Below are 144,179 nucleotides of genomic sequence, written 5' to 3' on the forward strand. Positions count from 1 at the left end.
CAACTTGCAGATAAGTACAATCCTTTCCAGCACCTGCTACACAAAAACATCAAGTTCAAATGGGATGAGAACTGTCAACAGGCTTTTCAGGCACTCAAAGACTATCTTTTGAACCCACCAGTTTTGATGCCACCAATTCCGGATCAACCATTGCTACTTTACATATCAGCTACTCCAACAGCACTGGGGGCACTCCTAGCACAACAAATACCTGATGGCAAGGAAAAAGCGGTCTACTATATCAGTCGCACATTGGTGGGATATGAGCTGAACTACACACCTATTGAGCGTGCATGTCTTGCTGTGGTCTTTGCTTCACAAAAATTACGACATTATATGCTCACTCACAAGACTAAGTTGATTACCAGAATTGATCCACTAAAATATCTTCTCAACAAAGCTACACTTACTGGGCGGTTGGCCAAGTGGGTAATGATTTTGAGTGAATTCGACATTGAATACGTGGACAGAAAAGCTATAAAAGGACAAGCCATCGCAGATCAATTGGCAGATGCTCCCATGATAGATGATGTTCCTCTATAGTCAGAATTTCCAGATGAGTCCATTCTAACAATATCACCTGCAAAGCCATGGCAACTATACTTTGATGGCCCATACACACAGCATGGGGCAGGAGCGGGTATACTCTTTATAACTCCCCAAGGCGATTCTATACCAAAGTCATACCGCCTATCATTTCCTTGCACCAACAATATAGCGGAATACGAGGCATTAACAACTGGGTTAAGAATTGCAGTTCAGTGGAAGATCCAAGAACTTCGTGTTTTTGGGGATTCTCAACTTGTCATCCGTCAAGCAACTGATGATTATCAAACAAAAGATGAAAAGCTAATGCCTTACAAACAATTGGTAGATGATCTGAAACAGCACTTTGCAAAGATAGAGTTTGAGCAAATACCAAGAGAACAGAATCGCGCTACTGATGCCATGGCTACAATTGCTTCGCTCATTGATCTACCGCAAAATGAGACCTGCTATGAGTTCCTGGTTGACAACCTGCTGATTCCGTCATATGAGATCACTCCTACAGAAATGATATGTGTTGTTGGTCCTGAATCCCAGTTATATGGTTCCATATTCACATACCTTCACGACAATATCTTACCTCCCGATCTATCGAACAACCAACGCCGCACTTTCATTCGCCAATCCTCCCGATACGTTATCCTAGCTGATATCCTATACCGACGAGGTCTAGATGGCACCCTTCTTAGATGTTTAGAGAGTGACGAAGCTCAGATTGCATTACGAGAAGTGCACGAAGGGATATGTGGCCCGCATACTAGTGGTCCTACCTTGGCCAAGAAACTTATCAGGACGGGATACTACTGGCCTACTATGGAAAAAGATGCATATCGGTTTGTCAAGAAGTGTAAGCAGTGTCAAATTCATGGAGACCTTATACATGCACCAGCACAGGAACTACAACCACTTGCATCTCCTTGGCCCTTTTGTCAGTGGGGACTCAATCTCATAGGCAAGATTCACCCTCCTTCTTCCAATGGACATAAATTCATTATCACAGCCACAGAGTATTTCACAAAGTGGATTGAAGCTGTGCCTCTCACACAAGTTACTGGGAAACAAATCGCTACTTTCATTCTGAACTACATCATTTGCCGATACGGGATTCCTACCCCCATTATCACCGATAATGGGCGTCCTTTCAAGAACCAGGATGTTCGTGAACTCTGTGAGCGCTTCCATATCTCTCACCATTTCTCCACACCATACTACCCCCAAGGTAATGGCCAAGCTGAGGCATCTAACAAAACAATTCTCAAAATACTTAAAAAGACAGTCGACGACGCTGGCCGTAACTAGCATGTCCAACTCAATCCCGCACTTTGGGCCTATCGTACCAGTGTCCGCACACCTACAGGAGCTACACCCTACTCACTTGTCTACGGTGCTGAAGCCATCTTGCCTATTGAGGTCGAGCTACCTTCTTTACGGGTCTCCTTGAGAAACATAATCAACGATGAAGACTACAGGGTCTCCCGCTTACAAGAACTAGAACTGCTGGAGGAACGACGACACGCTGCTTTTAATCATCTCAAGGCTTACCAACAATGAATGAGTCACAGTTACAATCACAAAGTCAAGCCTCGCACATTTGAGGTAGGTGACTTAGTCCTCAGAGAGAACCCCAAAAATCAGCAAGACAGAGATAAGAAGGGCAAGTTTGAACCAAACTGGCTTGGTCCTTACATCATCACAGCAGCATATGGATCTGGGGCATATCAGCTCTCAACTACAGAAGGTGAACCCTTGGAGGATCCTATCAACAGCATGCACCTTCGCAGATTTTACACATAGTTCTCCTAATTCAAAAATACAAAAAAATCAAAAAAGTTCAAAAATACAAAAAAATTATAAAACAAAAAAATCGTCACTTGGTGAAAACCTGGCAAACAGGCGCCTTGTGACAACAAAAAAATTGAAAAATCAGAAAAAGTAAAGAGAAATAATTTCGTCCAACGGTGAAAACCACTTCGGTGGCGCCCTGGGCAAGTACCATGGTGAAAACTGGGTCACCAGCGCCATGCGTAGAGACTTTGCTCCTCTCTCCTTCAGGATTCTCTTTCATCTTTCACTTTGCACACACTCACAACCTATTCACTCACAATAAACTTACCCATTCCCATCATGGCTTGTTATTGATCTACCTAAGATTGGTTAGCCATCCATAAACCCTCCCTTTTCACTCCCTTTCCATCCATAATAAATCGGATCCTATCTGTGACTACGGCCAATTCCTACGTCTAGTAATGGGTGTGGAACTGAGAACATCACATGTTTCGAGGAGTACAGTTTCTTTCAGCTTTCTTCAGTCTATCTGCGCACAATCCGCAATAAAGCAGCATCTGCATCGCCAGTCCGCAATAAAGTTTTGTCTTCTCCACAATAAGGTATCAGTTTCATGGATTCAGTCAGTTTCAAATGAGACACAACAGCAACAATGGGCTTCAACAAAATCAAATCTTTCAACAGACTCGGACAACATATGGTTCAGTGCTATCTATCCTTTTTGTGAAAGTGAACATTGTGACCACAATCGAATAAGACTTAAACAAGTGACAAGAGACACTAAACTTGAGGACTATAGTGGATGTTGGTGTCGAGTCTTGGTTTTCTTTTGATTTTATCTTTTTGGTGACATGTCTTTTAGCTTTTCCAAGATGTCTTTGACTAGAGATTCTATCTCCAGGATGTCTTTGACTAGAAAGGCGAGGATGGGGTATCGTCACCTATTTGCATTTGCTGTCTGTGGATTGTCTTTTAGTAATGCTATGACTTGTCCAAGGATATGAGGACACTGTGAGTCTAGTATGAACTGGGGCATTCCTTGTTTGTGACTGTCTTATCTCCATGCAAACAGGTACAATGACTTTCTGGGCCGAACAAATGCCTCGATTGTCATAACCTATTCTGCCATAATAAAGCTCAATGATGATAACTCACAAGAAGCTCTTTCACGTTCATATCTTCTCTCTTCCATCCCCCTTTCTTGATTGACTTCCATTGTCCTTCTCGAGTCCACGTAGCCCGCTATCACATGACTGAGTATAATGACACACCAAAAACATTTGCATTTCATATAGCTACACCTACATCACCACATATAAGCATTTCACACATACATATAGATATCACAAATGCATCACATCCTGCATACAACACATGTTAGCACATCTCACATTTTCATTATATAAATAATCATTTGCATTATCATATTCAGTTGCATTACATACATTCACATTTGCATCATGCATCACATATACAACATAAAAGAACAAAAATATATTGCATTGCATCATATAAGCATCCATATCATAAAACATGTATCACATAAGAACATTTCATCACATAAGGTACACATGCATATAGCTGCCGCAAAAAAATGGATCATCTCTCATATATAATCAAAAGTGTCATGATACAATGATGTCAAAAGAATCATATGGCTACAAAAGAATCACCCGCAGGTGTCTACAATACAACAATGGTACATCTACTGATACAATGGGAGCCCACTATAGCTATGAGGAACTCCCTCCCTCGGAGCCGCCTCGCCTCGACGGAGTCTGAGCTATAGATGGACCCACCCCTGGATCCCCCTGTCTCTCTGGTGGTGGTGGAGGCCCCATGACCCCACCGCTGGATGCCTGTCTCCTGCGGCTCCCTCCCGTAGCCGTCGTTGTGCGCGATGATCTATGGAAGCTCCTAGCCCGCTGATTTGCTGGCACGGCTGCATAGTATAGATCCCTCCAGTAGGCGATCTCCTCTCTGGCTCGTAGAACATATGCGTAGCCTACCCCTGCATCCTCTGATGCCCGCCTACTTGCCCTCAGAGCTGTCTCGGCCTCTGTGTATCTCTGGATGGCCTGATCCCTCTCCCGCTCTGTGTCTCGGACCCTGATCCTGAGGTGGTTCCTCTCTCGAACCAAATCCTCAATCTCATCTGCCTGGCCCTGGCAAATCTCCCGCAGCCTCACCACCTCATCCTCCTCAGAGTCTCCGCTCTCCGCCTCTGCCTGTGGCTCCTCCTCTACAGGTGCCTGTCCCTCAACCTCTGCCTGCACCTGTCCCTGTGCCTATATAGGTACCTGTGGCTGCACCTGTCTCTGTCCCTGTCTAGGACCCTGTGCTGCTGGCACCTATAGGGGCAGTCCACCCCGTCCTCTCACCACCGGAGCTGCTCTCTCCTGTCCTCCCTCCCTCTGAGGTGCCACCCGCCTCTCTCCCACCACTCCCCTCCGCCTCCGCCGGCCCCTACCTCCATCCCCTCCTCCATCATCATCCTCTCCTCCACCCTCTCCATCCAGTGGCTCTGCCGGATCTGTCAATCTAGGAAATGGATGCTCTGCCCAGTACGCAGAGTACTCTGCGTCCATCCCTACATCATCTACCTCTGGCCACATGTCCCATGGCATCGGCATCATCTCAGCTAACTGTGTCACTACCTGATTATATGATAACAGTGGGCCAAACTGCACCTGATCTCTGACCGTCCGGGCATACATGCCCGAGCCTCGTGGCATCCGCTGAATCCGCCCAAACTGCCTGCACACCCTGTCTACCAGCTGCCTCTCCAGAATATAGGGCGTCCGCCCCATCAGATACCTGCTCCTAAACACATATGGTAGCTCCAAGGCATCGTCCTCCCACTCCTCGCACCCCAGGTACGGCCTCCAGATCACCATGTCAATATCATCAATAACTCGCCTCCAATGCTCCAATCTCCCAATCCGAGGCTGGGATGTGATCATGTCATACAGGTGCACGAAACTCTGTCCCTGTCCTCTGCCTCTGAAATGAATGGGTCGTGTGATGGGAAGGTTCTCATAAGCCCACACCTGCAAGAGAGTCACGCCGCAGCCCAAACCCACTGATCTGTGGTACACAAACTGATGCAGCTCATAATACAAATGTGCCAGGACACATGGCCCCCATGCATACCTAGTGTGCTCTGCCATCAGCGTCTCCAAGGCCCCTCCCCAGCCCACTGCCAATCCTCGTGTGGCCCTGTCTGGACACAAATATCCACTGATAACTCCCCCAACAACTGCTGGCAATGCTAAACCTGTGGCAGTCATGGTGTCCCAGGCTACATGACCTGCTCGCATCTCCAACTCAGGATCCTGAAAAATCCGTCTCAATGCCTCCCTGTCACCGTCACGGTCGTAGGGAATCAACTCTCCATCAATAGGAACATGCAGAATCCTGTATACATCCTCTAATGTCACTGTCATCTCACCCATTGGTAGGTGAAACGTGCATGTCTCTGAGTGCCATCTCTCGGCCAACGCAGTTAGCAATCCCATGTTTGCCCAAAACTCAGGCACATAGAGCATATGTGTGAGACCCATCTCCTCAATGGAAATCATGTCCTGGATCGACAACTCTGGTCGCAATCTCTGAGTCGACGGGAATCTCTCCCGTGACTCTAACATCGGCAAATACTCCTGCAGTCACACAATCAATCATGTCAGTTATTGTGGCATTCACTGTTTATCACAAAATGCTACTTGCTACCTAAATGCATCTGGTTATCTATCCTAGTGACACTCACTGTTCATCACAAAGTGTTGCTATCTATCCTAGTAGTGCTCCCTGTTCATCACAAAGTACTACGTGTATGACATTCCCTGTTCATCACAAAGTGTCACTCACATTCGCACTCCCTGTTCATCACAAAGTGCTGCCTGTCTTGGTGCTCCCTGTTCATCACAAAGTGCCTGGATCTATCCTAATCTTTCTAGAGGACCTTCTTGAGTGTATCCTCTCAGCAGCTTATCCAATCGACAGCGTATGTTCATCACAGAACTGCCGATTTGACCTAAAAGACTAAAACCATGCATTTAAACACACAAACACACTTTTACAACACACATGCGCTTATAGACTGCACAAATGCGCTTCTGAAACACAGACGCGTTTTATGAACACAAACGTGCCTATGCCAGACACAAACGCAACCAGGGAACACAGACGTCCCTACATTACATAAACGCTCTTAAAAAGCACAGACGCTGCTACATTTCACAAACGCGTCCGCATTCAACACAAACGCGGTTCCAGGCATAGACGCGCCTGGCGCCGACACAGACGCGCCTGTTGGACACAGACGCGCCTGGCACTGACACAGACGCGGTTGCGCGTTTTTGCACTTTTTAACTATACTATTCCTAGCGCATTTATTGCTCCTAAACATGCATTTATGACAAAACTCGAAATGCGTGAAAGTACGAGGAGGTTTCCGGGTACTTACCGGCTCTCCTGCATCGGCTGGTCGCTGGAATCGGCGGACGCGGTCAAATCTATGAATGAATGCCATCGCTGCTGACTGCTGCTACTCTTTTCTCACTCTGCACTGTGATCTTCTAAGGGTGTGGATGACAATGAGGATGTCTTTTGCCCGTGGTCTATCTTATAGCCTACCCTAGCCCTGGCCTTCATTTCCCGAGTCAGTCTTTCTCATCCCGTGACTTTGTCACTTCATCCGATCAGTCCATTCTAGCCTCTCTTTCTTATCGAGAGATTGTCTGCAATCTTTTCAGACATTTTCATCCAATCTCTCGAGGGGGCATATTATTCCCATACTGGGGCAACTTTGTATCAGTTCATCTTATCTTCTTTGAAACAATGCGACAAGCCGCATTGTCTCAAAGAGGGGCAAAATGTAGACACTCAAAATTGTCATGTCTAATTAAATAAATATTGTATTTATTTAATTATCTAAGCCTAATTCTTCTATTAATTAAATAAATTTTTATTTATTTAATTAATTCATTTATCCTCTTCTAGCCTTATTTCTAATTTAAATAAATACATTTATTTATTTAAATTATCCCTTTCCTAACTTAAATAAATATTTTATTTATTTAATTGTCCTACTTCTTCTATTAATTAAATAAACCTTTATTTATTTAATTAATTCATTATCTTTTTCTACCCATGACACATGTCATTCATCTCTTATTTCCTACACTACCTACCTCTTTCATTATTTTGGTATTTCTTATACCTACCCTCTAATCCTAGCCGACCTCTCTTTTTACACCTCTCAATCTTAACCCTCCATTTCTTATTGTGTCTTCTATTTAAAGAGATACTTTCTTCATTGTCAAACCCTAATGGCTAATGACACATGCTAATGATTAATGACTGATTTTGGAGTACTTGGCTACACTACAATTCCACTTGCAACCACATTCCGTTCTTTGTTGAGCTCTTGTGCATATAAAAATCTGAGAGCAAGTATATCAAGCAAGATCAATGGAGATAGGAAGAATGGAGATCAAAACCCTATTGGACATGTGATGGTATAATCTTTGTGATTTTTGAGTTATTTGCATTGTCTTAGGTTATCTTCATATGTTATGGTGGATCTTTGTTCATTGTTAGGCTAGGGTTTTGTGGTTGAATCCATTTTAGTCTTTCAATATTGTTGTTTATTGCTATCCATTTTCACCATACACAACCACAATCCATAATCAACTATCCCGTTTAGGTATCTAAGAATCCTCTTTACCGCTACCAAGTGGGATTCTCTTAGACTCTTCTAAAAATGGGCTACTATGCCCACTGCATGAGCAATATCTGGTCTATTGTGCACCACATAATGCATCTTTCCAATCATTGACTGGTACTCCTTCTCATCCACCAACATTGTATCATCCTCCTTTGTCAATTTGCAGTCAGTCACCATCGATGTTCCAATCGGTTTTCTCTCCTCCATGCCAAAGGTCTTCAATACCTCTTTGATATACTTGGACTGGGTAGTAAATATACCTTCCTTCATTTGCTGAATCTATAGACCAATGAAGAACTTTATCTCTCCAATTAGAGACATCTCAATATATTTCTTCATTTCATCTATGAATGCATGGCTCATTTCATCATCTCCTCCAAAGATTATGTCATCTACAAATACATCACAGATCAGAATTTGATCACCTTCATATTTTGGGTAGATGTTGTTGTTCTCACTTGTTCTCTGAAATCCTATCTTCACAAGATGAGTGTAAATGTTCATACCATGCCCTTGGTGCTTGTTTCAATCCGTACAGGGCCTTGTGTAATCTACACACCATGTTACTATCTTCTGACAAAGCAAACCCATTTGGTTGCTCAATATACACTTCTTCTTATAGAATTCCATTCAGGAATGCAGACTTCACATCCATCTAGTAAACCTTGAATCCCATGAATGCTGCAAATGCAAGTAGCATTCAGACATCTTCCAGTCTATCCACTGGGACAAAGATTTCTCCATAGTCTTCTCCCTCTTCTTGAGCATATCCCTTGCATACAAGTCTTTCCTTGTTCCTTACCACTATGCCTTCTTAATTCATCTTATTCTTGAAGACCCATTTGGTACCTATTACATTCTTGTGTTCTAGTTTGAGTGCCAAGGACCATGTTGCATTCTTTTCTATCTAGTCTAGCTCCTCTTCCATTGCCTTTATCTAGTCTTCATCGGTAAGTGCCTCTCTAGTGGTCTTAGGCTCAAATTCTGAAATCATGCAAGAGTTTTCTTTCACCTTTCTCCTTGTCAATATCCCTACATCTTTATCTCCTATTATCTACTTTGGATCATGAAGTAGTTTCACATACCTAGGAATGACCCTAGCTGGCTCTACTTGCTTTTCCTCTTCTTCTTCCACTTCATCTTCTTCTTCACCTATTGCAGCTTCTACCAATATAGGAACATTGAGGTCTTTCTAGTGTTTGCAACTTGTTTCCTTTTTAACCGATTCCCAGAAGGATACACCCAGTTCATCTTCCGCTTGCTTGTTGCAGGTTTCCTTAGGCTCCTCAAGGGATTCATCAACCCTGACATTGATACTCTCAACAATTTTCTAAGTCCTATTGGTGTGGCATTTGAGAGCTTTGCTTTTAGTGGAATATCCCATAAATATTCCTTCATCACATTTAGCATCAAACTTACTCAGATGCTCACCTCTCCTAATATAGCATTTACTGCCAAACACTTTAAAATAAGTCACATTAGGAGTTCTCTCATTCCAGTACTCATAGGGGTTTTTGTCTTTACCTTTCTTGATGAGTACCTGGTTCATGGTATAGACTGTAGTGCTCACTACTTCTCTACAAAAAGTGTGAAAACCTTTCCTTGGATCAACATAGTTCTGGCCGCTTCAACTACATTCCTGTTATTCCTTTCTGCTATGCCATTCTCCTGTGGTATCCTTGGGGTAGACAACTGCCTCTTGATTTCATTCTCTTCACAGTACTTGTTAAATTTATCAGAAGTGAATTCCCCTCCCTGATCAGTTCTTAGGCATTTTATTCTTTTGTCGCTCTCCTTTTCCACCAATGCTCTAAAGGCTTTGAACTTTCCAAATGCCTCAGACTTGTCTTTCAAGAATTTGACCCACATCATTCTTGAGCTATCATCGACAAGAATCATGAAGTATCGATCTCCCTAAATGCTTCTAGTTTTCATTGGACTACACAGATCGGTGTGCGCTAGCTCAAGTACGTTCTCTGCTGAAAAATACTTACCTTTGAATGTTGAGGAAGACATCTTCCCAAGTTGACATTCTCTGCATAAAGCATTCTCCAGTTTGTTCAGCAAAGGCAATCCTCTTACTGCCTTCATCTTACTCACCTTTATAATATTATCAACATTCATATGAAAAATTCTCCTATGCTATATCCAACTATCATCAAACTTTTCCATCAAGCACTGACTAATCTTGGCATTCAACTAAAACAGGTTTCCTCTGGTCTACTTATCGGTGGCAATAAGTTCACCACTCTTTCCAATTATTCGGCAGACTCCACCTTTGAACTCAAGAATGATTCCTTTGTCATTCAGTTAAGAAACACTCAAAAGGTTGTGCTGATGGCCTTCCACCCAGTAGACATCATCCGCATTTCTTTTTCCATTTAGTGAGATGGATGCTTTTCCTTTCACCATGCAAGGTGCATCGTTGCCAAACTTGACAACACCTCCATCATATTTGGTGTAGGAGAACCCCTTCAAGATGATAAGTCAGACTCAGAGGAGGAAGGATAAGGCATCAAACATGTCTTTAGAATGTTTTGTATATGTTTCAATCATGCATTGTGTGTTTGTAATAAAGAACCCCATCTTGTGAGCCAAACTCCTATTTTGGCATTTCTATAAGCCAATTAGGAATTTTGGACAATAGGGGATCAAATTTGTGTAGGAAATAGTTATCCTAGTGGTTTTAGTGCTTCTAGGATGTTTTAGGAGGGGTTAGACTTGACCCAAGGCATTAGGAGGCGAAAGATGACATTTTGACAACTTTTGCAAAAGTTGTCAAAAGTTGTAATAAGCAACTTTTATGCACTTTTTGCATTTTTGTTTGTTTGAACTCCTCCAATGGCTCTAATCTCTTGGTTTTGGTTGAGAGAATTTTTGGAGTGTTTTATACACCTTGTGGATCCAATTCCCAAGGAGAGACTATACAGAGGAAAGTTTTGTGACAGCAAACTAATAAAGTTCTAAGTTTTTCTTGCAATTCTGGAGTTTTGGTATGGGGTATAGTATTGTACAGATTGGGATCAATCCCTAATGATGTGAATTTTTTGGAGAGGAGAGTTATCTTTTTTTTGGCTTTGGTTTGAAGTTCTAGTTGTGTATTCTGCTCCTGATATTCAAATTTTAATGTAGGTGCCCAGAAAACTAGGGTTTACCTTGGGTTTTTCCTCCTCCATGGCCATAACTTGCAATTTATAAATCTAAAACCCATGGGATTTAGTGAAAGGAAATTATGGTCAGTGTATTCTAGGATTCTAAATTTTTTTTGCAAGAGGAGCAAGGGAGAGGTGTTCTTAAAGCAACCCTAGGTAGACATCTGTATGTGGCTACCTAGACCTTGAACAACAAAGTTACCCTTGTATGCAAATGGTGATGGTTCCAGGCATGTAACCCTGGAATCAATTTATTTTTATGGTTCCCCACATACACATGGGGTTGTAGTTTCCTGGCTTACTCATTTGGATATAGATGCTTCACAAATGGAGGCCTAATTAGCCCTTCAGGACAGTCAACATCCTTCCGGTTCAGATCTTTGTTTATCAGACCCTAACCCTTCCTTTTGGGGAATTGTACAACTCCCAAAAGGGTACTTGAATCCATAATTTTTTTGCTAGGGTGTTTGGGAAAGTTTGAACTAAAGGTTCCTTTACCCGCTAAAAAGGGCTACAAGAAAATTGGCCTAATTGTGAAGGTACTATGGGGAATAGGGTTGAACCCTCAAAAGTAGTGTTGGATCTAGTTCAAGTGAGTCATGTTTGACCCAAAAAAAGTGTGCTAATGGTCCATAACCCTTGGAGGTCCCAAAGTGTATGTTGGATCCATTTAACCAAGTTGAGTAGGTATGAGTCTTGAAGATGATGAGAGGATTGAACTAAAGTTGTAGAGCCTTGTCTTGATGGGATCCCATTATTATTTTGAGGGGTTAGTGTCATACATTTTAAGGTTTTTTTCAGGTTAGAAGGAGGGCTCTGCATCAAGTGGTATCAGAGCTAGTAACGGCTTTGGTAAGGAGATAGAGAATTGAGAGATGTCAGAGGGACAAGAACAAGAAGTCCCTAGAAGACCAACCACCAACATGTAATTGGCAAAGATTGTGAGAGAGCAAGCCACTTCTTGCAAGGCAATGCAGAGGGAGTTAGAGAGGTTGAGAGGTAGAGTAGATGGGAAGGAAGATGGAGGCACTGGTTGTGGTGAAGAAGGGGATGAGGATGAGATCCCTATGTTGGAGGAAGAGGTGATTAATCCTTACTAGAGGCACTTCCTTAATGCCCTCAAATCCATGGAGAGGAGAACCATGGAGCAGAAGATTGATCTACCAACTTTCACTGGGAAGATGGAACCAGATGTTGTGGTAGATTGGTGTAAAGTGGAAAAATCAAACCCTAGTCGTTCTCCCCTCCCCAACTCCAAGGAGAGAGAAGGGAGAGTCACTAGGGTTGATGGTTTTCACTTAGGGGAGACTTTACATTCAAAAGAGGAGTTGAAACCCACAAGATCCAATCCCATGCAATGCAAGATTGGATTCTATATGAGTTTCAAGGGTTAAGACATCAAGGATACCCTCTTTTGTAAAGATTGTAGATAGAAAGATTGAACTAGGAATGCATGTAAAGTAGGAAAGATTTGCTTATAAATAGAGATACGGATATGGGATGAAGCTGTGGACCTGGAATTAGTAGTAAAATGTTGAGACGGTACTGTTCTGCAAATTTGAGCGAAAGTTGATGGGATGATGGCGCCCGGCGTGCACACGGTCCTCCGAAAAATCCGCGAAATGAAGGGGGATCTGTTCGTCTCTGCACAAGGATTCCAGATCTTCAATTACAGTCGTGTACCTGCAACCTACACATAGAAAAGAGAGGATGATTGGGGGGTTAGGGATGAGGGGTTTGCCTTTAGGTCAAACCCTGGTTTTGGAATTAACCAAGAAATGAGAATGCTATAAATGTAAATGTTTGTAATGTAAACAAGTACTGATACCTTGTTGTAAGAATGTTTGTATTCTTACATGTGAAGGTGTAATGTATGTAGTATATTGTATGTTGTATGTGATCTCCTCTTCAATGGTTGAATCCTTGTCTTGAATGCAACACTTAGCCTTGAATGGAGACTTAGAATGCTCAATTGCTTGAAGGAATGCTTGAATACTTGAATGTCGCTTTTGCCTTTTGCTTGTATATGTTTTCCTTTTTCTGACCTCCTCAAATGGGAGAGGAAATGTACTTTATATACTTGTCAATTAGGGTTGATAGACTGATTTTCCCGACCTTAGGCTGACCAAGAAACATTATTTTCCAATTTGCAAACTTAAAGACCCGAAGCCCCAAAAGAGACCAGGCCCAAAATAGGGCCAGGGACCAGGGCACTGGGCGCCATGGTCCCACCTCCAGGGGCAGCAGGGTGCAAGGAGGACTAGGCCAGGGTGCTGAAAAATGCAGTTTTTGATGTCATGAACAAGTTTCGGGGTCTCCATTCAGGTTCCGTGTTGCATCACCATCGTGAAGACCCAAATGCGGTTGAAATTGCAAGTGTCGCAATTTTAGGACGCTACATTTAGCCCCCACTTTAGCAGGAGTATAAGCACACGCTCATACTTCCGGTACAGTACAAGGAAACAACATTGAAAGACTTTCACCACATCAAGGAGGCAAGATACACCAAGCCCCTAGTGGACTAAGGATCTTACGACTTCGATTGACAAAGTAAAAGGGAAGATCACGAGGGACAACCATGACTGTCAGTAGTAAGGTTCCCTCACTATGAGTCATGCAAGAAAGATATCAAAAATTTTCAAGGCAAAGCTAAATTTGTCAAGAAATTTTCAAGTATCTTGAAAAGATATGAACGGGATGTATGCCCCTCTACGTTAAAGCGATCGCACACGCCTCACTGGGGGTGATTGCTTTAAGGTAGTGATACATATAAGAAATGAGAAAGGAGCACGTTATCACAAGGATTTAGCCCCCAAGTGTGAGATAAGCCCAAGGATAATAGACACAAAACAAAAAGCACGAGGTGACTTCGCTTTCCTCGGGGTCAGTATGTTGTATGATAATTCATATGTATGTATGCATAATTGTTCTTCATTCCCAAAATCAAGGAAGGTCACCTAGAAGCAGGGAACACATGTGTATTTTGAGTCAACATGAGAGAGACCAAAAGAGATCTCAATGTTTTGCATCATCCTCAAGTAGACAACACCAAGGACAACAAATAGAAGAATGAGAGTAACACATAGAAGAAGTGACAAAAGAGAGGAGGAGAGAGTCTTCTATGCTAATGAACTAGTCTAGCATGTCATCTACCCCCCGATCTTGCTGATCAATATTTCGGGAAGGTAGGAAACACGCTAGAGGAGGAACATCCAACACAACAGATGGAGCTATCACAAGATCCAAACAAGGGCTATGTTCATGTTCCGAGCCACGTTGTTCTTGTCTAGGAGCTAGGATAAGTGCTTTAGAAAATGCGTTAGATAAATGGTTATCAACATATTCATATTCACTATCAGAATGAACAGGAGTAACATTTTCATCATGAATAACATTTTCATCTATGTCATCATCAAGATTTATAAAAATAGGATCTTTAACTCGCACAGGATCAAGACCATCATGCATCTTATGTTTAGGAGATTTCGGCTCAATCATCGGCTGAGGAGAAAATGGAATAATATTAGTTGAAGGTGTTTTTGGGGATTGCAAAGTTTGAAAAGCAGCTGCCTGAGCTCTAAGATGACGCTTTCATCGGCGTTCACGTGCAGAACGATTTCATCTAGTCTTAGTAGGGAGTTGAGAAGATTGAGGAGGAAGAATATTCTCATCCTTATCACTTGGGTGTTTAGGTTGTGGTCTTTTAGGTTGAACAATAGGAGAAGAGGAAGGTCTCTTCTCTCCATAAGAGGAAGGAGGAGGAACTGCTCCATATAAGGGAGGAATATTCAGTTTAGGAAGGAGACCAAGTCCATCATGACGAGGAGGTATAGGTCTAATTTTAGGAAGTTTATTAGATATAGGCATATTCACATCCATAGGGATGGGTTGGGAATCTTCTTGAGGAAAGACATTAGTTTTATCTTTCAAAGGAAGAACTTCCTTCTCAAGAACAATAGGAATGTCAAGTTTGGGTGTTCTAGGTTCACTTAGAGATAGGATCATATCTTTTTTCCACTTTTTATAAGATTTGAAAAGATGATCACTTCACAGAGGAAGAGATTGGAATTGTTTAGGCCAAAAGTAATCAATAGGAATGCTAGAAGTTCTTTCAGCTGGTTTAAAGAGACTATGATTGACAGTAACAACTTCACCATTATGGGGAAATTTCAAACACTTGTGAATAGGAGAAGCAATAGCTTTCATGGAAGATAGCCAAGGATAGCCTAGCTTCACACGAAATTGTTCGGACGATGGAATAATGGCAAAGTCCACATCAAGGGATTTGTTATGGACCTCACAAGGTAATGTAATAGAACCAATTGCAGGAGAAGAAAATGCATCAAATAGTTTCACAACCACATTTGTTTCATCATAGATCACTTGATTCAATTGCAAAGTAAAAAGAAATTCTTCAGTAATGATATTAACCATACAAGAAGGATCAATAAGCACTCCACGGAAAGGTGTATTCTTGACTTTTGCAACTATATATAAAGGACCATCAGGTGCCCTGATAGTTTCACTGGAATCAAATGTGATGGAAGGTTCTTTAGGGATTTTCTGCTGCTCCACAAAGTTAATCACATTTGGAGTCATGGACACAAGATCATCAGGTGAGACAGAGGAATCATTAGTATCAATCGCATTAGAGGTATGAGAAGGCAATGGATTAGTAAAAATCTGAAGATTTTGGTTAGGAGGAGCTACAGATGTGTTGCCTTTATCATTCACACCAGAAACAGAGATAGTATTATTATCAATCAAATCTTGAATTTTACCCTTTAAAGCAAAACATTTTACAGTATCATGCCCAGGATGACGATGAAATTGACAAAAAGATTTGTTATCAAAATAGGGTGAATTAATCTTTGCAGGATCTATTTGCCTTATAGGAGGAAGAGTAAGCACATTTTGTTCCAATAACTTATTCATAATACTATGCAATGATTCATTCAAAGGAGTAAACTTTCTTTCTTTCTTGAAAAACTTAGAAATAGGAGGCACACTTGATGCCGCATTCACATTGTTGTTGATGATGTTTTCATTGAATTTAATGGACTCTCTGTTCGGTTTAAACTTCCCAAATGGTTGTTGACTACTATCACCCTTATCACTCGGAGTCATAGGATTTTCTTGTTCCATTTGACTCACAGTCAGTTGATAATTGTGAAGAGTTGCGCACAACTGTTGGAAAGAAGTAAACTCAGAAAATAGGAGTTTTTCTCTAATATCTTTTTGTAAATTAGAAATAAAGATTCTTTGAATATCATTGTCAGGCACTGGAAAAGAAATTTGAGCATACAAATGCTTATATCTACCAATGAAATCAGTCACTTTCTCTTTAACACCTTGTTTACAATGCATTAAATCAATCAAAGTAACTTTAGGACTTATATTGTTTTGAAATTGTTGAATGAAAACATTTGCAAGTTGTTCGAAAGAAGTGATAGAATAAGAAGGCAACGAGAAATACCATTGTAGGGCTTTATCTCTTAATGTTCTAGTAAACAGTTTTGCAAGCAACCTTTTGTCATAAGCAAAATCGGTACATATTGTTTGAAAGGTCTTAACATGTGTTAGAGGATCACCCTTACCATTATAAAGCTCCAAATGCGGAATTTCAACATGTTTAGGAGGAATAGCTCGAACAACATCAAGAGAAAGTGGGCTCGCGACATCAAATGTGGGCACACTAAACTTAGATTGATTCATAGAGGCAATTTGTTGCTATAAAGAAGAGACAGTTTGTGCAAGATTGTTAATGGTTGCTTCAGTCGAAGAGTTCATATTAGACATGTTAGATTGTGATGGAGGTGTTATGTTATTGAAAGAAGGTAGAGAGTAAGGTGGTGGGACACTATTATAGTTAGTCATAGGAGATGATTGGAAAGGAGGAACACTACAAGGAGGAATGGAAGGGTTAAATGAATTGCCCCCTTGCGTCATGTTCATTTGTGGAGATGTAATAGGAACACTCATTAAAGGAATGAATGAAGAAGTTGGATTGAATGAAGGAAGAGGGTTGATTGAAGAAGAAGGATTGCCCCCATGACTAGTGGTCATAGGTGGAATGTCTTGTATTGAAGTAGTCATTATGTTTGATGTAAAAGTAGGTATACTAGCAATAGAAGTTGTCAAAGGAATAGAATGATTAACTTGAGTAGGAGGTTGTGTGTAACCTAAGGTTTCAGCACAACTCTTCATAGGCATCACATTCGAATCCACAATGTGTGCAATACCACGCAAAATATCAATTCCATTCTTATCACTTTGAACCATACGTTTTAGACCCTCAATTAATGAAAGAGCTTGACTATCAGGGTATTCTTGAGACATCCATTGTCGAAAATCATCAAATTGGTTATCCAATTTTGAAATTTGTTCTACAGAAACCTCATGGAGAGCTTCTTTATCATTAAGAGGATTAGAGGAATTACCCATGTCCTCGTTAAAAAGGCCATTCAAATTAGGTTCCATCTCCTCGGTAATTACACCTTGGAAAGACTTAATTCTAAGGCTTCATCTAACGAGAATAGTGTAAGTAGGACTTATTGTTGTAAAACTCATGTACTAACGAGAGAGAGAAAATTTTGAATTTTAGAGGTAGCAAATTTCAATAAAATCAGCCAATCTCCTAGATTTAAGCTATTAAATGCAATCAGGACAATCTCTCGAAATTTTGAAAAAAATGTCCGGGACCGTGGCGAACGGATTGCACACGGTCCTCGCAACTTTTTTCGAAATTTTTAGGGATGAAAGTTATGATGATTTTAAAGCTAATCTAAAAAAATTGATTGATTTTACGATCTGCAGATAGGCCAAATTAAAGTTGCAATCTCAAAATTGAACCCTACCAAGATTGTTGAAAAATGTAAAATTTTGAATTTTGGAAAAGAGAGGGAAACTGAAATTTTGAATTTTATGATTTTAGAGGGAATGCTGAAAGCAATGCAATTGTTGAAATTTAAAAATTGACTCAATTTCATGCAAAATTTGAATTTGAAAGTGGAAATCAAGGTTGTTGCAATTAAACACTTAATTTCAAAAGTCACAAACTGCAAAAATTTGAATAAAGCGCTGAAATTTCAAATGAATGCTAACACACTTTTCAGATTTAGGACTGTAAGAAACACAATTTTGATATGAACTTCAATTTCAACAATTTTTGAATGATTAGAAGCCTCAATCCAAGCAATCGCTAGACCAACTTCGACTTTAATTTTGAAGGTGTTAAAATTGATAAAATCAGCCAAAATTCTGGATTTTAGCAAAAAAATACAGTAAGATCTAGCTCCCGAAATTTCGGAAAAAATGTTGGGGACGATGGCGCTCGGGGTGCACACGGTCCTCGCAACTTTTTTCCAAATTTTCAGGGATGAGAGATATTGTGATTTTATTAAGGAATCCAAAGTTACAGCCAATTTGGAAGTGTTTTGATTAGTGAAATTATCAGTCAAAGGTTGAATCAAGGTCTTAAAAATTAGGGTTTTGACATTTAACCACTTAATTTTCAGAATTAAAGTACAAATATGAATTGACAATTTGCAATAGAAGGGTAGATCTAAAACAAGCATTAACAATTAAACATTTCACAAGTTTAATTACTAAAAAGAAAATTTTAAGGTTTTTATGCAATTAGCCTCTAAAATTTGCAAAAGATCAAACATGGAAATGTAATTAAGGAAACAAAATTTTCAGATCTAACCATGAATAATCAGAATGAGGATGTTCACGTCGGGTTCACCAAAATGTAAAGCAGAAAAATTGAACCCTAGTCGTTCTCCCCTCCCCAACTCCAAGGAGAGAGAAGGGAGAGTCACTAGGGTTGATGGTTTTCACTTAGGGGAGACTTTACATTCAAAAGAGGGGTTGAAACCCACAAGATCCAATCCCACGCAATGCAAGATTGGATTCTATATGAGCTTCAAGGGTTAAGACATCAAGGATACCCTCTTTTGTAAAGAATGTAGATAGAAAGATTGAACTAGGAATGCATGTAAAGTAGGAAAGATTTGCTTATAAACAGAGATAGGGATACGGGATGAAGCTGCGGACCTGGAATTAGCAGTAAAATGTCAAGATGGTGCTGTTCTGCAAATTTGAGCGAAAGTTGACGGGATGATGGCGCCCGGCGTGCACACGGTCCTCCGAAAAATCCGCGAAACGAAGGTGGATCTGTTCATTTCTGCACAAGGATTCCAGATCTTCAATTACAGTCGCGTATCTGCAACCTACACACAGAAAAGAGAGGACGATTGGGGGGTTAGGGATGAGGGGTTTGCCTTTAGGTCAAACCCCAGTTTTGGAATTAACCAAGAAATGAGAATGCTGTAAATGTAAATGTTTGTAATGTAAACAAGTACTGATACCTTGTTGTAAGAATGTTTGTATTCTTACATGCAAAGGTGTAATGTATGTAGTATGTTGTATGTTGTATGTGATCTCCTCTTCAATGGTTGAATCCTTGTCTTGAATGCAACACTTAGCCTTGAATGGAGACTTAGAATGCTCAATTGCTTGAAGGAATGCTTGAATGCTTGAATGCTTGAATGTCGCTTTCGCCTTTTGCTTGTAAATGTTTTCCTTTTTCTGACCTCCTCAAATGGGAGAGGAAATGTAGTTTATATACTTGTCAATTAGGGTTGATAGAATGATTTTCCCGACCTTAGGCCGACCAGGAAACATTATTTTCCAATTTGCAAACTTAAAGACCTGAAGCCCCAAAAGAGACTGGGCCCAAAATAGGGCCAGGGACCAAGGCGCTGGGCACCATGGTCCTGGGGGACCAGGGCACTGGGCACCCTAGTCCTGAAGGACCAGGGCGCTGGGCGCCATGGTCCCACCTCCAGGGGTAGCAGGGTGCAAGGAGGATCAGGCCAGGGTGCTGAAAAATGCAGTTTTTGATGTCATGAACAAGTTTCGGGGTCTCCATTCAGGTTCCGTGTTGCATCGCCATCGTGAAGACCCAAATGTAGTCGAAATTGCAAGTGTCACAATTGTAGGACGCTACAATTGGATAGACTCCCTGTCTAATTTCTTTGAATGTGAAGACATTCTGGGACACCAGAAGGTGAAGATTTCTAAGTCTAAGTTGAAGGGAGCAGCCCTAACTTGGTGGAAATTTGTCCAAGAGGAAAGAGAGAAGGAGAACAACCCTAAGGTTGTTTCTTGGAAGAGGATGGTTGCCTTAATCAGAGAGGCCTATGTACCCAAAGACTATTGAATTTAACTCCATAAGAGGAGACAAAATCTCAAGCAAAAAGATATGGATGTGAACTCGTACACTAAGGAGTTCCAAAGGCTATGTATGAAGTCTAAAACAAAAGAGGAAGAAAGTGAGAAAGTTTCCTGGTACCTGAATGGATTAAGGTACAACATTCAAGAAGAATTAAACCTTCTTAGCCCAGATACCATTGGTAGGTGCCATCAACTTTCCATCAAGGTGGAAGAGAAGATCAAAAGGAGGCAAGAGCAGAACAATAAAGGAAGAGGAAGATAGCAGAGGAGTGGAAGAAATTTTTTCAGAAGTAAGGGAAATGGTTTTGGAAACCAAGGTGAAACTAGTCAAGAAGGCACTAAAGGATAGAGTAGTTCCAATAAAAATGGAGGATACAATCAGAGAGGTAACTTCTGAGGAAGAAGACCACCATTTAGAGGGAGATCTCAAGGTAGAGGTCCAATCAGATGTTATAACTACAATCAAGAAGTACACATGGCCAATAGATGCCCTGATAAACCTACAAGTTCCATGGGAGAAAGGAGAAGTAACTTGATTTTAGAGGTTGACTACCAAAGTGTGGCAAGTGCAAATACATACCAAAGTGTCAATACCCCTGATAGATAAGGCTACCCTAAAAGAGGTGAAGCTCTGCTTATCAGAAGAGCAGTAACTACTATGAAGATGTTTGATAAAGAACCCCCACAGAGGAAGTCTCTATTCAAGATCACTTGCAAAGCAGGTGGAAAAGTATGCAAGGTCCTAATAGATTCTGATTCAACTAAGAAATTTGTGTCTCTAGAGATGGTGGAGAAACTAAAGTTGAGGAGACTACCTCACCCTTTCCCCTACAAGGTCTCATGGCTCACATAAGGACAACAAGTTGTTGTGGAAGAGAAGGCTTGGGTAGAATTCCAGATTGGAACCTATAGAGATAGGTTGATGTTTACATTGCAAATATGGATGCTTGCCATCTCCTATTTGGGAGGCCTTGGTACTTTGATTTGAATGCCCAACATGATGGTGCTAGGAACACATATTTCATCACCAAAGATGGTAAGGTGATTGAGTTGTTACCTTTGATGGAGAATGAGGAGGAGACCAAAAAAAAGGAGGCCAAGGTGTTGGTGTAAGGAGGGAAGCAGTTCATGAAGAACATGACAAATGAAGGCATGGTCTATTATGCCCTTATCCCTAGTCCAATAGTAACAAAGGTGGAGAGGTCTGAAGACAAGAAAGAGGATAGATTGAGGTTGGTTGACCCTGTAGTGCAGCAGCTACTAAACAAATACAAGGGTGTCATCTCTGATGGCATGCCAAGGTCACTACCTCCCATGAGGGATATAAACCATTGTATAGACCTTATACCTAGATCCACCTTGCCTAATAAAGCAGCATACAAGCTCACACTAGATCAGAATCTTCAGATGGCAAAACAGGTTGAAGAATTGTTGGTGTCCGGATTGATTGGAAAAGGTTTGAGCCCATGTGCAGTCCCTGCAGTCTTGACACCCAAAAATGAAGGCACTTGGAGGCTTTGCATTGACTTAAGAGATATCAACAAGATTACTATCAGGTTTAGGTTTCCAATGCCTAGGATTGAAGATTTATTAGATTGTTTGGGGGGTGCTAGGTATTTTACAAAGGTTGACTTAAAGAGTGGCTATCATCAGATTAGGATTAGGCTAGGAGATGAGTGGAAGACTGCATTTAAAACAAATGAGGGGTTGTATGAGTGGAATTTCATTCCCTTTGGCTTATCCAATGCACCTAGTACCTTTATGAGGTTAATGAATTAAGTCTTGAGGGATTTCATAGGGAAATTTGTTATAGTCTACCTAGATGACATTCTAGTTTTCAGTCAAACCAAAGGAGAGCATCAAAAACATGTAGACCTGGTCCTAAGAAGATTGTATGAAGAACAATTAATGATCAACTTGGAAAAGTGTTTCTTTATGTAGGAAGAGATCATTTACTTGGGGTTTGTAATCTTATATGGTGAGTTGAAAATGGATCAAGAAAAGGTGTGTGCCATATTGTCTTGGCCTACACCTAGAAAAATGAATGATGTTAGAAGTTTTCATGGCTTAGCTACCTTATATAGGAAGTTTATAAGAGGCTTTATCCATATTTGTGATCCTATGCTTGATACCATAAAGGGAGGACAAAAGTACAGGTTTAGTTGGACAGAAGAAGTAGATAACTCTTTTGAAACATTGAAGAGAAAAGTTACAGAGCAGTTGGTCCTTGCCCTACCTAATTTCAACAAGATCTTCCAAGTGGAGTGTGATGCTAGCCACATGGCTATTTGAGTAGTGCTCAGTCAAGAGGAAAAACCTATTGCTTTCTTCAGTGAGAAGTTGAATGAGGCAAAGAGAAGATATTCATCCTATGACCTAGAGATGTATGCTCTAGTACAATCCTTGAAAAAGTGGAGACACTACTTTCTACCAAAAGAATTCATAGTCTTCATAGATAATCAGGCCCTTAGCTTTATAAATAGTCAAGAAAAGTTGAATCACCAACACATGAAGTGGGTAGAGACCCTACAAGCTTTCACTTTCATTCTTAAGCACAAGAAAGGGGTCAAGAATAAGGTGGCAGATCTTTGAGTAGAAGAGTCCTAACTGCAAATCAGACTTAATTGGAGAGTGTTGTAATAGACTCCTTGAAAGCCATGTATGAGGGTGATGAAGACTTTGGAGAGGCCTATAAGGTATGTGCTTCATTTGATATGCTGTTTCATGTTGAGTATTCTGAATTTTTTATTCAAAATGGATTGTTGTTTAAGGGTGCACAGCTATGCATACCCAAATGCTCTATGAGACTAAATATAATTAAGGAGAAACATTGTGGAGAAATGGTAGGCCATTTTGGTCTTGACAAGACACTAGATTTGGTGAAGAGACACTACTTTTGGCCCAAACTATAGACAGATGTCAGGAGATTTGTGGAGACATATGTGATTTGCCAAAAGGCAAAGGGAAAGTCCATAAATGTTGGCCTATACTAGCCTTTACCCATCCCTTCAAGACCATGGGAAAGAATAAGTATGGATTTTGTTTTAGGATTGCCTAGGACAAGGAAAGGATATGATAGTTTTTTTTTAGTGGTGGATAGGTTTAGTAAAATGGCACGTTTCTTGCCATGCAAAACCACTTTTGACGCTTCTTATGTTGCAGACTTGTTCTTCAAGGAGATTGTCCGGATACATGGTTTGCCTTTGACTATAGTCTCTGATAGGGATGTGAAATTTATTGGTCACTTTTGGAAGAACCCTTTGGAAGAATCTTGGTACAAATTGATCCTTCTCCTCAGCCTACCATTCCCAAATAGATGGCCAAACTGAAGTTGTAAATAGGTCACTAGGGAATCTACTAAGGTGCTTGACTAAATAGCATGGAGAAAGGTGGGATAGTATATTGTCTCAGGTAGAATTCTCCTATAATGATACAGTCAATAGGAGTACCAGTAAGTTACCCTTCCAGATTGTATTTGGCATCCACCCAACGGGTGTGATGGAGTTGACAGAGCTACCTCAAGGAGAAGCCATTAGTGCAGATGGGGAAACCTTTGCTACCACCATAAAGGAAATCCATGACCAAGTTAAAACTCATCTTCAACAATCTACAGAACGATATAAAGCTCATGCTGACAAAAAGAAGAGAGATGTTCAGTTTGATGTGGGAGACTTTGTGTGGGTTCACTTGAAGAAGGAAATACTTCCAAAAGGCAGATATACAAAGCTTATGCAAAGAAAGATTGGACCCTGCCAAATATTGAAGAAATGTGGCCCAAATGCCTATGAACTTCAACTCCCACTTGATCTTGGTTTGTCACCTATCTTTAATGTATGTGACTTAACTATTTATAAATGTAGGGTTGATGCAGGAGAAGACACAATTCAGGTTATTGTAGATGATGACATTCCCAAACATGAACCACCAAAGTTGCATAAGGTTATAGACACTAAGGTTGCAAGGAGAAAAAGGAGAAAATTCTACATGGAGTATTTGGTGGCTTGGAAAGGACAACCTGATTCTAAAGTAGTCTGGATGACAGAACAACAGATCAAAGACCATGGTGCAGACCTATAGACTCTCATCTCAAGTGGACTTGAGATTTCTTCTTCCGGGGAGTATGGTGCATGAGCACCCCTTAAAGATGATAAGTTAGACTCAGAGGAGGAAGGATAAGGCATCAAACATGTCTTTAGAATGTTTTGTATATGTTTCAATCATGCATTGTGTTTTTGTAATAAAGAACCCCATCTTGTGAGCCAAACTCCTATTTTGGCATTTCTATAAGCCAATTAGGACTTTTGGACAATAGGGGATCAAATATGTGTAGGAAATAGTTATAATAGTGGTTTTAGTGCTTATAATATATTTTAGGAGGGGTTAGACTTGACCCAAGGAATTAGGAGGCGAAAGATGACATTTTGACAACTTTTGCAAAAGTTGTCAAAAGTTGTCATGAGCAACTTTTATGCACTTTTTGCATTTTTGTTTGTTTGAAATCCTCCAATGGCTCTAACCTCTTGGTTTTGGTTGAGAGTATTTTTGGAGTGTTTTATACACCTTGTGGATCCAATTCCCAAGGAAAGACTGTACGGAGGAAAGTTTTGTGACAACAAACTAATAAAATTCTGAGTTTTTCCTGCAATTCTGGAGTTTTGGTATGGGGTACAGTACTGTATAGATTGGTATCAATCCCAAATGATTGTAATTGTTTAGAGAGGAGATTTATCTCTTTTTTGGATTTGGTTTGAAGTTCTATTTGTGTATTCTACTCCTGATATTCAAATTTACTGTAGGTGCTCAGAAAACCAAGGTTTACCTTGGGTTTTTCCTCCTCCATGGCCATAACTTGCAATTAATCAATCTGAGACCCATGGGATTTGGTGAAAGGAAATTATGGTCAATGTATTCTAGGATTCCAAAAAAAAATTTCAAGAGGATCAAGGGAGAGGTGTGCTTGAAGCAACCCTAGGTAGACATCTCTATGTGGCTACCTAGACCTTGAACAACAAAGTTACCCTTGTATGCAAATAGCGATGGTTCTAAGCATGTAACCCTAAAATACATTAAGTTTTATGGTTTCCAACATACCCATTGGGTTTCAATTTCCCAGTTTACTCATCTGAATATAGGTGCTTCACAAATGGAGGCCTAATTAGCCCTTTAGGACAGTCAACATCCTACCGGTTCAGACCTTTGTTTATCAGACCCTGACCCTTCCTTTTGGGGACTTGTGTAAATCACAAAAGGGTATTTGAATCCATAATTTTTTTTCCAAGGTGTTTGGGAAAGTTTGAACGTAAGGTCCCTTTATCTGCTAAAAAGGGCTACAAGCAAATCGGCCTAATTGTGAAGGTACTATGGGGAATAGGGTTGAACCCTCAAAACTAGTGTTGGATCTAGTTCAAGTGAGTCATGTTTGACCCAAAATAAGTGTGCTAATGGTCCATAACCCTTGGAGGTCTCAAAGTGTATGTTGGGGCCATTTAACCAAGTTGAGTAGGTATGAGTCTTGAAGATGATGAGAGGATTGAACTAATGTTGTAAAGCCTTGTCTTGATAGGATCCCATTATTGTTTTGATGGGTCAGTGTCATAGATTTTGAGGTGTTTGGTAGGTTACAAGGAGGGATTTGCACCAATATTCTTCCAGAGACCTAAACTTTCTCCAGTCACCGGTCATGTGGTGAGAACACCCACTGTCAATGATCCACTCATTAGAGTTGTCAATGCGAGAGACAAGGGATTTCTGATCAAACACCTCTTCCTTTACAGTTACAAACACTATGTCCTCATTCTCTTCATCCTCAGATTTTTCATCAGTAACACCTTCATCTACTGCAACAAGACAATTTCTCCTACCTCCTCCTTTATACTTTCTAAACCTTTTCGATTTATCCTTATTGTCATTGTTAGGACAGTTAACAACTATATGTCTTATCTTATTGTAGGAAAAACATTTTAGAGGAAGCTTGCCTCTATATTTTTCAGTGCCTTTTGGAAGTCTCTTAGCAAGAAGAGCTTCAAACTCCATCAGAATCTCCTCATCATCCATGTCTCTGCTTGGCCTAGATTCATAACTGGTGTTGACTTCTTTTCCTTTTCTAGTTGGTGTGGAGGAAACAGATGCTCTAAAGGCTGACTCTATCTTTTGAACACTACCATCATAGCTATTCAATTCATATGCAGTCAAATTTTCAATGATAGAATCTAGAGATACCTTTTTTCTTATCGATAGACCTTAACTCCTGAATAGCCGCAACCCTAATTGCATAGACCGGTAACAATGATCTGAGAACTTTACTGACAATGGTGGCATCATCAATTGTTCCACCAATGCTCTTGATATCTCCAACCACAGTCTTGATCCTTATGCCATATGCCTGAATGGTCTCACCTTCAACCATCCTCATGTCTTCAAATATTCCTCTAAGGCTTTCTTCCTTAGCCTGCTTAACATGCTCATCACCACCATAAATGGTTTCTAGTGTGTCCCATACATGCTTAAGATTGTCCTTATCTTTTACATCAATAAACTCAATATCGGACAAGCTAATAATAAGGGCTTCCATGACTTGCCCATTTTCTTGAATCTCTCTTTTATGATCATCAGTTAGAGTGCCATGGGAATTACATAGGTATTCTCAACATAGCTCCAGTGTTGAGCACCCAAACTCTTGATATAAATATTCATTATGTCCTTCCATATTTTGAAGTTATCCCTATTGAACTTAGGACCTTCCCTCTTCATCATTAAAGCAAGATCTTTTTCCTCAAGTGGTTAAGATTATATCACCAAGGACCTAGAGTTTCTCTGATACCAATTGATGAATAATGATGAACAAATAATACCCTAACTGGTACTGAGAGGGGGGCTGAATCAGTACAGACAAAAACTTTCTCAACACTTTATCATATTAAAACAATGTTGACCGGTTATCTTCACCACTGAGCTTAACCATGGGTATACCAGTTAAACACAGATACTTCAGACAACATTTGACAAATCTTAATTCTTGATGACTACTTCCTGATATAATTAAGCATGAGTTGTATCAATAATATCACAATCATTTAGCACTGCATGCATAACTAACTGAATCAACAACTACTCAATCATCACATGAAAACCCACAACCCAAAACACATAGATTTTTTCACGTGGAAACCCAAATGGGAAAAACCACGATGGGGATGAATACCCACAATCTTATTTTGAACTCTTTTGAAGTCTGCTATATTAGGAGCCTAGTTCGGTTAAAGACTTTACAATAAGGTTTTGTTAGGAACCGATCCTGTTAGAGATCACCCGGTTAAGGGATGGCTATAAACCCTGTTGAAGGTTGAAACCCTGTTAAAGGTTACCTCGCTAGAGGATTTAAGGAACTCAATGAACTTGAGTCACCTAGTTAGAGGATTTGCAACAAGCCTGTTAAAGCTACCCGGTCAAGGGATTTTCCTTTTGTTGAATGGTTAGAAGTCAACAGGTAAAGCTTTGATCCGATAATAGCACTACTTGCTAAGGCAGATCCTTTTCAGCTCCTCTCCTCTGCAATCACACTCTGCAGATTCCACACTCTAGTTTGGCAAGTATCTCAACACACAAACACATCATTTGCCAACACAAACAATAACAAACATCATCAACCTTATAGACAACAATTAGGTTGGTAGCATAAACCCTAAACTCTAGACATTTTAGGTTTACAATTACAAGTGGTTCAATCCTTACCGTTAGATCCATTGCATAGAATGAAGTGATCTAAAACATATCTCAAGTCATTCTGCATCGTCCAATCTTCACCGCATCTAGAAATCAGTAACCCATCATGCACAATTCATACATTGCTTAGAACATCACACATTCCCAAGGTAGACACTCAATGTATTTGATCTTCGCGTGCAAGATTCTCAAAGAAATCCTTCACATGCACATAACTAACATGGCACCATGATCTCATCCTTATCTCTTAACTAACTCATCACAAAATGTCATCGGTTGCACCGCATAAGCCAAACCGGAAACCCTAGAGCTGAACATAGACTACCAACCGATAGTCACACTTAGTGAACCCCGACACCGGTCCACTTCATCCCAGTTGACTATAGTTGCTTCTAGTCTTCATACCAGTTCATACCGGTTCACCTATTGACATCAATGACAACATATATTGTCACTGCTTCATCATATGCCAACACGTGTGTCCTTTCTCCATTAATTCACAAGTTTATATAATGTCACAAGGGTGTTTACCAAAAAATCACACCCTTTCATTAAAATAATATTTCTTAATTACTTTGATTTATGTATTCCTTTATTATAAATTATTTCATGGGAAAAAGTACCATAACATTTCTCCCCCTATAATTTAGCTATTGTCCTCAATAGCAGGAGATGCATCTGCATCACAACTCAAATAAATACACATAATTAATAATTCAAAAAATAGATGTTGAACAAACTTGTTCTTCATAATATTTTTTTAATTTTTACTTCATCTATATATTTTTTTTCCTTCCTTTAATTCATAGATATCCTTCCATTCTAGCTTAAATTAACAAGTAATTCCAAGGGAGACACTTTGCAAATCAAAATTATAATATGAACAAGTGTATCCCAAATTTTCATTGTAAAAATTAATAATGCTTAATCGCATATATATTTCAATGTCATCAATTTGTCTTATTATGCAATCCATTTCTTCAATATAGATATTTTAATATGTAAGTTCCACATTAAATTTTAAAGTATCATCTATGTCAACATAACATTTACTTAGTGAATGACATGCATATCCCATAGTATGTACCACTCCTCACTATATATATAGCATATCTTTCAAGACAATAATCATGCATTCCAGACTACATGAGTATCATCTTTGGCTATAAAATAAAGTACATGTACGTGGTTATTAGATTGATCAAGTCCAATAGCAAAGTACAATAGATGAAGATAGTACTTAAAAAACATATTACTAGCACCATAAAAGAAACAATAATAGGTTATGACCACCCACAAAATCTTTCATAGAAAATGGTTCTAACCTTTCTTTTGTTTAAGTAACTAAGGTATTTGAATTTGAATTTTAATTCAATGATACTAATCTATGCAAACTTAAAATTTTAAAAGTTGCTTCTCCCCTTGTAAAGTTCTACATGTCCCCATGTTTTCTCTTACAATATTTTAACTCATTTAAATATCTTATTTTCTAGATGTCACATTGATCTTGGGACTTGTAGAATATGGGCTCACAATGTAGCTTAAATACAAATGTTGGTATAGAATAAACATAACAAGTATGACAAAACCACTCAAAATTAATACAAAACCAATTGAGAGAATAGTATGAGCACTAATGCACTAGCTCTTATTTCAAAGTCAAGTCCTTATATTAGAGGGTACTGTAGACACTCAAAATTGTCATGTTTAATTAAATAAATATTTTATTTATTTAATTATCTAAGCCTAATTCTTCTATTAATTAAATAAATTTTTATTTATTTAATTAATTCATTTATCCTCTTCTAGCCTTATTTCTCATTTAAATAAATACATTTATTTATTTAAATTATCCCTTTCCTAAATTAAATAAATATTTTATTTATTTAATTGTCCTACTTCTTCTATTAATTAAATAAATGTTTATTTATTTAATTAATTCATTAGCTTTTTCTACCCATGACACATGTCATTCATCTCTTAATTCATACACTACCTACCTCTTGCATTATTTTGGTATTTCTTTTACCTACCCTCTAATCGTAGCCGACCTCTCTTTTTACACCTCTCAATCTTAACCCTCCATTTCTCATTGTGTCTTCTATTTAAGGAGATGCTTTCTTCATTGTCAAACCCTAATGACACATGCTAATGATCTTTCATGCAACTTGGCTACACTACGATCCTACTTGCAACCACATTCCGTTCTTTGTTGAGCTCTTGTGCATATAAAAATCTGAGAGCAAATATATCAAGCAAGATCAATGGAGATAGGAAGAATGGAGATCAAAACCCTATTGGACATGTGATGGTATAATCTTTGTGATTTTGAGTTATTTTGCATTGTCTTAGGTTATCTTCATATGTTATGGTGGATCTTTGTTCATTGTTAGGCTAGGGTTTGGTGGTTGAATTCATTTAGCCTTTCAATATTGTTGTTATTGTTATCCATTTTCACCATATATAGGTACTATCCAAACAAGATTATGAACCCACCATCTTTAAAGTGACCATCTCTTATTTGAATCGTGTGATAAATGCATCAATATTTCAAGAGCTTAATGAGTCATTCAAACCTCTATGCAAATTTAATTTTAAGATATTTTTTTTCATATTGTAAAACTCAAATGAAAAGAATGCATCCTTATTCATTGACTAATTCTAAGATGTTTTCAATTTCACATGGTTCTTGACTATCAACAATAGTTTCTATTTTGTTTTGTTGGGCTAGATTAAGTATAAATGTAATTCTTACATATAACTTTGTTTTTTGAGAGATATCTCACTTCTATTTTATTATTCTCAAATACAAAGATACTTATGTTTCATGATCTAGAACACTTCTTAATTGAATCTATTAAGATTCTTGAACAACTAAAGCTACATTAAAAATTTCCATATTATAACTTCAAAGATCCAAAGGTTTGTAACACTATTGAATTTTGTGAAATATTTAGAATATAATGATGCTTTATGCATAGGAATAATAGTTATGGCTCCTTATTGGATGAGATCCAACCTATATTTGGTCAAGGGGAATTCCAAATCCATGAGAGTACTTGTCGTATAGGCCAGTTTAAGGGATAGTGTTCCCTCCATTCTCTTGGGAGTAAAAGTATATTCATAATGATTCACTTATAAAATCTCAAAGATAGTATGCATAAATTGATATTCATAGAGCCTCATTACCCATCTAATAGTAAGACTTATATGACTGACCAATCCAGGTTGCCTTTAGAAGTAATTAAATGTTAAGTTTTAATAATAAAATGATGACACTCTTGGTATCATACTTTAAATTTCTATGACACAACCTAAAATTTGACCATTGCAATAAAATTAATCATGTGATTGATAACATATGAGACGAAATTACTCCTAACATAGGTAGGATATGATTTGATTTTTAATAATACTAGTGCCAAAGTAACTCCACCTAACATTAATCCTAAAATATAATAAATAAATAAATTATTTTCATCATCATCAATATGAAAAAAAGAAAATTGTAAGTGGATAATAAGTTGAACCTTGTTTCATCTTGACACTCAATGAGCTATATTATAGCTTAAATAATTTACCAAAACCTTTACTAACTATTACGATTGATAATAACACAACAAAATGACATCTTACTAATATCATCAAATTACATACAAGAATTTGTAATGTGTGTATTTAAAAACAATGAAATATGTAAAGTCTTTAGATATGAAATAACTTCAGACACAAGCCTCGCAGTTTTCATAATTTGATTAGGTAGATATCAAAATGAATTTGTACTTATTTAAATAGAGAAGTTCAAGAATCACTTAAAACTATCTTGGCATGTTTATTAAGTTGATTCAAATTTGATATTTAAATGCCATAATGACATCTAGTTTATACATGTTTAGTCTATGGGTATATCTTTGGCTTCAAATATTTTATGTTAGATTTAAGTTCTTGTTTCATTCAATATTTCCATAATATGGGGAAATCATTACTTAGTGGAAATCCTTCTCATAGCTTGCACATCTCTATTTACTAGTTCATAGGTTTTTTTTTATAATAAAGTATATCTCTAGGAATTCACTCAAATGTTCTTGATGGGTTACTATATCAATAGTAAAATTTCTCAAATTCTTTGCAAACTCTTTCTAAAATTACATATCTAATATCATTGATTAGTCATAGATGATGAGAGTTTCAATTAAAAAACTTACAGAAAGAAAAAAGCATATGCAGTTTGGTGTTGGCATCAATGGCTAATGCCCAAAAATGATATTCACAAAACCATAATCCAAAACTTGTTTTAAGTGTTGATAATTACTTACATGTAGCTTCAATGTAGCGAAATCTAGTTTATGCAAGGAAAAAACACATCATTAATCCTCACAAACTCAAATTCAAAATGAATTGAGATAGTTGAAAGTCACAAAGATAGGGGTTAAGTATTTTGTTTTAAGGAGCATTATCCTAAAATAGAATTATAAAGTAGTTGTTTTTCATGTGATATCTCTATTTCCATAACTTTTCAATAGGTTCACAATGAAGTTAATGGTAGTGATCTAAAAAACTAGAATATGTATGTGGACTAAAAGATGATTCAATGAAGTTATTTACTGACATGTTTTATTTTTTATAACATAAAGTATTCTCCTTTATCTTCATGGCACATCTCTCTTAACATTTTGTACATGTACCCCATTAATAATACTACTTGCGATATCTCTCTTAATAGATTTCTCTCCACAAGTTAAAACTAGTGTACACAATAAAAAAGAAAATACCACTCATTTTTCCTTCTCATTGTGGTAAGCATTCACTTGAGCACGTCATTTTGTAAAGAGATCTATTGCTCAATAGTAATAATGATTTGGTGGTATCACTTATGCTGAAGCAGTTTGAATGAAATGAGCACTTTAAAATAGTACCATATCCTTGATGTTTTTAGTTCTCTCTTAATAAATATGAAATTTCCTATATCTGGTTGATTAAATCTTTATATGGTATAAGGTATCAATATTGGCCAAATACAGTCTAATCAACACATCAAATCATATCAACTAGCAACTCTCAGGAACTTGCAAAGCTACATGTATTTGCTGCTATACAATGTACATACTAACGAAATGAAGTTGCCTTCCTGTCAGAAACTATGACCTGTTTGATTTCTCCCTATTGTGATACTGACTAGTTTGTAATATGACGAAAGTGAGACATATGTTGATATTGGTAATGTTCATGACTCATTTAGAAATATGTAACTAATGTCACCATTTAGAGACACAACATAAGATGGAAGAGGTCTAAACCCCTTTAGTGAATGAGACACATATGATACATACAATTGCTCAAATATTTGATCATTAAGCACTACCGACTTGAAGCTAAAGTCCATAGTAGGCTACGACATGTCATCTAAATCATAAAATTTTAGCTGTATATGATAGTGGTTATCAAGTTTCCATAAGTTAAAGCACATAAAATCCTTTTAAAAAATTATTGTAGATTATTTGCTTGAGACAATTTCAATAATATTTATTTAACAATGGTTCAACACTCGGCCTTAATTATGATGTACAAAGTCATGGAAAATATATATTAAATGTAAAGAAGTTTTAGAAATTTTCTAGTAAACTTGTTTCATTACCTAGAAATCCAACTTACAGTTTTCTTTTTTTTACAAATCAACTCAAATTCAACACTATTTTTACTTTGGTTGGTTGATTTTATTGTGGTTAAAAGAGACCTAGTTGTGCAATTTGCAAGAATGAATTCAAGTCTCATGTTAGGAACTCAAACATACAGTCAATAAAATGGTTTCAAAAAATGCTTTCCAATAGAATTACACAAATCTAAAACATCTAAATGGCAAAGAAAATTCATAAATAATTGCTAGAAATCTATTATTAGAGGATGGCATTAGCTGGAAATATGAATTGAAAATCTAGATGATTTGATTTGACTAAATTCAAATCATGGTTATTCAATGTAATGGAATTAATCCATCATAGTTATATATTTGTAGTAGCTTAATTTTTTGTATGCATTATAGTTTTCTCTATATCCTAATTTAATTACTTTTCAAAGTTACATGAAAATGGATCTATCACAACAATCCCATTTATTACAAAATGTTCTTCATCCATATAGAAAGGAAAGGGGGAGATAAAGATAGGCAGAAGCTTTTTGAGGGGTGTAATTTTATTATTTATCTATCACTCGCACAAGTAGGCTTCTTACTTTTATTGACTTCAAGAATCTAATTTCGAAGAAGAAAAAATACAATTTATTGATTTCTCATTTTAAATTGTCAACTCACAAATACAATTATATTCATTTACTATGATATGTGTTTTTACTCTTCTTGATTTAATTGCAAGAAGAGGTAAATGAAGGTCAGAAATAAATTTACAATGTTGCAGATTTAAGTTCTGAGGGTAGGTAAAAAATTTCAAAATATATTAACTTTCTGACTTATTTATTCAAATTTAATATCCCTTAATTCTATGGTTTTCAAAAAATAGTAAATTGTGCAGCTCTAGGTAACTTTTATCGGGTGAACTGAAAAGGACAACAATCTAATAAAATAAATGAAATTGTAAAGTTTAATTAAAACATGCATTTCAAGATAAAAATTTCTTTTAGTCACAATAGCTTAACATTAAAAGTAGTAACCAATATCACTAATCAAAACATTAAGATTGTAATAATAATACATAAATTATTTTCACAAGGGGAGCATATCAAAATTTTAATTTTATTAAAGAATAAGTGTAGCTTGTATATTATTTAATGTATTGAACCCTAAATTAAAGAATGACTATAGTTTAATATATGCTTATAATGTCAAAATAAAAATAATATCACATAATGCAATCAAGCAATTTTGATCTTAATAGGCTCTAATACCAAATGTAATGGTACTTTTCGTCTATGGTTAATTAAATATTAGCAGTGGATTAAATAAATCAAATATTAAAGTTAAACGTAATGTAATTAACCTTTTCACCTAATATATATAATCTTGATAGTAAGGCAATTTAATTTATTATTTATTATAATGCTTTAATACCACATTAATACATTTATAAAAGTAAATGTAATAATAAATTAATTAATTATAAATTTATTTCAAAGAAACATTTGAAATTTAACCATATAAATTTTATACATTAAATACATTCAAGGAGGAAATTTTTATAAACATATATATATATATATATATATATATATATATATATATATATATATATATATATATATATATATATATATATATATATATATATATATATAAAATAAAACACTGAGATAATAATTTGCAGTAGTGAAATATTAGGGCAATGACTATATGAAATTGATTAATACATATGTGTAAATCACGAAGAGGCTACTTTCGTGCACACAGAGGATTAGTTATAGGCCTAGGGTTTGCAAGCAAGGAAGCACTTCAGGAAGACATGGTTCCTACACAAAACCCCGCATGCCTTCACGGCATGAAATAAACATAGCCCTCATGAGGACACTCTCAAGTGTACAATTTACCCCAAGTTGGACACACATTGTATGCCCCTTCTCCAATGCCCAATGCCCAACCACCAGACCCTAACTATCCCCTCTCTTATGCTCCTTTCAATTTATCTTTCTCTTGTATTCTTCTCCTTGTGTCCTTTCTCTATTAATTCACAAGTTTATATAATGTCACAAGGATGTTTACCAAAAATCACATCCTTTCATTAAAATAATATTTTCTAATTACTTTGATTTATGTATTCCTTTATTACAAATTCTTTCATGGGAAAAAGTCCTATAACAAGCATCCTGATAACCTTCTAGAAGCCTCACAAACACTACTTATTGGATTCACCAAAAGATCTTCATCAAAGTGTTGTCGATAAAACCCTTACTGGTGACCAAAAGGCTTACTAGAACAAATGATAGCATCCAGATCATCAAATCTCGAACCAACTGAATGTGACATGCATCAGAAACACATGAATAACCAATCCAAGCCAATACCATAAGCCAAACCAAATCAGAGAATACTGGAGATGGTCTTCAGATCAATATAATAGTCCAACCACTCTACCAGAAGTCGGTAGATAGCAAAACAGCTAGTGTTGACATCAATGACACAACATCAATGCAACACATAATCAATTCCTCTAAATTGCCACCAATCTCCCCCTTTGGCATTGATGGCAACACTAGATGCGAAAAATGTATCCAAGTGCCAAGAAAATGCCAAACAAATCTCCCCCAATGGAAGACATCCAACAAACTCTCCAAGATGATATGACAATGAAGTTTTGAACCAAAAACCAAACTCCCTCTGAAAATGATATCACTGTAAAGCTCTATTTTTCACATATACCTCTCCCCCTTTGATATCAATGCCAGAAATCTAACATAAACATCAAAGAAAACTCATAAAACCTCTGAACCACACAGTTGACTACTCCCGCTGAGTAGTAGCATCAACACATCAATCTGGAATGAATGATAGCACTGATAAATGCATATTAGACTGATGCCAATCATCACTCAAGTCTCTACCGAAGGGGTAAGAACTCCCAATTTGTCTCTGAAGTACTCAAATGATTCCTTAGGCAAAGGTTTAGTGAAGATATCTGCAATCTACTCTTTACTATTCACATAAACCAGTCTGACTTCATTTGCTTCCACCTTCTCCTTCAGAAAAATATACTTGATAGAAATGTGCTTAGTCTTAGAATGAAATACCAAATTCTTTGATATACCCATAGCAGTAGAGTTATCACAGTGAATAACTATCGGTTCATTGCAATCAACCCTTATATCCTTCAACATTTGCTTCATCCATAAAACTTGTGTATAGTTAGTAGCAGCAGCAACATACTCAACTTCAGTAGTAGATAAAGAAGTACATGATTGCTTCTTGTTGATCCATGAAACAAGTTTCTTTCCAAGAAAGAAAGCTCCACCAGATGTTCTCTTCTAGTCATCAACATCTCCAGCTCAATCAACATCTGTATATACACATAGTGTAAAGTCATCATCTTTAGGATACCACAAACCATACTCAGTTGTTCCTTGCAAATACCTGAAAAATCTTTTTCACCGCACACTCATGATTCTCTCTAGGTTCAATCTGATATCTTGATACAATAAAAACAGTGTTCATTATATCTGGTCTAGTCTGAGTCGGATATTAAAAACCTCCAATCATAGATTTGTACCTTGTAGGATTTACTAGAGCTGATACATCTTTCTTTGTCAATTTCTCACTTGTAGCCATAGGGGTACCAACCAGTTTAGAATTTTCCATACCAAACATTTTCAACAACTCTCTAGCATACTTAGTTTGACAGATGAAAATACCTTTATCATTCTGAGTAATCTGCAAACCTAAGAAAAATTTCATCTCCCTAATCATAGACATCTCAAATTCAATCTTCATATTTTTCAGAGAATTCCATACATAATTTATCCTCACCTCCAAAAATGATATCATCAACAAATACTTCAACAATCAATATGTCATCATTAGTGATCTTATAATATAATTTATTTTCAGCATTACCTTTAGTCTGTGTACCAATTACAATCTCCAAACCAGATCTATTAATGAATTTGCATTTTCCATCCTTGAACTGTAATTGAAATCCCTTATCCACCAACTTTCCTACACTCAAAAGATTGTGTCTTAAACCTTCAACATAATAAACATTATCAGTATTATGCTTATCATCCAATGATATAGTTCCTCTTCCTCTGATCATGCATGCTTTGTCATCTCCAAATCTAACCAGTCCACCATCAAATTATTGCAAAGATAAAAACTTCCTTTCATCTCCAATCATATGATGTGAACAACCACTGTATATCACCCATTCATCCTTGTCTTCAATTTTAGCAGCAAGGGCCTTTTACTCATTTTGAATAATAGGTACTGGAGCATCTTCCTTAATAGCCAAAAATACCTATTCCTTACCACTACCGGATCCACTAGCCAAATCTTGTGATGGTTCATCATCAGAATTAGTTACACCTTCCTCATCTGCATAGTAACATGATTTGTCTTTGTTTCTCCTATACTTATGCTTGTTTTGATAATCATGGTTAGGTCTAAAAGATCTTCTATCTCTCTCTTCAAATCTTGAATTCCTCTCAGGACATCTAGATGCAAAATGACCTATCTTATTATATGTAAAACATTTAAAAGGTGATTTTCCTTATACTTACTTCCAACAGGACCTTTAGGTACTCTTCTATAAAATAGGGCTTCCACTTGCTCAAACTCTTCATCTTCTTTCTTCAATTCATCCAGCTCCTTCACATATAAAGCTTTCCAATCACTCTTGTCGATTGATGATGTAGGTGGATGAAAATCATATTCAATCTTTGCAGCTCCTTGAGGACCAAATTCTTCAAGCTCAAAAGCAGACAATCTTCCAACCAAAATATCTTTTGTAACGGTACCTGGGCAATAGGCAAATATTTAATGTATATCCAGAAATGGTATCTTAATGAGGGGAGAGAGGATAAGTTTGTGGTCCAAGTTCCAATCTGGATTAAGTTACCTGGGCTTCCTATGGAATATTAGGAGGAAGATATGTTCTTTGGGATAGCCAATGCTTTTGGGGAGCTTATAGCCATCAATCCAGTTATGGCATCCAGAAGAAGACTTATTTATGCTAGAATGTGTGTAGGGGTTAGACACGAAATGGATATGCTAGAGGAAATAGAGATAGAATCAAAACTAGGCAAATGGATGCAGAAGATTGTCTATGAATCAATCCCTTTTGCTTGCTTTCATTGTAAGAAAGTTGGGCACTGGGCTAAAAAGTGCCCAAGCAATGTGGTCAAATCTCAATCCCAAACTAAATTTTGGAAAAAGGTGGACAACTCTTTGAAATTTTCTCCTTCTGAATGTTCAGATCAAGAGAAACAGTCTCAGGTAGGAAGGATATAAGAGGTGTTAGCCAAAGAATTAGGAAATGAAATGAAGAAAGGAGAGGATGATAAGATTCCCATTCAGGAAAAGGAGTAGGAGAATAGTAGAAAGGATTCAAACGATGGAGAAATAAACTCACAAGTTAGCAGTCAAAACAAGCAAAAGGATAAGACAGAACAAAGTTTAGATCAGAATGAGAAAAGGAATAGTTGTCAGATGGATAAGGGAGTTAGTCAATCCAGAGATAATAAGGATGAGGGAGACAATTTTAATTTAAAAACAAAATTATCTGAGTTAGAAAATGGAGCAAGCCAGATCCAAGATGCACAACCTGACAATATCTATGAGCAAGGGCTATCAGAGATATCATTAGCCTCCCCAATTTAGGTCAATCGAGTTTCCTAGAGGAAAATGAACCAAGATGGTGAGGAAGATATAAAAAAGGCTTCGGGAAAGAGTGGGTCAAAGCGGGAGGAAGAAGAAGTAATGGAGGATAAGAGAAAGAACAAGAATTAAAAAAAGAATAATAACAATAACAACAATAACACATCCACCAGAAATACCAGAAGCAGACTAGGGGATGTGGGAGCTCAGCATACTTCACCGGGATGACATTCAAATGTTAAGAAGAGGACTATGGAAACAAGCAAGAATATAGCAGACGGGACTCAAAGAACCATCTTTTAGGCAGGTATTTCTAAAAAGTAATGAAGATTATCTCCTAGAAAATTTGAGGATTGAACAATCCTCACAAACATGATTTAATTAAAAGTATGATTAGAGACAAAAGCCTGAATATTTTTTTGATTCAGGAAACCAAAATGCCTAAGGATAAGGTTGAATGTTTGAAAATGTTTAGTAATGAAGGAGTTAGTGGTGGCAGTTTAGAAGGAGCATCGGGGGGTATTGCTACTTTCTAGAACAAAAATAATGTTAAAGGCGAAGTGTTGATTCAAGACAATAATCTGGCTTGTATTAGATTTAAGCATTTGAAAGAGGGTACTTCATGGGTCTTAACTAATGTGTATGCCCCAAACACCAAGACTGGTAGAAGTGATTTTTGGAAAAGCTTATCCTTGTTTAGGAGTAAGTTTGCTAAAGATAGCTAGATTATTATGGGGGATTTCAATACCCCTTTGAAGGAAAATGAGAAAAAGGGAGGGAGCCAAACCAATCTGGACAACAGATTGGATTTGATGGATTTCATCAATAATAATGCTCTCCATGACCTGGATTTGCAAGGAGTTAAATATACCTGGACCAATAGAAGGAGTGGGGAAGATTTAATTCAGGTTAGGCTTGATAGAGCTTTAATTTCTCTGGATTGGTTTAATTCTCACTTCTGCTATTTATCTGCTCATATAAGGGCAGGATAGGATCATTATCCTATATCCATTACGATCGATGCCAAGAAGTGAAGAACACACTTCCCTTATAGATTTGAGAGAATATGGACTAAACATCGGGATATGGAAAGAAAAATTAAGGAATGGTGGCAGGTTAGAATTGAAGGAAATGCTATTTATAAGGTGGTCAAAAAGTTGAAATTTGTGAAAGATAATATTAAAAGATGGAACAAGGAATCCTTTGGGAACATCTTTACTTCCAAAGCATCCATCCTCTTAGATCTAAAAGATATCCAGAATGAAATTCATAATAATGGATATACAAAGGTTTCGAGAGATGATGAAGATGAGATACTTACGAAATACCATGACATAATAGCCAAAGAAGAAATTTTCTGGAAATAGAGGTCAAGAAATATTTGAATGAAGGGAGGGGATAGAAATACAAAATACTTCCATATGTCAACTCTAAAACATAAGGCCACCAATAGGATACCCCAGCTTAAAGTTAATGGTAGAACTACTGAAGATGAAGAGTCTATGAGGAAGGCAACCTTGGAGTTTTTCTCCAATCTCCTGACTAAGGAACGAAATTTGGACCTGAAAGCTCAAAAGGACCTTATGGATTGTATTCCCTCTATTTTGGGTGTAGATCAGAATTCATATCTCACTACTATCCCATCCAACGATGAGATTCTGAAAGTTGTCAATTCCTTTGAAGGTAACAAGGCCCCAGGCTTAGATGGTTTTCCCATGTTCTTTTTCCAAATGTATTATTGGGGGTGATGTTTCCAATGTTGTGAAAGAATTTTGAAAGAATTGAATGGCACTTTCATTGCCCTTATTCCCAAAAAGATGGGAGTTGATTCCATGGATCTCTGTAGACCTATCAGCCTTTGCAATTCTTTGTATAAAATCATCTCTAAGGTTTTGACTTCTAGAATCTTGAGTTTGCTCCCTTCTATCATTTCTCCCCAACAAAGTGGCTTTGTCCCTGGGAGACAAATCTTGGATTCGATAATATCGGTCCATGAAAATATTCACTCACACTCTAGTGATAAAAAGAAGGTTTTCTTTTGAAGCTTGACTTATCTAAAGTCTATGATAGAGTGGACTGGGGATTTATGATGGATGTTCTCTCTGCTTTTGGTTTTAGCTCTAGAATTACTTGTCTTATTCTGCAATTGGTTTCTTCTTCTTCTTTTTTTTTCTTAATCAATGGGTCTCCTTCCCCTTCTTCAAATCCTTAAGAGGTCTCAAACAGGGGGATCCTCTATCACCGGTTCTTTTTTATTATCATGGCGGAATGTCTCGGAAGATTCATTGGAAATCTTGTTGAGAAGGGAGAGTTTTGTAGATTGAAACCTTCTTCTGTGGATCAGGTTTTCTCCCATCAGCAATTTCTGGATGACTCTATTATTATGGGGAACACTTCAGTGAAAGATTTTAGGAGTTTAAAGAAAGCATTAGATAGTTATGGGTCAGCCACCGGTCAATTGATAAATTGTTCTAAAAGCTTTGTTTATTTCATCAACACTCCGGAAAGAAGATAGATAAAAATAAGTAACATTTTGGGGTGTCAATTGGGGAATCTTCCTACTTCCTATCTTGGGCATCCTTTATGTCAAGTCCCTCCTGATACTTTCTCGGGTTCTCTTGTAGATAAATTTCATAGGAGGCTAGCTAGTTGGAAAGGTTCTCTTCTCAGCCAAGCTAGTAAGGTTCAACTTTTGAAATCTACTCTTCAGAGTATTCCTCTTTATGCCATCAGCCTATTCAGAATTCCTGCCAAGTTTGCGGAGGCTATTGAAAAAATTCAAAGATCTTTTCTGTGGATAGGGGTCGCAGAGAAGAAGAGAATGAATCTGATTGTGTGGGATAAGGTTTGTAAACCTATAAGAAAGGGGGGTCTTGGCCTCAGGAGAATAAGAGACATGAATGAATTTCTTATGGCTAAGTAGATATGGAGAGGTTATAATACCCAAGGAGAATGGAAAATGATATGGGACAACAAGTATAAAAGACAATATCCTAACCTTATAAGCTTCCTCAATGTCGAAGATATCCCTATTGGTTCTAATTTGGAAAAATATTTCTAGAACAAGAGATCTAATTGCCAAAGGTGTGAAATCAAAGGTGGGGAAAGGAAACCTCATTAAATATTGGGAAGATTCTTGGTTGCTTGATATCCCATTGAGTGAAAATCCAATTTAGGGTAAATTTCAAAATTAGTGTAAGGAGAAATATGGCACTATGGTGGGTGACTACTGGAATGAAGGACAGTGGAAGGAGTTATCCCATGTTGATCCCTCCCTTGGTAATTTGAACAAAATAATGAACTCCATGGTGGTGGTGGATGATGAGGATCAACTAATCTGGAAACTCATAGCAAATGGTAAATTTTTTGTTGCCTCTCTCTATAATCAGCAGTTTTCTAAGTTGGAGAGTCCTTGTTGGGCTAAAGCTTGGGTGAAAGGCCTAATTCCTAAAATTAATATTTTTTCTGGACTAACCTTCAAGATAAAATTTTGACTATTGATAACCTTAGAAAAAGAGGAATATGTATGCCTAGTGTTTGTTTTCTTTGTATGCAGAATGAGGAAACCATTAACCACTTGTTCTTCCATTGCCCCTTTTTTGCTAATAGCTGGGCCAAATGTCTAGATTATTTCAATATCAGTTGGGTATTTCTAGAATAAATCCAAGAGGTTTTTAATTCTTGGCATCATCCTTCAAGGAATAAATCTATAATTTTGTTATGGAGATTGGTTTTACCCCATATTTGTTGGGGAATATGGAAATATAGAAATGAAAGAGTGTTTAGAGAGAAGGCATCTAAGGCTCAAATAATTTTTGAGAAAATTAAACGTCATATAGTGGAGAACATTAACATCATAGGTGGAATACCCAATCCCCAAGATCAGAATGATCATTTGATCTTCAAGAACTAGAGATTAAAGGGAAGAGATATCTTGCAAGCTAATCCTAGGGAAGGTGTGAAATGGGAAAGCCCTCCCCATGGCTGGATGAAAATCAACTTTGATGGCACTTCAAAGGGTAACCCTGGCAATGCAAGGTGCAGAGTGGTTTTAAGGGATGAATGGGTAAAATGAAAAATCATTAAATGTATCCCTATTGGAAGCCAAAAAAATTGTGTTGTTGAGGCTATGGCAGCTTATCATGGGATGGTGCTAGCAAAGGAAGCCAATTGTACCAGAGTATGGTGTGAAGGTGACTCTTTGAATATCATAAACTGTTTGAATAAGTTGTTCCCGCCTTCTTGGTCAATAAACAATTCTATTAAAGTAGTGAAGAAAATAAGTGAAACCTTTGATATGTGTGTCTTCACACATGTGTACAAGGAAGCTAACTCATGTGTTGATTAGGCAGCCCTGGCCTACCGAACTGAGGAAATCATTTCTATTAATGGGGAGAGTAAACTTGCGTGTGAGGTGAAATCCTTGTTTGAGTTGGATTGTATCTAGATGAGGCAACATGGCATCATCAATCATAATTCCTAATGCTTTTCCCACTATTTTTGATGAAGGATTACAATGGCGGTGATGAGCATTTATGTAATTGTCTTATCATATCACCAAGGCACAGACTCTAGGTTGTTTTTCAAAGCAATAATAGAAACCAGAGAAGAAAAATCAGAGCAGATATTAGGAATTCCAAGGATTGTGAAGGAAAAATGGGAGGGAACAAAAAAAGGTTTGAACCAACCTCATGTTCATATTGGAAGAAGAACAGAGAGGTTTGGGAGATTCTTCAGGAGGCGGGATTAAGTGTGTTCATGGAGAGGCTCTGTGGTAAAGACCCAACAATCACCAAGCTCTTTATAAAGAATTGGAAAAGTGGCAAAGTTTTGGTGGGAACTCAAATGATGACTATGGATGAAGATATTATAGCAGAAACCATGGGGATGGTGACAGAGGGCATTAAGTTCTATGGAGATTGTAGCATCTCTGATAAGGTAGTGGACAGATTTCCCATCACGAATGGCAAAAAGAAGAAGATGTTGAAGGTGGATAACTCCTATCACTTCCCAAAATGCATCTATAGGCCATGGAGATTCATGTTGTTTGCTACCATAACCTACATTACGCTAGATGGGAGATTTACAAGAGCTTACAGGCACCATTTTGTGTTGCTCAACCACTTCCGCCATGGTGAAAAGGTAAGCTTTCCCTATTATCTTGGTTGTTCCATGGATCACACAATTAAAGAAATGCAGAAAGACCCTCAGAGCAACCATGCTCTTCATCAGGGACGTGGTTTTAGTGTATAAACTGCTGAAAGGGAAATGTATAGAGAAACCAATTAGAGGTAAAAATACCAGGGCTGAAGAAATAGAAAGTGAGTATAGTGGTTTTAACTATGACTCAGAAACCGAAGGTGAGTTGGAGGAGCTTAGAAAAAAGGGGAGGAATAAGGGGAAGAGAAAGAGTATTGTGGTTGATTCTGATATCTCAGACTCCGAGGATGAGTCCTTTAAGGAAAAATTCATCAAAAGCAAGAAAGGTAAAGGAATGGGGAAACAAACCTAGAGGAATAAGAACATCAGTAGGGGAGTTAACAAAGACAAAAAACATATTTTGATAGCTTTTGATGAGGATGCAAAGGAGGAAAAAAATGACAATGTGAAGGGTAAGGAGGGGGATGAGATTACGGATGTGGGTTGTGATAAGGATTTGAATACTCAAGGATTGCAGAATGATAGCCAAGAGGATAAAAGGGGAAATCCTAGTGACTGTCATAGGGATAATGATAGTATTAAGGGATTTTGTGATACTATCAACATAATTGTGAAAGATATTGGTAACCTGAAGAATGATATGAATGTTACCAAAAAGGCCACGATAGGCGACAAACCTCTTTCTGAAAATGTTAAGGAACTGGCGGTGGCTATCAACAATGTTGAAGCTATTGAAAACATGGTTGGTAAAATTCTTGAAACTGAGAAGAAGGTTAAGGAAATGGAAGAGAATAGAGAGGTGAATGGGCTGGAAATTACCATGAAAAATCTAGGCAATAGATTCGACAAGATGGAACAAACCGTGAAGAGGATAGCTGAACAGAATTTCAAGATTCTTAAAGCCTCTGTGGATAATATGAACATTCTTATTAACAGATTTGATAAGTTTAAAGACAAAGAGGGTGACAAGGACCAGACAGAGAAAAGAGGTCATGAGAAGAGAACTAGAGCCAACACCATGAATCAGGGTGACATCAAGGGACGTGAGATGGATGATTTGAAGAACTCTGCGGACAACATGAAGCAGATGGTGGTTAATGCAGAAGATATTATGAAAATTATCTAGTTTTCTTGGTCTCTGTCTTTGTCTTTGTGTTGCCCTTTTGCTATCTTTTTGTTGTCTTTTGTTGTTTTGTTGTCTTAGTGTGGCCCTATGTGTTTTAAGATCCGTTTTTGGTTTGGATGGGATCTAATTTTTTGTTGGGGTGATCAGGCATGGATCTTTTCTACTTTAATGCTTCTTCTTTCTCCTGTCATGTAAAAGGTTTGGGTTCCTTTCAAAAACCTTTTTTTACTTAATCAAAACAAAAGTGTTAGCCATTGTTCTCAGCTCATTAATTGCAGTAGCCTTCATCTTATAAGCCAGTGGCAAAGCTCTCAAAACTTTAGAAACAATCTCATCTTTTCTTAGAGATCCACCACATCACTGAATTCTCATAACAATTTCATTAACTCTTTCCATGAAAGTAGTAATCCTTTCATCTTCTTCCATCTTGAGGCTCTCATACCTTACCCGGTAACCATCAAGTTTATCAATTTTAATAGTAGGGTCACCTTCATTCAGATCTTCCAACTTATCCCATATAGCCTCCACATTAGATTGGTCGATTAATCCCATAATTTGTTGATCAGATAGTGCTCTCAAGAGTGCTTCTCTAGCTCTACAATCATTTTCAATGTCCTTATCCAGCCTTGTCGGAGGAGGACTTCCAGATGTCAGATTATGAGGAGTATAGCCTTTCTCCACAATCTCCCAAAATTCTTTCCCAATACATCTCAAATGAGTCTCCATCTGAATCTTCCATACTTTGTAATTTGTCAAATCAAGCTTAGGGATTTCTCTCTAGAAATAGATGCAGTTGAATTATTAGTTGCCATAGGATCTTCCTCAAGCGGTTAACCTTCTGCAAAAGAGGACCAAGCTTTGATACCAATTGTTAGGATAACTAGTGGACAACTGAGAGGGGGGCGTGAATCAAGTGTCAATAGATTATAAAACTTTAAGCTCACAAAACCTTCTAACAGAATGCATAAACCAAATACTAGAATGGCAGATGTAACAGTTAATCATAAGCATAAATTGCAGAACAATTAACCAACCATCCATAACACATAACACCAAGATTTTTACGTGGAAAACTTGGTAAAAGGAAAAACCACGGTGGGAAGCCTGCCCACAGTCAAATAATACTTCTACAGCAAGTATGTGATTACAATAAGAGGGGCCTACACATGCAAGAAGGCACATTGCTCATCACAAAAGGAGCCTCACTAGCTACAAAGAAATCCAGACTGCAATCTGGAAAGATGAGTGAACTGGAAGAATAGCATCTCCTATGCCTAAGTATAATTCTTGTTAAGCTCAATATCAGAGGTCTTAAACCCCTTTCACAAACCTAATTTGATCACCTATGATTGACCAAAACCTCTACATATGATTACAGCATTATTCGTACACAAATAATCCTATATCCCATAAACCCACAATCTACAAAGAGATCTTACATCATATTTATACCATCCTGGGACCTAAACAATTAGGTCAGCCACCTAAAAGATAATACAATAGATGTGTTACATAATCTCGCAAACCAATTATAAACCAAGTTGTCCTAAGACTGAAACAACATAATCCAAACAATAAATCCAACCGGTGATGCATCGGGAGCATCAACCAACATGTTACACAAACCGGTCCATAACCTAGCAGAATAACCACCAGACCTAAAGTAGGTCGCCATAATCCAAATGAAACACCATGAACAACCGGAACATGAACAAGACAACCATCAACATCCTGATAACCTTCTAGAAGTTGCACCAGCACCACTTATCAGATTCATCAAAAGATCTTCATCAAAGCGTTATCGGTAAAACCCTTACCGGTGACCAAAAGGATTACTAGAACAAATGATAGCATCCAAATCATCAAATCCTGAAACAACTGAATGTGACATGCACCAGGAACACATGAATAACTAATCCAAACCAATACCACAAGTTGGACCAAATCAAAGAATACCGGAGATGGTCTTCAGATCGATATCATAGTCCAACCACTCTACCGGAAGCCGATAGACAAAAAAACAACTACTGTTGACATCAATGACAAAACATCAATGCAACACATAATCAAATCCTCCAAATTTCCAACACGGATATAGTTCAAGTAATGTGCATGGTGGCAAGTTTCCAAGCATCTCCAAAACAATCACATGTGAATGCAGTAAGGAGAATATTTAAATAATTGCAAGGGACTCTTGACTATGGCCTATGGTATCCAAAGAAAGGTTATTTTACTCTACAACCTTACACTAATGCTGATTAGGCAGGATGTGTAGATGATAGGAAGAGCACCAGTGGTGGGGCTTTCTTCCTTAGAGATAGGTTAGTATCATGGTACAACAAGAAGCAAGATTCCATTTCTTTGTCAACTATTGAAGCTAAGTACATTGTAGCTACCACATGTTGTTCTCAGGTCCTATGGATGAAAAAAAGACAAAAAGATATCCAAGTAGAATTTTCAGACCCCATTCCCATTATGTGTGACAACTCAAGTGCAATCGATATTTTAAATAATCTAGTCATGCACTCAAGAACTAAGCACATTGCCATAAATTATTATTTTTTGATAGAAAAGGTAGCTGAGAAGGAGGTCAAGGTTGAATATGTATGCACAAGTGAGCAGGTTGTGGATATATTCATCAAGCCATTTCCTAAAGATACATTTGAGTACCTTAGACTCAGTCTAGGAGTTATCCCTCCTTCACCCTTCAGAACTTAAGTGTTTTATGAGGTTTGTGGTTTAGGGAGAGCATATTGTCTTACAGTTTTTATCCTTAAACCTCATGCTTTTTCTCAGGGGGGGATTTGAAATTTTTGTAAGCAATATTGGCACTTCTTTTTATACTTGTAATAATGGTTCATCTTACTCAGGTCTATAGTGTCACATGTGGAGATATATACCCTAGGGGGACTACCTCTAGCAGTGACATGAATGTATATATCTCTAATAGGGCTAATGATAGGTATATACACAATTTGTTGGCATGTAATCAATTAGGATGAGAAAATCATTGTCAAATAGAGGTATCAAAGCATGTCTTCTTAGCCCCAACCATAGATTATAGGTTCAACTAAGAATATATACACAAGAATAGTTCTTGAATAGAGATAAAATGAGGTCTATATTCAAGGGGGAGAAGTGGTTCATTTACAAATGTAAATTTATTACAAGTCAAGTGTTATCTGCGGTATTGAATGTTTCTAGCTTAAATGAATGCATTTTCAAGAGATAAATCTCATGTTACAAAGCTTGAACATTCACCTATTGTGATATACGGTATGAGGGGCAACATTTCTCAATGTAGAAGAAGTTTGAGATGATATATTGTCCCTTTTTCATTGTTGTTAAAGGGGGAGAATGGAATTTGTATGTTGACATCAATGCCAAAGGGGGAGATTGTTGGCACATGTTGTCATTGATGTCAACCTTAAAGTAAACTTTGTCATCTTGCAAGATGTAGATGAAGTGGAATGAATTGTAGAGGTGTAAATTGTGTGGATTCATGTTCTACATTGGTCTCACAGTGTGCTTCATTCATTGGATTTGATCTAAGTTGTAGATTGAAAAATGATTGAATCAAGGGGCTTGGCAGTTTTCGGTGTGACAGTCAAATGGTCTAGGTGATATGGTGTATTTCGGTCCGATCAAGTAGTTCGGCAAGACCTTCATTGAGTTGTGCAGTCTTTATGTATCATACCGATATACTCCTCTTTGGTATGACCACTATCTCCTTTTGGCAGCATCTTTCTTTTTGGTGAGATAAGGCTTCGATCTAGGCAACATTCTTTATGTTTCGATGAGACCTTACCTTTTGACAAGACTCACTTCTTGCTTTGGTGGCCCTTGGTGTCTTGGCGATGTGTTCTCCCTCATCAATGGGGCCTCATCCAGGTGTTCACATGTGTCCATGTGATAGTGTCTTTTTGGTCTACTCAAGATGTAGTGTGTTCGAGTGGACCCCTTCACCTTTGTGTTTGGTGGTGCCATGTGTTAGGCCCAATATGGAAAGCTAATGTACTAAGAGGGGAGGGGTGAATCAATACTCCTAAACTTTTCTTGAATAATAACTTTTCTGTTATGCATAAACAGAATAGTGCAGTAACATAAAATAAATTAAAGCAAAAAGATAATAATCATACATGATTCACTCCATAACACATATATTTTGGTTATGCAAAAACTCTTGGTTAGAGAGAAAAAATGCGGTGGGGATGGCACCCACAACTTCACTACTGCAATAATAAAGAGTGCTCAGTTAGAGCTACATTTTAGCTATTTCTGATAGCTTACCTTGTTAGGAGTAACAAGATCTGTTAGATCTACCTTGCTAAAGATTTTACAACATTTATTCTGAATGTTGCACCTGGTTAGAGGCTTTACAATTTATATACTTGATTAGAGTCTTTTACCATGTTAAAGGTTTCTCTTTCAACTTCACAATATTACAATAAAATCATTACAAATATCTACAACTTTACATCTGAAATGTTATAGTAGATTCTATGTGCTCATAATAGATTACCTTGCTTATAGCATACCTCGGTAACCCATATAGTAACTCGGTAAACCCTTTTGTCTACTCTGTTCTTCGACTGTTCTTTGAAAACCTTCTCGGTGACCTCTGTGTCTCTGTAACAATCTTCTTACACATATGTATACCCTTAACTCATGTTGTATAAATAGATCTCTTGCTTCAATCTTACAAACAAGATTCCTCGAATGAATAACTATACAAAATATTTCATTGGTTAGATCGGTCTCAAAATCATACACAATCTTTTAGTGCAATTTCCAATGTAATAATGGTTAGATGTACCTCAATCTTGTAACATGTTTTCATATGCATGTCCAAGTTCAATGTATCTGGTAACACATTTCACTCAGTGTATATTAACTTGGTGTGTCATCTTTGCTGCTCAGTAGACATAAAAAGATACTCGGTAGACAACTTGGTGTATACTACATTCTGTGACTGCTTTCCTCTGTAACTGACTAGACTATGCGTACCGACTTCTCTGTGTATACCGACTGCATGATTTGGTAGTGCTAACTGACTAGAGTATATAGTATGACTTTGAATCTAAAAACTAATGGCAACTTGATAAGTAGTAACAATCTCCCCTTTTGACATTAGTTGAGATGTTTGACAAAACTACTTTCAAATCATAACTCAAAAATCTATATACTTTGCAAAATGACTATACTTGACAATATATACAATAGTCAATGAAATAGTATATTTAGATATACTCCCCTTATCATTATACTATACATAACTTTGATTTTTGCATGCTCAGTTCTGTGCTTGTGTTCTCTGCTTACTATCCTTGGTTACTCTACATACTCTGCTCAGTATACTCCCCCTGTATACAATACTCTGAATACTATATCAAAATTGTATCACTCCCTCAATATATTATATTACTCCCCTTATATAGTATCACTCCCCCTTTTTGACAAACATCAAAAACTTAATTTCCATCCGGGGGTGGTAACTGATCAAAAATAGATTTATACTTTTTCTAGGTGTCGGTGAGAGCGACAGAGAGTGCATCCTTTACACTTTCCATTAAAGAAGTTTGTGCTTGAATATCAGCCAATAGGGATATTAAGCCATCAAGAGTGCTTCCCTCTTATGTAGTAGATAGGCGTGTAGCTCGGTTAATCTGTTCTTGAACTGATGAAAGATGAGGAAGGAATAATGTCTGGAGTGTCATTATATCCATCCTGATCTTGTGTTCTTCATTTCTTAGTTCCAATTGTTGAGCCATGAGTTGTTGAAGCTTTGTATAAAAATTATGAACTAAATTGGGCTCAGTGGTCAACTTATTTGAGAGATCGGTGATCTCTTTCTCAATTGCATCAGTTTTATTCTTGATATCTTTAATGAATATAGAAAATGTACAAAGTTTCTGAAATAAATAAAGAATATGCTTGAGTTGAGGGGACAACTCAGCAATGAATTTGACAAGCTTGACTTTCCCAATAGCTAGAGCTTTTTGTACTTCTATCATTTTTGTAGTAAGCTCCTTATCTTTTAGCTTGCTCAAGTATTCAGATGCATCTACTCTAGATGTTTCTATTTGATTAAGGAGTTCATCCAGGTGAATGTGGATGGCTGCATTGGTTGACACTATACCTGAAGGTAGCATATCTGTCAGCAATGTCTTCACCTTCTGAAGTACTTTATTCTTCTTTTGAATGGCCATCTGTTTTTCTTGTTCGGCCTTTGCTTTGCATAGTTCACCGAAATTAATAAGTGCTTGCCCCTTTAATTTTGAGATATCCACATTGGGCAACACTATTGGTTTAGATAAATCAACTTTGAAACTATGCTTTTTCACCTTCTTCTCTTTACCTTTGGTTGGTTGGACCAAGACAATAGCTTGAGAGGCTTGTTGACCCTCGGTAGGTTGCTCGGTAGAGGCAACACTTTGGTCAGTTCCTGTAGCTGTTGTGGTGTCTTTCGATGTCTCGGTACTGGGTGTCTCAACTGCTACATTTTCGGTGCTCGATGGTGCTTCAGAGGTCTTTTCTTGAGTAGTCTCTTCTGCTGCTTCAGACTAGTGACCTTCAATGTCTGGTGTTGTATCCTGAGGAGCTTCGATAGAGACAGGTTGATTGATCGGTGGGTAAGGCTAAACTTGTTCTAAAATGGATTCACTAGATACAAGTTTTGCATATGTAGTGCCTTCTATCATTTCCTGCTTCGGTGCTTCTGCATCCATGACATCTTCATCAATTTGAATAGTGTTAGTCGGGTCTTGCTTGGTAGCATCAGGACCGTGCTCAGTGACATCAGGATCGTGTTCGGTGACATCAACAATTTCAACTTTAGATTGTTCACCAACATCCTTAGTTTTGAAGATTTCCTGCCATTTTGCTTTTGTCTCATTTTCTACATCAATATATAGCCCATTCATCAGTTTTAAGGTTCTCTGTTTGATAAGAAATTTTGAATTGTAGGTTGTCAAATGTTCCTTTATTTTTGCTACAGACATATCAGGAAATAGATGGACTAGACTTCTTTCTCTAATTTGTTTCTCTGAGTCCATTGCATATTTCCACCTATTATCAATATGCAAGTAAAGTTCATTTGGAAGTGACTTTACTAGTTCTAATGGAGCTAGCCGAAACTTTAGAAGTGTGCAAATGACAGCTTCTTCAATTTGTCTCTTCTCATCATTATTCCTAGTCTCATACTTGACATATCTAAATCCTGCAAATCCACCATATTCTTTTAGATTGGCACAAAAGTTTTCAACACTATGAATATTTACCTTCTTGCTCTTTACAATCTGGAATTTGTTTGCATCTTCGGATTCTGTATCACTAGACTCTTTTGCCAGAATGAGTCTCCGAGTAGATTTCTTGTAGGTCTTGGTTACCTTGGGAGCAGTAACACTCTTTTGTCTCTTACTCGGTGATGCAGCTGATTCTCTAGTGTTAGGTCTCTTTGTTGGAGGAGTCGGTAGGGGCTTTGAAGTGTCTTGTTTCTCTCTCTTCAACACTTTACCCTTAGGCAGTTCGGTGCTCAATGTTATTGTTGCCTCTTGAGCTTCTGATTCCTCTTCGATGATGGCAAGAGTGCCTTTGATAGGTGTGGAGGAAGATTCTTCTCCAAATTTCTCCGTTGAAACCTTTACCATCTTTGTTGCTTTTCTTGTAGCCTTGGGTCCTACAATGCTCATTTTTACTTTTCCCTTGACCTCTTCATAGGTTCCATATCTTAGCTCAGTAGCATGCCTTGGTAATGAAATATATGCATCAATTTGTTGTTGTGTGATATCAAAGTCAATCTCGTAACCCATTGGTGGTAAAGATTGAGTCCTTGGTTCCACAGCATTCACATAACAATAATCAGTATCTACCTCAAAGCATATATCATCCTTATATTTCTCTACTAGCTGGGGTGGAATCCGGTACCTGTTGTGCATTTTCTCTTGAAATTTGCTGAAGTAGTCATCCATTATATCATTGAAATTATCTCCCAACTTCTTGATAAAATCATTAATCCGATGGGTGACTGGTCGATGTAGCTCCCAAACTACTTTACCGACTAATGGAAAGAATTTCTCAAAGTAGAAAAACATGCATACAAGAAGTGAACCAAACTTCAGTGTATTTGCTGAGTTGTTTTTCTTCGACTTCCTTATTGTGCTCAAATTCTCAAACAAGTTCTTCAATAACACTTCACATAAGTCAACTTTCATTCCCTTTTTCACAATTTTATAGGCTAAGTCAACTGCGGCACAGGGTACACTGTTTTCCCTTGCTGATTGGAAGAAACAGTAACCAATTACTCTAATGGCAAACTTAAGTTCTACATCAGTGACATTGTTCAGTTTCAGTCCTTTGTAATCAAATTCTACTCCGGTTAAACTGATTAACTCCTTTTGTGATATCATCTTCTGAGCTTGTGCATGATCATAGATAGGATAACCGGTGATCACATGAATGATTTCCTTGGTGATTTTGAATGGTTTCTCTTCTAGCCACATGAAATCATCATGAACTCTACTTAGAACAAACTTAACCCATTGGGGCTTGAACACACAAGGGTAGGTTAGGGCTTTAGTCAATCCCTTGATTCTGATGTGTTCATACTTGTTGTTTAATACACCATTGGTACATAATTCATCATAGGTGTCTCTAATCTCAACATGACCAAGTTCTTCAACATGGCATTTGGTGAAGAATCTCACATCTTCAACTAACAAGACTTGATCCGGGATGAGTGAAAAGGCAGTTTTGTCATCTAATTCAGAGGTGACTTTAGGAGTCAAAGTGTATTTCAGTGAGGGCTTCTCTACATTCTTGACAACTATGGGATCTTGGATCTTGGGCGCCATTGTAGATTTGAGGTAAAAACTTAGCAAACTATCCTTAGGGTTTGATGGTTTACAAACGATAGATGCTTCACACTCAGCAGATAATAGCAATTTGATAAGATCAGTAAACTAGCTTGACAATGTGATAAGATTTGATGTAAATACCTTGGATTCGCTTTAAATGAAGTTTGATCACCTTCATTCGCTCTACTCTGCTCTTTCGAAAACTTGGTGAATGTAAATGACCGCGAAAATGCTTTTAAGTACACAAAATACCTTATCGGGCTCCGTGCGGGTTAGGTCAAAACATTAAATGCACTCGGTTTACCTTTAACCGATTTACTCTCCTTTTTTTTGTTTTAACCAAGTAACCAAATTTCCTTCATTTACCGACTTGATAGGCTTCCTGTATTCACCGACTTGACAGGTTTTCTATAAAGTACTTTTACTAGAATTTCAACCTTACTAATGCATCTTAACTATGTAGATTTTGAATTTAGTACAAATAGAATAGGAACTGTTATGATTTTAACCTTCGGAGAATGCAGTCCCTTCATAACTTTTCTAATTAATTTGGAATAGGTGCACCTAACTTGGTAGGTAAGGTGCTTTCTTCATTTGACATGATTTCCTTCTTTTTCTAAATCATCTTTAAATGTCCAACTTTGTGACAATGAAAACATGCCATACTAGGATTTCTCCATGATCTTCGGTTATTCATTCCAAACCTTATAAAACAGTTGGCACTAATATGTCCATATCTTACACAACATTCACACCATATCCTTGTACTGTAATCCCATGGTACTGCTGCATATTGTCCGTAAGGATCTGTGTGAGTTCGGTAACCTCTAGTGTTTTCTCGGTGTGCAGACCACATGTAGTTCTTTTGCTTAAGCCAACACTTCTTAGTACTATGTCCATATCTATTGCAGTTTCTACAAAACCCTTTGTATTTTGCCTTCTGATAGTTGTTAACAGACTCTATCCTACATTGATTAGATGTGTGACCATATTTATTGCAATTGTAACAATAACCATTGGACTTAGTGATATTCGGTTGCTTACCTTTTCTGATTTGGCATGTTGGCAATATGACCTTGATTTCCATAGTAGTAGCAAATAGGCTTCTTTCTTTTGATGTTATTCCTGTTTCCAACTTGCTTTGATGATTCTCCTCTCTCGGTAGTATGAATTCCTTTGTAACCGAGTCCTACATCTTTGTTGGGTCTTCTTGTATTCAATTGCTCATCCAACATCTTTGATGCTTCATAACTCTTCTTTAGTGTTTCTTTGGATTTCTTCTCTATTTCAAGTTCATCGGTCAACCTTGATACTTCAAGTTTCAATGCTTGATTTTCATCATTCTTCATAATTGCTTCATGATGTGCATAACCTAGTTGATCTGTCATATTTTATTGAGTCTCAGTCAACCTTAATATTTCATCATTTTTATCAGATACTAGGACTTCAAGTTGTTGTTTCTCTCTCTGTAGATCTCTTTCTTTATCCTCGGCTATCCTCAATGCATCTAAATGTTGAGTCATCTGTGTACTGAAATGTTCTTGTTCTCTTTTCATTGCTTTTATTTGATCAGCCAATGCTTTGTTCTTTTCTTTCAATACTCCAATCATTTCTTCAGTCTCTTCAGATATACTGTTATCAGATAATGTCTCAATTTGTTCCACTAACTCTTGAGAATCCTACAAGTCATTAGATTATCTTCTTCTTACTTTTAGAGATTTTTGCATTTGCCTTTGCATGTTTGCAATCACTTGATTAGTATGATCCAGCTCTTCTTACAGATATACAATCCTCCAAGATTGTTTATAGCCTTCCATTGATAAGATCTTTCTCTTTAGGTAGTTAAACCCTTTTCCAAGATTCAAGCTCTAATACCAATTGTTAGGCCCAATATGGAAAGCTAATGTACTAAGAGGGGAGGGGTGAATCAGTACTCCAAAACTTTTCTTGAATAATAACTTTTTTGTTATGCATAAACAGAATAGTGCAGTAACATAAAATAAAGTTAAAGCAAATAGATAACAATCATACATGATTCACTCCATAACACATATATTTTGGTTACGTAGAAACTCTTGGTTAGAGAGAAAAACTGAGGTGGCGATGGCACCCACAACTTCACTACTGCAATAATAAAGAGTGTTCAGTTAGAGCTACATTTTAGCTATTTCTAATAGCTTACCCTGTTAGGGGTAACAAGATCTGTTAGATCTACCTTGCTAAAGGATTTTACAACATTTATTCTGAATGTTGCACTTGGTTAGAGGCTTTACAATTTATAGACTTGATTAGAGTCTTTTACCCTGTTAAAGGTTTCTCTTTCAACTTCACAATATTACAATAAAATCATTACAAATATCTACAACTTTACATCTGAAATGTTATAGCAGATTCTATGTGCTCAAAATAGATTACCTTTCTTATAGCATACCTCGGTAACCCATATAGTAACTCGTTAAACCCTTTTGTTTACTCTATTCTTTGAGTGTTCTCTTAAAACCTTCTCAGTGACCTCTGTGTCTCTGTAACAGTCTTCTTACACATATTTATACCCTTAACTCATGCTATATAAATAGATCTCTTAAAATGGTGATCTAATTCATTGCTTCGATCTTACAAACAAGTTTCCTCGAATGAATAACTATACAAAATATTTCATTAGTTAGATCGATCTCAAAATCATACACAATCTTTTAGTGCAATTTCCAATGTAATAACGGTTAGATGTGCCACGATCTTGTAACATGTTTTCATATGCATGTCCAGGTTCAATGTATCTGGTAACACGTTTCACTCGGTGTATCATCTTTGCTTCTCGGTAGACATAAAAAGATACTCGGTAGACAGCTCAGTGTATACTACGTTCTGTGACTGCTTTCCTCTGTAACCAATTAGACTATGCATACCGACTTCTCTGTGTATACCGACTGCATGATTCGGTAGTGCTAACTGACTAGAGTATATAGTATGACTTTGAATCTAAAAACTAATGTCAACTTGATAAGTAGTAACACCATATGGTAGCCATGGATTGTTTCTCTCGAGATGTGACCGGTCTATGTGGGACCCCCTTATGTAGTGGCAGAAAAACTCCTTTCAACAAGACCTTCCCTTTTGGCAAGACTCGCTTTGCCTTTAGCCGCCCGCTTGACCTACACTGAAATTATTATTTTCAATAAGAGTGTGAAGTCCTTCTGACACCGTCTTGCATGTCAGTGTAAAATGGCAGTTTGCCATGACTCAAATTGCCCTCTTGCAAACCTTTGGAAGCTATAGCAATAAGATACCCACTTCATTGCGATGGATGAGGGGTCTTGGCGAAACCCGCCCAACTACAGAATTTGACCAAATGAAATATTTTTGATGCCACAAATGCAACTCGGTCATAGACTAGTCCATGTGGGAATTTGATGGTGTTTGACCAGATGATAAATATGATGTTTTTTGATGTGGCAGATACATGACAGATGTAAGCATATCCAAATGACAAAAGACATTGCTTGAAAAGTATTCTCTCATTAAATGAAGTAGTTTCATAGTCCAATCAGAGCAATTCAAGTAGGTCAATAATGAAGCTAGCTACATTTAATGGAGATTGATTTGTAGTCCATTGAGAAGCTTGAGAAACATCATACCAGACCGAATACTGCTAAGTATAGTAATCCAATCATAGAAAATGATCTGCACATAGAAGAAGACCAAGAAGAAGCATTTAATAATGGTGGATAAATGACAACAAGAATGTACTGAGAATCAAATCAGCATTCAGACATGATCTCATAGAGGTCCAAAAGAATTAATTTTTAAAACTCATCACGAGGAGGGAAAGTCAAGTGCGTACAGTATGACCAATGCAGATATTTTTTTGATGAGATGTGACTGTGTGGAAATTATTGTAGTGTTGGCCGAGAGAAGACTCATGTGAGAAAAAAAGGTGTGCGTAATAAAAGAGAAAAATTAGAGTTGCAAAAGAATAGAGAAAGAGTGCAGAAAAGAAGAGGTTGAAGGCAGAGAAAAGTGGAAGAGAGAGGTGCTTGTGTGAAAGAAGAAGGTTTTATTTGATGAAGAGATAGAAGATCACAAAAATAAGATATTGATGTTTTGTAGGGACTCAAAGGCAGAAAACATACAATAAAGGGGACATCATTTTAGAGTTGCAGTGATTGTATTCCATCAACCATTCAGGGTTACAAAACTAATTTGTAATAGAGCTACTTATTGTATTGATGTTAATCATCAAGTCTTTGTAACTCTCTGAGTGGGTGCTAAGAGCAAGAGTAGGTGCTCCTTGAGTAGATGGTCAAAATTCTAGGGGTTGGTGCTCCTTGGGTTGGTTCCTTAAAATACTTTGTAATCAAACATTTCATTGTGAGGTTGGATTGGAGCAATAGACTCTACCTGCTCTTCTCACCAAGGTTTTTGCCACATTGGGTTTTCCTCATAAATTCTTGTGTTGTGAGATTTGTCTTTGTGTGTGTGTGTGTGTTTTTGGTCTATTTGTATTTGCACACTTTGATTTTAAATTTTAGAATATCATTGATTCACCCCCACTCTCAGTGATCACTTGTGTTTTTCACATACCGCCTTGGAAACCTTGAACAACCCATCCAAAAGTCTCCTTCTCCACTAGTTTATCAACCACTAATGAAACAAGCCAAAGCTTTGTCAAAATATGCAACAAGAATGCCCAAAATGTGAAATCATCTCCAAATGTATAGAGGATAAAACCCAAACGACCTCCTCTTATAAAAATAGATAAATAATATAAAAATTATTATCTTCCCTCAAAAAATAGGCTCTCATTATGACTACCGCGTTGCCAACCATTGAGCTACCTCAAAACCCCTTCCATTTATAATTGTCAATTTTTTTTTCACAATTATTACTACATAAATCCAAAATTTACAAATTCCAATACCCAAATTAATTCTTATAAATATGAAATTTAATATTTAGTTGCCCTCTTGATATTGCAAATGATTGGAGAAAATAAATATTTTTTCGTAGTGTATCCTAGTGCAGGAGCACCTAGTCTTGAGTACATTTCCTAAATTTTGGTGTGATAGTCTTAATATTTTATTAGGTTTGTAAATAATGTACTACTCAGAGGTCCACATGTGTTTTGCATATGCGTTTGAAGGTTGATTATCATCTAGGTTACTTGTTTGCTCAATTTTGGCCTGTGAGCCCTTGTAAGCCTAAAATGGTATAAAGTTGCATTTTGGTGTCAAATGTCTTGGAAAGCCTCATTTGGAATTGAGACATGTCATTTTAGTGTTTTTAATTCATTCTAGGAGGTTTAGGATAAGTGACAATGCATAAAATGCAAAAATGCACTTTTTGGCAAAAGTTGTCAATGTTGCTCGACGACATTTTACAACTTTTGGAAAGTGTGAGCACATTGGTGGTTAGGAAACCAATGGAGAGTTGGTTAGTATGTATATGGAATATAAAATTCTCTAAGAATGAATGTAAATAGGTTGGTGAATTCCTTGAGCAAGTTGGAATACATTGTGAAGACCTTTTTCCAGATTTACCTTGCATTTTCTCAAATTTTGAGCAGCAGTCCATACTTCATGGATTGATTTCATTACTATTATTTGATGTTTGATTTGTACATGTATTTGTAGTGCTCAAAAGGTATTTGAGTTAGTTTCTAGTGCAGGTTTGAAGTGAGTATTTTATTTTACATTGCTCTCGACCTGAGCAAGGGTTTTAGAGCCCAAACATGGTTCTAGCTTGAAGTCCTTCGATTTTTGCTCAATAACCCTTGGGAATTGAGCCATGGAACCTTTGTATAATGTAAATAATATTTTTTTGGTTTGGTATTCATTGAAAGGCCATTTGAAATCATTTCCTAGGTGACCTCAGTCATAACCCGGTTAGGAAAATGATTGAAAAGTTGCATGTACTTGCAGGGATGATCAATTATGCAGATGCCAAGTGTTTGGAATGAGTGAGAAAGGTGTGGTAGAGCCTATGTGGAAGGTTGGAGGTTTGACAGACCAAGGAAGACATTAAACCCTTTGAAGAAGACCATAAAACCCTTCAAAAATGCCATTTTCAGGTTTCGTACCTGTACAGACAGACCTGATTTTCTCACCTAATGAATCTAAAATTTCATCCAAAAGGGTACTCAGATCATAAAATATTTTTCCAGGGTCTTTGAGACATTTTTGAGTAATTCAACAAAAATCGGTTAGGTAGGGCTAATTGGGGCTCTAGGGCTACTAGGACTAGAAAATAGGAAAAAGAGGGAGAAATGAAGAAATGAATGAAAACCAATTGCAAAACCAGTTGATTGGCATGTAAATACTTTAAGAAAACCTGTTACAACCCCTTCAAGCATATGCTACAAGATTGCTAATTTAAGGTTGGATTTACCCTTGTGAATCTCAACCATGCCTGAGTAGCCATTGAGCACAATTTGATTGGGAGTACTCCTAGAGAGTTTGAATGTTTTAGGTTATTGAATGATCAGTGTAGAGTGAAAGGATCCCACCAACATATCACCCAACTTCCTATTGAGCAAGGTTAGACTCTCTTGGAGGACCCCTCCCCGTCATAGTGGTATCAGAGCAACTAATATTTGGGAAGAAGCTAGTTCATGTCAGACACTAATTTAGTAGGAGAAAATAGTCTAAGGATGGTGACCAATGTAGAGTTAGCCAAGAAGGTAGAAGATCAAGAGGAAGATAATAGACTCCTTAGGGTAAGATTACAAAAGTTGGAGAGAAAACTAGACGCAGTTGAAGACAAGACTGAGAAAGTGACAATCAAGGTCAATGAAGGGAAGGGTAAGGAAGTTGTAGAAGAGGATAGCACACCTGAACCAGATCCTATTCTACCTGAAGAGCCTTTCCTTAGATCCATCAAAGCCTTAGGAGAAAAATCATTGGAAGGAGTGCAACTTTTTTGTGGAAAAATGGAACCAGAAGTAGTCATGGAATGGATTGAAGGATTGGAGAATCACTTTGAATGTGATGGGATCAGTGAGGCACAAAAGGTGAAGGTAGCCAAATCTAGATTGAGAGGAGCAGCCTTGACTTGGTGTAAATTCATCCAAGAGGAGAGGCAAAAGGAGGGTAAGAACCCAATAGCCACTTGGAAAGGAATGCCAGCCAAGGTGAAAGAAGCATATATCCCTTAATATTATGAAATCCAATTGCACAAGAGGAGACAAAACTTGAGACAAAGAGACTTAGATGTGAGCAGCTACATTGAGGAATTTTAGAAGTTGTGTCTAAGATCCAAGGTGGCAGAAGATGAAAGCATCAAGGTAGCTAGATACTTGAATGGCTTGAGATGGAATATTCAAGAAGAGTTGAGTTTGTTATGTCTTAGTACCCTTCATAAGTGCTATCAATTGGCACTCAAGGTGGAAGAAAAGAGCAAAAAGAAATAAGAGAAAAGCAACAAAGACAAAGCTAGAGGAAGAGATGGCAGAGGTTAGAGAGGTAGCTTTGGTGGAAGAAGTGTAGACCAAAGATCCCAAGGGGAATCCAAGTTGGTAGAGAAAAGTGGGGATTCCAATAGAAAGAGCATCTATAGAGGAAGGGGGTCTAGCAACTCTAGTAGAGGAAGGTCTAGTGGATCAGGAAGAGGGTCCTATTTCACCACAATTAAGTGCTACAACTACCATCAACTTGGACACATGGCCTATAGATGTCCTGAGAAGTCTTCTTCATCCCTAGGAGGTGAGAGGAGAATAAATTATGCTCAAGAAGATGCAACAAACATGAAGGCATCAGAAGTAAGTTTAGATACAGAGGTTGGAGAGAATCTTATGATAAGAAGAGTCTTGATTAAAGAACTAGTTAAGGAGGAACCTAGCCAAAGGAGATCCTTGTTAGGATAAAATGAAAGATCATGGGAAAGGTATGTAGAGTTGTGGTGGATTCAGGATCCATAGATAACATAGTGTCAGAGGAATCAGTGAGTAAGCTGAACCTACAAAGAATACCACATAGTGATCCTTATAGGGTTACTTGGCTCAACAAGGGGTAGCATGTTCTTGTGAATGAACAAACTTGGGTGGAGTTCACTATAGGAGGCTACAAGGACATAATATTGTGTGACATCTTGCCAATGGATTCTTGCCACCTACTCCTAGGTAGGGCATGGCAGTTTGACAGAAAATCAATACACCATGGGGAGAAGAATGCCTATACTTTTTAAAAGGATGGAATCACCTATAAAATTCAGTCCATAGGAGACCAAGAAGAGGGCAGATCAAAGGGTTCTAATGTGCTACTAGTTGGTGAGAAGGAGTTCATTAACACACTCAAGGAAGGAGAAGGAGTGGGGTTTACAATTGTTGTAAAACCAAAATAAGACAACAAGGAGAAGAAAGTATGCATTCCCAAGGAAGTGTAGTAGGTCCTAAATCCGTTTAAGGACATTATCAGTGATGGAACACCAGCAACCTTTCCTCCTCAATGTGCCATAAGTCACCATATTGACTTCATACCCAGAGCTTCATTGCCCAATAAGGCAGCCTATAAAATGACATCGAATCAGAACAAGGAGGTAGCCAAGCAAATAAAAGAACTCTTAGAAAATGGACTAATAAGGAAGAGCATCAGCCCATGTGCAGGACCCACCATTTGGGCCCCAAAGAAAGGAGGTACGTGGAGACTTTGCACTGACTCTAGAGCCATAAACCAAATTACAATCAGGTATAGGTTTCCCATTCCAAGGATTGAAGATTTGATGGATTGTTAAGGAGGTGTTGAATACTTCACCAAGATAGACCTAAAGAGTGGTTACCACCAAATCAAAATCAAGGAGGGTGATGAATGGAAGACAATCTTCAAGACCACAGAGGACTTTATGAATGGCTTGTTATGCCATTTGGACTCACAAATGCTCCTAGGACATTCATGAGACTCATGAATGAAGTACTCAAAGACTATATTGGTAAATTTATTGTTATTTACTTAGATGACATCTTGAGTTTTAGGAAGTTTAAAGATGAACATCTTAATCATATAGAGATTGTATTAAGGAAACTATGTGATGAGCAACTAACCATCAATTGGGAGAAATGTGAGTTTATGAAATAGGAATTGATATATCTTGGGTTTGTAATCTCAAGAGGTTATTTAAATATGGATACCTCTAAAGTGGAAGCCATAATCAGTTGGCTTACACCTAAGACAACAAGTGAAGTAATAAGTTTTCATGGCTTGGCACAATTCTATAGAAATTTCATCAAAGGATTTAGTGAGATATGTGCACCCATGCTTGATACAATCAAAGGAGGTATGAAAACCAAGTTTCAATGGACAAAAGAAGCACAAAGAGGATTTAATCTCTTCAATACAAAGGTGGCTACTCAACCGGTACTCATTCTTCCAAGCTTTGACAATCTCTTCACCATTGAATGTGATGCAAGCAACATAGTGGTTGGAGCAGTTTTAAGCCAAGACAATAGACCGGATGCATTTTTCAATGAGAAGTTAATGATGCAAAGAAAAGGTATTCCTCTTATGATTTGGAGTTGTATGCACTTGTTCAATCTCTTAGAAAATGGAGGCATTATTTGTTTCCTAAGGAATTTGTGGTTTATATTGATAATCAAGCTCTTAGCTTTCTCAATTCACAAGAAAAGTTGAATCATAGGCATATTAAATGGGTAGAGTATTTGTAGTCATATACCTTTACCATTAAACACAATAAAGGATAGTGTAATAAAGTAGTTGATTCATTAAGTAGAAGAATGCTAACAGTGCAAGAAGTGCATCTCAAAAGTATTGGAGTGGATAGTTTCAAGGATTTATATCAAGATGATGAAGACTTTGTTGTTGCCTACAAGGTTTGTCAAGAGTTTGGAAACCATTTTCATAGTGAATATGCAGATTACACCTTACAAGATGGAATTTTATTTTAGGGAGGAGACCTATGTGTACCTAAAGGGTCTATGAGAGAAAATTTGATGCAAGAGAAGCACAATGGATTCCTAAGTGGACATTTTGGTTTGAACAAGACTTTGGAACTTGTCCAAAGATTCTAATATTGGCCTAAGATGCAGAGAGATATCAGGAAATATGTGGAACAATGTGTGGTTTGCCAAAGAGCTAAAGGTATCTCTTCCAATGTTGGTCTTTATTAGCCTTTACCTATCCCAAACCGGCCATGGGAGTGTGTAAGTATGGACTTTGTTGTTGGTTTGCCTAAAACCAAATTAGGTTTTGATAGCATCTATGTGGTGGTAGATAGGTTTAGTAAGATGGCCCATTTTATTCTATGTAAGGTCACTCATGATTCTAGTCACATTGCTCTTTTTTTTTTCAATGAGGTTATTAGAATTCATGGTTTACCTATCAGCATTGTATCATATAAAGATGCAAAGTTTATTGGTCATTTTTGGAAGACTTTATGGTAGAGATTGGGTACTAACTTGTCTTTCAATTCAGCCTATCATCTCCAAATGGATGGCCAAATAGAGGTGGTCAATAGAACACTTGGAAACCTTCTTAGATGTCTGACAAAAGAGTATGGACAAGCCTAGGATCAGATCATCCATCAAGCTAAGTTTGCCTACAATGACAGTGTGAATAGATCAACCGGCAAAATCCCTTTTGAGATTGTGTATGGCCTTTATCCTAGAGGTATTTTGGAGCTCAGTGATGTTGGAAGGATGGGACAACAGAGTGGGCATACTTTGGACATGGCTCAATCCATGCAAGAGATTCATGAGCAGGTTAGGACAACCCTACTAGACACCTCTCAAAGGATCAAGGAAAAAGTAGATGAGAAAAGAAAGGATATACAATTTGCAATTGGGGACATGGTCATGGTTCACTTGAACAAAGAAAGGCTTCAGAAAGGTGTCCCTAGTAAACTTCAGATGAGGAGGTGATAGGGAGCTTGATAGGTAAGCACTCACAAAGCTAGTTTGCTCAAAAGGATCAATTTATTGACCAAAGACTTGTAGAGTCTGTTGTGTATGACTACTCAATTTGTCTTGTTGTTATAATGCAAAGTACTCCATGGTTTTCCTTCCTAACAAACTCCCTTTTTGGTGTTGACTCTTGCCCATGCACAGATCTACTCAAAATACTTAATCCTTCCAACTACACTTTCTCATGCTTGGCTCTTGTGGCCTTCAACCCTAGGTTTCAATCTGTACTAGGGGTCTTCCACAAGGAAATGTAGGGGTAGTAAGGTATTGTTCACCTTTGGATGCTCATAAACTTGTTTTGAGGTCTATAACCCTTAACTTGCTCAAATTCCTTAACAAGGCTCACCTACCCCCAAATGAGGCTGCACACTGTCTAGGAGTCCCAAGTACACTTGTTGGACTGTTTGGAATTTTTTCATTATGTTTCATAAGCCCCAAGTTTCATTTTTCCATCGGGTTCATGCATTCTACAAAAACTGACATTTTTTTGTGTGTTATGCAACAGGGCTACTAGCCCGTGGAGGCCTAATTGGCACCTTTTTCCTCACCTAGCCCAATGATGGGCATTTCAACCAAGAAACTTGTTTTGGATGGTGTTTATGAGGTCTAAGCTTGAATATTCTCAAGGATTAACCCACTATTTTGCAGGTTTAGGATTGTCCACCTTTTGTGGCATATTTGGAGGATTTGGTAGGGTTTGGAGCAAGTAATTTGGAAAGTCACTCTAAAACTACTCTTCAAGCCTCCTCAATGGCTTAGGACCTTTGCCCCATCACAAGGAACCTTCCTCTATTTTTTCCCTGCAATCAAAATGTCAAACACTTGGCAAGCAAGTGGGAAAATAGTAAACTACCCTATCACTATCCTTTTTTTGCCTTTTACCAGTTAGCAACATTTGCTCTTTGGAACTTGCAAGAATGAAGAGTTTGGAAGTGGGAGATATTACACTCCTCCTATTAGATTTCCTTCAAGATACAAGGCATGGATAACGCTTTTAGAAGCATCCCAATGAGCATTTTACAAATTACCATTCACAAAACAATGAGCATACTATTTGTTTACAAAAATAGGAATATTTGACAAAACAAGCTTAATCCAACAAACCAAGGTGATGATCAACACTTTGGACCATACTTCCATAACACTGCCTCATTGATTAGTTCATACCAAATTGCTTTTGGATGACAATCTTGAGTTTTAACCATGAACTAGCCTAGTTGCTCCAACTTGCCTAGTTCAAACTCAAATGCATCTTCAAACCACTTTTGTGGCACAAAAAGAAAGGAGTGTACATTATATACACATGGATCAACTTGGAAGAATCCATTGGAGGGATCCTAGACCTGGATCAACCAAGTTGACACATTTTACAACTCCAAACCCCTGGCAGGGCAGCAGATACACAGTTTACAAATATTTTTGTATAAACACCTTGAAAATGAAAAACCAATGAAACAATTACATGAGAAGCCTTGTTACATCAACATCTCAAATTCCAAAAAGGTACAGTATGGATTTGTATAGCTACAGTATGGACTGCCCTTCAAAAGGAAAGAAAAATAGTCATAAAAGCCAAAAAAACTTGATTTCTATTAAGTTTCACTTGTAAGTACAATCACCAACCCTTTAAAAGGAAAAGGGAGGCCTTATATAGTTTCTCCAATTGGTTTTCATGCCCTTGTATAGACAAGAAGCTTCAATAATTACATTTTTCAAGAAAATGACAATTTTGACAACTTTCTTAAGCCAAATGACAACTTTTCTTGCTCACAAAGGCATTTTTGACAACCTAGCCTTATCAACTTGCCTAAACAACTTATAAATGCTTAAAAAAACTAAACAAACATGTTTCAATGCTCTTGAAGACACTAGGAAACCTTTTTGGCAATTTTTCACATTTTTGCCAAAAATTGTCAACTCAAGGCCTAAAAGGCAAAACTTGATCTCTAGATCCCAAAATGAGATCAAAACCACTAAACATGACCCAAAAAAACCTAAAACAACAAAATAAATGTAACACAAGACTTTACAAACATAAAAACATTAAATACCCAAAAATGGGAGATTTACTCAACTAGGTGTTCCTACACCATATTCCCCCAAAACAAAGAAGTCATGTGACTCCTTGAGGCAGAAAAGAAGAAGAAATGCCAAATTTCTAAAAGTCAGCTTCAGGTATCCAAGTGGCCTCTGAGATAGGCTGATCCTTCCACTTGATCAGATGCTCCATGTAGGTGTGATGCCTTGTCTTTTTTAGAACTCTGGAGTCTAGAACCTGTTCAGCTTGGGGAAAAGAAAGAGAAGGGAGAAATAGATCAGAAAGGGATTGAGAAACATCTAAAACTCTTTGAACCTCCTTAGGTGGCTACCCTTTGAAAGAAATCAGATTTGCAACATTAAAAATGGGGGACAAAGAAACATTAGTAGGAAAATCAACTTTATAAGCATTAGACCCATACTTAGCCAAGATCTTGCAAGGGCCTATCCTCCTCATCTGAAGCTTTCTTGGAACTCCCTTTTTTAGCCTTTCCTTATTCAAATGAACCATCACATAATCACCTATGGCAAACTAAACATCTCTCTTTGTAGCATCCACTCTTGCCTTGACTTTTTGAGAGGTGTCTTGGAGATCTTGTCTCACTTGCTAATGAACCTCCTTCATGGAGTGAGCCATGTCATCTACTATCCCACTCTTATGCTGCAATTTAGTGATATCCCTCAACTCCATTATACCCCTTGGATGTATACCATAAACAACTTCAAATGGACTTTTACCTGTAGACCGGTTAACACTATCATTATAGGCATATTCTGCTTGATGAATGAGTTGATCCCATCTCTGTCCATAGTCCTTTGTCAAGCACCTAAGCATGTTTCCAAGAGACCTGTTCACAACTTCGGTTTGGCCATCAATTTGTGGATGATAAGTTGAACCAAAAGAGAGATTAGTACCCAATCTCTTCCACAATATTTTCCAGAAATGACCAAGAAACTTAACATCCCTATCTGAAACAATGCTAGTAGGCAAACCATGAATTCTAACAACTTCTTTGAAAAATAAATAGGCAATATGACTTGTATCATGTTTTGTTTTGCAAGGAATGAAGTGAGCCATCTTGCTGAATCTATCAACTACTACAAAGATGCTATCAAATCCTACTTGAGTTCTAGGTAATCCTACTACAAAATCCATGCTAATGCAAACCCAAGGCCTATGTGGAATGGGAAGAGGATGATACAAACCAGCATTAGCGAAATTACCTTTTGCTTTCTGGCATACCAAGCACTGCTCAACATACCTCCTAATGTCTCTTTGTATCTTAGGCCAATAATAGAACCTTTGAACCAGCTCTAAGGTCTTATTGAGATCGAAATGTCCACTTAAGCACCCATTGTGCTTCTCTTGAATGAGGTTCTCTCTCATAGAACCCTTTGGAACACACAACTATCCACCCCTGAATAACAAACCATCCTGTAAAGTGAAATCAGCATATGCACCATGGAAGTTATTCTCAAAATCTTTACAAACTTTATAAGCTTCAGCAAAATCATTATCAGTAGGATACATGTCTTTGAAACTATCAATACCAATGCTCTGAACTTGAATTTCATGAATAGTTAACAACCTTCTACTCAAAGCATATGCTACTTTATTCAACTGACCCTTCTTATGCTTAAGAGTAAAAGTGTAAGCTTGTAAGTATTCTACCCATTTAACATGCCTATGATTCAGTTTATCCTATGAGTTTAAGAAACTGAGTGCCTGATTATCTATGTATATAACAAACTCTTTAGGAAGAAGATAGTGTCTCTATTTCCTAAGTGCTTATACTAATGCATAAAGTTCTAAATCATAGGATGAGTACTTTTTCTTTGCATAATTCAATTTCTCACTAAAGAATGTAACTGGTCTATTTTCTTGACTTAAAACAACTCCTACTGCAATATTACTAGCATCACATTCAATAGTAAAAAGCTTATCAAAACTAGGTAAAATGAGCACTGGTTGAGTAGCTACTTTAGTTTTTAGTAATTCAAACCCCTTATTGGCTGCACTTGTCCATTGAAACTTTACCTTTACACCCCCTTTTATGGTGTCCAACATTGGAGCACAAATCTCACTGAATCCCCTGATGAATTTCCTGTAAAACTATGCCAAACCATGGAAGCTTCTGACATCACTGGTTGTCTTAGGAGTTGGCCAACTAGTTATTGCTGCAAATTTTGAGTGATCCATTTTCAGATTGCCTCCTGATACAACAAAACCAAGATAGACCAATTCTTGCTTCATAAAATCAGATTTCTCAAGATTAATGGTTAGTTGTTCATTACATAACTATTTCAAAACATTAGCTAAATGTTGTAAGTGCTCTTCCTTAGTCTTGCTAAAAATAAGAATATCATCTAAATAAACTACAACAAATTTTCCAATGAAATCATGTAAAACTTCATTCATGAGCCTCATGAATGTGCTGGGAGCATTAGAGAGTCCAAAAAGCATGACTAGACACTCATAGAGTCCCTCATTTGTTTTGAAAGTTGTCTTCCACTCATCCCCCTCTTTGATTCTTATCTGATGGTAGCCACTCTTCAAATCAATCTTATTGAAATAATGTGCACCCCCCAAACAATCCATCAAATCCTCTATCCTGGGTATGGGAAATCTATATCTGATGGTGATCTTCTTTATGGCTTTGGATTCCATACAAATCCTCCATGTTCCACCCTTCTTAGGTGCCAACATTGTAGGTATTGCACAAGGACTAATGCTTTTCCTAATCAGCCCTTGGTCTAAGAGTTCTTGTATTTGTCTTGCTACCTCTTTGTTTTGTTCAGGGGTCATCTTGTAGGCTGCCTTATTTGGCAAAGAGGCTCCAGGTATGAAGTCAATTTGATGGCTAATGGCTCTAGGAGGTGGTAAGGCTGCAGGTGTACCATCACTGATTATTTGTTTGAAGTTATCAAGGATTTGCTGCACCTCATATGGTATCTCAACTTTCTTTTCTACCTTTTCTTCCTTAGGCTTCACTATGAGTGCAAATCCTACTCCTTCAACCTCTTCTAGTGTTTTTATGAACTCTTTCTCATTCACTAACAAGATGTTAGGTACTTTGTTGTTGTTCTCTCCTTCTTCAATGAGGGATTGAATCTAATAGCTTACTCCATCTTTCAAAAAAGAATAGGAGTTTCTTTCCCCATCATGTTGTTCTTTTCGATCAAACTGTCATGGTCTACCCAACAGCACATGGCAAGCATCCATAGGAAGGATGTCACATAGGATCCTATCTACGTATCCCCCAATGTGGAAATCTACCCAGGCTTGCTCATTTACCAACACATGTTGTCCCTTATTCAACTAGGTGACTTTATATGGCTCCTTGTGTTGTATCCTAGGTAGTTTCAATTTGCTTACTACTTCTTCTGATATGATGTTATATGTGGATCTTGAATCTATGATCACCTTACATACCTTTCCCATGATTTTACACTTAATCCTAAACAATGCTCTTCTTTGTGATGCCTCTGTACTATGTGGCTTCTTCATTAACACTCTCTTGATCATCAAACTCTCACCATCTTCTAAATCTAGGTGGTTCAATACTGAAGTTCTGGTACTACATCCATCTTCTTGAACATAATTTACCCTCTTTTCACCTCCATAGGATGAACTAGGCTTCTCTAGGCATCTATAGGCAGGGTGGCCTAACTTTTGGCAGTTGTAGCATTTCATGGTTGAGAAGTAGGACCCTTTCCCTGGTCCATTAGATCTACCCCTACTCAGGTTGCTTGATCCCTTACCCCTATAGTTGGGTTTGTGCTGAGAATCCCCACTTTGCTCAATAAGCTTAGACTCTACCTGGGACCGTTGATCTATGTTTCTTCCCCCAAAACTGCCTCTATGGCCTCTACCATCTCTTCCCCTACCTCTTCCTCTATTGTTTTGTTCTTGCTTTCTCCTACCTTTCTCTTCCACCTTAAGTGCCAATTGATAGCACTTGTGTATGATTTGTGGGCACAACAAGCTCATCTCTTCCTGGATGTTCCATGTTAACCCATTCAAATACCTTGCCACTTTGGTACTCTCATCCTCTACTACTCTGGATCTCATGCACAATTTCTAAAACTCTTCAGTGTAGCTACTAATATCTAGGTCTTTTTGTCTCAATTTTTGTCTTTTCTTATGAAGTTGTATCTCATAGTCTTCAGGAAGGTAGGTCTCTTTGATTTTGGCTACCATTTCTTTCCAGGTGGCTAGTGGTTGCTTACCTTCTTTCACCCTTTCCTCTTGGATGAATTTCCACCATGTTAAGGCTACCCCTCTCAGCCTTTTATTTTCCACCTTGACTTTTTGTGCTTCAGTCACTCCATCACACTCAAAATGGTTTTCTAACCCTTCAATCCACTCTATTAGAGCATCTAGATCCATCTTCCCACTGAAAAGAGCCACTCCTTCTAAGGTCTTACCACTCATAGCTCTCAAAGCTTTCAAGAATGTTTCTTGCTCAATGACAGTGTCGGGCATGGGGACTTCATCCTCTATTGCCATCATCTTACCCTGATCTCCAACCTTATCCTGGACTTCTTCAGTTTTGACTACTACTTCAGCTAGTTTCATTGCTAGTTGGTCCAATCTCTCTTTGAGTGCCCAATTTTCCTCTTCTTGGTCCTCAACCTTCTTAGCCAATTCTGCATTGGTCACCATGTTTTCCTAATGTGTCTTTCTCCTGAATCTTTTGTTGGCTCTGATACCACTATTATAGGGAGCTTGATAGGTAAGCACTCACAAAGCTAGTTTGCTCAAAAGGATCAATTTATTGACCAAAGACTTGTAGAGTATGTTGTGTATGACTACTCATTCTATCTTGTTGTTATAATGCCAATTACTCCATGGTTTTCTTGCCTAACAAACTCCCTTTTTGGTGATGACTCTTGCCCATGCACAGATCTACTCAAAATACTTAATCCTTCCAACTACACTTTCTCATGCTTGGCTCTTGGGGCCTTCAACCCTAGGTTTCAATGTGTACTAGGGGTCTTCCACAAGAAAATGCAGGGGCAGTAAAATATTGTTCACCTTTGGATGCTCATAAACTTGTTTTGAGGTCTATAACCCTTAACTTGCTCAAATTCCTTAACAAGGCTCACCTACCCCCAAATGAGGTTGCACACTGTCTAAGAGTCCCAAGTACACTTATTGGACTATTTGGAATGTTTTCATTATGTTTCATAAGCCCCAAGTTTCATTTTTCCATCGGGTTCATGCATTCTACAAAAACTGACATTTTTTTGTGTGTTATGCAATAGGGCTACTAGCCCGTGGAGGCCTAATTGGCTCATTTTTCCTCACCTAGCCCAATGATGGGAATTTCAACCAATAAAATTGTTTTGGATGGTGTTTATGAGGTCTAAGCTTGAAGATTTTCAAGGATTAACCCACTGTTTTTGCAGGTTTAGGAGTGTTCACCTTTTGTGGCATATTTGGAGGGTTTGGTAGGGTTTGGAGCAAGTAATTTGGAAAGTCACTCTAACACTACTCTTCAATCCTCCTCAATGGCTTAGGACCTCTACCCCATCACAAGGAACCTTCCTCTATTTTTTCCCTGCAATAAAAATGTCAAACACTTGGCAAGCAAGTGGGAAAATAGTAAACTGCCCTGTCACTGTCCTTTTTCTGCCTTTTACCAATTAGCAACATTTGCTCTTTGGAACCTGCAAGAATGAAGAGTTTAGAAGTGGGAAGGTACCTCAATTAGGTCTTAAAACATATAACACTCCTCCTATTACATTTCCTTCAAGATACAAGGCATGGATAACGCTTTTAGAAGCATCCCAATGGGCATTTTACAAATTACCATTCACAAAACAGTGAGCATAATGTTTGTTTACAAAAATAGGAATGTTTGACAAAACAAGCTTAATCCAACAAACCAAGGTGATGATCAACACTCTGGACCATACTTCCATAACACTGCCTCATTGATTAGTTCATTCCAAATTGCTTTTGGATGACAATCTTGAGTTTTAACCATGAACTAGCCTAGTTGCTCCAACTTGCCTAATTCACACTCAAATGCATCTTCAAACCACTTTTCTGGCACAAAAAGAAAGGAATGTACATTATATACACATGGATCAACTTGGAAGAATCCATTGGAGGGATCGTAGACCTGGATCAACCAAATGGACACATTTTACAACTCCAAACCCCTGGCAGGGTAGCAGATACATAGTTTACAAATATTTTTGTATAAACACTAATGTAGAGCATCATGAAAAACCAACCAAGAACCCCAAATCAACCATGGAGTCCCAATCCTAGGGTGCTCAATGGCCCAAAATAATCATTAATCTACAACCTTGATATGTTTGAGGCATCTAACAAGATTATTATCAACCAACCAATCCAATATCAAAACTTTCATATCATTTATAACCCTTTTAACATTATTCAAGACCCAAACAATGCATCATGTTGTCCCAGTTAATGACAATCTGGATAGACCCATTTTTTGTTATTAATAACTTTCAAACCCGACAATAGTTTGAAGATCACTTCGGTGTGGTTGTAGAAAACTAGGTTTCTAAAACCATATTAAAATTTTATAACAATCCAATGGTGGATTTAAGAGTTATTGTCTCTACACCGAGACCGGTTTGACCAGAAAATAATGTGGAGTGTGTAAAAACTTCAAATGTTATTCATTTCCTTCCTCAAATCTTACACACACCCATTGGATTCGACCAAATTATGGTTTTCATAACCTCCACACATCCATATGGTAGTTACAACTACCCAAGACTAATTAAATCCTTGGTTTGCAACTTTATAATGTAATTTGTGCTTGACAACATTTTGACACAATTGACAATTTTGACATTTTGATAAATATGACCCCTAATCTTTGCTTGTGCACTTGAAATACATTTAGATGGACTCAAAACAAACTTTTACATCCTATTTTACCCTTCCATGGGCATATTTGCACAATATGACCACCTAGACCATATTAGGACTCAAATACACATCTTGAGCAAATGTCTTACAATGCTTCACAAAATGACTCAAAATACATTAAAATGACCATATAAAATCAAATATGAGTGAAATGATTCATGACATGATCTTTAACCTCCTGGTGTAAATTTGGGTTAGGTGCTCCTGCACCATACTACCGACCTTGAAAGCTTTCCAAGTCCCTTGGAAACAACCTACAAGAAAATTTTGTGTCTTGGACTGAAACTTTGTCTTTGTCTTCATCTTTATCTCTGCCTCTTCCTTTCATCATTCTCTCATTATCCTCATGTTGTTGCTACCAACTTCAAAAAGGTAATCATCCTCTCAACTAATCACATCCATGGAGTATCCAATGGCTGTAACTCAAGGTGTTCCTCAGGCATCCACACAAACTCACACTTCCTTTGCCTCACCTAGGAGTCGCTTTTTCCTCTCTCCCTAGTCTTTTGGCAACCACAACCAAGTTCTCTCCTCAACGTGTTCCTCTGTAGTTAGTTGGATCCAACACCTGCAACCAAACACAACATAAACAACTTTCCTAGCCCATATCTTTTGCTGGGCTCTGATACCAATTTGATGCAGAGCATCATGAAGAACCAACCAAGAACCCCAAATCAACCATGGAGTCCCAATCCTAGGGTGCTCAATGACCCAAAATAATCATTAATTTGCAACCTTGATATGTTTGAGGCATCTAACAAGATTATTAGTAACCAACCAATCCAATATCAAAACTTTCATATAATTTATAACCCTTTAAACATTATAAAAGACCCAAACAATGCATCATGTTGTCCCAGTTAATGACAATCTGATAGACCCATTTTTTGTTATTAATAACTTTCAAACCCAACAATAGTTTGAAGATCGCTTCGCTGTGGTTGTAGAAAACTAGGTTTCTAAAACCATATTAAAATTTTAGAAAAATCCAACGGTGTATTTAAGAGTTATTTTCTCTGCACCAAGACTGGTTTGACCAGAAAATAATGTGGAGTGTGTAAAAACTTCAAATGTTATTCATTTCCTTCCTCAAATCTTACACACACCCATTGGATTTGACCAAATTATGGTTTTTATAACCTCCACACATCCATATGGTAGTTACAACTACCCAAGACTAATTAAATCCTTGGTTTGCAACTTTATAATGCAATTTGTGCTTGACAACATTTTGACACAATTGACAATTTTGACATTTTGATAAATATGACCCCTAATCTTTGCTTGTGCACTTGAAATACATTTAGATGGACTCAAAACAAACTTTTACATCCTATTTTACCCTTCCATGGGCATATTTGCACAATATGACCTCCTAGACCATATTAGGACTCAAATACACATCTTGAGCAAATGTCTTACAATGCTTCACAAAATGACTCAAAATACATTAAAATGACCATATAAAATCAAATATGAGTGAAATGATTAATGGCATGATCTTTAACTTCCTGGTGTACATTTGGGTTAGGTGCTCCTGCACCAAACACCTTGCAAATGAAAAACCAATGAAAAAATTACATGAGAAGCCTTATTACATCAACATCTCAACTTCCAAAAAGGTACAATATGGATTTGTACAGCTACAGTATGGACTACCCTTCAAAAAGAAAGAAAAACAGTCATAAAAGCCAAAAAAACTTGATTTCTATTAAGTTTCACTTGTAAGTACAATCACCAACCCTTTCCAAGGAAAAGGGAGGCCTTATATAGTTTCTCTAGTTGGTTTTCACGCCCTTGTATGGACAAGAGGCTTCAATAATTACATATTTCAAGAAAATGACAATTTTGACAACTTTCTTAAGCCAAATGACAACTTTTCTTGCTCACAAAGGCATTTTTGACAACCTAGCCTTATCAACTTGCCTAAACAACTTAGACATGCTTAAAAACACTAAACAAACATGTTTCAATGCTCTTGAAGACACTAGGAGACCTTTTTGGCAATTTTTCACATTTTTGCCAAAAATTGTCAACTCAAGGCCTAAAAGGCAAAACTTGATCTCTAGAGCCCAAAATGAGATCCAAACCACTAAACATGACCCAAAACAACCTAAAACAACAAAATAAACCTAACAAAAGACTTTACAAACATAAAAACATTAAATACCCAAAAATGGGAGTTTTACTCAACTAGGTGCTCCTGCACCAGGAGGATTGGTCCTTGTAAAATCTTTACAAAGTATGGCAGCAATGCTTACAAACTAGACCCACCCAGAGATATGGATTTATCTCCCATCTTCAATGTTGCAGATTTGGTGCAGTATAAGGACACACTTCCAGAGGAAGGAAGTAGAGTCTCAGAAGTCTCTCAAGCACTTTCAGACCTACCCCTACCACCTACACCCATGCCACAAACCGAGAAGGTGTTAGAATCTAGAGTTCTCAAGAAGACAAGGCATACCATCTATATGGAGCACTTGATCAAATGGAATCACCTTCCAGCATCTGAGGCTACTTGGATACCTAAGGCATACTTTTCTAAGTTTGGAGTTCCCCTTTATTTGTTGCCTAAAGGAGTCACTTGATTTCTTTCTCATTGGGAGAGTATGGTGCATGAGCACCTAGTCTTGAGTGCATTTCCTAGATTTTGGTGTGATAGTCTTTATTAGGTTTGTGAATAATGGACTAATCAAAGGTCCACATGTGTGTTGGATATGCATTTGAAGGTTGATTATCATCTAGGTTACTTGTTTGCTCAATTTTGGCCTATGAGTCCTTGTAAGCCTAAAATGCCATAAACTTGCATTTTGGTGTCAAATGTCTTGGAAAGCCTCATTTGGAATTGAGACATGTCATTTTAGTTTTTTTAAGTCATTCTAGGAGTTTTAGAATAAGTGACAATGCATAAAATGCAAAAATGCACTTTTTGGCAAAAGTTGTCAATGTTGATCGACAACATTTTACAACTTTTGAGAAACTTTTTGAAAGTGTGAGCAGATCAGTGGTTAAGAAACTAATGGAGAGTTGATTAGGATATATATGGCATATAAAATGCTCTGAGAATGAATGTAAACAGTTTGGTGAACGCCTTGAGCAAGTTGGAATACATTGTGAAGACCTTTTTCCAGATTTACTTTGCATTTTCTCAGATTTTGAGCAGCAGTCCGTACTTCATGGATTGATTTCATTATTTTTCTTTGATATTTTATTTGTACATGTCTTTGTAGCGCTTAGAAGGTATTTGAGTTAGTTTCTAGTGCAGGTTTGAAGTGATTATTTGATTTTACATTGCTCTCGGCCTGAGCAAGGGTTTTAGAGCCCAAACATGGTTCCAGCTTGAAGTCCTTTGAGTTTTGCTCAATAACCCTTGGGACTCAAGTCATGGAACCTTTCTACAGTTTAAATAAGCTTTGTTTTGTTTTGGTAGTCATTGAAAGGCCATTTGAAATCATTTCCTAGGCGAGCTCAGTCATAGCCCAGTTAGGAAAATGATTGAAAAGTTGCATATGCTTGCAGGGATGATCAATTATGTAGATGCCAAGTGTTTTGCACGAGTGAGAAAGTTGTGGAAGATCCTATGTGGAAGGTTGGAGGTGTGACAGACCAGGGAAGACATTAAACCCTTTGAAGAAGACCACAAAGTCCCAAAACCTTTCAAAAGTGCCATTTTCAAGTTTCGTACCTGTACGGACATACCTGATTTTCTCACCTGATGAATCTAAAAGTTCATCCAAAAGGGTACTCAAACCATAAAAGATTTTTCCAGGGTCTTTGAGACATTTTTGAGTAATTCCACAAAAAACCGGTTAGGTAGGGCTAATTGGGGCTCTAGGGCTACTAGGCCTAGAAAATAGGAAAAAGAGGGAGCGATGAAGAAATGAATGAAAACCAATTGCAAAACCAATTGATTGGCATGGAAATACCTTAAGAACACCTGTTACAATCCTTGCAAGCATATGTTAGAAGATTGCTACTTTAAGGTTGGATTTACCCTTGTGAATCTCAACCATGCTTGAGCAGCCATTGAGCACAATTTGATTGGGAGCACTCCTAGAGAGTTTGAATGTTTTGGGTTATTGAATGATCAGTGTAGAGTGAAAGGAGCCCACCAACATATCACCCAACTTCCTATTGAGCAAGGTTAGACTCTCTTGGAGGACCCCTCCCCATCATATCCCATTAGAGTCAACTTACTAATTTTGGCCAAAGGGACTTACTATATTTAGTAAGTTCTATTTTTTGAAAAAATGGACATGACATCTCATTGTTTGAAGTTGTTCATATGAGCATCCAAGACTACTTGCCCACTAAACCTAATATATTTGGCATTCCTAGACATGTGTGTCAATTTAAAGAAAATAGACAAGTTTTCAAGCAATGAGTTTGAGTTGCAAGTCAACTTTCAAGAAAAGAGGGAAGAGATAGTTTCATCCATGTTGAATTGGAAAATGAGTAATGCCATTTAAAATCAAGATGTTGTTTATGCTAGATCTTGGGAAGAAGGATTCTAGAGATAGAGTGTAGGAGGGAAGAGAAAAATCTACATCCATTTGGCTACTTCTAACCTTTAGAAAATTATTGGGGCCAAAAAGTGAACATTTTGATAATAAGAAGCTATGATACCGCAAAAATGATTATTTATATAGCCAAGTTCTATTAGCAAGACATAGTTGGAATTGTTGATAAAGATGTTACATGGCTTCCATCAAAGGTTAGTAAGATCCCATAAGTCTCAAAGTGTATGAGAATTTTTGTGGTGTAACCAATATCCTTTAAATTATTTATAGAGAGAAAGAGTTTTTTTATTGCATTAAATGATAGGATTCCACCAAACAGAGACATTGAAGCTAAGACTATGCTACAAAGATTGGTCAAATCAATTTTTTTATTATATAAGCGTGGAAGGGCTTTAATCCCATAGAACAAAAGCAACAGAACTTGGCCATAACTACCTAGACTAGATCCAACATTACATCACCAAGAACAACCAGTAAAAAAAAAAAAGACAAGCCTAACACAAGCCACATCTTTCATATTTTCTTGAAGATTGAAGAAGTGTGAACTTTGAAGAAAGTTGTAGATTACATTTAATCTTTAAGCTTATTAAATGCTAAGTCCCGACAAAAGAAATATAATATCGAACTCAAACATTTTAAGAAACAATTCCATAAAAGACTCCATAAATCCAACAATACATACACAAAGAGGTCAACATACCACTCTTATCATTCCATTCAGTCCAAAAGAAGCTTCTAATGAATTTGATTAATTTTTCATAAAATTAATAAGAAAAGGTCGGCAAAAAGGATGAATCAAAAGTGGTGACATGGCAATACATTGAAAAAATCACCCAAATTTCATTGCAAAAGGATTTTAATCAACACCACCTTTATGTTGTACCCCATCTTCACGACACATACAACTCCTTTAGACACGCATGTTTAATCATTTTCCCAAACGTTGAATAAAATCAATGATAGTGCATGCATAAAATCAATGTAAGGACATTAAAATTAAAACAAAAAAAACACATATATACATCCACCGTCAATTTGTTAAACACATTTTAATAACCTTATTAAAAATCAAAGCAAAATATTGGATGAATATATTTATTATAAATAATAGCATATTGGATGGTTAATAAACATTAATATATAAACAATTATGTGGACCAAATTTATTAATGGACAAGGATATTTTCAACGTTCTTATTTATTCGGGTCAAAAACAAGTTCCTTATTATGAACGAACACAATTACTTCGTTGAATTCAAAGAAGATCGTCATGGTCGGAATGATGCCATTTGTTTTTCAAACTTTGTGCTTAAATATTAATATAAAGTGCTTTGAATTTTTTTGTTTTTCAAATAATGTGGATTTACATAATTAGGAGGAAATTCGGGAGGAGAGTTTTAGGTTTACATAATTGCATATTTAACGGTCAAATGTACCTTTTAGTTTAATATTAATTTTTAGCAGTCATAATTTGAAAATTGAAAGTTGAAAATTGAAATTTTATTTTATTTTATGGTTATTCAAGGTGTAAGAATAGCTTTACATGGTTGGATAATTTTTAATTAGACTTTTTAATTTAGATTGTATTAAAGTATGTTTTGAATTTTGAGAATGGGTATTAGATTATGAAGACATAAGGTTTGGGATTCTAGAAATTGTCAGAATGAAGAATGATGAAAGAAGACCTTAGTTTTAAATAGATCGTTGAATTGATGTAGTCTACAAAGGAAGCTTGTGAAAAGAACATTAATTTTTAGGTAGTTTATAGAAAATCTATAGTCAAGATACCTCCACAAATAGTGGGTAGAGACCAAGGGATTGCTTATATTTCTATAAGAACAGAAAAAATGTTTGAGATGATGAGAAATCTGTAGATATGTTTGGATGATGTAAACGAGGATAGAAGCCTAGCAATGGTGAAAGTGATGATGATGAAATTGAAAGAAGAAGAGAGAATGTACAAATACTCGAACAAGTTATGAGAGATACAAAGGAGGAGGAAGCGAATCATGATGTTGAGAGTTATTTCTAAAGTTTGGAAGAGACTTAGAATCAAGTGTCAATAGCCCCAATGAGGTTTTTGTTGTGATTTCATTCAAGACATAGCTCTACTATTAGCTAGGCATCCATAACCCTAGTAGAGTTACTTGAACTCTCCAATTAGTTGAGTTTTATGATATTCTTTTTTTTTTCTCATTTCCTTTTACTTTTTGATATTCTTTTCAAGCGTATTTGAGGAGCATGTCTCAACTTTCAAGTAATAAAGTTTGTTGTTGGGCTAAGAACCACAATGGTAGAAAAGATAGACCTTTAAATTATTCACTCAATGCTTAGTTGCAACAACCAAGCCCAACAACTCAAGAGCATTAAGGTGCATTAGAAAAAAAACAAAAAATGGACAATTTTTTTTTACCAAACATAGAATAAGACAAAAAGAAATAAAAAACACACAAAGGCACCTAACTTTATAAAAGGTAAACTAACTACTTATGTAAAAAGGCTCAAGACAATGGATATCAAAACCATATCTTGAATGATTTGGCAATGGGTTAAGAGTAATAAGTTTATAGCCATGATCTTAAGCTTAGAAAATATCTCTATATTCTAAAAAGTATGGTATAGTCCAAAATAAATATCATATTTAGGATATAATTCATGTAGAATAAGTAGTTGGGGTAACTCACCATAGTTGTGACAAATCCATATACATGCCTTCTTTATACCCACATCTTCGTAATTAAACCTATAGTTATTAAAATTGGGTGATAAAGGGGCAATACCATAAATGTTGAACAACTATTAGTTGAAGTGTATTATCATCATCACTTGACCTCTCGCCCAATATCAATTTACCATTGGGAGGTATCAACTCATGATGCATCATTTCAAGTGCATTAGGCACATGCAAAAAAAAATCAAATTCACCAATTAGAGAATCACCACAACACTTAGAAAAAGGTAAATCATTAAAATCTATAATGCACTCATCCTTCATAGTACATGAGTCAACATAACAATTACTCAAAATAGTATCTCACTCAAACTCATGAGAATCACACCTATCATCATCAATTTATACGATTATTTATCTTTCATCTCTATTGGAAGTATGTGTTGTTGTGGTTGTCATTGATGCCAAACTTCTTGTTGCAGATTGGCCTGGAATATTGGTGGTGTAGAGTTATTTTGCTACGTTGATGTTGCAGTTGTTCTATTGGTTGTTCCAGAAGTGTTCGGGTTTGGAAAGTGTTGTTGATGTTGTTTATCATGGTTATCTTTGTTGGATATAGTTTTGGTATCATGGATATGATACTTCCATGGTCCGGAAATATCTTTGTGTTCTTTGGGTGTTGTGGCATTAATCATTGTCGATCGTGATATTCTATGTTAGACCTATCCTTAGGTCCAGATATGATTTGTAGGAGATTGTTTGATGTGTTATAGGTCTCACCGTAGTGTACTGTGGAGATCCCAATTTAAGTTATTTGGATTGGAGAGTATGTTTTGACCATTAATTGCTTATATGGATGTGTAGCATGTGGATATGTTTTTAGTTATGTTCTAATAATTACAGATTAGTGAATTGATATTTGGAAGATGTATTTTGGTCCCCTCTTTCTCCTAGAGTGGATCAACATGTGTGTTTTTGGTCTAAGAAGTATATTTTGGTTTAGGTTGACTTGGTTCAATCTTTGATGGTCTATCTTATATATAAGGATGAGTGTGATTGAGTTAAGTGTATGATGATGAGGTTTGGAGTGTAGATGTATGATACAAAGATAGTCTATGAGGTTTGGTGAAGAGAAATGAAGAAGAGTTGTGTTCAAATGATATGCAAGTTGTGTTGGGACTGTGACAGAGATTTGAGACAGAGTGTTGGCAATTAAGGTCTAAGTTGTGTGTGCTTATTTTGGTTGCTTGATGTAGAGTTCAAGGATAGCTTCATAATCAAGAGATCATTCTTTTCATATCTTTTTTATATCTTGCCCTATTGTAGTTAGCTTCGGGTTTGCAATTCCTCGATTGTATCTTTCTCCATGACCAATTAGCCTTGGTTTGCAAGTCCGGAGCAATGAGCTCTTTTTGTAATATGATATACATAGTGAATATGTTTTTATGGGCAGGTGCTCATCGTGGTTTTTCCCTTTTTGGGTTTTCCACATAGAAATTCTTGGTGTTGTTGTGTTGAATGTGTGTTGTTGTTTAATTATTTGTGTGTTGTATTAATTTCTGTTTTGAACTAATTCACCCCCCTCCCTCTCAATCGTGACTTGGGTTCAACACGTCTTTGATACAGATCAACCTTTAAGGACTCTTGATGGGTATCAATTATTGCATCCGAAAAAGAAATATTTTACCATAAATAACTCTTTACAATTAACTTCTAGTATTTAAATGAAAATAAAAAACAAAACCACCAATACTTGTAGGTAAAATCACATCATTTTATTGAAATGAACTAGCAACAAATTCCTCACAACCTACAACAAGCTACAAGAAACAAGAACAAGAAACTATCTTCTTCACACCAACACTAGCATCTATGCAAACATAACTATAGGAAACTCAATACGAATTTGAACATATGAAAAATGAAAGTTGCAAGAGTTTTGGTTTTACATAATTGCATATTTAACAATCAAATGTATCTTTTATTTTTATATTAATTTTTAGTAGTCATAATTTGAAATTTGAATTTTTAATCTTATTTTGTGGTTATTCAATGTGTTAGAGCAGTCTCACATATGGTTGGATATTTTTTGATTAGATCTTTCCATCATGATTGAATTAGAGTTTATTAAAGCATGTTTTAAATCTTGAAAATAGGAATTAGATTATCAAGAACTAAGGTTTGGAATCTTAAAATTTGTGGGAGTGATGAAAGAAGGCCCTAGTTGTAAATAGATCATTGAATTAATGTAGTCTACAAAAGAAATGTGTAAAGGGAACACTAAGTTTTAGGTAGTTTATAACAAATCTAAAATTGATATCCTTTCACAAATAGTCGGTAGAGGCCAAAGTATTACTTATATTGCTAGAAGAATAGAAAAAAAAAATGTTTGCAATGATTAGAAATGTGTATATCTAGTTGGATGATGTAAAAGAGGATACAAGAAGAGGTCATAACCCTAAAAATTATTAAAGTGATGGTGAAGAAACCAAAAGAAGAGAGAATGCACAAATAGCCAAACAAGTTATGGAAGATCCAAAAGAGGATGAAGTAATTCAAGTAAAGATGTTGATATTTATTTCTAAAGTTTGTAAGAGGATTAGAATCAATCATCTATAGCCACAATGAGTTGTTGTTGTGGTTTCATTCAAAGCATATCTATAGTACTAGCTAGGCATCCATAACCCTAGTAGATTTACTCAAACCCTCCAAGTAGTTGAGTTTTATAATATTTTTTCTTTTCTCATTTTTTACCTTTTTAATATTCATTTCAAGCATATTTGAGGATCTTATATCAACTTTCAAGTAATGAAGCTTGTTGTTCAGATAGGAATCACAATGTTAGAAAAGGTAGAACTTTATTTTTCTCTTACAAAATGTTTGGTTGCAACAACCAAGCCCAACAACTCAAGAGAATTAAGGTGCATTAGATATAAATAAGATTTTAGAAATTTTTTAAAGAAGTATACAATATAATAATATAATTTCATAGGGATACCCGTACAACCATGTAATCCAAAACTAATATTTAAATCTAAAACTTGAATCTTATCCATTATTTACCAAAAGAATAATTCAGAACATCATTTACTTAGAAAATTCTTATTGATATCATTTACATATAGCCACCTTATTCAAGAACATTGACAAAAGAGAGCTTCAAAGACCAAAAAAAACATTAAAAAAAAAAAATTCAAACAAAAAATTAGAGAAAAAGAAAACAACGCACAAAGGAACCTAATTTTATTATGTACAAAGGCTCTAGACAAAGTGTATCAACACTTTCTCTCTGTGTAGGGTGAAAATGGAATCGGGTAAGCCAAGACCTAATCCCACTCATTCATGAATTGGAATATGAAAGCTCCTAAGAAAGTGATTCTCTTTGACTAACTCTTGTAAAAGAGAGTCAAGGAATACTCTTAGGGTTTCTATTCCTTTTTTGTTATGAAAGTGAAATGGATCAGATGTAGAGTGCAAACAAACTAAGCTAGTGGAATGTATGAAAGCAACTATGTTAAATGCAATAATAGAAAGATACAAAAATGAAACTAAGGTATAGATTACAGAACAAGTAATGAAATCTGATGTGCACCTATCACCAAAAATTGAGCATGATTTAGTCAGACCAGGGTGTTGGGCGCTTTGGTCCCTATTACTGTGTTGAACTGAAAGTCTGGAATTTGCAAATGGGCAGCTTGGGCAGTCCCAGGGATCTGGGGCCTTCCCCTAAATTCGAACTTGAACCTACAAATTCTACTTCCCAAAAGTTCATAGCTCTGTCAAAATCTTATACCTACACCTACGATCTAAAAAATGGTGTATGGGTGACTATATAGGGTTTTGCCAAGTCGAGTTGGATTTCATCCCTCTCTTAGTCAAACCCCTTGTTTTGGTGATTTCCACCTCCACAAATAGTCAATAATGTATTGAAAAGTGTGTGTGCCCTAGAATCTCATTTGTTTGTAAGATTCTTATGAGCTAGAATGCAAAACTAGAGTTCTACCCTATGTTTGGATTAAAAACCCTAAATGAACATAATGTAAATGCTTCAAATCACAAATGTAATATGGATCTAAAGCAATGATGTAAATCTAAAATGAATGATGTGTAGATCTAAAAAATCACATAGAGATATGAAAATAACATGAAATCATATTACCAAACCCTAAGGGAGAGGTACAAGCCAATCAACAGTTGGTGATCTCCTCATTATTCTTTAATATCTCTTGAGATTCCATGATTGATGAAAAATATTGATGAAGACTTGATTGTCGATGAATTTGTTGATTGTAGACTTCACATAAACCTGCACTTTCACTTCATAAGAGGTCTCCTTCAATTGCTTGTAGATGGATCCTTCAAATGAGGAAAGAAAGGGTTATATATATGAAACCCAAAATTTAATTTTAATCATAAGCTAACCTAGAATTGATATAATTTTGCACAAAGAAAGATTTAAACCTTATAATACTGCCAAAACACGATCTCGAAATTCAGGGAGAAAAAGTCAGGATCAAGGCGAATCACCATGGTTCGATCAAATTTTTTCCAAGTTTTTATGGATGCAAGGTATCATGATTAGAAAGTCAATCCTACCTTGGTGTGACAATCCAAGGTGTTTATATATGCGAAATCGGGCCTTGAAGGTCAAAATAGGACCTTATTAGGGTTTAATTGATTAATTAATTAAAGAAGAAATAAAAAGGGGCACACTTAGGGTTAAGGGCCCAATTTTATAATGTGTGGAATGATAAGAGAGAACTTTAGGTTTAATTAAATTAATAATTAAATGCCTAAAGGAATCTTAAAAATGCAAAATACAACACACTAAGGTGGGTGCTAACCTAAGTGTGAAATTGTACAACCCTAATTAAGGGTGTACAATTTACGACGCTACACTCTCAAATAATTTGACATTGTGTTTAAGAGTATTAAGTTGATGGTCATGGTCCTAAGTCTAGAACACATGTTTTTATATTCTAAAATGTATTGTATGGTAAAATTAATTTCTTATTTAGGATATAATTAGTGTAGAACTAGTAGCTAGAGTTGTAGACTATAATGGTGGAAAATTAGGGTTTTCACCATAGAAGGAAGAAAAAATGCTAATTTATGACTTTAAGGACCATTACATTCAAAAGAGGGTTCCAATCCAATAGATCTAGTCACAAACCAGCAAGGATTAAGACCAAGAATTACGATTGGATTAGGGGGGTTTTTATGAGGTGAATTAATAAACCCTCTTTTGTGAGTTGAGTTGCTAAATTTAGGGTAAAAGTGCTAGAAATTGAAGTAGAAATGAATAAACAACAAGCTATAGTTGTGAGATTGAGACATGAACCTAGATCTGAGCAATGTAAGTATATTCAAACATATTCCTAGAAAGAGCTCCTAAAATGTCAGGACCTTGGTGCCCGTTGCCCTGGTTCTCCAAAATTTTCACACTCCAATGGGGGATCAATCCGTCGCTATAAATAATGCTTATTCTAAATATCGTAGCTCCATACATGTTTCCTACACACAAAAAGAAGGGGAAATAGGTTGGTAATAGGGGCTTGCCTAAGTAAAACCTCGATTTAGGAATTAAGCTCGAATTAAATATTGCAAATATTGAAATAAATGATGGAAAGATATACCTCAGACCTGCAATGACTGATAATGATGTTTTTCTTCTTGAATGTAACCATATATGTTGAATGAAATGGCATGAACATGACAAAACCCTAATCATGCACACATGCTTGCATTTGAATGACGTAATGCTGCTCCATAATGGATAAATGAAGAATATATAGCCTTGAAGATCTCTAGAAATGCTTGATGATGAATGCTTCAATTCTTGAATACGGATTGATTGAACGCCTTATGATTCTCTTGTTATCATGAAATCAGAGGGATGGACCTCCTTTTATACTTGCCTATTGAAAAACACCTTAATTTCTGACATAGGCCGACATGGAGATCACATTCCCGCCAACTCATTGTGACCATTAAGAGGGACCAAATTAAGGTCCCTTTTTAAAGGACCAAGGAACCACTCCCTATCCCTATTGAGGACCATGGTGCGACACCTTGGTCCTACCCTATTTAAGGGCCAGAACAAGGAGGCCATGTGATGTGAAAAGAGAAAAGGAGCCTAGATTTGAATGGTATGAGAAAAATTAGGTCCTAGTCTAGCTTAGGGACATGAACACTGAGATGAGGGCCCAAATGTGGACCAAATTGTAAGGGAGTACAATTTAGGATGCTACATAGACACATAAATTTCCCCATACCTTACCACACTTAACTTCAATCCATCATAGCCAATTGAATAAATATTTATTGTTTATTCAATTTATCATTTGTCTTTATCCTTCACCATCAATTAAATAAATTTATATTTATTTATTTATGCCTAACTTTATCCCACATACCTTCTAACTAAATCAATTAATTAATTCATACTTAATTAATTGATTTAAGCTATCTAACCCTCATTACCACTTTCCCTATTATTTAATCCCATATCACCTTCAATCTTTGTCCACTAAATCCTAGCACTTGAATCCATCTACATGGATTGAGATCTAAAATTGTCATCATGGGACAAGTGTCCCTACCATCCTCTTGCTCACACATGTGTGAGCTTGAAATATCACATTATAGCCACCCTACCTCTTACATGTGTCATACACATGTCTCTTTCACAAGCCACCCTATCTCTTACATGTGTCATACACATGTCACTTTCACAAGCCACCCTATCTCTTACACATGTCATATACACGTCTCTTTCATGAGATTCCCTATGTGTGATAACACTTAGCCCTTACACATCCTTTATCCTTCTGGCATTTGTCATAAAGCTAAGCCTCCAATCTAGGCCCACACCACTATTCAATCCTAGCCATCCATTTGACATTGAATCTTAGCCATTGATTTTCTTCATTAAATAACTATATATTTACAATCATCTTCTCTCATTTTAATCATCTCTCCATTTATGATGTACATTTAATCATTCAATTATCTTCATCATGTCATCATGTTCTTGGATCAATGAGAAACCACATATCCTCCATCAATATATCAACATATCATTTTGAGGTTTACATGTAGTTGTTTGAATAAGGTAAGTTCATAATCATATTCCATTTAATACATTTGCATGCAATACAATGGTAACTCACCATAGTCATGAAAAATCCATATGCATATTTTCTTATCCCTCATCTACATAATAAAATGATAGTTTTCAAATTAGGTGATAAAACAGAGAGTGCCACGAATCTTGAAGTACTATTACTTTAAAGTGTATGGTCATCATCACTTGACCTCTTATACAATATTATTTCACCTTAGGAGGTCTCAAATCATGATGGATCATTTCAAACTTGCATTAGGCACATGTGAAGCACAATCAAGTTCACCAATTAGAGAATCACTACAACAATTAGAAAAAGGTGAATCATTAAAATCTACAATGCACTCATCCTTCATAGTACATGAGTCAACATAACAATTATTGAACACAATGTCTCACTCAAATTCATGAGAAATACAACTATGATCATCAATTTGCGTGATTATTATTCCTTCATCTTCAAAGAGAAAATTATTATCTAAATTACATTGGCAGTACTCAAATGGTAATCCTCATCACTAGACACGTTAGTAGGTTTAGAATAATTAAAACATTACATGTACAAATTTGTCTTGAAAATATCAATTATACATAATAAAGAAACATCGTCTAAAGTCTAAATAAACTTCCATTTTGTATTCTAAATACCTCGCCATGTTGTAGCTTGTGGCTCATATTAAGGTAGTGTATGATAATTTATAGTATCAATAAAATAACTTGGACCTTCCTCATTGTTAAGAAAAGGGTATTTAATGCCTTACACAAGAAAAGAATTGTTCTAATATGTAAAATAAATGTATATGTGTGGTGCATCTTAGGAGATATGTTCAGCCACATTAAATATTTATTTAGATCCATTTGTAAAGTTGTGTGTGAAATTGGTTAGATATTTTGTGGGTTGCACTTGGAAAAATGATTTTTTTGGAAAACTTAGTATCAACAAGTAAATGTTGGGGTAAATAGTTTTGAGGCACATGGTACTTTACAACTTGGTTTTTGTGAGCTTTAATTTCTAAAAACAACCACATGTTTAGTGGTTGGAGTTGGTTATTTGATTTTTTAATTTTCTTTGTCAATTATGGGGAAAGGACGTGGGAAGCTACCTATTTGCATTCTTGAGAATCTAATGGAAACACATAGTTATACATAAAGGAATACCCATCGGAGCTAAATCTCCTCAATATTGAACTCATTCAAAATATACAAAGATTCTATTTTTTGGTGTGGGTCATCCTTTTAGGACAAATTTGTTGATATTTTTTTGGAACATTAACCAAATAAAATAAAATAATAGGGATCTAACCTCTCGAGAAGGAAATCATATACCAAGATGGAAAATGACTTCCCTAGGGTCCCTTATGACCAATTCTTGACCAATGAGATAGATCAATTATTCCATGTCTTGTATTGCTAACACAAAGGGACTTACATAATTGTTTTACAAAAATCCTAAAATAAAGGTTAGATTCAAAAGATAAAGGATTTCATACACTTCCTAACATGGAAACTATTTCATAATATTATAAATTGGAGAATGATTTTATGATTAAAAATAATTCTTGTTATCAGATGTGTAATATTGGCGATGTAATTTTTTAAGCTAACGTTGGTTATTAAAAAAGAAAAAGAAAGGAGGAGATGGGGAAGGGTTTAGAGTGATCCTAATTTTTGAATTTTCATTATAATTCATGGATGGACAAAAATAGATAAATTATTTTTTATTTTTTATTTAACAAAATGATTCATACTATCACAAGAAAAGTGTTATCTTTAAATGAGTTCATTATAAATAGTCTCATGAAATATTTCAAAATAATGAGATAAAAATATTCAAACTAACTCCATAGGGTATACTTACATTCAATACATTTTCAATGACATGAACACCAAATTCATCATAGACTCTTTATATTTATACTTATATAGTGAGACATCCAACTAAATTCTTAGAAAACGTGAAGTAAACTAGAGAAATAAAGGGTTTTGAAAGTTTCACTAATATGAATAATTTCCAAAATAGTTTGGAAATATAATTATACCAATAAAATGCAAAAATTCTAAAAGGTAGTTTAAAAAATGACATAAATAAGATATATTTTATATTAAAAAATACTCCTAGTAGCAAGATCTAATAATTAGATTATCTTTCATCAACAACAATACATGCTTTGCAATAAACAATCATGAAGGACTAGTGTAGGCAAATGTGGTGTGAAAGGCATGGGCAATCCTATGAAATCCACAACTTTTGATTTTTAGTTCTTGATGATGAATTGGTTTTGACAAGATTTTGGTATGGTGAAGAAGGTGAAATGAGAACTTTAGGAATGACTAGAAGATGAAGCAAGGATTGGAATGATATTGATGTCCCCTGATAAAAAATTCTATGAACCCAAGATGATATGGTTGAGAGACTCAAAATATATTGAAGTTCAACTGAATTAAAAATCCAATAGCATAGGTAAAAAACAAGGCAAAACATTGCAAAAACGCAGCTTCCTAAAGCATAAACACAATAATAGGTGACAAAAATGCAGGAAGGAGCAACAAATATGTAGAAACAATAATAATTGTGCTCAACCTACCCAAATGCACCAAAATACTAATCCACTACCTTAGAAAACTAATTCCATGCAACAGACTGTGTCACAAGCACCTTTGAAAATTTGGAACCAAAGAACCCTAATTTGGAGGATGACCAAATGCAAGAAAGGTTGTCAAGGTGCCAACTTAGGAGGACAATTTTTTCTAATATCATATATGTTTGAATAAATGGTAGCAAGACTATGATGGACTCAGAAAATGTCCAATCTAAGGCTAAAAACCAATATCTAGAGTATAGGTCTAACTCATTGTTTGAGTTGATATTTTCTGCCAATCAAAAACACAGTAAGACCTCTTAGATACACAAGTATACCTTATAGAACTATAAGAACATTTTGTAAAAATGTAATGAAACCCTACACAAATGTAGGAAAACCTCACATAAATGCAATATAATCTTTCAGATATGCAAGTACTCTCAGAAACATAGGTTTGGTGAATGCTTGCCTAAATCTATCTAAAATCTTAAAATTTTTGTTTGACTATGACTTGTTTTGTGATAAATGTGACAAGAAAATACATCAAACAAGAGAATACACTTGTCTTGGTTGTATGAGACTCTTTGAACTCTAAAATGGTAATAAAAATGGGGCCCTGGAATGGGACCCAAGGAAAATTGGATAAATGGGTCTTACGACATATAAAAACACTCTTAAGAAAGTGTAACCTAAGGTCAAAATAATATCACTTCGTCAAGCCTCAATGACAAAATACCTATCAAGACTCAAGAGTCGATAGCTACAGGTTTAACGACATAGGCTCAGTAGCGTAAGCTCAACTAATATTTGTCTCACTTTTCCCCTTAACCCAAAAGGTTCAAAAGAAAACTTATAACATAGGGATTTCTATCTTAATGTGAGAGGTACATTTGGAGTGATTTTCAGGGTATGATCTGCATCCCTTGCACCAATCAAGTGATGTCAATAGGCTGACCTCTAAACACAAAAAGGTTCATAGTAAGGTCTCCAATAACACGCACGTAAGGCTAGAACATGGAGACCTAGTATGTGTCATTCAAGCTTTCATGACTAAACCTATATTCTCACCACTAAGTGTCTTGCATCACTAGGGAACACTTGCACATGCTTGTCCACAACCTAATAGGATTGGACTTTAGTTTTCACTCTCATCCCTTTATATATCTCATTGTAGGTACGTGCTTGAGGTCGAACCTTGAGGTGATGAAATCTCCAAGAAGGCCTCCTACTAAACAAAATAATGGGTGTCCTTATACGTTTCTCTTACACCCAAGATCCACAAAGGTGAGGGGAGATGATACACGTATAATAGTTTGGGTCCACCCAATGAATGTGCAAGCACACCAAACATGAAATACAATTGTTCATTGATCTTTAGAAAATGAAATGTGATCTAAACTATAAAAACACAAACACACTAAAAGAAAACTCCAATTTGTATCCAATAAATATGTTAGTAGTTTGTATTTTCAACTTTGGACAACTGAAAGACAAGCTACACCACTAGTTAGTCCAAAAGAGTTAGCTTTAAAGAAACCAAATCTAGAAAATAGCATACTATGAACCTAAACCCTAATCAAACTATATGTAAACAAAATGAATTCAAACCCTAGAAAATAAAAAAAATGAAATATAAAATTATAATTATATCAAATCTAAAAAATTGAAAAACATATCACATTTGTTAAAAATAAATAAATTATATCTATTTTAAAATTTGCAATTTTTCAATAAAAAAAAATTCTTATGCTTTTTTAAACTTTGCTATAAAAAATTAGCTTAAAAAGTATATTAAAAAAATTAGTAGTGGTGGTTTCAATCAAAATGGTCTCATTACTTAGTTTTCTTGTGGCATTCCATTGACCTCAATTAAAAAAAAAAATAGCATTTAAAATTCTTTTGTTAAATTTATAAGAAAATATATCCAATTTATTTTTAGAATACTTAAAATTATAATGATAAATAATATTAACAATCCTACATTTTATTAGTTTATATCATTTTAAAAGTTGAAACATGAATGCAAAATTGTATTTATGTTGGTTGTTTCCTTTATTAAAGAGTGACACAATTCCAAACTTAAATTACTCGAAAATACATGTAGAATAGATTCTCTTTTAAGCCCTTAGATCTAAATGTTCTTCTCAAACTCCAACATTCCTTATTTCAAATGAGTGAATGAATTTCCTTAAATACAATAATTCTAAGAACTTAAATCAATATAATGTGCATCAAGTTGGTTCAGAGTGACTAGTAAAAGGATTAGTGACATGTAAATTTAAATTTTAAAATTTCAAGATTTAAATTTGTGAGTACAAAAGTGACTCCAGTCAAGTCTACACTTACAAATCTAATCTAGGGATGAATAAAAGGTCTAGAGACCATGAATGAAAACCCGTGGACCAATGTTAAAGGAGATAAGTATATGTGATCTCATAAACTAAATTTAAGGAAGAATATGTCACTTGTCAACTAGTTATTACATTTGCAACACCTTAGTCAAAGTAGGCCTACAACATAAGCAATAAGGGCATGGATATGTAATTTTCACCAATACACTATTAATTAATATTTAAAGTATTTTCTTTTTTAAGCCCAGACTCCTTCATAGAAATGCCTACAAAATAAGCGTCGACTAAATGAGTGATGCCACCTTTATTTAGATGACTAAAGGTGTTCATGTGAACACCCCTCATTGCCCAAACACCCCCTAACATGCGATGACATGCAAAAGTTGTGCAAACACCCCTTTCTCATAAACTTAGCATCTTTGGAAATAGAAATGTAACCACAATTTATCTTGCATCCCAAGAACGTGACACATTATTATGCTTTTGGCCAAACAAACAAAAATCTTATTGAAGAAGACATCTTTAAAACCAATAAATTATATTGTGACATATACATGTACCCAAAAATTATGATTAATGCATAAAATATTGAGTAACTTTTTTCATATACGTAATGACAGTTTTATGCGTCCCTTCTTCCAAAATCATATGAGACTCATCTCATATTTAGATGACTAAAGATGTTGTTCATGTGAACACTCGTCATTGCCCAAACACTCGCTAATATGTGATGCCATGTAAAATTTCTGCAAACACCCCTTTCTCATAAACTTAGCATGTTTGGACATAGAATTTTAACACAATTTATCTTGTATCCCAAAAATGTAACACATTATTATGCTTTTGACCAAACCAAAAAAATCTTATTGAAGGAGACATCTTTAAAACCAATAAATTATATTGTGACATAGACCTGTACCCAAAAATTATGATTAATGCATAAAATATTGATTAACTTTTTTCATATATGTAATGAAAAGTTTTATGCATTCCTTCTTCCAAAATCATATGAAACTCGTCTATTTAGATGACTAAAGGTGTTGTTCATGCGAACAACACTCATTGCCCAAACACCCCCTAACATGTGGTGCTATGTAAAATTTGTGCATACACTCCTTTCTCATAAACTTAATATGTTTGGACATAAAATTTAGCCATATTTTCTCTTATGTCTCAAGAATGTGGCATATTTTTATATTTTTGACCAAACAAAAAAATTATAAAAAAATATTTAAAAAAATAAATAATCTTATTCTGACGTATGTTTGTACCCATAAATTATGATTTAATGTAAAAAAATATTGACTAAATTTTTCTTATATTTTAAAAACTTTAATACATCCCTTTTAACAATACCAAAATCATCATCTCAACCTCAAAACCATTTAATTTCAATAAATTAAGAATGCTTTTAACTCTCACTATTTAAATTCTTCTTACAAAATATTTATAATCATAATCAAAATATATAGTATTCATCATTAAATAATAAAAAACTAATATATTGATGATTTCTCATAAGCACAAACTAATATATTGATGATTTCTCATAAACACAACTAACCCACCAACGGAAGCTAGGTAGCCAAGAACTTTTGTCCTCTCCTATGGACTTGACATTTCGTTAACGTGATGTTGCTTGATTATATAGCCTTGGTAAATCAGTGAATCTTTGTACATTTAAAGGGCTCTTAAACATCCAATTAGGTCTTTCCACAAGTTGCTCTAATGTTTGGAAGACAGACAGACAATTCCTTCGAAATGTCGACGACCGATTACCTAATCCGATTTGCAAGATTAACAAGGCGTAAATAAAGGAAGAAAGGGTCCCCCATTAGATTGTGAACTGAATTCCACGAAGAAGTGATAACCCACCAAGATTGTCTTTGTTTATCTGGCGAATATGATTGCCTTGGTTTGCCAGTGATAAGATTGCTCTTACACCACCAGATCATTCCGAGTATTCCATTTTTTTTATTTTTTTTTCTGAAAAAGGGAAAGTGATTTGATTTCACAAATAAGATAATTTATGGTGATATTTGAACATATTTTGTCTCCTCAGAACAGTGCACGAAAGATTGACATCAGCAGAGGAAAGAAATTCCTTTGCGTTATCGAATGCAACTCTGATTTTTTTCTCGTGTCAATAAGCACAATCAGTTGTAGAGGAAGAAGAGTCGGTGCATTTAAAACATTAAAATGCATTTAAAATTTTATCTGTTCCTGTTCTTCGGACAGGGCATATTTACAGAGAATTGTGCATGGTAAATATGGCGAAGAAGAAAGGGTTCCAATTAAAAGGTCAAGTGCAGAGAATCATTTTTAACCAAAAAACAAGCTTGCATTAAGCGGAGTAGTAGTAATATTAACAAAAACATGAATTAATATAGGAATGCCAGTCACCACTGCCTGCACCGTGGAATCACTGAAATTATTTGCCAGATGATGCAGAAAAGCAGCTCAAATAATCACCTTCCCCTCTCTGTCAGACGAGACAGTACCCTCGGAATTTCCGACAGGAGTCTGCGAATACAGTTTTCCCTACGAGCTGGTAGCGATGCACGGATATTTTCCCCAGACGCACAAGGAATTTGCGTCATGACACCTTCCCAATCCCAGATCGGTCACCCGGAACTTCGCAAACTGCGCATGATCATTAACATTATTGACATGGACATTGATCATGCTAACGGCTTCCAAATATTTGAGTTTGTATAGAGGATAATTTGGCAAACCCTGTGCTTTCTGCCAGTTTTGGCAAAAGACAGCACTGTTTTGCTCCGCTATCTCGGTCCTCCAGCCGCTATAAATATTTTGACAGGATGCAGAATGTTTTGGAGAAGATTTGCCCTCCTGAATCTCGCGCTTTCCATTTGAAGATTCGTTGTCGACGGCTTTGCATTTCTCCGGCGGCCTGTTGCAGGTGACTTTGAATTCCAGGGCGGTACTTTTGTTGCATTCCATGCTGGAATCGCAATGATTGCCTGAGGAATCCTCCGGCTCCGGAAGCGGCTTCGATTGATGGACTGCTGGAATATCGGACGATACAGGATTCGAAAAGATTTGCGGTGCTTGATCCTCGCCAAATCCTCCTTCTATATCTTCTTCTGGAAGCACTCCATTCTGAGGCTTTGGTACCAAAGGCAGGGCAAGATCGTCATCTTCCGTTGTGCTGACGAGATGCATTTGAAGACGGCCGCCTTCACGATGCGAGTGCAGAAAATTCAGCAACGGTGCCTTTACAGACTGCAACACGAAACGGCCGTCTTTCTTGAAAGATCGCAAGTGTGCTGCGCTGCTGGCGCAAAGTGAATGAAGAGGCGGTGGAAATGATCTTGCAGGATGATTCTTCTCTTCAAGTTCTTCAACTTCCTCTTCCTCTTCCTCTTCATTTTCCTCTTCCTCGAAGGGGACTTCGATCTCCTCATCTTGAGGCAAATTTTTGTCCGCAATTTCAGACAAGCAGTCGCAGCTCTCGCATCCGAGACCTTCGGTACAAAGCTGAAGACTGTCATTACTCAACGAGCTGCGGCTTCTGGCAAGAGGAACATAAGGCTTGGGAGCCACCAAATCCCAAGGGGCAGCAAACTTTGCATCAAATTTATAATCTTTTCCGCCATCGCCTGCCAGAAGCGAAGCAAAAGCATCGCCCCGGGGCTCTGGTTTCATCAAACTCCACATATCCTGACTCACTTCATTTTCTTCTTTTTCCTTCAAATAATCCTCAGTCTCCATGACTACAGGGGTTGGAACCTGGAGCCTCATTCTTATCACGACCAACAACAACAGCAGGACTGAAAATATGTACGCGGAAAAGCACAGAAAGCAAGCGGCCCAAGGCTTACCGCACGCAGCAAGCTAAGGAACCCGAATTTAAATAAAAGGGGAGGAAAATCAGTGAAAAAACAAACAAAAGGCTTTGGCAGGTGCTAACAAACACGGCTAATCTAATCTAATCTAATAATATTTTGAGTAAGGTCAAAGAGTTGCAAGCTCAAGATAGATTCTTCCTTCCTATCGATCTAATCTTGAATCACACGCACTGCACAACGCGATCTCAATCTCAATCTCAAATTGGAAGAAGAAGTTGAATTAAAATACCAGACGGCGAGTAGCTGGCTGGTTTTAATTCTTCTTCTTCTTCAAGGCAGGGGTAATTCTGAATGCTACGCCTCCCACAGATTACAAAGAATGGGCGCTCCAATTTGTAGCCTCGCAAGGCCTTTGCACGCCACACAAGAAAAAGTAAAAGCGATAAGAAAAACTGACGTCCAAATTAAAAACCGGGAGAACCCGGTTAAGTAAACAAGACGAAGCCCCAACTTTAACACGAGTTAGTTCAAAGTTTTGCAGTCCAAAGTTCAGTTCACGTCCGGACCGGTCTGGTCAGGTCACACCGGGCTTCGCATGTTATTGGCCAGTCATTGCCTGCCGCATCGTCAGACGGTCGGTGACCACATCATCATGCTCAGCAGCCCACTATATTTTGTTACCCTTACCGCCTCTCCCGGTCAAAAGTACAACGTGGACGCTTTGCCACGCAAAATTCGGGGTCTTGTGTGGCGCCTCAACCGGCACCGTGTCATCTCAGTCCGTGGATCCTTTTCATTCACGTTGGACACGTCATCATTCCGTCCGGCGGACTGTGTCGGCGCGAGCCTCAGATGTCAGAAAAATCAGGAGCCGGTCACATGATGAAACTCTCGAGCCCGCTGACTTGGGCACACCACCCATGTTAATGGCGGGGCCCTCCAAAATCAAGCCCCCCTTATTTTCCGTCGAAAAACAAGGCGATCTTCCCTCCTCTTAAACGGCTGGTCGGATGAACGAGCACCCCCGAAATTCCAGGTTGGAGAGAGAACACATTTAAGTCTGCCTTAGCGGCCGCCTTACCACATTCTCCTCGTTACGACGTCCAAGGATGAATGAGACTTAAAAGCAAAGCTCCGGCGCCAATCTCTATCTTAAATTTGACGGTCGATCCTTCCTGTCATGTGCTTTTTCAGGTATGATTAATTTTTGAATAAATATAAAAAAGAATTAAATTGAGATTAGTATATCCATTCCCCTAGATTCACTTTCAATACCTAATGCACTATTTATAGAGTTTATCTCTATCTATGCACTTAAATATACACCGTTGAGAGTGAACCTTCCACCCTCCTAAAGTCTGACCCCTTACACCAGTTTTTTTGACCTAGATTGAAAAGTCTCGACAAACGTTTATATCATGGATGTGTGCATATTCTTTTCTAATATTCTATTTTATTTTTCTAAGACTCTCTTCAAAATCAATGCATAATAAATGGTGTTGGGACTGTTCCCTTTTAAATCGGGGGAATGAGAAGAATCCAGCGTATGAGCGCGGAGGCTGAGTGGACCCACGCTTAATGGGGTACTAAATAAAGTGAGAAGGTTATATATGTTGGGGGTTGTTAATGTGATAAATGCAGTGCGTGGGGTTGACGCTTGTGTTCTCCGTAAGACACAAGGAAAGTGGCACCGGGAGGAGGGGGAGGAGGAGGAGGATGATTTTTGCCCTAATTCGGAATAATTAAAAAATATGCAGATTGAAAAGGGTTGTAAATTCTAGATAGACGAGAGAGAGATGAGTGACAAATCAGGCTTGGAAAGGAAGGAATCTCATCTTTTCCAAAATTGACTAGACTAGGGCATTGCGTGACATGACGTGGATTGATCTTTCCAGTTAATAAATTCTTTGATGCCTTGCTTAACAGCTTCACCGTTAACTTGATGTGGATCTGTAAAGTATTGGACCGTATCAAGTGTATATCCATCCAATACGGAGGGGCCTCTCTAACGTATGCCTATGTCTCGCATGGTCTACGAGTACATCCATCTCATTTTTCAATTCTTTCACTAACGTGATCTGCTTTATTCCTATGTACGATACTTGAATCTTGGGCTTCTCGAGGATGATCCAATTTTTAATCACTACCTGATAATAGTTTAAACATAGGTGTTAAGTAGGGGTGCAACATTGGAGAGTAACTCACACTCTTGCTAACGGCTCTCCTGCCCAAAGAAGTTTGAATGCTCATGCCACTTCTATCAAGGATGCTCTTTTGTCTCCTGGTGTTGAGCTTGCTTCTGCGCTTGGAGGTTTGGGTTCCCCTCTCCCTCTCACGGGTGTCGTTGTGGTTGGTGTCACAGTGGGTATTGATGGTGACCTTGTTGTGGGTGCTAAGGTCTCTTCCAGACCTTCTTTTTTTGTTGGTAGGAGCAGCTTTGCTCATGTGGCCAGATTTGTTGCTCAACCCCCCAAGGGGGTTCATCTTCTTCCTTGTGCCAAAACCTCTCTTGTGGTGGTTTGTGGACAGGATGTTGTGGACAATGTCGATTTCTACCAACGTTGTGCGTAGGTTTGCACATTTGCTGGGTTTTGGCCTTCTCTCTCGGATCTCCATCTTTGTGTGAGTGATTCTTGGAAGCCTTTAGTTGCTCATAGCATTGAGCTTTTTCCATGTGCTAAAGGCTTTTTCATTGCATCCTTTGCTTCCTCTTATGATCGTGACTTGGTGTTGGGCAAGTTGTGGGCTTGAGGAGTTCACTCTCTCTCTGTTAAGCCCTGGACAACTTCTTTTAACCCTCTAACTAAACCACTTAATGCGCGTCCGGTATGGGTTCACCTTCCTAATCTTCCCCTTCACTTTTGGGAGCATTCTTGTTATGAGGCCATTGGTAACTATATTGGTTGGTTCTTGAAGGTTGATGATGCCTCATCTTCCATCGGTCATTCTACCTTTGCTCGCTTGTTAATCAATATTGACATCTCTTCGCATCTCCCTAGGGATGTGGTTCTTATGGTTGGGGATAGGCCATGGACTCAATCGTTGGATTATGAGGGCCTCCCCTTTCGTTGTCGAAGATGCTTCTCAACGACTCACTTAGCTTCAGATTGTTCTCTCTCACACCACAGAGGTGCTACTACTTGGTGGAAGGATGCTACTGTTGATCACTTGGTTGTCAATGCTTCTGATTTTGATTTTGTTGACTCCTTTCAGGAGGATGATGTCTCCTCCCAAGATGAGGTTGTGCCCCTTACTATTGCTGAAGCCTATGTTGACCCTCTCCTTACTATTGTTGTGGTCTCTTCCATCCCCGAGGTTCCCACGCCTGTTGCTCTTGCTCTGCAACTCCAATCTACTCCCGGTGAATCTACTCCTGATGATGTTTAGTAGCAATAGTTTGTTGTTGTTCTGTAGCAACAACTTCTTGTTGTTGTTGACAGAAACTTTGCGGGGTCCTCCCTGCTTGATCCTTCTTTGGATGTTCCTAATGACAGTATTGGTTGGAGTGTTGTTTGTCACGAGCAGAAGGGAAAGTCTTCTCCCCTTGCCAAAACTCCTCATTGTCAAGTTTTGGGTGAATCTTACCATTCTTGAGTTGGGTTTTAGGTTGTTGCAGGTTTGACAGGGTTTTTACAGTGGTCTCTTGCCTTGCTATCAAAGGCATGTTTGACCTTGTTTTGTTTTGGGTTTGCACCCATGTTTTATTTTCTCTCCTTTTGTTGCCTTCAGGTTGTTGTGTAATGGGTTAGTGCCCTTGTTTTGTTTCTTATCTTAATTAAAAACATATATGTTAAGTATCAAGTTGGGATTGGTTTAATTGTAGTGGTGTTGTTTTTGTCATTATGATAAGTTCAAATTTTAATGTGGTGTTATAGTTGAGTGTTTACATTGGGGATGAGGACTCCCATTCATGTTCCTATCATTGAAGTTCAAATCCCTTTGGAGTGTTATTGTTTAGTGTTTACATTGAGGACGATGCCCCCAATTTGTGTTTGTTGACAAGAAATAGGGTTGTGAGGCACCACATGTTTGGGTCATTTCTAGACCCATATATCCATGATATACCCCTTAAATAGCCTCTTAATGCCTCTTCGTGTTATCTTTTCACTATTTCCTTTCATAATAATTCTTAATTATCTTACTCCCATGAATTGGTCTTTTATTCTATAATATTTTACTCTTTTATAGCTTATTTAGATATATTAGAGGCGTTTTAAGGCTATTTAAGGAGTATAAAATGGATATATAGGTCTAGAAATGACTCAAATGACATATGTGGTGCCTCACAACCCTATTTCCTACCAACATTGTTCTTGCCACTTAAGTTCAAATCTCTTAGAGCGTTATTGTTTACATTGGAGATGAAGTCTCCTAGTTGTGTTCTTGCCACCAAAGTTCAGACCTCTTCAGAGTGTTATTGATGAGTATTAATGTTGAGCATGAGGTCCCATCACCAATTCATAGCTCCAAGTTAAAAGCATTAACCATCTTAAAAAAAACCATCACCAATTCATAGCTCCAAGTTAAAAGCATTAACCATCTTAAAAAAAAACACATAGGTGTTAAGTAATTAGTATGGGTATTTTAAATGTATATGTTTTAAAGATGATAAATGATATTAGTTTTAAAGTGTTTGTATTAAAATTCTATTTACGGTCAATGGGTCTTTGGTTTGTTGGTGAAGTTGAATGATTTAGATTGAGTTCGTTGGGTATCAAGTCTTGTTGAGTACAAGGCCCTAACATCATAAGGGATTTTGTTGGAATCATGGGTCGAATGATTTTGACATAATGGATGTCCTTCAATCCCCGACTCTCAGTGGAAAAGGTTTTAGCCTATCTAGATTGGTATAAAAATCTATCAACATACATACATACATACATAAGTATCTCATTTTTTTTAAAGACACAACTAAAATATTTTTTTAATTGAAAATATATATTATTCTATATCACTTTATTATTTAAATATATTATTTATGATATTTTATGAATATTACTTTTTAAAAATATCTTCTTGTTGTGAAAAGTGTCTTTAGTCATATAATTACTTTAGGACTCTTATTTCACATCTAGTTTATTAAGCTTATTTAGAGACTATTTTTGTCTCAAATCATGTGTATATGACACATGTTTCCTCACATGTCATTTATAGTGGGGTGGTTGTTTACTTCAACTATCTTCCTTCACCCTTGTCTTTTTTCTTTATTTCTCTCATAGAAGGTCTCTATTAAAATTGTTATTATTATTTATGATAGATATGCATCTCAATTTTTGAAAGTTATATTTAGATATCTATTCTACTTTAGAATATGCATATTATTGTATATCATTTAATTATTTATATATTTTATTTTGTAATGTTTAAGTCAATATTTTTTTTTATATATGTTTGTTTTGTTTCTCTTATAAAAATTTATTTGATTATTAATTTTGAATTGTCTATATTGAAAGTGGTATATATGATAGATAAGTATCTCAATTTTATGCAAGATATATTTAGATATCTATTTTAGTTTCAAATATACATATTATTATATCATTTCATCATTTAAATATTAATATCAATATCATTTTTAATATATTTTATAGATGTAAAAAGTATATTTAGTCATGTAGCTACCTATGGCTCCTACTCACATCTAATTGATTAAGTTTATTTATAATTTTTTTTGTCTCGTATCATATACATGACAAATATCTCCACATTTGTCATTTAGACATAGGGTGGTCACATACATCAACCACCTTGTTTTCTCACTCTTGCCTTTCTATATTGTATGAGTTATGATATTATTATTATATATCATTTCAATATTCTCTTTTGATAATATGTATATGCATATCTTGTTGGTGGGAAAAGTATCTTTAGTAATGTAGCCACTTTATTACTTTTTCATACATCTAGTTAATTATACTTATTTAGAGAATTTCTTTTTGGTCCCAAATCATTTGTACATGATACATGTTTCCACATTTTTTATTTACATGTGAGGTGGCCACTTATCTCAACTACCTCTTTTCCTCACTCTTTCCTTTTTATACTATAATTTCTATGTATATTTTACACACATTTGCATGAGTATTGTGATTCTAGCTTTCTTTGCTTCATCTCTCTTGTACAATGTTATTTGACTAAATGTAGGGATCTCCTATGAATGTTTCGTTGGCTCTAACATATTCAATTTATTACATGCACGCATAAACACATAAATAATAAAAAAAGAAGAAGATACATATAAACATTATTTATTTTAATTTTTACTTAAGAACTATTTTACTCTATATTTACTTTACCTTTTATTGAAGAATTATTTTAGTTTTCAGTAGTAATACAATGAATCATCACAAACATGTACAAGTTTTAAAAATATTGAAGGAAATCAAATTATTTACTTTAAGAATTATTTTATTTTTCTATATAAATATCAATTTTCTTGAGCAAATTTGTTCTTTCACTCTTTTTTGACAATTCTATATATTTTTTTCTTTTCTTTTCATTTTTTTTCAAAATATAGTCATGTTACTCTCACTTTGTGAAGTATACTCTCAAAAAAATTATGCAACACTATCTAATTTTACTATGCAAGCATGTGAAAGGAAGTCAAAATCTTGGAATTTTTTAGAAAGAAGCTCCTTTTTAGCTTTCTTAGATTGTTGGAGGAAAAAGATCTAGCAACTCAAAGAGCTATCCACACAACCTTTTTTTGACATTCAACATGGTTTCTGAAACCTCATCAACCCTTGACAAGGTTCTCATAACCTCATGGATCTTTGATAAAAGAAGATATGTTAGTTCAAATATTTTCATTATCACTCGCCTTGTTTTGACAATTTAAGAAGTAGTGGAAACCTTTTTGGTAATTCAAGAAGTCTTGAAAACCTCTTCAACAATTCAAGAAGATTTGAAAACCTCATCAACACCCAAAAAGATTCCTACAAGCATGTAAGTTCTTGATAAACATGAAAATAGTATTCTATAAAGATGGAAACAAAGGAAGTTTTAAAGAGTATATTGGCACTTGATAAGATTGTCACAACCATGTCAAAAGATGATATGGCTTCTAGAACCATTACATCCTCTAAAAATTTAAATAAAAAAATCTATAGTGAATTCATGATCCATTTTCAAAACACAAAGCTAACAAAATTCTCAAGAAGATCCTACCACCTCTATGACTCATTGAAGCCAACCATCATAGTGAATCTCTTCACACTTGTTGAATATTGCCATATTTCCTTTCAAAATACTATAACAACACACAAACACAAGTCATTTTTCCTCTTTGTTGAAATTGCTCTAAATTATATCTACTAGCCCTTAAAATAATATGAAATTTAGATTTTCTATGCACTTTAATATATTATCATAGCCATATCTTGCAAATATATAGTGCCATAAATTTCTCTAATTTCATCACTAAATAAACCCTAAGCCCTTTATGAACTTTATGAGAACTACCCAGAGCAACCATGAATTGCCCAAATGTAGGTTTGATTTGGATTTATTTTTCTAAATACAATTAGAAATATTATTGCAAGCAATTTTTCTCTAGCAAAGCCACCAAAAATGAAGTTCAGATATGAAGAATACAAATGTATATGTCTATGTTAGAAAATAGCCTTCTAAAACCAAGGCATTGTGAGCTTCCAAAAATTATGAAATAGAATGCAAGAAGATAAGAGGTCTTCTATGACTAAAAATATTTTTTGAAAGTTGGATAGCTCATACTACCAAATTTCCAATTATTGTATAATATATCAATCTTGTGTAGGCATTTCTGAAATACTATAATCATATTACTCATGAAATCAAGTTAAGATCAATTGACAATACTGTGTCCCGCCTTTTGGCTAAAGTGGGACATTAAAATTGATATTTTTAATCAAATTTACACTTTTGTATCACCCATAGAAACTATTCCATTTAATTTTTTTTAATGATAATGCGAACTTGTGATTTTTGATATTTTTTATGTAGATTGTAAATGTATTTTTTATTACATGGTTTTTCTTACTAAGAAAACAACAAGATTTAATTTAAATTTGATATCAAAATTTAAATTCGTATTGATAATAAAATTGAAATTGATAACAATTGAGATATCTATCCAATTTGATATCAAAATTGAAATTGATATTGAAATTGTTTATCTTTAAAATTGAATTTAATATCTTCAATTTGTACGAATATTGAAATTTTTTATTTATCAAGATTGATATCATGAATTTCTATGAAAATTAAAACTAATATAAATTTATGTAGTTAATTTGTCTCTTTGATATCAATTGGTATTAACATCAATTTTGATATCAAAATTTAAACTGATAAATTGAAATTAATATTAATTGGTATCAATATCAAATTTGATATCAAAATTGAAATTGAAATCAGAATTAATATCAAATTATATCTGTAGACACCTAAAATTGTCATGTCTAATTAAATAAATATCTTTATTTATTTAATTATTTGAGCCTAATTCTTCTATTAATTGAATAAATCTTTATTTATTTAATTAATTCATTTATCCTCTTCTAGCCTTATTTCTCATTTAAATAAATACCTTTATTTATTTAAATTGTCAATTTCCTAAATTAAATAAATATCTTATTTATTTAATTGATCCCACTTCTTCTATTAATTAAATAAATCTTTATTTATTTAATTAATTCATTAACCTTTTCCACCCATGACACATGTCATTCATCTCTTAATTCATACACTACCTACCTTCTCATTATTTTATTATTTCTTTTACCTACCCTCTAATCATAGCCGACCATTTATCTTTTACACCTCTCAATCTTATCCTTCCATTTATTATAGTGTCTTCTATATAAGGAGATGCTTCCTTCATTATCAACCTTAGGCATTCAACCCCTGGACATACACATTCTAATCAAGCATCCTAGCATTCGAACTTTCATATGCGATCCTACTTGCAACCACATTTCCGTTCTTTGTTGAGCTCTTGTGCACATATAAAATCTGAGAGCAAATATATCAAACGAGATCAATGGAGATAGGAAAAATGGAGATCCAAACCCTATTAGACATGTGATGGTATAATCTTTGTGATTTCATTTGATTTGCATTGTCTTAGGTAATATTCATAGGTTATGGTGGATCTTGTTGTTGTTAGGCTAGGGTTTTGTGGTTGAATTCATTTAGCCTTTCCATATTGTTGTTATCCATTTTCACCGTATACATTTTGGCACTCCCGGTGGGACCCTTGTTCCTTTTGCATTTAACATCTTTTGTTGCAGATTTTGTGTTTTTGAGGTTGCAGATCTGACATTTCCGACAACATTTTGGCATTTTCGCGTCTGCGTACCTTCGGATCGCGTTTTTGATTTTCTGTCACGTTTGTGATATTTGGAATCACGTCTGTGCCTTCGACATTATTTTATTTTTTTGCAGATTCCAGGAAGCGTGTCTGTGTTCCCTATTCACGTCTGTGAGGCCTACAGACACGTCTGTGTTCAGGAACCACGTCCATGTTCAGGAACTGTGTCTGTGTCAGATCTAACCGCATTTGCGTATTTATCTAGCATTTGTGTTATTGATAACCGCGTCTGTGTTCAATTTTTGCATGTTGGTTTCTTTGATTCAGTTTTTCATCATTTGGATTTCAGATCTGGTTTATATTGAGCTAAATTCTTTAGATCTAGCTAACAGAATTGGTGCAGCTTGTCTTGAAAGCAAAATCGTTTTGTCGAAGGCCCCTAGTTCACAAAGTCTTTTGGATCTAAAATTTACCTAACTTGTGTGCTTGCAGGAAGGGGTGATCATTTGAAACAATCCAAACTATTAATAGATCTTTGTTGTAGAATTTTGTTAAGGGTTTTTGACCTTTATTGTGTGTCCTGTTTTCATAGACTAGCAAACACTTCAACTAGTGCACTAAAATTGAACCAGTGTCTTTTGTGTCTTGGGCAATAGGCTCTTTTTGTTTCATCTTTAGAGGACCTATCTCCCCGTGTGGTCATTAGGACTACTAGTGAGGAGAGAACGACCCAAGTGGTAGCGAGGAAAACCCACCTCTTCCGAACCACTATAAACAACTGTATTCATAGTGAAAACTATGGATAACGTGTGTTGATTAGTTCATACCGACACTATGTCTCTGCATAAACCCGTTTGATCAAATTTATTTGATCAATTGTAGGGCGTAACCCCTACCGGCTGGGAGCCTTCTGTATTTACAGAGCTGAAAGTGCCGCATGTATGGCCACATGAGTGGATGACCTTACTAGCACCTTTTTGTTTTAGAAGCCAAAATCCTTCTAGTTGGAGGTCAAACCTCTGGAGCGGCCCACACCCATACGGTTCTTAGTAGAGATACAAAGTTTGCCATGAGGAGTTTTCGTGGGGACTGATGCTTGACTACCCCGAGAAGTGAGTGCTGAGGGTGGAGCTAGTGGGGTCAAGCATCTAAGTATCCGCTCTGAATAGCGTAGCCTCATGTGGGATCAACAACTATTGTCCTGGCCAGCCATAAGAATTGTGTTTGTCTTATTTTGAACAATCAAACATTCAAGACCAAACATCAAAACATTGTGTCTTTTGTGTCTTCAAGTGTATGCAAAACAATTTTACATCAAACAACATACTTTTTTTTGAGTCATTTTGAGTCTAAACACTTGCAAACATTGAGTCTTCATCAACATTGTGTCCTCTTGTCATGAAAAATAGTCAAACATTCAGATTTGGTCACAACAAGTCACTTCACAGATTGGAAAAATTGCACTCAGTTTTCAGAAACGCGTCTGTGTCTGACAGAACCACGTCTATGAAGGGCAGAAACACGTCTGTGTTCTCTTGAGCAGCATTGCACTTACAACATCTCAGAAACGTGTCTGTGTCTGATAGAACCACGTCTGTGTCATTTAAGCGCGTCTGTGAAGTATACAGGCACGCCTGTGTTCAAAATTGAAAACTTTCATAATCCAGCAAACAAGAAACAGTCAATTTCAGACTTATTGAGCTTCCTAGGTATCTCTTTGGGTTTTCATCTAACACTCAACCTGTCTTTGGGTCTCACAAAGTCCATCATTGCTTTACACCTTGCATTACATTCACATTTTTCTAAAATTGAGTCAAAAGGTCACTTGCTTGTCCTCATCATACTTTGTCAACACATTACATACAACAACATTTTGCTAAGTGGTCCCTCATCAAGGTCTATCACCTTTGGGTCTCATTTGGTCTTACTTAGAGTCAAGGTCAACTTACCTCATCAAGAGAAACTATCATCTCTTCGGAAGTCACACCTACTCTACTACATACATACTTGGTCTTACACTCTGGACATTGCAAGTAAACCTCAGATTCATTTACATTCCATCCAACTCTTGGTCTTCCATACTCTTTCCATTTTTCATCTAGTCTCACACATCTTGGTCAATACCTAGTTCATGGTTGAAACCCGTTCCCAAAAATCTAGGAGAGAAGCTAAAGAGGCTCAAGAGTCCACAAACATGAGTTTCTATGAATTTGACAATGATATCTTTTTCAATTTTGATCATACTACATTACCTGACATGGATGATTATAGAAACATTCCAAATGTTGAGAACATAGACACTACAAACAATAATGATACACACAATGACAATATGGACAACTTTTCAGTACATTCAGTAGAAGTGGAAGACTCCATTATGGATCCCCATTTCAATCGATTGGTTGAGGAAATAATGAGGAGAGATAGACAATATTTCTTACAAGTGATGGCACAAAGTGGAGCCAAGATCCCTCATGATTTTGACATGTCTCAAATAATGGAAAATCGACCTTTGCAACAACCTCACCTCAACATGGATCAAAGGAGGCCTACTAGTGGAGGAAATAGAGGACCACCTTGTGCCTGAATCACCATCATATTTGTTTCAAAAACCAGAGGTCCCACATATACATGGTCAAGCATATGATACTCACCTTTGCAGACCATTATGGAAGTCTTATGCAGAAAAATATACTCAATCACATGCTAATGCTAAAGACCTACCACCAAAGCAATGGGATATCCAAAGGCATGTTCAAAATTTGGACACAAGGAAACCCCGTGTCAAATTTGGGGGCAACACACTAGAACAAACTCATGACATTCCTATAGAGTATGGTATACAAGGACAAAGCAGATATTCTGCTCCTCATCATGACTCTATACCAAGTGGTCCATATATGCAACATCATTATAGACCTCCTCCATATGAACATGTGTATGATCAATATCATCTATATATGCAACATGCTCCTCCTCCACCCGGTGGTTCAGGCATGGGGTTTGGTCCAAGAAGTCGATCTCCACCTAAGAACAATTTGGAACAACAAATTAAGGACTTACAAAAGAAAATGGAGGACATAAACACACCGAAGCCAACTTACACAATGAGAGACATATGTCCCTATCCATTTGACAAAAGCATTCCAATGCCTCCATTTCCTACACACTTTGTGATACCTAAGTTTGATAAGTATAGAGGAAAAGGAGATCCTAAGGCACATATAAGACAATTTTTCACAGCTTGTATTGAGGTAGCAACAGAAGAGACATATTTGATGAGATTATTCCCACAAAGCTTAGGTGGTCAAGCTATGGAATGGTTCTCCCAACTTCCACCTGGAATTAAGTCATGGGGTGAATTAGCAGAGGCCTTTATCCAACATTTCTCATACAACATAGAGACGGACATATCAGTCACTACCTTGTGCAACACCAAGTAAAAGGATGGAGAATCTTTTTCATCGTTTTTACAAAGATGGAGAAATCTAGCCAGCAGATGCTCTTGCGAAATTCCACAGAAACAAATGGTAGAAATGTTCACTCAGAATGTTAACAAAGACATTGGTTTTGACCTAAGAAAAGCTTGTTTGTCCACCTTCAAAGACAACATTGAAAAAGGATTAGCAATAGAGAAAGTCCTAATTGAACAAGGAGGCATAAAAATATTCAAAGAAAACAAAGAGGACTTTAAAGGAAAAGACAAGCCAAGATTTTGGAATAAAAACAAGAACACAGTCTATGATGGTGTTGTGGATGCCAATACAGTACGACACAAAATCATTTTTTCTGGATCAAGCTCTACAAACAATCAGGTGAATACTCAAACAACTTTCAAATCACAAAGGAAGTACACCCCATTGGGAGAACCACTAGAGTCAGTTTTCAAGAAGCTAGTGGCAAACAAAATAATAACGATTCCAGATCTGCCTCCATATGAGCCAAAGGTTAAACCAAATTGGTGGAATGATGATGAGTATTGTGAATTTCATAAGAGCAAGGGCCATAAAACAAGAAACTATCATCGGCTGAAGAACATCATACAAGATCTTATTGATAGAGGTGACATTGAGATTGAAGGACACTCACCCAACCAAGAACATGAAATATTTAAAGAACCATTTCCAAAGCATGACAAGGGAAAAGATAAAGCCACAGATGACAAATCCAACTATACCAGAGCATCTTATAACTGTGATTCAACTATCAATCACATTTCAATGGACAATTATGTCTCTACCATTATCATCAAGGATAAAACGCCTGAGACTTCTACCCAAAGACCCAAGATTGTCCTAAAAGGCATTGGATCTTCTTCCGAACCTACCTCTAAATGTAATGTTACAACTCATCGAGGTAAATTCACTTTGCAAGGTGCTCCAACTAAAAACACTGCTTCCTCATCAACCAAGCCTGAGTATGACCTTGTAGAACAGTTAGGGAAGACACCTGTGCTTATCTCAATCCTTGATCTCTTACGCATATTCCCTACACATAAAGCCATTCTTGACAAAACTTTGAGAGACACTTCTATCCTTACTGATCTAAACGTGGACCAGTTTCAAGCCATGGTGGGATACCTTTCCATTCCACACTCCCTTACATTCACAGAAGCTGACGACACCTTCATGAGCCAACCACATAATGCACCTTTACACATCGAAGCCTTCCTACACAAACATCGAATAAAACAAGTCTTGATAGATGGAGGAGTAGGTCTAAACATTTGTACATTGAGCACTATTAAACAATTGGGATATTCTGATAAAGCTGTGAATTCTACAAACAAAATTACCATCAAAGTATATGATGATAAAGAGCGTTCATCCAAAGGCACAGGCACCTTACCTCTCAGAGTTGGGCTAGTTACAAAGGATGTGGTTTGTCAAGTACTAGACCTGGATCTCACATACAACATATTGCTAGGATGTCCATGGATTCATGAGATCAACACAGTACCATCTACATATCATCGATGCATCAAGTTTCCACACAATGGAGTTGAAGTGACCATCAAAGCTGACCCAAATCCATTCATATATTGCAACAATCTATGACCTAGATCAAAAATAACAATGCTAGTCAATCAAGAAGTTGTTCCTTCATCAGCATACGTTGATCCATAATCCTTGAAAGCTTCTACATCAAAACAAATAGAGCTCAAAGAAAAATTCAAGGTTAAAGACCTAGGATGTGGTGAGTATATCTTTCATGTTGATCAACTCCCACTATCTCCTAAGGTATTCAGTAGACAGGAACATTCTATAAACAATTTGCATGGAATTGGGTGTGAACCACCTAGTGTTGTGGCTACTAAGTCTGAATGCAAATCTCCTCTAGTGATGCAAGAAACTCTTGATATCAATACTCCTAAGAATGGTTCCAACAAAGAATCTATTGAGTGTATTGCCAACCCTCTTGAGAACTCACATAGCTTTACCATTTCATTCACTCATTCCACTCCACTTCCAGACTTGGATCAACAAGAATTACAAACGCCCTTACTCATTGGGGATCAAAAATCAAGCTTTGAAAAGAAAAATCTAAAAGTAAAAAATAAAGAAAAGGCCTTTAGTCCAAATCAAAATCAAAAGCTATTGGACTCTGCAAAAATCAAAGTCAAGGATAAAAATCCTATGAGGTAAAAAGAACAAGAGTTGATCTCCCCTAATATCAAAATAACTGGGGGAAAAAGTTCTAAAATTTTAAGTCAAAAATAACACTTGTTGATCCTAAGTCTCCATCATGCTATCCTACTTTCACTTCTTTTCATTTCACAATCATAAGCCTTCATAACTCATCCACTTGTTCCGCACATCCTTTGTTATCAGGGATGCCAAAACTTATTTAGGTGACACGCATACGGGCCTATGTCCTCTACACACTAGTAATTCTATCTCAGTTCTTTTATCAAGGAAGACAGTCACTCAAGCTACACATCATTCAATCAAGGAACAATGCAACTACAATCATAAGATAAAGCCTCACACATTCGAGGTGGGTGACTTAGTTCTCAAGGAAAACCCCAAAAATCAGCAAGACAGAGAGAAGAAGGGCAAGTCCAAACCAAACTGGCTTGGTCCTTACATCATGACAACAACATATGGATCTGGTGCATATCAGCTCTCAACCACAGAGGGTGAAACTTTGGAGGATCCTATCAACAACATGCACCTTCGCAGGTTTTACACATAGCTCTTCAGAGTATCCTAATTCAAAAATACAAAAAAATAAAAATAAATTCAAAAATACAAAAAAATCATAAAAATAAAAAATTGTTACTTGGTGAAAACCTGGCAAATAGGCGCCTTGTGACACAAAAAAAAATTGGAAAACAGAAAAACATTTTTGTCCAACGGTGAAAACCACTTTGGTGGCGCCTTGGGCAAGTACCATGGTGAAAATCGGGTCATCGACGCCATGTGTAGAGACGTTGCTCCTCCTTCCTTCAGGATTTCATTTCATTCTTCACTTAGCACACACTCACAACCTATCCATTCATAATAAAATTTACACATTCCCATCATGGCTTGTGATTGATCTACCCAAGATTGGTTAGCCATTCTTAATAATCCTTCCTTTTCACCCCTTTCCATCCATAATAAATCAGCTCCTATCTGTGGCTAAGGCAAATCCTACGTCTAGTGATGGGTGTGGAGCTGAGAACATCACACATTCTGAGGAGTACAGTTTCTTCTAGTTTTCTTCAGTCTATCCATACACAATCCACAATAGAGAAACACTTGCATCGCCGATCCGCAATAAAGTATCAATTTCATGGATTCAATCAGTTTCAGATGAGACACAACAACAATAATGGGCTTCAATAAATCAAATATTTCAACAGGCTCAGACAACATTATGGTTCAGTGCTATCTATCCTTTTGTGAAAGTAAACATTGTGACCACAATCAAATAAGACTTATATAGGTGACAAGAGACACTAAACTTGAGGACTTCAGTGGACATTAGTGTCGAGTCTTGGTTTTATTTTGATTTTATCTTTTTGTGACATGTCTTTTAGCTTTTCTAGGATGTCTCTGACTAGAGATTCTATCTCTAGGATGTCTTTGACTAGAAAGGCAAGGATGGGGTATCATCACCTATTTTTCTTTGCTGTATGTAGATTGTCTCTTAGTAATGCTATGACTTGTCCAAGGATATGAGGGCACTAAGAGTCTAGTGTGAACTGGGACATTCCTTGTTTGCAACTGTCTGATTTCCATGCAAACGGGTACAATGACTTTCTGGGTCGAACATATTTCTCGATTGCCATAACCTACTTGCCATAATAAAGCTCAATGATGATAATGCACAAGAAGCTCTTTCACTTTCATATCTTCTATCTTCCATCCCCCTTTCTTGATTGACTTTCATCATCCTTCTTGAGTCCGTGTAGCCTGCTATCACATGACTGAGGATAATGACACACCAAAAACATTTGCATTTCATGTAGTTGCACCTACATTACCACATATTAAGCATTTCATACATACATATAGATATCACAATTACATCACATCCTGCACACAACACATGTTAGCACATTTTACATTCTCACCATGTAAATAGTTCTTTGCATTATCATAATCATCTGCATTTCATACATTCACATATGCATAACATATTAAAAACATAAAAAATAAAAAATATTGCATTTCATTTTGTACATATTTGTATCCATATCATAACCATCACATAGAAACATACATCATGAAACATCTCATCACATAGGTACACATGCATATAGCTTCCACAAAGATGAATCTCATATATATATAATCAAAAGTGTCATGATACAATGATGTCAAAATAAATATGGCTACAATCACCTGAAGGTGTCTACATCATCATACAAAATGGTACAAAACTGCTACATAGGGAGCTCTCTAAGGCTATGATGAACTCCCTCCCTTGGAGCCGCCTGGCCTCGATAGAGTCTGAGCCCTGGAAGGACCCACCCCAAGATCATCTCTCCCGTCCCCTCTGTCTAGTGGTGGTGGAGGACCCATGACCCCACCGTTGGATGCCTGTCTCCTGTCCCTCCCTCCAATGGTCATCGCGGTCCGCGATGGTCTATGAAAGCTCCTAGCCCGCTGCTCTGGTGGCACAACTCCATAGTATAGGTCTCTCCAGTAGCCTATCTCCACCCCAACTCGCAGAACATAAGCATATCTAGCTCTTGTGTCCTTTGTCACCTGCCTCCCTACCCTCAGTGCTGTCTCAGCATCTGTATAGCGCTAGATAGCCTAATCCCTCTCCCGGTCAGTGTCCCTCAGCTGTCTCCTAAGCCTATCCCTCTCTCGCTTGAGATCCTAGATCTCATCTACCTATCCCTAGAAGATCTCCCTCAACTCCAATAGCTCATTCTCCTCCTCTCCCCCTATACTTGTGGCTGCTCTTGTGGCTACCCCTGCCCTTGTCCTTGTCCCTGTACCTATCTGGGACCTTGTGCTACTAGCACCTGTAAAGGCAATCCACCTCTGCCTCTCACCATGTGAGCCTGTCTCTCCTCCCCACCCTCTCTCTGCGGAGCCACTCTCCTCTCTCCTATCATACCCCACCTCCTCCATCGGCCTCTACCTCCGCCATCTCCATCATCATCCTCATCACCCCCGCCATCTCCATTTAGCTGCTCCCCTAGGTCTGCGAGTCATGGAAATGGATGCTCAACCTAATATGCAGTATACTCTGCATCCATCCCTGCATCCTCTATCTCTGGCCACATATCCCAAGGCAAGGGAATCATCTTTACCAGCTGCATCATTGCCTGATCATATGACAATAACGACCCAAAGTGTGCCTGATCCCTCACTATCCGAGCATACATCCTGGAACCCCATGGCATCCATTGAATCCTGTCGAACTGCCTGCCAACCCTATCCACCAACTGCCTCTCGAGTACATAGGGCTTCCGCCCAATTAGATACCTACTCCTGAATGTATACGACAGCTCCACTGCGTCATCCTCCCACTCCTCACACTCTCAGTATGGTCTCCATACCACAATGTCAATCTCATCGATGACCGAACGCCAATACTCCAATCTCCCGATCCGTGGCTAAGATGTAATCATATCATATAAATGCACAAAATTGCACCCATGGCCCCTGCCTCTGAAATGAATTGGTCGGGTAACCAGCAGATGCTCATAAGCCCATACCTACAATAATGTCACGTCGTAGCCCAATCCTACGGATCCATGGTATACAAACTGATGAAGCTCATAGTACAAATGTGCCAGCACGCACAGTCCCCAGGCATATCTGGTATGCTATGTCACCAGTGTCTCCAATGTGCTCCCCCAACCCACAACCAACCCTCATGTTGCCCTATCTAGACACAGAAACCCACTGATCACTCTTGCCAGTACTTCTGGTAATGCCAATCATGCCTGTGTCATGGTATCCCATGCCACGTGTCCTGCTCTCATCTCCAATCCTGGATCCTGAAACACTCATCTCAGGGCATCCCTGTCTCCGTCTCGATCATAGGGAATCAACTCCCCATCGATCGGTATCCTTAAAATCCTGTAAGCATCCTCTAAGGTGACTGTCATCTCACCCATCGGCAAATAGAAACTACAAGTCTCTGAGTACCATCTCTCAGCTAGCGCAGTCAACAACCCCATGTTCGCTTGAAACTCAGGAACATACGGAATATGTCGCAAGCCCATAACCTCAATAGCTGCTCTATCCTCAAATGTCAGCTCTAGTCGTAAACTCTGAGTCTATGGGAATCTCTCCCGTGACTCCAGCATAGGTAGGTACTCTTGCAGTCAAGCAAATCAACTGTGTCAGTTAAAGTGGCATTCACTATTCATCACAAAACGCTGCTTATTATCCTAGTGCTTATATCTATCATATGGCGATCTATCCTAGTGACACTCACTGTTCATCACAAAGTGTTGCTGTTTATCCTAGTGGTACTCCCTGTTCATCACAAAGTGCTGCTCATATTAGTACTCCCTATTCATCACAAAGTACTATGTCTTGGTACTCACTGTTCATCACAAAGTGCCTCGATCTGTCCTAACCTAGGGCTATACTTGAGTGTATCCTCTTGAGTAGTTTCCTAATTGGAAACGTATGTTCTATCAGAGAATTGTCAATCCTAGCCCTATCTGCTATTCTAGTCTTCCCTAGAGGACCTACTTGAGTGTATCCTCTCAGCACCTTATCCAATCGACAACGTATGTTCATCACAAAACTGTCGATTTGGCCTAGAAGACACAAACGTACCTTCATGACATAAACACACTTACATATTGCACAAATGTGCCTGCTCTGCACAGACATGCCCACATAGCACAAACGTGCTTGCACAACGCAGACACGATCGCATTTGACATAGACGCCTTTTCCTGCACAGACTCGCCTGGCACAAACACAGACACCCCTAGCTAACCCAGACGCGCTTGGCACCAGCACAGATGTGCCTTGGCATTTTTTTGACCTTGGTGGACATACCTAAACATGCATTTATTGCTATACCTAACATGCATTTATGACAACATTTAATGTGACAAAGTACAAGGAGGTTTTGTGGTACTCACCGGCTCTCCTGCATCTGCTGGCCTCTGATATCGGCGAACACGATCGAATCTATGCACCAATGCCATCGTTGCTGACTGCTGCTACTCTATTCTCTCTCTGCACTCTGATCTCTTGGATGTGTGGATGACAATGAGGATGTTTTCCCCTTGTGGTCTATCTTATAGCCTGCTCTAGCCCTACCCCTCGTTTCCCAAGTCAGTCTTGTTTATCCCGTGACTCTGTCACTCTATTCGGCTAGTCCATTCTAGCCTTCCTTTCTTATCGAGAGATTGTCTACGATCTTTCCAGACATTTTCATCCAATCTCTTGAGGGGGCATATCATTCCCATCTTGGGGCAACTTTGTATCAGTTCATATTATCTTCTTTGAAACAACGCGACAAGCTGCATTGTCTCAAAGAGGGGTAAAATGTAGACACCTAAAATTGTCATGTCTAATTAAATAAATATCTTTATTTATTTAATTATTTGAGCCTAATTCTTCTATTAATTGAATAAATCTTTATTTATTTAATTCATTTATCCTCTTCTAGCCTTATTTCTCATTTAAATAAATGCCTTTATTTATTTAATTTGTCCTTTTCCTAAATTAAATAAATATCTTATTTATTTAATTGATCCCAGTTCTTCTATTAATTAAATAAATCTTTATTTATTTAATTAATTCATTAACCTTTTCCACCCATGACACATGTCATTCATCTCTTAATTCATACACTACCTACCTTCTCATTATTTTATTATTTCTTTTACCTACCCTCTAATCATAGCCGACCATTTATCTTGTACACCCTCTCAATCTTATCCCTCCATTTCTTATAGTGTCTTCTATATAAGGAGATGCTTCCTTCATTATCAACCCTAGGCATTCAACCCCTGGACATACACATTCTAATCAAGCATCCTAGCATTTGAACTTTCATATGTGATCCTACTTGCAACCACATTTCCGTTCTTTGTTGAGCTCTTGTGCACATATAAAATCTGAGAGCAAATATATCAAGCGAGATCAATGGAGATAGGAAAAATGGAGATCCAAACCCTATTGGACATGTGATGGTATAATCTTTGTGATTTCATTTGATTTGCATTGTCTTAGGTAATCTTCATATGTTATGGTGGATCTTTGTTGTTGTTAGGCTAGGGTTTTGTGGTTGAATTCATTTAGCCTTTCAATATTGTTGTTATCCATTTTCACCATATACAATATCTTTATTAAAATTAAAATTGGTATTAGTAATAAAATTGATCTATATGTATGTATGCATGCAAATACATACATACATACATATATTAAAATTTTAAATTAATATTACTATAGTGTCTCTATGTGACCATTCATAGGTTGGAGATATTATCATCTCATTCCCCATTTTTGGCATAAAATTTAGGAAATAGTATTTGATATTAAAAGCAACAAAATAAGGGTGTTGACTCTTTACACTAATAGCCCATCAACAAGATTAACACTTACAGCACATAAATTGACAACAACTTAACAACAAATATAAAAACAACAAAGAGTCTTTAACCATATAGTTAAATGATATAAAAGTCTTAACACCATAAACCGAAAGACCTAGAAAGCTAAAACCATCCAACTAGTGGCTATTTGTGCACATGGATACAGTCTAATCAGTAAGGAACTTGAAAAGTTCCTTGTAATTCCCTTCATTGAAAGCATTTTTGCCTAAGACTTTTTTTTTGCATCAAGCACAAGGAAGTGGCAGAGTTGTACACCACCCTCATACTAAACTTGGGGATGTTGATCATCTTCTACTCTATCTCCATCACCCTCTTCCTTAGGGCCTCTAATTCCTCTATTGTGGTCCTGGAATTGACACAATTATGCTTGCTCTCCCCCCGCTAGTTGTCAACCTCTTACAACATTCAATATTTGGTCAGGTCCAAGGGTTTGTTCTTACCACTCTATTCAAAGTTGTCACTAGTTGGTTTGTCCAAAATTTCTACCTTCCATGTGTCATCCTCCTCTTCATCTTCATCCTCAACTACATCCTCATTGTTAGCTACTTCCTCCTCCTCTGGTTATTCCTCAATCAGCCAATTGTTTGCGATTAGCGCTTTCCCTCTTACTATCATCTTTGGCACCCTCTTCCTCCACATCACTAACCACTTCTTGAATGGTAATTTTGTGTTTTTTAGCTTGGCGGAGGGTCTCTAGCGTTTCCTTATCTTCTTTGTGTTAGAGATAAAGCTAAGAGTTTATCTTTGGCCACCAAGCCAAGGGTGGGGGTAGACAGGGGCCAGGAAAATATAGGGCTTTAGCAATAGAAGGAATTTGTAGGCATTTCCTTTTGCTAGTCCTCGAGGAGTCAAGAATTGTAGTAGTGGGGAGTGAGTCAGAGCATGGAGCTTTAGGGGCTTTGGGGGCTTCAGTAACTGATAGTTGTCTTGGTGGGAAAAGGGCCAAGTGGAAGTGGTACAGGAAAACAATTAGGCCTTGATGGATGGGAATAGGTTTCCTACCTTGATTTTTGGTAAAATATAAAGTGTCATGAATAGAAATTTCAAGAGAATTTAGTAGAAAAAATGAAAGAGAAAGAAGGGCATGGTTCTAAAAATGATTTAGTAGAGGAAGATGGTGATAGTAATAAACTTTGAATCTTCCTTCTAAGGTAAATAATTGCATAAACATTGGACAAACAACGCTCCAAGGGTCCAACAATTTAGCACAAGAAAATCCACTATGAAGCTTGGTCGATTACTTATCCTTCCTAAAAAATTGGGCTAAGTCAAATGATACACATAGAAGAAGGATTCCCTCTCTCTGGCTTAAGAGAATAATCTGTCGCTATCCATAACCCTAATTTATTTCTTGCATTTTCTCTCCCTTGTGGAGAGCCTCATTGCTTTCTCAATGACCTCATTGAATTCAAATGAAACTCCCCCCATAGTAACCCTCCTATCAACCCAAGGCTTAGAAAATTGAATAGATAAATTTTCATTAGTCATTTATCCTTTCAATGAATGAAGCCACCCCTCCTTTATAGATACATGAAATAGTGTTATTCCCTTTGAACTCAACTCAAGCGCAGGGCTCAATCTTTACCCTATCCCCACCCATAGTGAAAGTTTCCATAGTAACACAGAGAACTAGAAACTTAGCCTGTTATTTTTCCCAAAGTCTAGGGTTAGTTGTTAAAAGAATCTTCATAGCCTTAACATTAAAGGCCTTAGTTAAAATAAGCCAACCATGATGTAATGATTAAACGACGCCTTCCATAAAACCCAAATGTGCTAATGCTTTCCTTTCGAATCAACATGAATATTACAATGAAATTTTCTATCATGGGGAATAGAAATCTTTAAGGCAACCATTAAAAAGACATTATATTTTCTCTTAATAGTCATTTCAATTGCCTCAAGGCATGCAAGATGATAATATCTCAAACTCATTAAGTTGCCATCTAGGGTGGCCACATGAACGTCCCATACATGAATCAACCATCTTAGCATCATAAATCCTTTGATAAAAAGGTGACCCCACCCATTTATCCAACTTGGCATGCAGTATCATGGATTTTGTTTCCACATCATCTCGGTAGACATCATCCACCTAACACTTAGCTCCTTGCACACATGGTGATACCTTTTCTTCCAAGTGGGCCATCAGAAGAGCATCCACATCGGCCTATTAGTTTCCACCCCTTGGTAGACCAACCCACTACCATGAGGGTCCCATCCTTTTTTCCACTTGACCCTATTGTACACCTGGTTATTAGTCCACCTTAGGCTACCCAACCACCTCAGCTCCACGCCACTCACCTGACCACTAGTCCTATTAGGAACCCCACTATTACGTCTAGCATTTAAGCAATTTAAATCTCTTTCCTACCTAAATAATATAAATTTTCCACCTTTACTTCCCATCCTCTATGCCAAAAAGAGAAAACAAAGAATGACTCCTAGAATCTAAACCGCCTATTTTTTCATTATTCAATCATATTGATTGGATTTTCTATCTTATATAAGGAGTCTTTGAGCATTTGTGGGTAGACACTCCCTTAATCTCTAACATCTAAGGTTGGTAATACCCAAGTCCAAAGTTGCCATGGCATCCACAACACTATTTCCTTCCTTGAATCTATGTCTTATTTCAAAAGTGTTAAGCCCTAGAAGTAGTTTTCAAACATCACTGATAATCCCATCTATTGTCCATCTTGCCATGTTATCACCTTTGATAGAATTTACAATAAGCTTTGAATCACTCTCAATATCCAAAACCCATATGCCAATTGAGAGGTAATTTTTTATCCCCCAAAGAAGAGCCTTTCCCTCAACTTGGTTTCTAGTACCCTCCTCTTGACTACCCATGTAAGGTGCCACCAAGGCACCTATGCTAGATTAATTTACTCCTCCCGCAACAATCAAGCCCTGCTCAACTACCATCAAAGTTCAAATTGTGCCATCTTGACCTAGGAGGGTGCCAATGAGTATTCATTCTCTCAATCCTTTTAGAGTTTTCAAATCTAGCATAGGATTTAGGAAAGCTCCAATTCCTGGCTATTTTATCATCAAATTGCGAGGGGGGGTAATAAGGACACTTCCATCTATGGACAAATATGATATCTTTTAGGAGTCTGGCAAAGCTGATAAACACCTCTTCCACAAATCTTTCCTACTCTCTAAAAATCCTATTATTTCTTTACTTCTAGATACTCTAACATAGGTGAGGCGAGATTTGTCTCCAGAGTTCCACCACTAGGGGATGTAGAGAAGGGTGCATCCAATCCATAGTAAGGGATGGGGGGGATATATTCATATACCAACACACATCCAATTTTTGCAAAACCTAACCCCATAGATCATGAGCAAATTAGCAATGTACAAGAATATGGGGGATGGATTCTTGCTCTTTCCTACAAAGGATGCATCTATTAGGGAGTTGAAATCTATGTTTAATGAGATTAACTAGAGTGAGAATATTATTGTACATAATCATCCACCAAAAAGAGTTGATCTTAGGTAGGAGTTGAGGGTTCCAAAATTTCCTCCACAATCTCATATGTGTACCCTCCTTTATCAACAAATTGTAAGTTGATTTAACTAACAAATTGCCCTTTGGATTTTTGGTTCAGAAAATCTTATCCTCCTTCATGAGGAGTAGGATTTTGATTTGTTGTAAGAGCTATTGAAGCATGGAAGCTAACTGAAGTAAATGTGGTTGATCTGACAACATTGCACAATGTTTGTCCAAGCTTTATGTTGGTGAAATTAAGTATATCACTCGAGATCCAAAAAGGGTGTGAGCCCTTTTTTTGTCTCTGAAATTGGGATGCGTAACCAGGGGCATGTCTCCCAACCATTTTTCCTCTTAGAAGTAGATCATCTTCCCATCACCAATTTGCCACTTTATGTCTATAGCGATCAAATTTATACTTTTGATGATATTATTCCAAATTCTAGACCCACTAGGGAATCTAGGAGTGGAAAAGGCCTTGCAAAATTTTTTAGATTTGAGATACTTAACACTCATAAAACTAGTCCATTCCGATTTGTGCTATGAAAGATTCCATCCTATTTTGGATAAAAGTGCCCTATTGAGTAAGTTGATTCTTCTCAACCCAAGTCCTCCAAACTTCTTAGGGCAACATACCTTTTCCCAATTAACCATATCCATTTGATTTTATTCCTCTATCCTTGTCCACAAGAAGTTTTTTTGGTTTCTCTCTAGTTTCTCAGCAATGGATGCTTGGGTTTTAAAGAGGGAGAGAAAGTAGGTAGGGATCCCCTAAAGGAATGCAACCAAGAGTTGTAATTTCCTCACACTACTTAACAACTTACCTTTCCACCCTGCAAGCTTTTGTTGAAGTCTTTCCAAGATAGAGTTCCAAAATGAGTGAGTAACCTCCTTTACCATCAGGGGTAGGCCTAAGTAGACCCTGAAGAGGGACACACTATGAAAACTTATAATATGTATGATCTTTCACTAAATTCCATCCCCTATATGGAATAAGTATATGTTTCTCTTATCATAATTACTGTGTTGTCCCAATGTTTTGGCATACTAGTTCAGAAATAATTTCCACCTTTTGGCCTCCATAATTAAAGTTGCACCAAACAAGATGGTATCATCCATTAATTGTTGCAAAACCAAAGGTGGGATAGATTTAAGTTTCCTTAACACCCCACAAAATCCATTCTACACCATATTTAGAAAGTTTTGCCCAAAACTTCAACCACTATTATGATAAGGTAAGGGGAAAGTGGGTCCTCTCGCTTAAGCCCTTTTTTAGCATCAAAGAAACCCCTATGGACTCCATTAACTAGAATAGAGTATTTCATAGAGGCTACACATTCCTTGATTAGATCTAATAGATTGATTTGAAACCCCATATTGCTTAGGGATTTGAGATGAGAAAATCCCACCTCACCCCATCATAAGCCTTGGAAATGTCAAGCTTAAGGACCGTTCTTAGAAAGTGGCATCTATCCATTGACTGAATTATCTCATGAATTGAAATCACATCATCAAGGATTTGTCTGTTTGGGACAAACTCTTTCTAACTCCTATTAATCATTATATCAATCATTGGTTTAATTGTTTTGACCAAGACTTTAAAAAAGATCTTATAAACTATGTTACACAGATTGATAGGTCTAAATTCTAAAAGTCGCAAGGGGTCTGAGACTTTAGGAATTATTCATTTTTTAAAAGATCTTACCAATGTGGAAGAAGCCCCTAGTTGCCATAGTTAAATCATACACCACAATATCTCAACATTCCTAGAAGAAAGCTATGGGAAAATCAACCTGTAATGGTGGGGAAAATGATGAGTGATAGATCAAGAGGAAAACTACCCTTTCCCTCAAAGAGAGATGAGAGTTTTACTATTGATTATCCTTCAAGAAATTTTCACCATTACATTAGGAAGATAAGGGATAATTCACTAGATTCAATTTCCACACAAAGATGATAGTTTGAATTTTGAATGAATTAAGAATGTTAGGATGGTCCCCTCTTCCTTTGTTTGATTTGGAAAGGAATTTGATTGACTTATGTAATGCAAAAGTGACAAAGAATCGATTATAACTTGAGATTTGGCAGAAAAATGTCGAGACGAAGTCGCCTCGCAAATTTGACAAAAAGTTGTCCAGACCATGGTGGGAATGTACACGGTCCTCCGAAAAATCTGCGAAACGAAAAGGGTTTTTTTTCCTCTACAAATGAAGCCTGAATCCAAAAGTACCTTTGCGCACCTCCAACCTACACATAGAAAAGAGAGGGAAATGTGGTGGGATTGGGGGTTTGCCTTTAGGTCAAACCCTAGTTTTGGAATTAACCAAGTAATGAAAGAAAGAACTTGCAAGTAGATGTAAATGAAAGACTGAATTGTAAGTCACCTCAAGGGAGGTTGTAGTAGCAATGTTGGTAGAAATGCTTGTGTAGAATTGAATGTTGAAAGGGATCTCCTCTTCAATGGTTGAATCCTTGACTTGAATGCAACACCTAGCCTTGAAGGGAGACTTGAGAATGCTCAATGCTGGAAAAGAATGCTTGAATGTTTGGATGCTTGATCGCTTATGCAACTTGAATCTCTTCGACTTCAACCTATCCAACTTATGCCATCTCCACTTATACAAATAAGAGGATGAATTCCCCTTAAATACATGTTGGTGGTTTTTAATTTCATTACGGGCTGATATTGGGGAAGTTTTCCCACTCACTACACAACCCACAATGCATGCTCTAGGAAAGTCCTACCCCAAAATAGGGTAGGGACAAGGGTGCCATGCTCCTGTCCTGGGAGGACAAGGGTGCCACACCCCTATCCAATAGGGGATAGGGGCACCACGTCCCTATCCTACCCCTTTCTCTAGGGAAGAGTGCACACAAAGTGATGCGAAGGCCAAGGAAGAAGTTGTTTTCGAAAACCCAACACTCTCCAGTCTTCGATCAGGCTAGAGGATTCGAGTTCGCATGCGTGAGGAACCTAATGTAGTCATAAATTTATAGGGTCATAATTTTATGACACTACATTTAGCCCCCACTTTAGCGGGAGTATAAGCATATGCCAATACTGTCAGTAAAGTACAAGGAAACAAGATTGAAAGAATTTCACTATGTCAAGGAGGCAAGATGCACCAAGCCCCCTATGGACTTAGGATCTTACGACTTTGATTGACAAAGTAAAAGGGAAGATCAAGATGGGGAGAACCATGATTTCAAGTAGCAAAGTTCCCTTCACTATGAGTCATGAAAGCAAGGATAAAAAGATTACAAAGCAAAGCAAAGTTCACTAAGTAATTCTAATTACCACAAGAAGGAAAGTATGAATGGAGTGTATGCCCCCACATTAAAGTGATCACATGTGCCTTATTGGGATCGATGGATTTAAGGTAGGATACACCCAAGACAGAGAGAAGAGAGGGAGCACGTTATCACAAATATTTAGCCCCCAATCAAGGTATAAACCCAAGGATAATGAACACAAAATACGAGGTAGTGTCAGTTTCCTCGGGATTAGTATGATGTATCATAACTCATGTATATCATGTATGTATATGCATATAATAATATTGATTCCCCAAAGAAGGACACTACCTTAGAAGAAAGGGAAGAAAGGATGTCTTTTGAGTCAACATGAAAGAGACCGAGAAAAGATCTCAATGCTTTGCATCATCCCTAAGTAGACATTTAAGGGAACAATAGAAGAATAGGGATAAATATAGAAGAATGGTCACAAAAGAGAAAGAAAGAATAGAGACAAAGAGGATCTACAGTGCTAGTATTGCTAATCTAGTACAACATCCTCTTCCTGATCTTGCTGGTCACTATTTTAGGAAGGCGAGCAACATACCAGAGGAGTGATATCAAGCATAGCAGATGGAGCTATCACAAGACCCAAACAAGGACTATGCTCATGTTGTAAGTCACTTTGTTCGATTCTAGGAGCTAGGATTAGGGTTTGCGAAAACTCATCCGATAAATGTTTGTCCACATCAACATACTCATACTCACTATCAGAAGCATTAGGAGTTGTATTACCATTATGAAAATCATTTTCACCCATTTCTTCATCAAAGATTAAAGAAAGAGGAGCAAGAACATGAATATGAGTAAAACCATCACATGTTTTATGCAACTTATGATTTGGAGATGTTGGTTGAACATCTTGCTTAGGAGAAAAGGAAATCATATCAACTGTTGGAGTCTGAGGAGATTGAGTATTTTGAGGGATAGCTTCACAAGCTCGAACATGACATCTTCGTTAGTGTTCTCTCATACAACAATTCCATCGAATCTTAGTGGAAGGTTGAGAAGGAGGAGGAACATTTGAAGAAGTAGGAATTGTTCTCTCCTTTATAGTGGAAGGCTTAGGTTGAGGTCTTTTTGGTTGAACAATAGGAGAGCCAGGCCTCTTCTCTTGATAAGAGGAAGGAGGTGGAACTATGCCATAGATATGAGGAATATTAGGTGTAGGAAGGAGACCAAGTCCATAATGTGGAGGAGGTATGGGTCTAACCTTAGGAGGACAATTGTTGTTCTCCTTAAGAGAAGGTAAAGTCACATCCATAGGAGTAGGTGGACAATTTTCCTTAGGAGGGAGATTAGTTCTATTCGAGAGGGGAAGAACCTCATCTTGAAGAATAATAGGAATGTTAAGTGTTGGAGATCTAGGTTGACGTAAGGATAAGATCATATCATTCTTCCATTTTTGATAAGATTGCAAAAGAGCATCGCTCCTTGATGGAAGAGATTGAAATTGATTATGCCAAAAGAGATCAATAGGAACACTAGGGCTTCTTTCAGATGGACAAAATAAGCCATGGTTCACGGTTATGATTTCTCCATGGTGAGGAAATTTAAGACACTTGTGTATCGGAGAAGAAGTAGCCTTCATGGAAGATAGCCAAGGAAAGCCAAACTTCACATGGAATTGCTCAAAAGAAGGTATGATAACAAAGTCAACATCCAAGGACCTACTGTGAACTTCAACAGGAAGGGTGATAGAACCAATAGTAGGACAAGAGAAGCCATAAAATAACTTCACAACTACATTAGAAGCATCATATAGGGGTTTATGCAATTGCAAAGTGAAAAGATACTCTTCAGTTATGAAATTAACCATGCAAGAAGGATCAATAAGGGCACCATGACAAGGGATATCCTTAACTTTTTCAACTATGTATAAAGGGCCATCAGGTTCTCTAATGGTCTCACTAGGGTCAAATGTAATACAAGGATCCTTAGGCCTATCTTGTGTTTCTACCATATTAACCAAATTTGGAGCCATATAGATGAATGCTTCAGAAGCGAGAGAATTATGCACAATCTCAATAATGTTAGAGGTATGAGATGGCAAGGGATTAGTGAAAATATTAAGATCCTAATTAGGAGGAGAAACTGATTTATTTCCTTTATCATTCACACCTGCCACATATATAGTATTATTATCAATCAGGTCTTGAACCTTGTTTTTCAATGCAAAACATTTCTCAGTATCATGACTAGGATGACGATGAAATTGGCAAAAGGAATTGTTTTCAAAATAAGGAGATGCAAGTTTGGAAGGATCAACTTGTTTTATACGAGGAAGTTTGATAACCTTTCTATGCAATAAAAAAGACATAATACTATGCAAAGATTCATTCAAAGGAGTAAACTATCTTTCTCTTTGGAAAAATTTAAAAATAGGAGGCACACCTATTGTAGCATTCACATGGTTGTTGTTGATTGGATCATTGAACTTGATGAAGATTTTTGTTGGTTTGAACTTCGCAAATGGTTGTTGAACACTCTCCCCCTTATCACTCAGATCCATAGGAGTGGATTGATCCATTTGACTCATAACCTATTGATAATTGTAGAGTGTTGCGCACAACTGCGGAAAGGAAGTAAACTCAGACAAAAGAAGCTTTTCCTTGACATCTTTTTGTAAATTAAAAATTCTTTGAATATCATTATCATACACATGAAAATAAATTTGAGCATACAAATTCTTATATCTAACAATGAAATAAGTCACTTTTTCTTTAACACGTTGTTTACAATGCATTAAATCAGTCAAAGTGATTTTAGGACCAATGTTGTTTTGAAATTGTTGGATGAAAGAATTTGCTAATTATTTAAAAGAAGTGATAGAATAAAAAGGAAGAGAGCAATACCATTGTAAGGCCTTATCCCTTAGTGTTTTTGTAAACATTTTTGGAAGCAATCTTTGATCATAAGCGAAATCGGTACACAAGGTTTGGAATGTTTTGACATGTGTAAGAGGATCACCTTTTCCATTATAGAGTTCTAATTGTGGGATCTCAACATGTTTAGGTGGCACGCTTTTAACAATATCAAGAGAAAGTGGGCTCGCAACATCAAAGGTGAGCACCCTAAACTTGGATTGACTCATAGAAGTAATTTGTTGTTGTAAGGAAGACACAATTTAAGCAAGATTGTTAATTGTCATTTCAGTAGAAGAATTCATGTTAAACATAGGTGATTGAGAAGGTGGTGTAATGTTGTCGAAAGAAGGCATGGACTGAGAATAAGGTGGTGGGACACTATGATAAGTAGGCATCGGTGATGATTGGGTAGGAAAAGGGACACTAAAAGGAGGAATAAAGTTGTTAAAGGAATTGCCTCCTTATGTCACACTAATTGGTTGAGGAATAGTAGGAATACTCATGGAAGACATAGGTATCGATGGAGGATTAAGTGAAGAAGAGGGATTGCCCCCATGACCTATGGTTGTAGGAATGGCTGTTTGAGTTGAAGTAGCCATGATGTTAGATGTGAAAGTAGGAATAATAGTCATAAGATTGGTCAAAGGAATAGAGGAATTGACTTGTGTTGAAGGTTGTGAGTAACCTAGGGTTTCGACACAACTCTTGATAGGCATGACATTAGAATCAACAATATGTGCAATGCCACACAATATATCAATTCGATTCTTATCACTTTGAAGCATGCACTTAAGACCTTCAATTAATGGAAGGGCTTCACTATTAGGGTATTCTTGGGACATCCATTGTTGAAAGCTGTCAAATTGATTGTCCAATGTAGAAATTTGATCTAAAGAAACCCTAGTTAAAGGTTCTTCTTCATCATGGGATCCATCAATGGGGTGAATAGGCACATGATTAGGATGACAAGAATTAGCATGATCCTCATTAAAGAAGTCACTTAAATTAGGCTCCATCTCCTCAGGAATTAAACATTGGGAAGCCTTAATTCTAATACTTCGTCTAACAGGGATAGGATAGGTAGGACTAATAGAGGTAAAACTGATGCACTAGAGGAAAAATTAAAATTTTGAATTGTAGAACAAAGCTTACAAAATTGAGTAATGCAAAATTTAAGAAAATAATGATTACAGAATTTGAACTTTGTTGGAGAAAGGGAATGACACAATTTACAAAAAAAATGAAAGGAAACTAGAATTTTAAAATTAGGGCCAAGGGAATACCACTTAATTTTAAAAATCTTCTTGAAAGTTGAAATGTTGAATTTTGAAGGTATATCTGATTCTAGAGGGATAAAAAATTGATAAAATCAGCCAATCTTTTGGATTTAGGCTATTAAATATAGTCATAATAGTCTCCCAAAATTTTGGGAAAAAAACTGAAGATTGTGGCGGGAACACACATGGTTCGACCAACTTTTTTTGAAATTTTCAGGGATGGATATTACGATGATTTTAAAGCTAACCCCAAAAAATTGGCAAATTTTACGATCTTTAGATGGGTGAAATTAAGGCACAAATGTGAAAATAGGACCCTATTAGGGTTTTGAAGAAAAAGAGGAATTGAAGTGCAATTTTGAAAAGGGTCAAACCTAATGGATAGGGACACCTTGGAAAATGTTTATAAATCTGAATGTAACTGAAATTGATTTAAAATTCACATAAAATCCAATTAATTTTAAAAATTAGGGTTTGATGATATTTGAAAATTAGGGTTTTAACAAGTAACCTCTCAATTTTGTAAATTTTAATTGCAAATTGAACAAGACAAAGGAAATTGAATTTGACAAACAAAGTAATTTTCAGATCTAAGATAACCACAAGCAATTTTTACAAATCACAAGTTCAATTTTAATTTTAAAAACTAGGGTTTTTAATGAATTAACCACTAAGTTTGTAGAAATCTAAAACTTGTGAATGAAAAATATGCAATTTTGTTCAAAGGAAAGCATGCAAGATGTTGGGTTCACCAAAATGTAATGGTGGGAAAAATGATGAGTGATAGATCAAGAGGAAAACTACCCTTTCCCTCAAAGAGAGATGAGAGTTTCACTATTGATTATCCTTCAAGCACTTTTCACCATTACATTAGGAAGATAAGGGATAATTCACTAGATTCAATCTCCACACAAAGATGATAGATTGAATTATGAATGAATTAAGAATGTTAGGATGATCGCCTCTTCCTTTGTTTGATTTGGAAAGGAATTTGATTGACTTATGTAATGCAAAAGTGACAAAGAATCGATTATAACTTGAGATTGGAATAGGGGATGAAGATGTGCACCTGGATTTGGCAGTAAAATGTCGAGACGAAGTCACCCTGCAAATTTGAGGAAAAGTTGTTCAGACCGTGGCGGGAATGTACACGGTCCTTCGAAAAATCCACGAAACGAAAAAGGGTTTTTTCGCCTCTGCAAATGAAGCTCGAATCCAAAAGTATAGCTGCGCACCTGCAACCTACACACATAAAAGAGAGGGACATGTGTTGGGATTGGGGGTTTGCCTTTAGGTCAAACCCCAGTTTTAGAATTAACTAAGTAATGAAAGAAAGTACTTGCAAGTAGATGTAAATGAAAGACTGAATTGTAAGTCACCTCAAGAGAGATTGTAGTAGAAATGTTGATAGAATTGAATGTTTAAAGGGATATCCTCTTCAATGGTTGAATCCATGACTTGAATGCAACACCTAGCCTTGAAGGGAGATTTGAGAATGCTCAATGCTGGAAAAGAATGCTTGAATGCTTAGATGCTTGATTGCTTATGCAACTTGAATCTCTCCAAATTCAACCTATCCAACTTATGTCATCTCCACTTATGCAAATAAGAGGATGAATTCCCCTTAAATACATGTTGGTGGTTTTGAATTTCGTTACGGGCCGACATCGAGGAAGTTTTCCCGCTCACTTCACAACCCACAATGCATGCTCTAGGAAAGTCCTGCCCCAAAATAGGGCAGGGATAGGGGCACCACGCCCTTGTCCTAGGAGGAAAAGGGTGCCATGCCCTTGTCTAAGAGGGGATAGGGGCACCACGCCCCTTTCCTACCCCTTTCTCTAGGGTAGAGTGCATATAGAGTGATGCAGAGGCCAAGGAAGAAGCTGTTTTTGCAAGCCGAGCACTCTCTAGACCCTAATGCAGTTGTAAATTGCTAGGGTCACAATTTTATGACACTACACATCCAATCAAAGTGCCTTAAAAGTACCCATAGAGAATGTATCAAACTTGACTTCCTTCATAGTAATGCATGCCATTATTTGAGAATTGTCATCCTAACTCAGAGCCATAGGAACACATTGCAATAATTGATCCTCTAAAGCAAGATTGTGATCAATTAACCCATCTTTGTATACATTGTAAAAGTACCTAGAGGTCAACTTCCCAACTGAAGATCATCTAAGACAATATCATTCAACTCATCCACTAGGGATTGAATTATGTTCCTTTTTCTATGTTTTAGAGTTGATTTATGGAAGAAGGCATAATTCCTATCACCTTCTTGTAGCCATTTGACCTAGGAATTCTATTTCCAATAAATTTCTTCCCCCTTCAAATTCTCTTTCCTTTCACCTCTTATAGATTCCTCCTTATGTGAGGTTTTAGACCAGTTGCCATTTGCAATTTTTAATTGTATCATTGTTAATTTGGTGTCAATCTCCTTTTTCTTTTTGAAAATATCTCCAAATGTGAATTTATTCCAACGTTTGACTTTGTTCCTTACGATATTTAGTCTCTAAGACACCATGTACATTACAATACCTTGGATAGGGGTATTTCACCAGCTTTGAATACAATTCCTAAAGTTTAGGTGTGAGGACCACACAATTTCATAATATAATGAGATGGGTCCTCTCAATGGTTTATCCACCCATTCTAAAAGAAGAGGGTTGTGATAAAAACACATTCTAGGAAACACCCTAAGGATAAATTTGTAGCCTAAATCCCAATTGGATGAAGCCAAAATTTTGTGTAGCTTGAGTTGTATGAGATTGTCCCCTTTCTTATGGTTGGACCATGTGAAAAGTTGCCCCCATAATTATCAAGAAGGCTCATAGAGTTAATGAAATTGGCTAGATTTGACATGTTATCAGAGTAGTCTACTAGCCCTCCTAGTTTCTCTGAAGGGAATAGAGGGGTATTAAAGTCTCCCACAATTAACTAGTGATCATTTGAAGCATTCAAAATTTGAGTAAAAATATCCTCCCAAACAATTTTCCTACTAGAACGGGTGTTTGGAGCATAAACATTCACCAAATACCATGAGGCATGGGGAGAAGTAAAGCCTTATAGACAAACTATTAGCAGAGCTTAAGAGGAGACCCCCTAATATTTTGAGGGTCCCACATGGTGACATGGGGGCTTCATTGGCTAGGCAATATTACACCACATACATTCATATTGGGGGGTTTAATATCCCAAAAAATGAGATCAATATATTTCCTATCTGGTGAAAATAGGGGGGTTGTTAATTCAGGCAATGAAAAAATATAATATCTGGTGAAAATATGGGGTTTTTAATTTAGTCTATAATGGGAGGGGGTGACAAAAAAGGTGTTTATGGCAATAATTTTTGAAAATATGGGGATTATTTAGTATGCCATGAATACACGTGATATAACCTAGGTTCACTAAGTGAAGCCCATGTGCATGGTGACAACACCACCGGAGGCTCTAGTAGCATCACTATTGAAGAACCAAGAGCTTGACCAAATATAGTCAACAACGTTTTGAAAGATAGTGGTGATCATTTTAACTTCTTGAAGTAACAAATATCATTTTTATTCTCTAGAAGGCAATTCCTTAAGGAATACTATTTTTGAGGGTTATTAAGGCCTCTCATATTCCGGGTTAGAAACTTCATTTATAGATTTTGGATGTAGATTATAGGGTTCACTATCTTCCACTGGCAATCTCCCTTGCAACTTCCTTTTTCCTTGTCAATCTTTGAGATGGTCAACCATATTTTGATTCCACCCCCACATCTATATTCTTGTTTCTTGTTTTCCTCATTTAGGTTGTCCAATCTTTGTCCTCAGGTTGAGTACTTGAGATGTTAGCTAGTGACATCAGCCCACTAGAGGAGGAACCTATTGAAAAGTAGACCTTATTGGCTAGGGGAGAAATTGGTAACTTTGGGGAGATCACTTATTTATGATCCATATGCTTTGGGGATAGCACACAATTACTCATCAAACTAGAGCCAGAGCATGTTGGGATTCCACCCTCTTCAAGATGAACCTCACTGGTAGGAGTACATATATTACCCCCCTCTGGGGGCTTGATATCTTTAGTTGGAGTCTCCATAATTTTTAGAATCCCCTTTTTGAAAGAATAGTCATTGCCAATATCCTCCCCTAGAGGCTTATTGATAGGTATGTCCCCTTGGGAGAATGCATTGCTTCCTAAGAAGTTTCCCCTTCGGGAACACATTTTATTTCATTTTTTGAGGCTTCTTAGGATTTTATTTACATTTAAAGATTAGATGACCACACTTAGACCAATTCTAGCATAAAACTATAGCATTTTCATAAATAATAGCTTGAGTCCAACTTCCCAACTTAGATTGCATTGAAATGAAGCTAGGGAGAGTTTTGTTACTATCCACATTCACATAGAAGCATGAATATACTAACCTAGTCTTAGTTTTAGTCACCCCATAATTAGCCACATAGTGATCAAAGGTGTTTCTAATCCATTTAAAGACTTGTTCATTCCAAAATTCAAGTGGTAAACCTAGGAGGCGAACCCACATAGGTGCAATTTTATTTAGATCTACAACATGATCAAAACATAACTTCCATCTATAAATTGGAAAATGATGTTTTCCATAAGAACATGTTCCTTGAACAAGAACCACAATGAGATCTTATTTAGTTGTAAATTTAAACAGAAAGAGCCTCCCAAGCATGACACTAGATATCACACTCCCCTTGAGTTTCCATTTGGTGGGAGCCTAGCTGCAAACCATATTAATGGATGGATGGAAGGAGAAAAACTTTCCCACTAGAGTTAAACTCATGGTTGAGACAATACAGTCCAATATAGAGTTAGGGTTTAGGGTTGCCTTTCCATCTACTATTTGTAGATAACCTGGGATTACTTCAGGAATTTTATGAAGCACAAAATCCCCTGTGAGCATATTTTCCCACCGATTGGTTTTCAAAATTCTCTTTGGAGTCTTGTGCTCCAGATTCTTAGTCACCACATGACTATCATCATTGTTGTTCTTAGGTTTACCACCAAGTTGAGAGGCACTTTCATGTCCTTCCTTTTAAGAAGCTATGGGGATTATGGAAGAATCTACTGAGCCCCCAACAAGTACAACTGGAGCCTCCAAAGTAGGACCCTTAGAACACAACATGGGAGTATTTTTGGGATTGACAGGAGGTGTAGGAGGAGAAGGGAAAGGGTCCCCCCCAAAGCATTTTCCATGTGTAGGAAAAATATGATACTCTTCAAACTTAGGAAATAGTTGATTTTCATGTTTATTTGAAGTTTATCAATTGTAAGTTAAGAATCTAACCAAGGGAAAGAATTTTAAGGCTAACAAGTTCCTTTTTTCAATTTTTTTACAAACTATGCAAAAGTGAAACAAGATTGAAAAAGAAAAAAAATTATTGACCATGTAGAAAGGGAAAACTCAATATTTAAATTTAGTAAGAATTAATGTAGTTGGTGTATGCATGATCTAAACTACTCATCAAGGTGGGATTCATTATGAACCATTTATCTTAATTATTTGAAGGGGTGAATACATTCATTTTCGTATCATTGATTTCATGCAAAAAATCTCTTACTAAATATTATTATTATAAGGACTTATGTTCATGTAATAAAGTCTAGGGATGAATAACCTTAGGTTTACCATAGATTAGAAGATGAAAAATATGTGGATTCAAGGATAAAAGGACATAAACTCTTTGGTCCTATAAGAAAATCTCACTAAAAGGTTGTGAATAAGCTTTTAAAGGATATAACATATTGTTACAAGTTAGTATAAATTTACATTTTGTTTGCGTTTGAGAATAATAGTTTCAATCTAAATTGTTGTTGTTGTTTTTCTACTATTTATGTACAATATTTGGATTTATTTCATGAGTTTATTATAAACTAGGAAATTTTTGGATTATATATAAAATTTGTTGGTTCTATTTGTAAATTTTTGGGTTTACATGTTAATGAAAAGATTGTGAAGAAATTTGGGTTCTACAAGTTCTTGCTAAAATAATTTATTATTGAATTTAATTTTCCAAAACAATATTATACCGTTGTTAGAACCAGGTTTCTTAAATATGAATAAACCAAATTATAGGTTGAAGACTCAAGAAAAAATAAATTATGGCTAAAAGAGGAAAAGGGAAAAAATAAAATGGTAGAAAAGGAAAAGGTAGAGTTCTTTTAAATGAAATTATTGAATCTCAATTTGATCTTGTGATGTATGGAAATATGAATCCACAAATTTAAAAATGAATACACTTCTTTCTGTACAAAACATTACAAGGAGAATGAACTCAATAGATTCTGTAGACACCTAAAAATGTCTCATCAATCACACACTAACTATTCGTCCTAATTAATTAAGTAATTCTTTAATTCTTTAATTCTTTAATTAAGCTAATTATTCTTCTAAACTAACTCAATCATCACCCTTCAATATTACTAATCAGTCTATTTCTATTCTTTAATTAATTAATCATTTAATATTTTCTCAAATATTAATTAAATATTAAATTATTTAATTAATTATGATTAATTCCCTTAATTAAGTAATCTTTATTATTTAATTAATTATATTTCTAATGTTTAAATAATTTAATTTAACTTATTTAAATTAATTAACTCATTCCTCCAAATCCCCAAATTCGCATTTCAATCAATTTCACGTACTTTCATTTCTTCAAATTAATATTTCACCAAGTCTAAATTTCATGTGCATTTCAGCATTCAAAAATCCAAATTCAAATCCAAATTAAAAATAAAATTGAATTTCAATTCAATCTTCTACAACACATGTTGAAAATCTTAACTGATTGATCAAATCAATTAACTAATCAGTTAACTCATCAATCGCCCCTTTTCACTCCAAATTACCTTTTCTAACTAATCAATCAATTCACTTATCTCCCCAATCCAATCAGTCATCTCTTCAATCAATCTAGTCAACTGAACAATCTATTCAGTTGACTACTCAATCTATTCAGTTCACTATCCAATCTATTTAGTTGACTAGTCAATCAATCTGAGTTAACAAATCAATCAATTTTGTTTAAATGATCAATCTAAATCAGTTCACTCCCAATCAGAACTTGAGTTCAAAATCCCTTCCCATCTCTCATGAAAATATATAAAACAACATCATTTTCTCAATTCAAGCTAGATCACACTCTTCAAAATAATTGCCATTTTTATCCAGTAAATCCCAATGCAATACCTAAGAGCCACCTACACCAGCAATTTGGAGAAGAACAATGGAAGCCATGATGCAACTAAGAGAGTTTTCAATTAGTTTAATTTTTTAAATCTCTTATTTATGCACTTATTTCATTGATTTGTGTTTGATTTTAGCTAGATTAGTTAAGGACCTGTGATCGTCCTTTTAGCCTAATTAGCATAATTTACATGATTTCAAGCATGAAAACAATGGTGAACTTAACGTGAATTACACCTATTAACTATCTTTTCTTGATTTTTGTGATTTGCAGGGATGTACAGGAAATGGAGTGCGCATTTGCCTTGACAAAAAATTGCAATTGCACATATTAATGCACAATTGCTATCATTCTGATTCACAATTGATGCAATCCTAATTTGCAATTGTATTAACTGATGCACAATTGCAGAGATAGCCCAAAATTTCAATTTTAATTGTCATTTTGGCTTTATTTGCATTTGCGAGATTAACCCATCAAACTTTTTCAATTCTGAGAAATTTGATTTTTCTACATGAAATGTCTCTAACCCCATGGCAAGTAAGGTGACTTTCAAGATTTCAAGTGCCAGGAGGAGGAATGACCATACAAGACAACAAAGAGCATACCAAAGACTTTTGAAGGTAGTAAAGAAGATCCAGGATGACATTACACTAATTTCTGGCCAAGTTTGAATTCCATGGTGACATTAAAGTAATGCATCACATCATTTGGAGTGATATTACCATAGAATAGCCTCTCTCTTCTACCTTCTTTCTCTATTTAACTATCTTAAAAAGAACTTAGTTTATGTGATGCGCAATTGATCGGTCAGAAATTTGCATTTGATCTGACAAAAATTTGCAATTGATCATATATTAGTTCACATTTGATATTAGATTAGTTCTCATTTGATTAGAGGTTAATTCACATTTGAAAGAATAGGTTATAATGTTTCTGTTTAGTCTCCTTTGTCATTTTTAGTCAGAATTCCATTCTGTTTCTACAAACATAAAGTTGTAACCAAGAAGAAAGTTAGGCTAGAGGGCCCACCATGTGTCACCTAATCTTTTCTGGTTTTCTTGTAGGGGTAGCTTAGAAACTTTCATTTTGGTGCATTTAAAATAAACCACAAACAATCTTCTTCTTGCTTCACGATTGCTATGAAGGATAAAATCAACACCATGTTTTCATGGAACAACATCTCCATTTAGACTAGAAAAATTTGCAATTGAGGTTAAAAAAAATATTGCTCTCTGTGTTTTCAAGGTGGTAGGCATATGATCTCCCCTTAATTGGGTGACCAGAAATCCAGAACCATATTTTCCATGCTTTCTGTCAATTTTTCACTAGGATAAAACCCTTAGAAGGATTGCCTCCTGAGTAGCCCATAAGGCCAAGTGAGAGGGAACAACCTAAGTGGCTACAACTAAAGCCAAGTAATCCGAGCCACTATAAAATAAATGTGTTTGCAATGAAAATTGTAAGAAACAGGTGATACATGTTGTCATAACGACGTTATGCCTCCCTTAGTTCCTATATGGTACGCAAAAACCTGAAGAGCGTAACCTCTTCAAACTGGGAGACCTCTTTAACAAAGCGTAACACACTACTGATTATGACCACATGAACGGAACCCTGACTAATATCTTTAGGATTTAGAGGTCAAATTGAGTCATTAAAAAAACACTATGGTATCATAGTGCAAGGGTGGGGAAGAAATTGCCCCTAAGTACTCACCATATATCTCCCAGGATAACAAGCCAATAGAGGAGTAATCTTCTTTGGTTTAATTTCTAGACAAAGGCAAAAAAATGAGCGCACTCTAGGGTGTGACAGGGCTGTTTAAGCCGATGAAGTATCAACTTGTGGGCTATGGTATCATTTGTGACCTTTTGACCTTAGGAGAGAGTCTTCTTGATGTGCTATTGAATGATCAAAACTTTATCGAAAACAAAATGGGGTCTTGAAAAATATTTCAGCATTCATGGGAATTTGAAAAAGTTCCCTTAAACACCATTCTCTCTATCACATTTTGTTTCTTGATGTGTCTGCCATGTCTTTTGCTACATTTCACAAAGTTCAAATATTTTAAAATACCAAAAACAAAAAAGAATATCAACCAGGTTTTGTCCCAAAAACATCAACATCAAAATCAAAGTGAAACATTGCAACATTCAAAAAACAGAGAAAATTGTACTTTCAAGTGATCTTAGATCCTAGGCATTTAGTCCACACATGATCTTTTTAGTGTCCTCATATTACAAAAATTCCTTTCATATGTCCTCATAGAAATAGCTTCAATCATTAGTCAAAAACTTCATCCATTCAATCATCGAATTATAGGATTCACCTTGGTCTTTCTTATCACAATAGATTTCATTGAATTTTGTATCTATCATCTTAGTTTCAAAATCAACCCTTGCATAGTCCACATTTTGATTCATCACCCATTAGAAGTCATAAGAGAATATCCTTTGCATGGGTCTAAAAGGAGACAACAATTTTCCATTCAAACAACCCAATCTTGGACCAGACAATGATCAATTAGAGATAATTGATGGTTTGGATAATCTTGCTTGGGAAGTAAGAATTGATCTTTCCCAATATGAAGAAGTCAAAGTTGTCATAGATAATGAAATCTGGAAATCTGTCCATCTTGATGCAAAACTAGAAAAACAAATCAAGGAACAAAGAGAGCAAGAATAATTTTGACAATTTGTCAAAAAACTTATGGCAGATAGTCCAATTCCTCATCACAAACCTTAGTAGAGTATCATCATTCATAGATTGCATACATGCATAGTCAGTCATTTGCATAAGTCTTGCATCCATCTTAAATCTACCATTTGCATTTTAGAGAGTCAAGATTACTTTGGAGATACATTTATGCCATTAACAAGATCACAAAAAGCTAAGATGGATCCAAACAATGACCCCTTGATCAATCCCACTTGGAATATGGATTTATCTACAAATCAATAATCACAAGGTAGAAGACCTGCAATGTTACTAACAAACAACAACAAGATACCTTCCGTAGATGAAATTCAACATAATCTAACATAAGAGTAATTGGAGGTAGCCCAACAAGATCCAGTGCTTCTCATGGTTTTGAATGCACTCATCCATAATGATAGAGATCGATATCTCACACTCTTAGTTAAAAATGAGGCCAAGTTGCCTCCAGATGTTGACATTATGACAATCTTGCCACTAGGAGTAACATTGACCTGAAATGTGACTCAAGCACCTAGTGTGGCCCAAATTCAAGCTGCAACCACTTTAGCTCAATCGGCGATGGCATCTTCAAGCACTAGTCTCACACCTCAAACCACACCAAGTGTTACAATGTCGAGCATGCTGAATACTTCAACCCAAGCTACAACAACCATGACTCAAAACTCTATTTCTACAAGTACATCTCAACCTACAACATCGGTTGCCATTGGTTCTACATACAATAGTTAAAATGTGAACAAAGGATCAATAGGAATGAGTAGCTCAAGTTAGCCAAGTGTCAACACATGACTTGCATATTTCACACCACCTAGTGGAACTCAAGGCACACAATTATATGGTCAGTCAATATTTCAACAAGCTCCAAGATACTCAAACACTATTCCTTTTGTGGGAAATGCTTATAGGGTCAACACACCCTTGACCCAAACAAAGATCTTGGCTCAAAAAGTGGAGGATCTCCAAAAGCAGATGACCAACATGCAAACAGTTAATTACAAGAAAAGCTATATTATGGAGGATCTCCGTCCTTATCCTTTTGAAAGGACTTTGTACATGCCACCTTTCCCGCCACATTTTGAGAATACAAGATTTGACAAGTATAGAGGAAAAGGTGATCCTCGGGATCATGTTAGAGAATTCTTCACAACATGTATAGAAGTGGCCCACAAAGACACATACTTGATGTGCCTGTTCCCCAAAAGTCTTGGAGGGATGACATTAGAATGGTTTTCACATCTACCACCTAAGATTGCTTCATAGGGAGAGTTGGATGAGCTATTCATCATAATTTTTTCATTCAACATAGACAATCCAGTTACCCTAATGGATCTATGTGCAACTAAACAAAAGGAAGGTGAAGCATTTGCCACATTCTTACAAATATGGAGAGCTCTATATCACAGATGTCTTAGTCACATTCCAGAAGTTGAGCAGGTAGACATTTTTATTGAGAACCTTGGTCCTCAAATAAAATATCCATTATAAATACAATGTATATCCACTTTTAAAGGAATCATAGAAAATGGCATAAAGTGTGAGAAGGGCTTGATAGAACAAGGAATACTAAAGCATCACAAGGATAATGGACCAGCCATGGATACAAGAAATGAAAAGCCAAAGTTTTGGTCTAAGAAAAAGAATGTTACAAATGATGGAGTTGTAGATGCCTATGTTGTTAATAGAGCTCAACTAGTAGTATCACTTCAAGGACCAATTGATTATTTTAATAAGAATCAAACTCAAAATAACAATGCAAATGCTAATGCAACTTAGTCAAGCAATCCAAGACCTTCAATAATAAATGAACCAAAAAGGAATTTCACACCATTGACAAGTGAAGATCATGACCCAGAATCACCAAGGCAAAACAATGCATTACCAACAATTTTTTAGCCAACATCTCATGTCAATGCAATGATGGAGATAGGAATTTCACCAGCATCAGATACTTCCACACGTTCATCACCAAGTAACACATGAATAGAAACACGGATAGTATCAACAAGAGATGGTAATTCAATATTACCCTTATCTCTTATTCAAGCACTCAATGAAGCCTCTATCACAGAAGAAGAGCCTGCCAATCAGGATACTCTCCCATTCATCATCGATACAACTGACAATCCTCTTCCTCCAATTGAAGAAATTGATGAATATGAATTCAATAGAGTGACATATATAGAGATTATAATTGACTCACATGATTATGAGTTTCTATCTCTACACAGTTGCAACACATTTTCAGCATTAAGAGCTTATGACAACCAACCAATTGAGGATGATGACATTGAATATAAGGATATGCCAATATATTCACCATCAACCAAGTATGTTTTTGACAATAGAATCCACATGATCTCAACATCATCTTCTCTTGTTGAAAAAAGAGATCTTTGTCTCATGTATCCCCATTTAATGACTGGGGGTAAGAAGGACAACCACAATTAGATTGGTTTCAAAATGATGAAGGTATAGCTAAATTCTTGGGTGCAAGGGATGGACTTCCTTATGATGATCACAAAGCTAGATTCGCCATAGATCTTGATAGAAATGCATACTTTGGAGAAGCAAGCTCTTCTTTCAATCTAGATAATGAAAATGAAGCAGAACATATGGTCCACAATAGTTTGGACAACCTTCCCATAGAAAAAGAACAATCAACATTACTAGTTGAAGAAATAGAAGAGATCAATATTGCAGATGTTAAGAATGTACGTAAGATACACTTGGCTAAGTCATTGAACCCCATGGAAAAATAAAAGTTTATTCAATTTTTTTCACAGTGACCAATCAAGTTTGTATGGTCGTATGCTGATATGCCAGGGTTAGATCCTGAGTTGGTATTACATCATTTTCCATTGCTGCTAGGTGTAAAACCATACAAGCAGAAGCTCAAGAAGATGCATCCTCATATAGCCATGTTAGTCAAAGTTGAATTACAAAAATTGTTAGACATGGGTTTCATTAGACCCATAGACTATGAAGAATGGATTCTACCAGTGACCAAACCCACTAGAGGTATAAAAATCTGCACCGATTTTAAGGATTTAAATAAAGCCCACCCAAAGGATGATTTTCCACTTCCTAACATAGACATGATAGTGGATCTAATAACTGCACATGAAATGTTGTCACTCACATAGACATGATAGTGGATCTAACAACTGGACATGGAATGAGCTATCACTCATGGACGGTTTTTCTAGTTATAACCAAATCAAGATCGTACCAAAAGATCAACATAAAATAACTTTCACTTGTCCTTGGGGACATATTTCTGGAATGTGATGCCTTTTAGCCTCAAGAATGTCGATGCTACTTATCAGAGGGCAATGAATACCTTGTTTCATGACATGATACACAAAATGATGGAAGATCATGTAGATGATTTATTGGCTGAATCCAAAACAAGGGATGATCATCTGGATGTCTTAGATAAAATATTTGATAGACTTGAGAAATACAATGTTTGTCTCAACCCCAAAAAGTGTGTATTTGGAGTACCATCTGGTAAACTCTTGGGGTTCATTGTATCAAACTATGGCATTGAAATAGATCCAGAAAAGGTGAAATCTATACTAGACATGTCATCACCCACCACACTCAAGCAACTAAGAAGTCTGCAAGGGAGACTACAATCCATAAGATGCTTGATTACACAATTGGCAGACAAGTGCCAATCATTCCAACATCTTTTGAAGAAAGGCGTCACATTAAAATGGATAGAACAATGCCAAGAGGTATTTCAAACACTAAAATAATATATTTTGTCCACAACAGTCCTGCTTCTACCAGTACATGGGAAACCATTACTCTTGTACATATCAGCAACAAATTCCTCCTTAGGTGCTCTCCTCGCACAACATGATGAGCAAGGAAGAGAGGGAGCTATCTAATACATTGGTAGAACACTCATTGGATATAAACTCAACTACACACCAATAGAATGAGCATGTCTCGTGGTGATCTTTGCATCTCAGAAGCTAAGACACTATATGTTGAGTCACAAAGTCCATTTCATTGCACATTTTGATCCACTCAAGTACTTTTTGAATAGAGAAACATTAACCGGAAGACTTACTAAGTGGGTCATGATACTAAGTGAATTTGACTTAGAGTATGTCAATAGAAAGGCCATGAAGGGGAAGATCATAGTAGACCAACTTGCAGAGGTACCCCTATGAGATAGTCACCCAATGGTGGTAGATTTCCCTGATGAATCAGTGTTCACACTTTCACCACCTACAAACTGGAAATTGTATTTTGATGGGTCCTATACAAATCATGGAGTAGGAGAGGGAATTCTCTTCATAACTCCTCAGGGGGATTCTATCCCTAAATCATTCAGGATCAACTTTCCTTGTACCAATAACATAGCTAAATATGAAGCCCTAATAATAGGACTTCATACTGCTATACAATGGAAAATCATGAAGTT

The 144,179-nt window shown here is 36.8% G+C and overlaps 1 protein-coding gene across 1 annotated transcript; it reads right to left on the bottom strand.

Annotated features, from left to right (window-relative positions):
* Nucleotides 1–96,073: 96,073 nt before the first annotated feature.
* On the bottom strand, nucleotides 96,074–98,002 carry LOC131073112 (uncharacterized). Its single transcript, XM_058009494.2, has one exon. It carries the CDS (start codon nucleotides 97,497–97,499, stop codon nucleotides 96,276–96,278), a length of 1,224 nt encoding a protein of 407 aa, XP_057865477.2. The 5' UTR covers nucleotides 97,500–98,002; the 3' UTR covers nucleotides 96,074–96,275.
* Nucleotides 98,003–144,179: the final 46,177 nt, after the last annotated feature.

Source organism: Cryptomeria japonica, chromosome 7 (assembly GCF_030272615.1).
Source record: "Cryptomeria japonica chromosome 7, Sugi_1.0, whole genome shotgun sequence".
NCBI classification, from domain to species: domain Eukaryota; kingdom Viridiplantae; phylum Streptophyta; class Pinopsida; order Cupressales; family Cupressaceae; genus Cryptomeria; species Cryptomeria japonica.

Excerpts from the sequence above, each read along its gene's own strand:
- LOC131073112 (XM_058009494.2), bottom strand. The coding sequence starts at position 97,499 with ATGAGGCTCCAGGTTCCAACCCCTGTAGTCATGGAGACTGAGGATTAT.